At 39.5% G+C, this 139,619-nt stretch overlaps 1 protein-coding gene across 3 annotated transcripts; it reads left to right on the top strand.

Moving 5' to 3' along the window:
• Positions 1 to 20,740: 20,740 nt before the first annotated feature.
• On the top strand, positions 20,741 to 136,745 carry COL15A1 (collagen type XV alpha 1 chain). 3 transcript variants are annotated; one of them, XM_010398566.4, is made up of 42 exons: positions 20,741 to 21,101; positions 21,218 to 21,300; positions 58,276 to 58,823; positions 61,679 to 61,753; positions 62,183 to 62,275; positions 64,594 to 64,720; positions 65,605 to 65,723; positions 68,496 to 68,624; positions 69,224 to 69,250; positions 71,669 to 71,731; positions 75,382 to 75,459; positions 77,084 to 77,146; positions 78,895 to 79,020; positions 80,681 to 80,734; positions 82,813 to 82,848; positions 83,938 to 84,090; positions 87,964 to 88,032; positions 92,852 to 92,887; positions 95,500 to 95,562; positions 96,460 to 96,495; positions 96,589 to 96,672; positions 102,724 to 102,789; positions 104,586 to 104,621; positions 107,058 to 107,120; positions 109,110 to 109,187; positions 109,308 to 109,343; positions 113,457 to 113,510; positions 113,591 to 113,650; positions 115,469 to 115,537; positions 115,896 to 115,937; positions 118,270 to 118,315; positions 118,953 to 119,042; positions 122,816 to 122,865; positions 124,597 to 124,707; positions 126,067 to 126,211; positions 129,652 to 129,716; positions 130,694 to 130,822; positions 130,987 to 131,046; positions 132,242 to 132,301; positions 133,200 to 133,385; positions 134,384 to 134,499; positions 134,836 to 136,745. In XM_010398566.4, the coding sequence occupies exons 1-42, from the start codon at positions 21,091 to 21,093 to the stop codon at positions 135,050 to 135,052; spliced, it is 3,852 nt and encodes a 1,283-aa protein (XP_010396868.2). In that variant the 5' UTR covers positions 20,741 to 21,090; the 3' UTR covers positions 135,053 to 136,745. The 3 variants fall into 3 exon arrangements, with proteins under 3 accessions (XP_010396868.2, XP_019141339.2, XP_019141340.2); XM_019285794.3 differs by lacking the exon at positions 92,852 to 92,887; XM_019285795.3 differs by lacking the exon at positions 115,896 to 115,937.
• Positions 136,746 to 139,619: the final 2,874 nt, after the last annotated feature.

The raw sequence follows: 139,619 nt of genomic DNA, 5'->3' as shown, positions 1-139,619 counted from the left end.
CTTCATAATGTGGTGTCTGCATTTTGAAAAAAGTAGACCTCCAATGATCATAGGTTTGCCTGCAAAGCTGCTCTACAACTGTTGCAATAGTCTAAATACTTGGACTCTTGTCTAATGTAGAATCTTCTCCACATCCTTGGCTCGATTTGAAACCTTCTGAAGACAATTAGTCAGATTTATAAATGGGAGGTGATCCAGGTTTCATCTCTGAAGGTGCCTGTGGGATTCATCCTGTCAAATAAATGCAACTTTTTTTTCTTCCCTTTGTTAGCTTTGTTCTTCTACCATTTCAGTCACTGTTCTTTAGTTTGCATTCAGTACTTGTAATAGCATAGTATGGTGTGTATAGATTCTCTGTTACTTTTCCTTTTTTTAATCATCCACATCTGTTAACTGGGAAGCTGGAGTGCTCAGCAAGCATTTACTGAAGTGACTAACTAGGTTGCATTTTATAGTATTTGATAAACTTTTTACTGATTTACTGAAATAAAACTGTATGTTTACTGTCAATATTTGCACATGGCTTATTACGTTATTGTTCTTCCAGCTTTATTCAACATAATACTAGGTATTTTTATAAAAAGAAAATCAGAAAATGTGATTGATATGCTTGAGCCGGATCATTCCTAGTTTTATAATTGCCTACGCCTGGCCTTGCTACTGACTGTTAGTTTTGAACAACTTGTTTAATATTTATCTAAAGAGTGGCAGCAGCATTCATGTGAGCGCCCCTTCTTCCATCTGCTGATGACTGTAACAGTCCCAGTCCTGGCGTGGTTTCTGTGTTCATCTCATTCCAAACATGCAAAGTATACTTCCCAGAAAAGATCCTTTTCTTTATGGTTGTGGGATGGGCTTTACAAGGACAGTTTCTTGATCCAAATGTCATCTTCTAAAGGACATGTGAAAGGCAGACTTGGTATTGGTCTCCTGCTGGGAGGTTCTCTCTGCTCATGGACCTCAGGACTGCTTGTTGGCAGTGTGGTGAATGGGCCCTTACAGTCTTCTGCCCCTCCAAAAGACCCTGTGGAATCATAGACCCTTCCAAGATTTCATACTGCATAAGATTTCTGGATGTCAACTGGTCCAATTCCTTGCCCAAGGTAGGACCAATTTAGGTCAGCTTGCTTATGGAATATCTCCAAGGAAAAAAATTTTGAAGCAATAAGCCCAACTACCTGCTGCATTTGCTCACTCTCGCACACACAGAAGACCAAATCTGGACCAGGTTCTGGCAATTAATTCTGAAATGCACAGGTCCTTACAAAGCTGAGACTGGTGAGATTTCACACAGTGGACACACAGGAACAGAATTTGAGGCCTCACCACCTTCAGATTTTGTGCCCATGGAAGAGATAAGGAGATGTATTCTGTACTCACCTCCCTGAAGGAAAAACACTTCCACTCTTCCTTACCGTGTTGTCTCTGTACTACCTGAGCTGCAAATTGCTAGGCACACTCTGACTACTATGTCCTTTTCTGACTGCATTTCTTCGTGAAAAGTCCTTGTCTCAAAGCAGTCATATATACAATTTGAATGTGCACTCTTCTGCTTTTATAGAACTTTTTTTTCTTAGTCAAGGAAAGAGAACAGTTTTTCTCCAGGGTAAGCCTGGACAGAAGAAGAAGTGTGGTGATGCGATGTTTTTATTGTATTTTTGTATGTTCTTTGTACCCTAATGGTTCATCCCTACCTTCCCCCCTCCTACTCCCAGTTGGTTTGCCCCAGATTCAAGCCGCTCCCCCGGTGCTCCCAAATACGGTTATCCCCTCCCCTTGTTCTGGCACCTTCCCTGCCAATCGCCCAAACCCCTCCCGAAGTTCTGGATTGTTCTCTGTCTGTCACCCAAACCCTCCCTAATTACCCTTATAGGGTCCCCATCAATCCCCTGAGACCCTGCCCCCTCAGGTACCTCCCCTCTTGGAAATCTCCTAAACCTCGACGCCCCATTGGGGCATGTGACCCCTCTCCCTCCACCCACCAAGACCATTGGACCAAATGTGAGTCCTTCCCTCCAGCATCCCTCCCTCCTCATCCGCCTATTGCTCCCTAGTTGGGTTACTCCTCTTGTTCAACCCTCCTTTATAAGGTGTAGCAGCACTGCAACTGTTGCTTGATCACTGTGGATCCCCTTCAAGGAAGTTGGTTTACCTCCTGTGGCAAGCCTCCTTGCTACTTTTCTTTCTGTTCGTGGAAGGCTGCTGGCTGCTACAGTGTCTGGAGCCAGTGTTCCACAGGGTAGAGCTGAGGCTTCAGAGGAGCAGCTTTAAAGCTCCGTGCCTCCGGCTGCTCCCCACTCCTGCTGCACACCGCTGGAGCTAGCTTGGGCAGTGGACAGCAGCGGTCACTGCGACAAAGAAGGAAGATCTTATGTCTTCTAATGCTCCTTAAAATGCCGTCTATGTCCCTATGCAAAGAAAATCCGTAGTTGTCTACTACTTATTTCAAGATGAAACCTAACTCTTAACATTTAGTTTGGTTTTTGCTTTTTTCTTATATTAACTCTTTGTCTGACTGGAGTATGACAGCAGAAAGGTACAAGCATATTGTTAACAGTTTAATCAACATATTTATTGACAATAATAACAACAGCATCAATCCACTTGAAAGGATTTTTTCAATTCTTGCAAAAAATACAAGAAGGATATATAAATGTATATAAAGAATACAAAGATTGCTACTGAATTAAGAAAGTCTAATTGTTTTTTCCTATTGAGGTTTGTTCTGGAAATTCAGAAAGTCTAGGTCCTGAAAATAAATCAAGCCACTGAGAAGTGACAAAATAAATGGATATTATAATAACTACAGCTGTAGGATATTGCTTCTGTAGATCCCCAGGAAGATCTAGTCTATAAGAATCACCTTTGTTTTATCTCAAGCACCAGTGATTTTATCACTGCATTTCTTGACTGAATGACTCTGGCTCATGGATTTTTCTGATCACAAACACCTGTAAGAATAAATGTTTAATTAATACACAGTATCCACAGGGGTGAATGCGTATTTATGATTTTTAAATATGATCAACCTATTTTAATTCTTAATTACATAACAGACTATATGATTATTGTAATAACTTATGCCTTGAGTTAAACATAGGCATAGTGACTGCATGTAATTTGTACTTGGCTAACACATTGTATTGAGCAAATAAATAAAACTGCTCTGCTCTGTGGACTGCTGACCTATTTAGTACAGCTGCACATGTGGTGTTTATTCAGATGAGCCAGTAAATTCCTATATCCTTAGTATTCATATCAAGAAAATGTGAGGCATTAGCTGTAGTGAAAGAAACCTTCTGTTTATCTGCAGGCAAGCAACTCTCACGCACTGCTTTGCTCCCGTGCCTCAAAGCGAGCTTGGGAAGAACAGGTTGTAATAGGAGTGCATCCATCTGCTGTAACCTGTTTGGTTTTTCAGTGATCTTTACTTTTTCTGTCATAGACTGCGCACTGTCACAGAGACCTGGGAAGATGAGACCAGTCACACTTTTCAAAAAAAATTTTTTTTCAACTATTTACAGATTTACTGGACATGAAGAAATGATCAATAGTTTTTTACTAATTTTACTTATTCAATTTGTAAATATGCAGTGCAAGATGAAGTACTAGCTTGGATGAAACTCCTTAAATTGGAATATTTTTTGTGATGTTTTCTTCATTTTGTCTCATATGTGGGCAGAATTTTGGGCATCATAGGCTTCTTCTGGTGTTCAAAATTGGTCAAAATACAGAAAGCAAATGGTCTTTCCCTCCTTCTCCTGCTGTTCCTGGCTGTACATCCATGCAAATTCTTCTTGCTTACCCTGGTTCTCAACTTTCATGCTGTAAGCCAAATGTTCTTACTTGCACAGCAGAAATGAACAGAATAACTCTTTGCCAGTCTAGTAAGCTCACAGAAGACTGATGTGCGTGAGAACAGATGAAATACCATGGACAGATTTGTCCTGATGGAAAACTTCGTTTCTAGGCTTTGGCTTTCACCTAGGCTTTGGCTTCAGAGCAATTGAAACCAAACTTAATGCTGACTGTCATGGTCTTGCCTATCTGCTGCCCCTGGCTGTGAATTACTGTCCTTACCTTCCACCTGACTCTGATCTTCCTCTGAGTCTTCAGTTGCCTAAGTCTTTGAGAAACTAAACGTTTTTTGTTGGAAGTTTTCCTGCTGGCCTGTTCCTAAATCTCAGTGCGGCAACTAATATATGTGGTGGTAGTGGACAGGAAATTTTGTGAGGCAACAGGCAGAAATTGTGTGCCAGCTTGTTTTCCCCAGGATACTGGCCCTGCATATGCTCGTTAAACTCTACGAAAATTTTAGCTATTACTTTCCTTAATCAAAAATAAAAGGTGCAGTAAAAGCACACAGCTGGGCTTTTTTCAGTGGAAAGCACATGAATCCCCTGCAAGTGATACATCTGCCAGAACAGAATTTATTTAGAAGGCTTTGTAAAGTTAACTTAGCTTCTCCCTTTATGTCTTGGTTTGAAAGACAGGTGTCTGCTAAGGAAGGCAGAAGCCTGCCTTGGAATGGCAGATGTAACCCCTTTCCCTCTGAGTTATCATAATTTTGAAATCAAGGGCTTTTAGGCAAAGATGTGGGAAATAGGAATAACAGTTCTTTACTCTTATATATATAACCAGTCAAACAAACAACAATAACTATGGCAGTAACAGCAAACACAAACCCAGTCCCAGCCTTCCCGGGTGTCGGGCCCTTTTTCTCCCCTCGGGTGCAGTTCTGCTCGCAGCCGGCAGGGGCGCTGGCGGCTCCCGGTGAGCAGGGCAGGTGCGATGGTTCCCCCGCGGCTGCAGGGGGCGCTCCGGAGCGAGCTCGGGGAGCACGTGGCACTGGTGCCCTGGGATCCCAGGGAAGGGATGGGACAAAGGTTTCACAAACCCCTGAACAGCTGGCCCCGGTGTCCGGCTGGACCTTCAGGAGCAGCAGGCTGGAGCGGCAGGCTGGAGCAGCAGGCTGGAGTGGCAGGGATGAGCACAAATCCCAGGTGGCAGGCGCAATGTATCCAAGCGGGGAACCACCCCCCCCGGAGGTCCAGGCAGGCAGGGCGAGCAGAAGCTACAACGCAGCGAAGGCTTGAATCAGCGGCGGGGCAGGGCGGCCACAGCCCGGCCTCCAGCGGGGCAGGGAAGGTGGGCCGGGGATCCTGGGATCTTTCTCCGCAGAAAGAAAAACGGCTGAAAAGAACCAGCAGCTTCTCTCTCCGAACGCTGAGAGCAAACTGACCCCACCCCCAGGTGAAACAAAGGAGTAGCCAGGCCCACGCCACCTTCAGTGGGTAGCTCATTTGTCTTCCTTAAGTACAGCCATTTGTCCCCTTGCAACATGCATATGGGAAAAAATTCCTTTAACAGGAAAAAAAACTAGGACTAAACTAAAACCCCAACACCTTATTTTAATGAAATAAGAAGTTTACCAGGGTTCTGAATACCTACTTCTGAGGTATGAAACAGATGTTTCATACATGTCTGTCTACTATCTCCATGTAACAGGTGAAAAAAGAGAGCGTCACTGGAGCCGTGTGACCAGCCATGGTGCACAAGATAGAAGTCACTAGGGCTATCTGTACCTCTCACTGATGAGAGTCAGCAGTGGCCGTAGTCCTGACCCTAGTATTATCCTTTTGCTTTCATGGTGCTCTCGCATTGCCCAGTGAAATAATGAGGCAAATGTATGTGAAGATCTTACTTTACCTAGAAAATTTTTGCTCGCTCGTTTTAGACAATGTAAAATGGTGTTGATTATTTGGATCAAAACTTTCAGTGATGAGATGGGAGGCACAGCCAAAGGGTATCCGATTGTGGGATAAGCAATGCAAAGTTTATTTTTGGTACAGTTAAAACCGCCACAAAATCCTGTATTGCAAATATATTTTGGGGAATACTCTTCCGCTGACAGGAAATTAGACTGAAGAGTACTCCTACTTCGGTTGATACTTTTAAGCATCAGATACAAGTGTAAAAAAAAACCCAAAAACTTATCCAGATTTATTACTTTGGAAATCCCCAAGGTAAGAAAGAATATAGATTTTTTTATTCCAACAATTAATTACTGGTACATTTTCTATGTTACGATTAAAGTGACTAATTCAGTTCCATTTTTGGAATGTGCCATGAGATTTTGGGTAGAGCAGGTTTTCCAAGTTTTTGTGTCACCCTTTGCTTGTCAGATCAGAAATGGTAAATTTTCAAGATCTAAAATTTCATCTACAAGAACAGTTTTCTGGTTGTTGCAGCACAACAGTTTCATGAGATGTAAGGAAATGTTTAGAAATCTGAATTCTTCTTAAAAACAACAACAAAACAGAACTAAAAACAACCCGACCCTCCCCCCCAAAAAACCAAACCAGAGCAAAAACAAAACCACAAACAAACAAACAAAGAAGAAAGGAAGTACTGACAGTGATTTCTATATCATAGAGAGCGTCATCCATCCCTCTCAGGATGTTCCATTAGTGTTGAGGGCCAAGGAATATAGGAACATATAAATATTGGAATGACAAATGAGTCTTCCTCTAGACAAGCCTTCTCATTAGTTCCAGACAAGAAGTTTGTTAAAATTATTTTTCCTAAAATGCTATACATCTTTATGTAGGAACTCCTAGATCTGTTTAAGTCTGGTTTATATTCGACAGTGTGATGGACTTGCAACTGAGACAGCCGCAACCACACTTTTAAAATGTCTTCATTTGAGTGACTGCAGGCGCTGCTTATGCTACATTCAAATTCTGCATCAGTGCAGGAATCCTGGTCCAGACATTGTCTACAAAGGAAACTGCATTTCTGGCGCAGCCATGTAATGCCACCAGCAGCCTCCATCTCTTAGCTTTACCCTTTAAGTCTTTCAAGCATTCCTTATGAAATGTGCATTAAGCTGGAGTGGAGGAGGTCACTGCCGAACAGCCATGTGGGAGTCATTACTGGGATTGATTAAGGGAAGAACTAAAAGTGGAGGCAGGTGAGGCAATCACAGCAGTTTGGGGGGGAACAATCATGGGAAAATAGCTGGATAAGGGAGAAAAAAGGGACTGGTCATGTGTAAATAGATGTCTGGTCTGTCTGTTTGCCTGGCCATGCCTTTCTCCTGGTCAGTGTAGTCAGTCTGTGTGGATGTGTGTGTCTGGAGGTTTAAGTGGCAGGAAATGGACTGGGAGCTGTTAAGTCTGAGCTGGATGCTGGAGAGACCAGAGGGTGTGTGAGTTGGCTCCTGGAGAAAGCAGAAGGTGGGGCTGGGGATTGGTTATTGGCAGGGCCACAGGACTGGACCAGCTGTTAGAGAGAATTGTCTGCATGCATATGTCCTTATGTGTGAGGCAACTGAAAGACTAGAGGATGAAGGGGACAGCAGTTAGGGTGGGCTGCATGTTAGGGTGGGCTTCCATCCTAATCAGTCACAGGAAGGAACAGGATGGTGCTCTTTGGGAGTGCTTTGTGTTCTGTCTGTGTTGGTCTGCATGGCCAGCCAGGTGTACTCAGATATCGGGTACGCTTGTGTGCCTCTGGGGAATACTGGCTCAGCCTCGCCACAGGAAGGACCTGGGCAAATGGCTCTTCCACCTCTCTTGGGCTACTTGATTTGACAACCCCTGACAGATATTCATTGTATTAAACCCGTGGCATGGTCCCACTGTGGGGTTTTTTTTCCCCAGTCATTTTAAAGGAATAGATAGGATTCTGGGATTCAGGACTCAAGTTAGTATTTTCAAGAAAAAAGATGATACGATGAAGATTGCTTAATGTAAAATGTTTTCCTTTTAGAGTTTCATAAAATCAGGGCTTGATTAAACTATTTTTAGCATAAGGAGAATTAGTGATTCCTAACAGTGTTTTTCTCCAGCAGAGTATCACCAAAGTAGACATTTCCCTAAAATATCCTAACATACAAATTTTTTTAATACTTTGACACAGTTTCAGCTGGTGCTAATGGAGAGAGAACTGTGATAAAATAGCACAGGCTTTTTGGAGTCAAGGTAGTAACAGGGATAGGGGCACAGATAGCTACATCTGCAACACACCCCAGAGACTGAAACCCATTGATCTTTGATAGAGCTCCTGGTACAGTGAGAGTGAAGGTACCTAATGAGGTTCTTAGAACAATTAATGCCTATTGATTCACTCGAGGCTTTGACCATCTGCTACGTTTTTGAATCAAAGTGAAGGGAAAGTTTTAACTTAAAAGAACAACTTGAATGCTAAAGAACTTGGCAGTACTGCTTTCTCCTCCATATTCATATTATCAGAAGCTGCATACTCATGTTGCAAGTAAAAATCATTTATCTGAGAGCTTAATACTTTAGACCATTGAAAAAAATTCTGAGAAAGCTCATTTATATACATTTGTTACTAAATGTAAACCTTGTCCATGTCATTTGGTTTATTTCTACCACTCCATCTCTCTAATTTTCTTATGTAATTACTTGGTTTGTTTTGACTTAATAAATGACTCATTACCACTATCGTGCCCACTATCAGCAATGATAAAACAAAAGCAGAATCACTGTTTGTACTTAAATCACCTAAATAATGGATTTACTTTTACATTATGTTACTGTTTTCTTGTAGTCCTTTCATGTATTTAGCTTGATTTGTCACCATTTTGGGTTTTCACTGTCACATGAAAGGAATGAGCAATTTAAGGGCAGACTAACAAAGGGACAATAAATCCCTGAGAAAATGTTACTGAGGAGAGGAAGTTCATCTAACACAGCTGCCAAGAATGAGGCAAATGAACATCTGCATTGGATTATACTGCTTCAGGAAAGCTAAAATGAGTCTGTGCTAAAAGAACCTTCTGTTAATCTTACTTGTTTTTTCCGTTTCTCCTTTGTTTATGCTTTCTTGGAGCCAAGGAAACACAAGTTTCTTTATCAGTGCAAACAAGTGTTTGTAAAATCCCTTTTTAATATATGGTAACATCATGGCAAGTAACAACAAAGAAACAATGCAAAACTTCAGGTGTTTTTTGACAAGTCACCTCTGTAAACACAAACTTTCCTTGAAAGATCCCTGTGCTCTGCAGCAGCAGCTGCTCTAGCCAGGAATTGACTTAGTTAGTGCCCTCTCTCCTGCTGTTTGTAGCACTTCTAAAGGAAAGAAAGAAAATTCCTCAGCAACAGAGCAGAAGCTCTGTGGCCAAAACATAGCCTTGATCTGTGGAAGGACTTCATACACCTGCAAAGGCTATCAATTTCATATTGGTCACACTTTACTAGATGCACTCAGTTTTAAATCTAAGATTTAGTTTTTCCTGCCATTTGCATGTTCACCTGTGTGCCAAAAACCCAACCAAGATTTTTTTCCTTACAGGTTTATTACTAGCTATCAAAATTGCCTCACAGTAAATCCTCCTAAGTTATCAGTTCTAGTCTGGGCATTTCCCATGCTGCTATCATTGCCATTGCAGGTGCAGCTGATTGATACACACTACTCAATTTTCTTGGGCAATACTGAAGAAAACGTAGAAGCTGGGCATGGAGGACAGAAGAATGAAAGTCTGGAAAACTAGCAGGTTGTTGCCCTTAGCAAATGTGGTTGTTAAGTCTTCTGCTATTGTTGTTTGTCTTGTTTTGTTCTCTTCCAAGAAGCAGAATTACGAATAAACTGCCACACTTCATTTTTGGAAGATTCAAAATCTAAGAGCTGCTTCTCCCTGTTTCTCATACAACTATTATTCAGAAAATTATCTTCAGCTCTTTTTTTTGAAAATATATCCTCGTTTATTTGATTGATTGTTACATATATTGCTTTAAACTGCTGTTTATTTTTTAAAAGGTTGAGATTACCTTCAGTCTTGGAAAAGGAAAAGAAATACCTCTTCTCTCTTTCTCTATTGCTGTACAGCGCAGTGTCTCATGCATGATCCTGACTGATGCAAAAGTAATGTGTGCAAAAATGTATTTTTCCCTCTTTGACTTCCTCTTTGCAAAGCATATAATCAGAAGGATTTTCCTTTCCTTTTGTTGGTGTTTCTCTGTAACCAGCACACAAAGAAGTGGGTTTTACATAGTCATTGAGGAAGATCGGGGGGTTGTGGCTGCTCCAGCTGGGCAAGACAGTCAGAAGAAAACCCTGAAACCCAAGCAGAAGGTCTATACATACCCTTCAGGGATGGCAAAAATAGAAGTGTTGTCAGCTGGTTTGACTAGGCAACAATATGAACAGGTTGGCTTATCCTTACAGGCAAGGAATTAATGTTTGATGTCTTGAGGAGTGACTGACGGTGCTAATACATTAACACTCCATTTATAACAGAGTAGGAGGTATCACAGTGTGGCAGAGGGACCACACTGCCAGGTGTATCTCAAGTGTATCTCAGGCCTGTTTCAGGTGTTCCGTTAATTTAGTCCTATCACATAAACACGAATGGAAAATTGAAGCAAGTTAATTTAAAACTGATAAAAAGAAAACATTGAAAGGCAATTATGATAATTTTTTTTCCATTTGAGAGTTGACTAGACTTCTTGAAGGCTTGAGGGATGTGCTGTGTGTGTGCTGCAGAGAAGTGCATGTTGGTGCACTCAGCATTCACAATACTGGCTCATGTCCTTAAATTATTTATATTTGTACAGCTTTGTTTAATTAACTACTACTATTTCCTACCCAGGTTGTCCTCCCTAGGTTCTGTTATACAGAAAGCTAAAATAATTCAACAAGGTCTGATAAAAAAAGTGGTTGAAAGGAATGAGGTGGGGTAGAATCTGGTCTTACAGCTTATGAGAGCATGGAGAGACAGGCAGGGGCTGGGAGCTGAAAGAAAAACATAATTAGGCGAGACAGTGGTGGAGTGAGAAAGGGGAGTGAGACTCATGGCTGTGGGAGATTAGTACATGCTTCTCTTTACTGCTCAGCTGGTTTTTGAAGCAATGAGGTTTGAACACAGGCTATTCAGAGTAGAGTCACTGTTCAGGTAATTGGTGTTCAGGTATTACAGGACTCTCTGCTAGCTAGGGATAAAATACAGAGTGAGTGAGTGAGTTAGCACATCCTAATTTCTGTGTTAAGCAAGGAAGAAAATAATAATAAAGTATTTTGTAGATAAAAGCCATCATAACTAGAACCAAAAAGCCAGATGGAGAATACTGGCACAGCATTAACTAATTTACTATTGCTAAGCAATTTTTTAGAGTATATTTTTTAGGAAGCAAACAATGCATCTGGCAAAAAGAATTTGTATCATCAAAATGCAAACTAAGATTTATAGTTGTTTTTAACCCATGAACAAAGTGAAGCTCACTGCATCTCAGCAGCAAAGGGGGAGGAAAGAAAATGAACCCCTAATCTGATTCACTAACAAGAACCACAGCAATTAGCAGTAGTGGAAGTCTTGATGCACAGGCAAAACAATTTAGATGTTCTTGGCTAATGTCAGCCAAAATGAACAAAGTAGAGCTGTCAGAGATAGAAATTTCCTATCCCCATAGTTGGTCTCATGGCTTGTGTGGAAATAAGTCTCCATCCCACTAGGCTAGTGCTCATACTGTTACGAACGTAGAAGAACTGTACTCTGTGTCTCTTCTGTACATAGGTAGGCCCATCAGTGCACCTATACTGCTGCAGAGGTGCTGCAGCACAGCAGAACAGGCAGCAGGTGTGCTGGGAAGCAGTATGTGCAGGATGTGAGTTGGTCAGTCAGAGGATATATGATGCAAATCTCCAGGAAATCAGGAAACATGATCTGCATCTCTCTAAAGACAGGTAAATAGATGTACTCTTATTTATCCAAATATATATTAGGGACTACATAATTTACCTGGTTAAAACACAGAACTATTATGTCATTGGTAATTTCTTCTTCTTAATCTGTGATTAAACCTTTGGACAATGAAATGTCATTTCAAGAGGTAGTAGGTGACAATAACCTTTTAATTTTAAGCTTGGTGGTGACAGCTTAGAGTCAGTTTTGACAAAGACCTTTAGGAGTGATGAACACACCATTATATGAAGAACTGCTCATGGATATAGCCAGGCTTCTCTGCTCCCTGGTCTCTTCCTGCTACCCTTCCCAAACCTGTTGTTATCAGTGCATTGCTGATAGTTGTTTAATGAGTACTACCTCTAGTCATAAACCTTGTCTGTGTGAATGCTTCTAGGTGTGTTGAACAATCCTTGCTTCTGTGTCAGAAATCATGTGTTTGTTTAACTTGTGGAAGAGGGTCTCTTTTTTCTTTTGAGTAGTTCTGTGTAAAACATTATTGGGTGTGTTTGTGTGCCAAACACCTCTTCCTAAAATAAAAACAATGAAAAGGAAGTCAGACTTACAACACTATGTGAATCATGTTGTTGTTCAAATCTTATTTTGCCCACATCATATTTTTAAGATCTATAAATAACTGCATTTTAAATTTTGGTAAAAGAGTCAAGCACATGAGTGGGTAATGTGTTTATTTCTGTCTCCTAAGTGTGGGTGGTAGCTATCCTGTAACAGTCGCACACAGCGTAAACACACTTTCTGTCCTGCTGGCATTGTGTGTTTCCTTTTTGTGGTACTTACACGCCCAGCTTTTCTCTGCCCTGCTCCCTTAATGAGCAATCTTACTACTTGTGGCAAGTTTCAGTTGTAACCAGGAGAAGGAAAATCTCAATTGGTAATGGCAGGATTGGCAGTATGGAAGGCAGAATTTACTGTATTTTGAGAAGAGAGGGAGAACAGTTCACAAAATTGCGTGAAAATAGTCTACCATTTGGAACACATTTTCCAAAAATATGTGGATGAAGGAGAAACAGACATACTTGGATAAGAGAGAAGAATGCATTTATCAGCTAAAATTTGATGCCAGACTAAAGTGGTCATATACTGTCCTTTAAGTTCTTTGAAAGATGAATATCTCAAATAACATTATTCTTGTGTTTTCTTGATGAAAACCAATTCCATTCTCTAAACTGAAAAGTGACACTTAAGGCATAAAAGTTGCCATTTTTATTTAAAGTATGCTTTGCTGTGAACATTTTTTTTAATGGCCCTTTAGTCTTAAGAATGGATAGTATGGACTTGCTAAACATATTTTTAAATAGTTTACCAACAGGATGATTTAAAGATTATTTGAAAATATTTTGGTATTTTCTGATTTTGAGTATAATTAGTTCTAATCATAACAAATTTCTTCCAATTTTAAGACATTTGGAAATCATAATTTTCTCTAAGTAATATAATTGCAGCTGAGCTATTGGATAAAGGAGATTTGAAGAGGGAAGAGAAAAGTCTTTCAAAGATCTCTGTGACACTGCTGTTCTGTGCAGCAAATAAAGTTACCTCCCTGTAACATGGAGCCTTGTCACTTTGAAATTTGGTCACTTTCAAAGTGACAAGGCTCCATGTTACAGGGAGGTAGCTATATTTTCTAGATGCAAATATGAATAGATCATCCTGACAGCAAATGTAGTCATCACATTGAGAGCATCATGCACAGTGGCCTTGACTGGCATTTTTCCACTGACAGCTGGTGAGGACTGCACCTGTTAAACTTCATGGGATCAGGAACTTCTGTTCTGACACCTCTATTATTTGGACATTTCATGTCAATATGTGATGGGATTTTTTCTATATAGATGTTAGTTTTCATCTGTAACTTAGTTACAGTTAATAGCTTATTTTTACTTTTTATGTCCTTGGTTTTGCTTACAATTTCTAAAAAGTCCTAAATTCAAAGCAAATGTATATTAGATTAGAGGAAGAAGAAATAATCAGCATGATCAGTACTCCCTCCAATAAAGGACTCCAGATGTTGAGAACTTGCTCTAAGACCTCATCCCCATGGCCAACACCAGAGTAAAGCCACAAAGACTAGGATCCAGAGGGACAGTGAAAGAATGAGCATAACATCAGAAAAGGGTTAGAAGCTAAGAAAATTGTGTGTGTTCAATTTTTAATGGTAGTGTTGCAATTACTGCATATTTCCCCTATATTAGTGCTCTAGCTACTTTACTTTTCATTCTTTTCCTGCAGTAATTAAATGAAGACTAATGGTGATCCTTGAATTAGACTGTTAAAGATTCTATTATATTAACAATCCCAAAAGCACAGATGGTTGAGGTTCCTTCACCATCTTTGGGGTCTTCATTAGACTTTCTCCATTATGGTCACATCACTTTTGCACTGGGGAGCCCAGAACTGGACATGCACTCCATGTGTGACCTCACCAGGGCTGGACAGAGGGGAACGACCACCTCTGTCAACTTGCTGGCAGCAGGAATGGCCTTTAGGCCATCCCACCATGTCTCCATGATTGCAACAGGATTGTAGCCCTGCAGATGAGCACAGGTCTCTAATTCATCATGTCTATTCCCTCTGCTACGTACATGTTCTTCAGAGAGGCATTCTAGAATCCTGAGAAACCCAAGGGCCTGGGTTTTTCCAGTGATGTTGCTTTGGTTACAGGAAAATTCTGGAGCTGCCCCTATTCAAGTCTTGTTTTCTGCTTTTGTAACAACATCACCCTATGCCTTTTGATTATCAGCCCTATCCACCCCACTCTCACAGGACTGCTGGTAATTGTCCCTCTGTTGTCATTCCTAGTTTGAATCCTTGAGAGTGCACTCAGTCCCACTGTCCATGTCACTGACAAAGATGTTGAACAGCTCCAGTCCCAATACTGACCACTGAGGAAAGCTGCTTGTCATTGGTCTCCACTTGGACATTGAACCACTGACTGCAGCTCTTGGAGTGTGACCATCCAGCCAATTCCTTATCCACTGATCCATCAAATCCATGTCTCTCCAATTTAGAGACAAGGACATCATGCAGGACGGGGTCAGATGCTTTGCACAAGTACAAGTAGATGACATGATTGCTCTTCACTTACCCTGTCCATGTTATTGTGATGATTTGCAAGCAGAAATTTGAGAAAATAATCTGACGTGATTAAAGATTTGACATTTGCATCACCTTGTGGTTGGCTTAAAAAGTAGGCTTTTACTTTTCTGAAAACCCCTACTTCATATAAACCAGTGGGAAAAGAGGTTTGTCCCAGTATAGAAGAGAAGGCTTTTTACAAGTTTATCTCAAGGCAGTGTAAAAAGTAATCATTAATGTCACTCATTTGGTCAAGTTCTATAAATATTTTTGCAAGGAAAATATTCGAGTTAAGTTAGCTTGCACAGAAGGGGAGAGGGATTCTGGTGAACGTTTTACTATCTGTGCCCTGTGATAGGCCATGTGCCCGTGTGTGTGGAGAAAATATTTCTTCAGCTCAGCTGCACATGGAAACAGACAGTGAAAGTGCTGCATATAATTCTTTCTGGGTTTATTCATATAAAAGGAATGTGTGACATTTAGTCTGAATGGAGCCTTTCAGTGCAATGCATGTACTTAATATGGTTAAGACTTTTTTTTAAAATATACTTTAAAACTATGCACCCTTCTGCTAATGATAAATTAATTTAGTATACTAATAGGATCAGTGTTGCCATGCACATGAGTTTAAATTACAAGCAGAACATCTATTTATACTTGGTTTTACAGTTGTCCCACATGCTCTATTGTATAATTTCAATTGCTTGTACAATTTCTAAACACTGACTTAGTGTTTCATGCCAATACTATACAATTCATCAGAAACATTTCAGCCATTTCTGGAAATGATAATTTTTGTGAGTCTGTCAAATAATTTATTAATAATTCTAATGTTTTTTCATGTTAGAACACCAACTCGATAAGGGCATACTGATACTTGCAAGTGCCACCAGAAGTATTGAAATATCTGTATTCACAGCATAAACTGCTTGAAATATTAGAGCATTGCACAAGTCATGCTTTTCTTGTAGGTTTCATGGATGCTTGCTTATAGCAGAAGTATCACAGAGGTTTCCCTCTTCTTGTTATGCTGCCTGGCAAAAAACTGAGTCAGAGTCTGTAGAGGAGAAATATATATGCCTAAGCATTTATTCTTGGTTTACTTGCCACCTAGTGTCAGGTAACATATCAACGCTTCCCTTTCCTTCTGCTTCCTAACTGGTTTCCAGTCATCTTAGCTTTGTCTTCACCTCTTCCCAGCTTCTTATCCCAGGCTTTTCACTCAGTCTTATTCTCCTTTTTTTCTGTATTATTCATCCATTTTCCCCATCTTACCCACCTGTGTGCCCAACAGACCTTGTCTCTTCACTTTCAAAAATCATCTCCCAATGTAAGTATTGATGGGAGATTCCTTCCTTTCTAGGATTTTCTTTGCAAGCTTCAGGTCCCTGATTCCTCTTTGCTTCTTTGCCAATTAGCCCGCACTGTGTGAAAGATGTAATATTTTTTCCCAGTGCTTTTTACAATACTGTGAGGGAGGGATAGAGTAGGCAGAAAATCAAATTAATTGAAATTATGTACTAAAGAAAATGCCAGAATTCTTTTGCTGTGTGACCTTAGTTTGTACCCATCTGTAAGGTATAGTACAACCCTGTCTTCAGGGTTGTATATACTGTATATATGTATAGAGTATATGTATAAGTATAATAAGAGTATAAATGTATACTCTTATTCCTTCATAAGTATATATTAAAGGATGCATTTATACATTTTTTTCCTAAGGTGCTTTGTTTTAAGGAGAAAAATGCAGAAGAACAGATACTGAAGCATTTGTTATGCTTCTGAAAGTGTATTATCAAACCACTGTGAAATTAGCTGTTTAGCAGCTGATCATTTTCAAAGCCAAAATGTTATTCAGAGTTTCTGGATAAATTGATACACCCTGCAGTAATCCATCACCTAAATTATGTACTCAGAATGACTGGCTTTTCAGGAAGCCAACGCACAAGAAATGATTCTGTGAGTGAACAACTGGTTAAAAGAGAGGCAAAAATACGAGGAATATACAGGCAGCCCTTGTAGTAGAGATTGGTCACCACTGTTTCTACAGATATTGTACTGCCTGCCTTATCATCAGAGTGGTTTGGGTTGGAAGGGACCTTGAAGACCATCTCATTCCAAGCCCCTGCCATGGGCAGAGACACCTTCCACTAGACCAGGTTGCTCAGAGCTTCATCAAACCTGGCGTTGAGCACTTCCAGGGATGGGGCATCCACAGCTTCTCTGGGCAACCTGTTCCAGTGTCTCACTACCTTCACAAATAAAGACTTTCTTTCTAATATCTAAATACACTCTCTGTCAGCTTGAAGCCATTCCCCCTTTTCTGTCATTAAATGCAGTTGTCATCTCTCCCCATCTTTCTTGTGGGCGTCAGTGAGGGCAGGCAATTATGTGAGTACTCTGCAGTGAACATTGCTAATAAGGGTTTTTAATAAGGATGGGACAGGTTGTAAAGAGTTCCAAATGGATCTTCCAAGAAGGAAAACCTGGAGAATAAAATCAAAGAATACATTAATTCCTACCATTAGTTACAAATATATTCAGGGACGGGAGAAACCCTAATCCACATAAAAATACCTCTTAGGTGTGAATTACAAAACTTATGACAATTTCATGAACATGTCTTGGCTGCAGTCAAGAAAGTACATCAGTTGTGTTCCTCACAAGAAAAAGGACAGAGGAAATTGCTAGGTACCCTAGCCCTGACCCAACACTAACCATAACCCTAACACTAACTTAACCCAATACTAACCCCAACCCTAACCCTAACCCAACACTAACCCTAACCCTAACCTAACCCAGTAATAATCCCAACCCTAAGCCTAACCCTAACCCTTGGAATTACTTGCATCATGTGCAGTTATGATTCTCCTGACTCCACCAAAGATCAAAAATTATGTCCTAGAACACAGAAACCATGAGAAAGACTAAAAAGATAACTAGAGGTGTGGAATGGTTGCAGTACAAGAAACGACCAAGTTCACACTTAGTACAGAAAGAAGACAAGTAGAAAGGATATATAAAAGAGGCTTCTGAAATCGCAAAGGGCATGGAGAAGAGAGAATGGGCACCAAACTGGCGAACCCTGTCCAGTATAAGAACTCAGAGACGTTGAAGAACGTCAGCAGGACCTAAGGTGGAAACAAAGAAGCAGAGATTTCTTTTATGAAATGCATAGCTGAGCCGTGGACCTCCTTGCCAGAGGATATTGTAAATGTCAACTATTTGTACATGCTCAGGAAGTCTAAGCAAAAGATAAATCTCTTACTCTTTTTTAGAGTGGTTCTTAACTCACTCAGGCCTTGGTCCAGACGGCTTCTCTAACACTAACTTTGCACAAATTATAGAGAATAGAAATATGCAGCTAAGAAATTTGTGTTGCAGTCAGCAGGAAAGAAGAAAAACCCTCTGATGAGAAATATAAGAACACCCAGCCAGACCAACTCAGTGAGCGGATAAGAGCTGCAAAAGCAGAATTGTGGCCTGCCATTTGGAGTCTTAAGGAGTGTAAACAGTTGATAGAGCTAGGGAAAGTAAACAAAACTTCTGCCTGGAAAATGGAGATTTTTAACAAGAAGGAAAACTCCAGCTTAGCTGCAGACAGCTGGACACAGTACTGAAGGAAAGCACAGATGTCCTAATCCGAAGGAGTCCTGCTGTGTTTGAAAAAGACGAGACAAACAGTAAGGTTAAAACTGAGTGCATGTGTACAAATGTCACTGCCTTTGTGGGGAGCAAGATATACATGGATAGATGGATATAGCAGATATAGAGAGCCTGTAATTCAGTAATTCTTTGGCTTACAAATGATCACTAGACACTCAAGAAATCCCAGTGACCTACAGGAGTGGGGGTAATAAACTGTTTGTATTTCGGGATTCCTCCACGGCTGTCCATTCAAAACTAACGGGCTGCTTAGGTCAAGAACATGCTCTGTCTTGTTTTCTTTTATCCAGTATTGGATAAAAATGTTGAGCATTGGCCAGATACCAATGTTAAAATGTCCAGCAGAAACTAAAGGCGCTGTCAGCAGCATTTAATGAAGATCATCTGCATGAATCGTGTATTACTTCCTTCATTTCTATGGCTTTTCTAAAATCAGAGGAAAAATCCATCCAATAATTAGGTCTTTGCTGCATGTACTGTAAAAAAATCACTACAAATTTTATAAATCTGGAGGCTGCTTCTACATTTATCTCTTAAATATGTTAGTCTACTGTAAGATACCAAGACAGACATACGTTTTGGTCATATATACTGGATAAAAACTCTGTCGCAACAGGAATGTTTATGCAGGTAAGCTGCTGACATTTTGTGGATAAAGAGACAGAAAGGAAGGAAGGATCCTTCCTATTGAAGGAAGGATCTGAGTTAAAAATTGTTTGACAGGACTAATAATGGCTCTTGGTAGCTATTACTAAATATTACCTGAAAAAAATGGAAAAGTGAGCCAGGCTGTATATAAATACATTTTCCATGAATGCTTAAAAACAGTATTTTCTCTTAGGATAACATATATCTAGTGTGCAAGATAAGCATAAAATAAATAGGTTTTGTATATGATTTGACCAAATGTTACAAACACTGTTCCTCTAAGCAGTGCGGCTGATGGTAACAATGGAGAAATTTCAAGGCGAGAGAAAGGAAAGAGATGACAGCCTCAAGTAGAAAAGGTGAATGATTAAACCTTTTTTCAGCACTGATCTAGTACTATGGGACTGAAAAAGGGGGGTTCTTGGTCCTCTGAAGAAGATAAAACTGTGTGTTTATAATAAGACACTTGATTAAAGGATAATTTGATCTCTTTCTTCCTTATCTTTATGGAGGAGTATAGCAAATAATACTGGTGGCTTAGTTAAAAATATACCTGGGAGAGCTGACCTGTTGTGGTTTCTAACCAAAAAGGGAGTCTGGAGTAGAATCAAGATTCTAGATTTTAAAACCCTAACCTCTGTATTTCCTAATTTAATAAAATATAATAAACTATCAATCAAAAAACCCCAACAACAGCAACAACAAAAAACCACTAAGATAACCCAGTAACAAACCTCCCCCCAAAATAACCAACTAAACAACCACCCCCACACCCCTCCCCAAACTCAAGCATTTTATTCAGCATGAAATAAAATTTTTCCTAATTCTGTTTATTGATTGAGATTGTTCTTTCATTACTGCAAAAAACTTTACTCCTGTCTGTCTTCCACTTCCCATCCTAGGTAAATCTGTTTTCAGTTTTGACTCTCCTAAGGTGATCTTCAGCACTTTTCAATCTAGATCTACCAAGAGCCCACTGGTCCCTTTCCATATGCAGTGCTTTCCACGCTCCTTCCTGTCCCAGTCAAAAAGTGACAATTGCAGCCTTTGTTAAATATCTCATGACTTAGAAATTGTCTGAATTATTTCAAGCATATCCTTGCAGAATTTCTTCCTTGAGCAAGTGCTAGCTTTGAAGAACTACAAGTGGAAAAAATGCTTTTCATTGAGTTAGGAGGGAGGGGTGAAATAACACTTTTAATGGAAACTATTAGAAATGCTCAGTGACAGGATCTCTATAGCAGACACGTGTATGTACAGCTGCTGAGGCAGAGATACACTCTCAAACTACATCCAGCGTGTAAATCTCTGTAAATATTAAACTTAGAGAGCTTGTCAGAGAAAAGGATGTACTTCAAAGTGTCTCTGTAGGTGACAGAAAATCTGTAAGACAGTTCAGTTGTGAATCCCAGGCATTTGTTGCCATTTAACTGCTGCTCTGTCCTGCTCATATCTTAAAACTTGCTTCTGATGAAGTTTGGCTAAAATGGCCTGATAAAGGTCCCATTCCGTATAAGAATTTGTTTCACTGCCTGTGTAATGCTGGATGGAAGGATGTTGGAGGTCATGTTTTATTGGATAAGTGGAGGCTGTGAGCAGGCGGGAGCAGCGGGAGGGGAAGCTGGAGAAGCCGTGCTACTGCCTGTCAGGGTACACAGCAGTTAAAGACCGGGTTGGATAATGACAGTGCCGGGATGGTGTACAGCAGTAAGGGGCGTCCATCCATAAATACAGTAGGAAGTTTTCGGCAGTGGTCTGACAGGAAAGTCTACACGGAGTCAGATTTCAGAGCTGGAGCAGTGAATTGCAGTGAGTCACACAGAGAGCCTGAGTGCTGCCTTTGTTCCACTTGTGTCTGAACGTTGGAGGAGAAACAGCAGGCTCCAGTTTTTATTAACTTATTTTCATAAGCATAAAACTCATGTGCACTGAACTTTTTCCTCACTTAAGTTCTTTCAACTGACTTTCAAAAAATGCTCTCATGGTAAGAAGTCTTGCTTCTAAATTTTACTTTTTCTTTTTTTCCCCGTGTGTTTCTGTATTACAGTCTTTGGTCTCATTCTTCCTCCACCTCCCTTTTTTTTGGCACACCTGCTCCAGGCTTGCCTGGTGGACCTGGGACTTGTCACTACTGCTCTTTGGCTTGTCAATCCGTGCTGGTGCAGCAGCTCAGATCATAGAAGGTAAGGCTTCTCCAAATCATGTTTATAAATCGATAGAAAGTGGGAATTTTAAGATTTGCTTTCCTAATATGGAAAGAGAGTCTACCATTTCAGATCTTCATTTTCTCTGCTGCTTACTGTTCATCATTTCATATAGGAAAGCTGCTGTGAGTTAGGAGCTTAAATTCCCATTCATTCTGGATAAGGGGAAATAAATACATTGGTTCTCCAGCTCTAAGGCAACCTATCATGCCTATTTTCTCAATATATCTTCAGAGTGTAATAATTAACAGAAAGTACTTTAAAGAAATTCAGAATACTGAATGTTTTTATAATTAGGATAGATATATGTGTCACTGTGGACATACCAGGAATGTGCCAGGCATGATGTGAGTGCAAAGACATGGATGTGATGCTTGTTTCAGTGCACAGAGATTTCTCCTGGTAAGAGTCTGACCAAATTGAGATTTTCTAATCTCTTGAGTTAAGTGTCTAGTTTTACCAGTCCAGTCTTTATGGACTTTCAGTGAAAAGTCTTTTTGTAACTTCAGGTCATATGTTCTTGTAACAGAGCCAAATTCCTCAGCATCTCTGGAAGGCATAAACTCACATTTAACTAGTGAGAGAGAACACTGATTTTAAAGTTTATATGTAATTTTGAGAAAAGTGAAAAGGCTTCACATATTGCTTTGCCATTAGGAAATATATTTCTATCAAAAAGTTTTTTTACTGTCTTGCAGAAATAGTTGGAATTTGTTATGTAAATGACCTCTAGATAACTGTGTGATAGGAGCATTAGAAAGAATTGTTGGGAAATAGATACCTCACATAAAGACTTTAATGTTGCTCAGATTGATTTTTCCTCTTTAATTGACACCATCATAGATCACTGACACTTTGGCATCTAAAAGCCAAAGCCCCAGGTGGTTATTGCAGTAGGAGAAAAAGCCACAGATTAGTTATCACTAAAAATGCTATAGGTACAGATGAGAAATATGTAATGCTGTATTACAGGTAATTAATTAAGGAAACAAACTGAAACCAGGTCTAAGAAATGTTTATCTGAATGGTGACTGAAATATAATACACTGTCTGTTGACTGAAGGCAGTTCTGTTGCATCAGGTGAAAATGTTTTTCTTGAGCTGATGAATGACAGTGCATGAGAGAGGTCTGGACAGGAGAGAACCAAATTTTGGCACATAAAAGTTAATAAACAGGAGATCATTAGAACTACAAGTATAATGACAAAAACTGCAAGTATTTATTTGACACACAACTTTTTTGGTGGGTCTATGCCTGTTCCTATTACCTGAAGGTCTGGGTTTTTTTTAATATCCTACCTTTGAAGGTCAGGTGAAAAGTCAGAAGTAGGAAAGATAATCCCTATTGTTTCTGGACATTTTCTTCCAGTGCAGAATTTTACTGGTGCTGGAAGGACACCTGACTTTACCATGAATGAAGATCAAGTAGAGTTATGCAAGATCCTAAGATCACTGGAGACTTGGAAACTTCTCTGGGCATATGATCCTTCATGATTATTCTAGCCTAATATTTCCTACTCATTTTTCTGTTAATACAAAAGCTCCTGTTCTCAAATGTTTACTAAATTTTTTTACATCTGATTTTTAAGGGCTTGATATAATGTGGGTCTCATGCTTTCCATTCCACTACATGTTTTCCTGATGCTTTGTTTAAATTATTTCATCTTCTGAAATCAGGTGTTGAATGCCAGAGACAGGAATAATATTCCTTTCCTTCTGGTGCTGCAAATACATGACTAATACAAATTGTACCTGTTACTGAAGAAGAGAATAATTTCATACTTTAAATCTTTCAGTCTAACTATTGGAGAAATAACCTCATTTTCCTTTCTCACAGTTCTTTTTAGCAATAGAGTGCACAGAAATAAACTGTGTATTTAAGATAAAATATGTTTGGAGACACAGAGTGATGAATTGACCCCCTAGTGTTCAGGCCTTTAGCTGCTAAATGTGTGCTTTGCCCAGTGTCCTTTTTGTCACTGTCTCCTTCTAGATCACTGCTTTCCAGGATTCTCCAGCACAGTGAATAATGCTGCACTGCTTTTCTGAGTCTGGCTCTACTCTATCTACCCATAGCACAGATTTGTATCTGAATTCCTTTGAATGAAAGAGTAACCGTGAATGAGTAAATGTGGTTTTGGAGGAATGGTGCAGGTGCCTTCTGTTGTATCATTGTGCTGGTTTCACGCAAAAGGGAAAAAAATACCTTGAGATGTTCTTGAGTTTGTTAAATAATGGCAAGAAAACTGTTCAGGGATTGAACTGTTCACTGAGGGATGGGGAGGGGGTAACTTATTTTTTACAAACCTGAAAACAGTGGCCCTTGGAGTTTAGAGGAGAAAAGTTTGCTATCTTTGCCTTCACCATCTTTGTCCTCTTGTTTTCCTCAGGGGAGCACTGAATTGCGGAGGAGGGTTGAGGGTGCTGAATAAAACAAAAGCCTCAGCAGACATGTAGCAGAGAGCTTGAGCTCTTTCATGACTTTGTGAGAGATACTAGAAAGACTAGTTAGAAAATGTTCGTCTGTTTCCTATCAGGAACAATATTTTGACCAAGTCTTGTTCCTCTTGAGAGGATAACTTGTCTAGTTATGATTACTTCCTACACAGAAAAAGTGGGTGGGAAGTTGTAGGGAGAAAATTCAGATGACAGTCTTTGAAATTGTTTGAGAACTTCTGGGCTCTAGTTTAACTTTTTATTAAACCTGTGAGATGTTGGGCCTTTCTTTTAGTAGAAGCGTTGCTTTCATTTCCAAGTCCTAGAATGTCTGCTTTCATTGTAGAGTAAAACAAAACAAAACAAAAAAAGTATATAAAACCCTATATTTAAAGTAATGAACTACTAATTCTAAAATAAAATATTTAAAATTTTGAAATATTTAGTTCAGAACTTTAAAATTCAGTTGCATGGCCTGCAAATTGACGGGATTGGTCATTATTTCAACAAAACTTTTAAGAAATAATGCGATCTTGCTTCAGAGTGAAACTGAACACGAGTTCTGAAATCTCAGCAGTTTTCATGAGTTCAAATGATGAATTTTTACTATCTCTGTTGAAAGGCTTTAGTCCATTTCATTGCAGCTGGCATTGCACGTGTACAAAAAGGTAAGGAATAAAATGCTTTCTTCCTCTTCCCCCAGAGTTAGTGTCATTTAAACTATGGAGAGCTTTTGCAGTTTTTCTCTTGTGTTCACAAAAATTGTGCAAATACAGTACCCAATTCTTCTTGGGTTTGTGTGGGAGGACTGAAGATATGTTGGTGTCTTAATAATTACTTCTCACTTCTCTTTTGTTCAATTGACAAGCATGTATGTCTCTGTTCATAAAAGCTTGGTCTGTCTTATCTGGCACTGCCTTGCAGTGCATGTACTTGGCCCTTAATTATGCCTGGTAATGTATTTTGACTTCCACTGGTTACCCTGGCTGCTTTTAACACATTTTGTGTCTTCAATAACAAATTAAGTTAGTGAACAGAAGGTACTCAGAGCACAGCCCTGAACATGCTGGCATACAAACTGTGGACAGAGCTAAAGTCAGAAAATCTCAAGTCTGAGTGATAGACTCATCCCTATGACTTGCTCTAGCTTCTTGCAGAAGTGACATTTATTCTTCTAGGCTATCTAGGCAGTTATCAGCATTTCTCAGTTCTCTGCAGTCAAACCAGTGCCTGCATTTAAAAAAAATATAGAAAACAAATGTTCAAATGTATGTGGTTCTGCAGTTTATATTATGTTTATGCACTCTAAAAGAAGCTTTACAAATTTCTCATTGACATCTGGGTTTTATTATAAGCCAAGCTGAGCAGCACTTTCTTGGCCTAAGTAACATGCTTAGCAATTGTTTACATAAAGTAAATATTTGTCTCCTTCATTGGCCCTCTGTACACAGAAAGGCTGTCATTAGGCTGTTGACATAAACTTTGCACTCTTGACCTGCTGAGTTTAATGGACGAATCCTGAATTATTGACTTTCATTGGCTGGTGATCAACTGGTGCAATTCTTACAAGCAACAGACCAGAACTTCTCTTCACAATGAACTGACATAATGAGTGTGAGCAAACATGTCTATACATTCAAAATATTGTTTCTACCAAGTAATTGTTGTATGTGCTCTGAGTTTCAAATGTGTGCAATCACATGTGTGATAGGGATGGCTCAGTCCATTCTTTCCAAAGACAGGACACAATTACAGCGATAATAAAGCGCAGTCCTTCTTAAAGAGAACTTAGATGGCATTGCAATCCTCTTGCACCAGACTGAGCATTTGGACATCATCAAACTGCAATTGAGTCTAAATTGAATGAACCACTGTGATCCTTCAGGCACATATTCAAGCTGTTACCAGCTGTTGTGCATGTTTTCAGTGTGGAGCCAAGCCTGATTTCATAGCTGATAAAAGGCCTTTCCATGCAAAACACAGTAATTTACAATAGAAAATCAGTTGGTTTCAGTTGGGGTCATCTCTTTCAGTAGCTGAAGAGATTGATAACACCAGTAGAACAAACCTGACTTAGAAAATTTGTTCCATTCTGTTACTTTTCTAAACGGATTCTTTTTCTGTGTGACACCCTCTACATGTTAATTCTCTTGGACAATAAACTACATGTTTCCTAAGTGACTCTACCGGGCAACAGAAGATGGTTTTTTTAGCTTTTTTTTTTTTGAGGCCTCCAAAGAGAAAACCAGCTGGGGTGGATATAGTGTTATAATAACTGTCTTCATTTCCTCTCTGGAGGCATCCTTGGGCACACTGGAAGTCTGGAGTAAGCAGTTATTTCCATGATCTTAAATAGAACTCAAAATCACAATTGTGCTTGCATTTGCCACTTGCACTTGGAGTTTGAAGGACCATTTCAATAAATGAGCATCAGGAGGAGAGATTTGACTGCACTATTTATGTTTGGTATATTCAAAGGGTTCCAAAGAACATATTTCTTATTCTAACACATTAATTGCAAGATCGAACGCTTGTTTTGGAGGCTGCCTGTGCCTTTGGCTGTGATTTCTTCCCCTTTCCTTTGCTGTGTTAGCCATGGATTAGTTTGGTTTTTCTTGTAGTGGTATCTCACATTTGACCAAATCCATGCAGTAGCTTTGCCAATTTATGGAAATGTGCCTTGGCTAGAAACACAGTAATTTTTACAGTTTAGTGAAATGTGATTGCTTTATTTAAGCTGTCGTTAATGGTAACTATTTAAGAGACAATGTCTATTTATCATCATTAATTTTAAGTCCTCAGACAATCTTTTCCCATTTGGCCAACCCACACTATCACCACAGGTTCATAAAACATCAATATCAACCACCAATTTAGACTGTGGTTAATTCTCTTCATGAAAACTTCCTATCTCTAGCAGCTCCTGTTCCCAAACCTAGAAATTCACAGATGTTGCAGAGAGTAGAATGCAGGTAGAATTCTCCCAAAGAATGAGTAAAATGAGCAAACCTCAGTTTTAATGTATTTGCATATGAGCATGAAATGAGAGATGTATCATTCAGCATACTTTCTGGTCAGAAAGCCTTGGGAAAAGCAACTGGCAGAGCTGAATGTGTCCTGACAAAGAACTGCAGTATTTTACATCATTTTTGGCTGTCTTACAGCCCAGTCTGAGAAGAGCCAGGGTCTGTACCAAGTTTTCCTGAAGGGTTCTGAGAAGAACCAGGGTTTTCTGGAGACACTCAAATGTGTTTTATTCCAAACATTCAATCGACGGTAGCCTGAATCTGGTAATAGAGATTCAGCAATGAGATTTGAATATGAATTGCACCATCATTCATGGTCTTTTGCTTCATCTTCAATACAGAAGACGAAATATTAACAAACAAGGGCTTCAGCCAGTTCATTCTATATTTGGGAACCTCCTGAGTCTTGTGACTCTGGGTCTACCTCCTCTGCTGCCCCTGAATCCAATCCTTGCTGTGAAGAGTTACCACAGTAACTTATAATTGATGAGGTACAGTTAACTTCCAGTCCTATTTGTGACATATCTTTCTCTGAACTGTGAAATCAGAGTTCCATGCATAGTCATGATGTCCGTCTCTGCTTCTTTGGAAAGCTGAATATAGCTTTTGACTTCCTCTGTACTTTTTTGGTAGATGGCAACTAAGAGAGCATTATAGTATCTGTCATTACTCATTGCATTTCATAATCACTTCCCTTCTTACAAGTGATACACATAACCTAACTCAAGGAGAACAGAACCCACGTAGAAATAATTTTAATTCTGTGCTGCCTGCTAAAGAGTAAGTTGATGACTCTTGAGAGAAAAGAATAGTGCTCCAAGACATGCTTCAAAATTTCCTATAAACCGTGGATATTTTGGATAGCCTGTAACTGGGGTTTGCTGAAAAACAGTTCCAGAATATAATCCTGTGTGGCATCCAAGCTCTGATTCATCTCTGGTGATATTTCATATAAGTAAACAGTAAAATGAAGCATATGAGAGTTGGAAACAGGGTCAGGTGGCATGGCAAATACATAGACACACTGTCTGAGAGTATGGAAATGAGCTCAGGAAAGCCAAAGCCCTTTTGGAATTAAATTTATCAAGGGAAGAGAAGAGCAACAAGAAAGGCTTTTACAGGAATACCAGCAGCAAAAAGAAGATTAGAGAAAATGTGGATCTGCTGCAAAGTGAAATGGGGTGAGTCTGATGACAGGACATGGAAACAGCCCAGGTACTCAATGCCTTCTTTGCCTCGCTTTTTACTGGTAAGATTTCCCTTCAGGAAACTGAGCCCTGAGCCCAACTCAGAAAGTCTGATGCCATGATTAGTCCCCCATTGAGGCAGACTGAGTGAAGGGACATTGAAATCAGTTGGATAACTGCAAGTCCACAGGACGTGATGAGACACATCCATGAAGGCTCATCAAACTGGCTGATATCATTGAGATAGAACTTTGGAATACAATCTTTGGAAGATTCTGGTGATCAGAAGAAGATCCTATGGATGGAAAGAAATCCAGTGTCACTCCCTGTTTTCGAAAAAGGCAAGGAGCAGGACCTGGGGATCTGCAGGCTGACCAGCTGACCTCAGTTCCTGGGAAGGCGTGGGAGCACATAATTGTGGAAGCCATTCTAGTAAGAACGAGATGATAAGGAGTAGTTAGCACATATATGGGAAGGGGAAAATCTTCCCTGAGAGGCTCATAGCCTTCAGCAATGAAATAACCAGCTCAGTGTGTGAGGAAGAAACATCTGGTATTTGTGGTCTTGTGCAAGACTTTCAGCCCTGTCTCCTGTAACATCCACATTGATAAACTCATGAAGTAAAGACTAGATAAGTGGGCAGTGAGGTGTATTGACAACAGTCTGACCTACACATGCTTGAAGGGGTGTAATCCAGTGGTATGAAGTGCAGTTACTGGGTGTCAGTTACTACTACATTAGTATGCTACCCTGTGGTGCATACTGAGACCAACACTCTTTAACACCTTCATTCACAACATGGATGATGTGATAGACTGAACCCTGAACATCTCAGGTAGAATCCGGTCCCATAATTAAGAGTGATCCCTTCAAAAATTTTACAACTTGATCTGTGAGCCATGCTCATGGGAAAAACAGGCAACTTGAAAGAGCAGATCTGTTCGGGGTAAGAGAGGAGCTATGTAGCCTTTCTAGATGTATTCTTTTCTCTTCCTTGATGGTACCAAAAAACTGAACCAGGTGACAGAATGTATCAAGCCCCTTTTTCCCCACCATTATACATATACACTGTATTGTCGTATGTTTGATGTCTTAACTGGATAACTAACAGCTGTCAAACATACGTTGCAGGCACAACAGTTCTTGAAATATAATAATTTAGAGTTGTTGCTGCTTGTTCCTGTGTTTCTTTCTGTCCCACAGAAAACTTCTGGCTCAGCACTGTCATGTTGCATTAGAAGGTATATCTTCAAGCGTGAAAGAGTTGTTGTGGGTAATTGAAACAAATGTGGTTGTAGCTTGAGTAATTTTTGCACATCAATGTCTGTATGGTGGTCTACAAAGCAAACTGAGGGGGAAATTATGCAAAATCAAAAGCTTTTCTAGGAATCCTCTCATATTTGGAATTCCTAACACCAAAATATCCATTGATCAAGTCAATCCTTCTTGCCAGTGCAGTGGCTGCCTCACAGAGGGACGTGTGAGGGAGCAGTGTCTCCCCACAGTAAGGATCTTTATTTCCGCCATCCCGCTTTGGTCAGCTACAGACTAACTTAATACACTGTGTCACTTCTGTGAATGTGATGCTTTTTTATTCTCAGAGGGCCAAAGTCTTAGCTTTTTTAGCCTTCAACTTTCCAAAAGCTGTTCCAGTTCCATCTGTTTCAACACTCTGCCAAACCAGCGCAGCTCTTGACTTGGTAAGGAGGAGCCACTCATCTATAATGAATGCTCCACAGTAGTGCTGCCACTTTGTGGTGCTTGTGGGTGTGGGTATACATGACTCAAACCCTTTCATGCTTTTCACTGAAAAAAACAAGCAAACATTTCATCCTGTTCAGGCAAGCCATGAATGTGGTTTAACAAACATGGTTTGATTTTTTTTAGTTTCGTCTTTAGTTTCTTTCACATGCAATTACAGGAAAGGCATAAAGGACATACAAGTTTTGAAAATTTTCTCAGCTGAAAAAATCTGACTCTTGATCAAAATAACTTATTAGTTAATTGTAGTGAAATGGTATTAATGTAAAAACACTTATCTGAAAGAGTTTTAGTTTTTAGTTAGTGTTCTATAAAGTATGTCATATTAGTGTATAGCTCCATTTGTTTTTACCAAGCAATATTTGACTGAACTCAAAGTACTGCTTAAGGTGGCCTTATATTATAAGTCTTTGATTCTACATGTATATTTCTTGTTGGGTTTTTTGTATGTTGGGGTTTCAGGAGGTTATGGGGGGTGTAGGACTTTTTTCTGATGCACTTATAGTGAAACTTACATCTATCATGAGATGCAAATCTGACAAATGAGAACCACATGGCAACATCCTGGGCCAGAGATATGATGAGTTGGGGAGTGGGGGAGGTGTTCAGTGCAAGTGTAAACATGCATAAAATTTCAAGGATGCTTTTCAGTGGAAAAATAAACAAACCACTGGTGACCTGAAGTATTGTAGCTCCTTTTTTACACTTCCCTTACAGAATTTCAAGAGACAGAATGGAATTGTGGCAACTCTGTTACTGCTTTACCCACATGAGCTTTGACTTGTTCAACAAAGAAGTTTTCATTTAAAAAAAAAAGTGGGGAAAAAACTACTGCTCCAACCAGGAGTTAATGCAGACACCTCTGAGTATTTACAGTATGAGTGTTAAATGAATACTTGCTTACAAGCCCTCTGGTATACTGAAGTTACTCGTGTCTTAAGTGTCCTATTCCAAGACATATTGTTTCCAGACACACTGCAGAATTTCCATAAACAGCATTCAAAAAAAGCTACTGTCTCATTTAGCTCCTATACAGTCAGTAGAACAAAACTTCACTAGTAAATATATGATTTGGTATAAATGTCTAAAACAACTATGGGGAATTCTAGACTATCTACATGAATATGCTGTCTTGTCCTCTGTTCTGTGTATAATTACAATACTGTAGCCATACATTGAAGTATTTTGGAAATACTAACTATCCTGTGTGATATGTTTACCTGATATGAGCAAAAGCTGGTTTTCCTGTGTCTGAATACTTAGCTCCGATGTGTTTTCTTCAGGGATAAATCTCTAAATGTAGATTAGTGCAACACAAACAATGCAGACTGAAATCCATGAAGGAATATTCATGTGGAACAGTCTGTTAGAATGATACCATCATCAAAGTGGTTGACAGGAAGTGTTTATTTCCCTACTGAGGAAGGTGGGACAACTGTGTGCCGCCAACCTCTTTCGACCTTTCCATTTTTGATTCACAGTATGTAGAAGAAACAAACTTTGCATTTTGAAACCAGATGAGGCGGGGCAGCACTTATCTTAACTCAGCACTTATCTCCACATCCTCATGTATCTGCACAAGGATCAGACAGGAGCTTGGTCATAATGTCTGTATCTGTCCTGAAGTGCAAGTGGAACAGTTTGACAGACTTCAGGTGATTCTCTATCTCTGTAAGGGTCATGACACAAGGAGTTCTCAACTGCCAGTTTACATAAAATACATCTCGTAAGTTATAGGGAAAGCCTAAAGATTGAGGGTCATGTTCACATTTTCCGAGCATTTCCCAAACTGAACTTCTCTTGTTCCAGTTTAGAAACTTAAGGCACTCTTCATCTGAAGATGAAACTTTTGTTAAGCAGGTATAACAGCCTGGAGTACACAGCATTTATTTGTTCATGTTCTCTCTCTCTCTCGTTACTAGTACCTCACCATTGTCAGCTGTTCCTGTCCAATATTCTATTACTGTTGACTTGTAGATCCCAGGTGTCTCTCTTAACTTCAGCCGCCCTTTACCTCAGGAAGGTTCCACTCCTGGGTAAGGTGATGACGTGGTCCTCATCACCACTATTTGAATGGTGGTAGAGACAATAGAGGCAGACTTTCTTAGAGGACAAAACAGAGCAGAAGAATAAATAACAGTCAAAAGGTGCAACAAAGGAAATTTTGATTGAACGAGTGGGGAAAAAATTCTTCCCTACGGCAGCAGTTAAGTTCTAGAAGAAGTTGGTGAGAGAGTTTGTGGGATCTCCATTCTTGCAAGTGTTCTGAACTTGACTAGATAGCTGTCTTGGTGACATGATTCTTCAAGATAGCCCTGTATTGAGCAGCACTCCTTCTCAGTGGCATGATCACAGAAAACAGCAGTCAAAGACCAGGAAAATGAGTATAGTTAATACTAAAAGACTTGGATTGTGCTTGGCTGTCTTAATCCCTTGCTGTTTGTGAGCTTTGTTGGAATAATCAGGGAGCTGATAGGCTTTTAACACTAATACCTCGTATCTGTATAGAATCAAATGGCCCTTTTCCACTTTTTATATTTGTCTAAAGGTAGATCAAAGACTATACCCTTCTCATTTTCCATTTTCTACTTTTCCCTTTTTCTCTTTTCCCTCTTCTCTTTCCTTCTCTGTTTTACTTCTCCACTTCCCTCTTTCTCCTCCCATTCAATTTCCACTTCTGTTTCTCATTTTGTTCTGTTTTGAAGTTCTACAGAATGCTTTTGGGAGAATAATCTTGGAGCAGAACACAGTAATATGTTACTGTAACCTTATGACTTCTCATCTTTCCTCATAGTCCTGCTGATCATGAGGCTCTTTAAACAATGCTTTTGTCCTCCCTTCTAAGAGAGTAAAGGTTTTTGAAATTTAAGTGCCTTCTTGCTGTCCAACCTTTCAGGGGCAGACTATACTGACCACAAACTGTGGTCCATCCTTCTCTGCAGCTGTTGCACCCAGTCTCAGAAGGACCCTGACACAGTGACTATAGTCACAAACTTCGGCTGTTTGGGACAGAGGCAGACTGTACCTCTGGATTAATACAAGCAAACATGTTATTGTGGTGACTGTGATGGCATTTGCTCCTGAATTATTGTCCTTCTACTAATGCACAAGATAAACTCTCAACATAAAAAGGGAAGTCTCTGATTTCAAGAAGTACTTCTCAAAACAAAACAGACCTGAGCATGGACACGTCTAAAGACAGAAAATGAAAAGTTATCATATTAACTATATGACTAGCAAGATCAATACAGCACATAGGACCAATTGCATTGTTTTGATGTCCTGTTCAATACATCTTCATTTTTGCAATACAGAAGAGTATAGAGGAGAATTTCCCCTCTGTCTAACTCCAAGACATAATTTTTTACCTGGAGTTAATTATTTTAAACCACTATCCTATTTTATCTGATAGGCTTGCCTCAAATATAAAAAAGAAATATTTCAGACCCAGAAGACTGTCCCAAATGGTCCAGACTTCTGAAATATCAGTGACTCTGTGAGCTAAGCTGTGATTTATTGTTCTGATTCTGTGTTATTCTGGCTATATGCATATGTCACAGAAAATTGACAGCATTCTGATTTAGGGTGATCACTGAACATTATGAAAGGTTTCCACCTGCAATATTAATGGATATTTTAAACTTAAAGCCAACAGTAAGTCCTTACTAAAACTGGTGCTTTATTCAGCTCGTAAAAGCTAATCTCATCCCTGTAGGATCAAGGCTTGAATAAACAAAAAAGAATATGTTGCAAGATTAAGAAAACAAGCACATATTTGTTTCGTTAGAAGCCATAAATTCATAAAATGTAATAAAACCTAGCACAATTGTACAACCATTGTCTATACTAATTTTAACTCAGAAACAAATACATGTGTTCTTCCCAAACTGGAAATCATTCTGCTGGAAAAGACTCGTGCCTGTCTTAGTTGTGATATAAATCCCTAATAAATTCTTATGTGGATTTCTCATTATATAAAGTTTTACAGCCATGTGACCTTACAAAGAATTAGTTGGCAGAATTGTGTCTTTGAAGACTAAACATTACTGCACTTTAAAAAATTCTTTGTGGCTTTTTATTAATCTGATTACGCATCTAGTACTCTATTTTTTATAATTCATAGTTTTTCTTCATTTAGAAGCCATGTTATGAATAGATCTATGCTCTGAATATATACTTGGGAAGATGTTGCTGTAGTTTTAATTTTCTTGATAGCAGGTGTAGACTGTCAGAGAGCACCAAAGGCAGGCTTCTCTGCAGTGTCAGGGAGCAGGAAGCCGAACATCTGGACAAGTGACCCCACCAGCAAGGACACAGTTCCACAGAAAGAAAGCAAAATGATCAGAGTATGTTTGTTGATGGTAGCCAAGAGGCCGTATCATTGCACAAGTCCACAGTGATGAGGAAGCCAGAAAGTCAAGCCAGGAATACAAGTGTTTGGGTAAAGCTCTGGGTCTGAGTCAGCAGGATTCATGGCTGGACATGGACTAGCCAGCTGCAACATAACACAGTCACGGACCAAAGGCAAGATCCTCAGTTTAAAGGCAACTGCCAAAAGAAGGAGTGAGGGAAAGCCCTGCTGTGGCTTCTTAGAACTGTTTTTACGGGGAATGTTGAATGCATGAGACCTACACTGTCACAGAAATGAAGTTTCTGTCCCTGCTCTGGAAATGAATCTCTTTGTTACTGAGGTGTCATCAGATTTTAACATATCATGGAGAGTCCTGTCTTGGTTACCTTTCTGGACACACAATAAAAAAAGCTCCTCCTGGCTTTTACTACAGCTGAAGTGATTACATACTGGGTGATGTCTCAAATTGTCGCAGAGAGAACAGTAGTTACACTGCATGATCTTCTGATCCAGGCTCTCACTTCAGGATGTTGCCCTATTATTAATCTGTGCCTATTATGTGTCTTTCTTGCGAAGAAGAAATGGTGCCAGCAGCAATTCTTGTGAGGTAGAAATGGCAGAACGGTGGGAATCTAAGCCCTAACCAATGGTCCTATCCCTGATAGGATATCTCCAGTGATATCCCAGGAGGAATTGTGCTGTTTGAACTTTGTCTCACGGGGGGTATGGAGGAAGGTTTGAGAGGGTTTGTGGTGCAGGACAGAGTCCCACAGTAGCACAGGCATTGTATGATTTGGAGATTGAAAAGCTTAGAGATGTCACTATGCAAAACACCCTCCATTTCACAGCCAGAAGTTACTCTGTCACTGATGATGATGATGATGATGATGATGATATAAAATCTTTCTGGGTCATGGGATTCCCTGCTCCATCATACTTTTACTGGTCTATTTACAGTCACACACTGAGAAAAAATATGCCTATTTGCCAAAGCAGAGAACCAGATATTCTCCAAATTTGCCATGCCACTTTAACTATTAAAATTAATAATTAATGTGGTAACTAATATAATAACTTCCAACAAGAAAGCCTTGTGACACCTGTGTGCAGCTCATAATGATTTTGGGGTAGCATAGTTTACCCTTAGATTCATTATACTTTGTTCCTGTTGCCTTGTTATTAGCAATAATTTGGTTTTAGCTTTTCTGCCTTGTGTCCGTTATTTTAATATGGCCAACAGAAGAAATTTGAGAGATGCAATGGCATGTGCTCCCTGAGAACCTCCTTCCTTGGCAGACACGAAAAAAAAGATGGCTTGAAGTTTTCTTTACTCTGTCTGACAAAACCCAGCAGCCTTGTAACTGCAAAACCTGATGTGTTTCAGAGATCAGCTTTGTCTGTGTTCATGGTGTCTGTTTTTCGTGCCAAGGGTACTGACCGAATCCATTGTAACTGTCGTTTATTAAACCATACATTAGGAATTGCATATGGGAATGGCCACATTGCTCAGCGAGAAATTGCTATTTATAACTGCTTCCAGCCTGCTCTTTCTCTACAATAAAGCATTTTATGCTACAGCCAACTGTTCAAACATGTAGTTCTGTGTATGTAGAACTTTGACACTTTGAAGTCTGAATAATTTCAAAAGAAACTGTCCTCTACTTTCTGAACTCAGTATTGTTACTGGCTTCTTTCCCCCCTGATTATTTGAATTTCAACCAAGTGAAGGCAGTTTTGCAGTAGTTGAATGTAGCTCCTCTTCAGAAAAGTTGATTGCAATGCATGTGTAGAGAAAGTAATTTTATTTTCTTAAGCCTTTCTGTAACACCTCTGACCCCTGGCCATAAACCAGCACATTTGTGAGGGGAGGTGCTCCATGTACCCAGACTGAAGATATGCAAGTCTGACATAGAGGGCAGGAGTTGATCTATGGAGATTAATGAAGGAAAACTGCCTTTGGATATCTGTCAGCTTCTAATAATTTTTGGTTGCAGCAGATGGTCTCCAGTTACTACTAAAAGAAATGAACATTTATTTGGATGAACTAGATGCTAAAATTCATGTCAGAGCTAGAAAGGACTTTTTTTTTAAAACGTGGAAGGAATACAGCTCTTGTTCCTCCAGGAACAAGCTGACCAGTAAAAAGATGCAAGGATTTTGCAAGATTTGAAGGATTAATTTTCCCTGTGGGAAGTCTATTCCATAATTACTCATTTTCTTGCACTCTGTCTTGGACACCAGCCACCACTGAAAACTGAAGCAAACAGATGTCTTGTGAGGTAGCAAGAGGTGCCTTCTTTGTTGCTGACAGAGTATGGCTCACGGTGTGCAGAAAAATAGCTGGCACCTGCTGAGGCTGTGCTAAGGATTTAATTTACCCCTTTTACTTCCACTGCAGACCAAATTTGGTCTAATTGCTGCTGGATATATTCTTGCATTCAAAACTGTGCCAAGGACAAGGCAAACCTGCTATGATTAAACTTAAGTTTTTTTATCTTGTACCTTTGCCTTCCTTAAAAAGGTTTATGCTTTCCTCACTTAAAAGTTTCACTATGGAAAGACTGCAGAAGTGAGAATGAGCTGCAGAATCCACTTTCTATAAATTTAGCTCTAGATGAAGTCAACATTTGCTTTTCTTAGGCATTTCTGAGAGTCTTAAAAATGGCAATAGCAATAATATTCTGAGTTTATTTTTAATGTAAAGTGAAACTATGACATTTTCTCCACAATTTTCCTCTACTTCACTCTGTAAGTTATGATATGTTACTGAACCTTGGAAACCTGTTCCAACATCTCCCAGTTAATTTGTGGTTCCTGAGATTCCAATTCCTAACACTATGTCAGTCACAGAATGGGGATTTCTGTATTATGGAACTGTCCTGAAGCCTTGACCTTGAGGTGTCCATGTGAATTGAAAAAATCGGTTACAGTTTTATGTTTACTATCTGATTTTACGTAGTATGCCAGACCCATTAAAAGAAGCATGATTGCATTTTGGCAGAAGTTAATTGGCATTAACATGTTTTTTAAAAATCTTTAATCAGTAAGCTTTTCAAAAAAACTCACTTCATTATAAAAATCATCCTCAGATCAATTAGGAAAAAGAAATCAGAGCTATGGACCTGAATAACAGAAGTAGTCTACATGGTATTTACTGCTAGAAATGAAAGTTCAGGCAGGCTGGATGCTGAAATGAATACAAAAGCAATGGAAAACTGGAGCCAGAGGGGTTGAAATCTTTTCTGGTTTCTGCAAACTTGGATCCCAAACCAGCACACGGTGTGGTAAGGTCAAAGTAGCATCATGAAGACCCAGAACTGCCTTGAAAACATGAAAACCCAGAAACTGCACAGAGAAAAGAGTAAGGGCAGATGGAATTTACTGAAGTAACTGGGATATGAACAAAGTGTTGCAATATATGACTGATGAGTGGTTCAGTCATTCTGTGCTTGAGCTGGAAATATTCAGTAGGCCCTGGAATGGTGTCGGCACATTTGTGTCAAGACACTTTGGAAGATGGCTTCATTGCACAGCAATTAGAGGTTGTCCAGCATAATTCTGAGTGCTTTGTAAAAATTGCTATTAATTCCATAGATGAATATGGGTTTCCTGCTGTATTGAACACATATAAATTTTTGAACACAGGCAACATTTTTTAAAATTATTGGCAACCTTACGAAAACTGTTAAGAACAAAAGGACTATCATAAAAGAACTAAATCAGAGAAAGCATTTTCAACCACCTATATGGGGAGACTGTGAATTTGTTGCAAAATTTTGTTTTCAGAAGTTTTGATAAAAGTTTGAGCCCTGAGGAAGAGAGGAGAAAGAATTGTCTTAAACAAAACATTTTATAAATATCAAAGAGGAATTTTATTTGACCAGTCTTGAAATTTTCTATTTCTATTATCTGCAATGAAAACCTATCTCATGAAATTCACCAAGTATCTGATTCCTTGTGTTTTAGTAATAATAAGCATAAAGATAACCAAAAGTCTGTAAGATGTTATTATCTGTCTCCTGTAGCTGACTTATAGGGGAAGTGTGAAGTAACTGGAAGAATTGAGAGCTGATTTGTCTTTCTACCTTTTGTAAGAAGTTGTACAAACAATTTTAATTGCATTCAAAGGAGATAAATGTGCTATGTACTGCAAATAACTTATCTTTCTTTCTTTAACATTAAAATGGCCACGGAGCTTGATTCAGAAAGCCAGACCAGGCAGGAAGTTTGGATATTGTTATTGCTGTCTTTGTTTAAAAAATTTATTTAAAAAGCAGGTAATCAAAGGGAAAACATTCCTGTGATGACTAAAAGGTAGACAAAAAATGCAGACCAAAGGTATGCCACTGTCAGTGTTTCAATCATTTCATCACAGTCTACGATCAATCAGAATACTGAAAAGTAGAAAATTAAGCATGAGAAAGACATAGACCTTCTTGAGTGTGTCCTAAAAAGGGCCATGAAGATGATCAGAGGGATGGAGCATGTCTCCTATGAGGACTGACTGAGAGAATTGGGGCTGTTCAGCCTGAAGAAGAGAGGTTTTATGGCATCTTTCAATACCTTGAGGGGATTTATAAGAGAGCTGGAGAGTGACTTTTTACAAATGCACTTAGTTTTAGGGCATGGGCAAATGGCTTTAAGCTAAAAGAGGATAGGTTTAGATTACATATCAGGAAGAAATTCATTACTGTGAGGGTGCTGAAGCACTGGCACAGGTTGCCCAGAGAAGCTGTGGATGCCCCATCCCTGGAAGTGTTCAAGGTCAGGTTGGATGGGGCTTTGAGCAACCTGGTCTAGGAGAAGGTGTCCCTGCCCATGGCAGGAGGTTTGGAACTAGATGATCTTTGAGGTTCCTTCCAAACCAAACCATTCTATGATTCTATGATATTCTGCCTCTGAGCTGTATAAAAATAAATTTAAAAAAAATCATACCACAGTCAGACATCAAGACATCTCACAAAGCCACTGTCTCTCCCTTGCAATATGCTAAGGTCCATAGTAAAGCCTAGTAGCTCGGGCATGGGTGCTGACATGCACATGGGTTATCTCAAAAAGGTTAATTCTTGCCAAGTAGTTTTGCTATACGTTTTCTAGGCTCACTGCTGGCTTTTCAAAAACAACCATATATGCTTAAAATGCAAAAGTAGTCAGAATATTGTAATATCAAGACTTGCTTGGAATAATACTTTGCAATGTTTTCAGTTAAATTCTGCAGGACTTATGGGAGTTGCTAGTTTAAAGGCATGTATTTATTTCTGTAACTTTTACCTCGTTTGTCTCATTTTCTTCCTCCACATTCTCCACGTGCTTTCTTTAATTCTGTTTCAAGTATTTAAACATTTCTAGTTCTTTAAAAATGCATTTGCTTGGTCATCTGCTCATTTTTATTTTATCTGTTACAGGTGACACAGGGCTATCTATTCTGGGGCTTTTGAGATCATAGTTCTCCAAGATTATTTCTTTTATACCAGCAAAAATCCCACATCATTTAATAAATTTAACACAGACAAGTTGCTTGATGGAAACATTACTGTTAACAAGATAACAGAAAAAATTTACTCCACAGTCCTTCTGGAATAATACTATTTGTGAAAGGAAAGCTAACATAAATGCTATTAAAGTCTGTCATGATTTGCTTCTGCAGAGTGTTCTGGACTATATCACTTTGAGTGCTGTTAGTATATGCAGCCATATCAAGCACGTTAATTATAAAAAAAACCCTCCCTGCTGCATGGAAAATATTTTCCATTATATGATCCATTCCACAGTGTGTATGATCAGTGATGAAAAAAATGTCTGATTTCCTACTGGTTGCAGTCAGATCAAAGAATTATACAAGGATAAATCAGTTCTGTAAGAAGCACAGTAACAACTAGATCCACTATTACCCGGTATCACAGAGCTGGATAGCCTGTGTCTCAGAAACATTTGTTTTAGTAACTCTTCACACAAAGGTGCTTTTTCTTTCCATTTTAGACAAATAATCCTTTAGCCATTAGCTTTACTTTTGAGGGAGTTACTACCACCTATCAGTAGGATGTCTGTTAAATTTTCACAGTAATTATATTGGATAGGATTCTTTTACTATAGCTATGAGAAGCTTCAGTGAGATGTGAATTTAACATAGATTTAGCCAGAAAATAAAAAGCTCTGTTGTCAGGAACAATGAGGATATCACCAGATAACAGAGGAAAACTTTATCATCTTCTTAAAAGCAGCAAGATGCTCAGCCTTTTAAAAACACCATTAGTTTTGGTTGTCAGAGATTTGTTTTGGAAATTTCACACTACTTTTCTAATAATGAGATGATCATGAATAAGAAAACATCAGAGCCACAGCTCAGGAGAGTATGTCAGTATGTCCCTGCATTTAGAAACATGAGTACTCACATCTGTGATGTCCCAAAAGACACATCTCTAAGTGCCATTCTGAACCAGTCTAAAAACACCATCCTGCAGCCTACTGATACCTTGAGAAGAGGCTTGAAAATGCCCAGTATATTCTGAAACTGATAGAAGCAGAACATGGGAAGCTGCTCTTCTACACTTTCCAGGATTGTGTTCATGTAAATTACCAGGATGGAAAATACCTCGCAAGCAGAGCTGCATAAATGTTTAGGTGTTTGTGGCCTTGGCATTTACCATGCAATTAACGGCATGGATTTTCATAGCACTCCAGGAGACTGAGACATCTTCCATGTTTCCTTTTTACTGCAATCACTGTTCACCCCCTTTTCCTAGCATTTGCTGCTTACAGCTCCCTCTCACCACCATGTGCTTCTCTGTAAACCTTTGTATAAAGGTTTCTTCCAAAGAAATGCTGTCTATCACTCTTTCACTCCTCCAAGATTTTTCTAAAGTCATGTTACTTCCCTAGCAAATCAGTAGACCATGTTCTTGACTTCAAGTGCATGCATTAAAGTTTGTGCAGTATGGTCTCAGCATTCAGAGTGGACTTGTTGCCCCCTAGTCGTCTTTAAAATCCCAATAATATTCACAGTGACCTATCAGTGAGTAATGACAGCTAAAAAAGATTATTTTCTACCTGTAAAACAAAATAATGGAAATACAGGTTGAAAGGAGAGGAACTCTGAAGATCCTCTATTCCAACTTTCCATTCAAATTATGATCATTATTAGATCAAACAAGCTTTGGCTTAGCCTGGTTAGCCTTGAACTTCTAGATTTGATGGACCTCCTTGGAGACAACTATTTTAACCCCTCTAATGGGGGGATATACATGACATTCCCTATAGCCTGGCAATTGAAAGCAAAACTTCATGTATCTTGGGAAGATGATCCTGCAAACCAGCAGTGACAATGTCATCCTCTACTGTGCATCCTGATATAACACTGGATTCTAGTCACTCCAGCCTGTATTAGAGGGGTTTGACTCTATGGGCAAGGAAGAAATATCTGGTTTTGTTATATTCAGCAGTTTTGGTGTGGGACCATTGAAGAGACGGGATTGAAAAATAAATTTACATTTTAGGTACATAAATGATGGAGTTATTTTAAGAGGTTACTCTTATTATTTAATCAAATATTTCCACATTATCTACTCATTTCCCTGGCATTAGAAAACAATTTGTTGTGAAATGTGTGCGTGCAGAGTATATTAAATAAGCATAGAATTCTGACTGCTTCTAAATATGATTTGCAAAACCTATGCTTAAAAATGTGAGAGTTAATAAATGTAATAACTAAAATAAATAGTTTTGCTCCTCAAAGCCTCTTATTACCCTTAGCATGCTGGCGACAAAGTGGAGCTTCACAAAAAAATATTTAAAACATGTCAGTAGCTCATTTTTTTAACAGATCCACACCTAGAAAAACATCTTTCACAAACTATGAATCGAGACTGCTGTAAATCAAACAGTAACTCCATTGATCAATGTATGGAATGAAAGAAATTCCTATGGAATGTAGGAAACTCTAGAAAGAGAAAGGTAGCTACTGGAGCACTTTTTATAAAGAAAACAGTCAAGAAGTGTGTGCTTTGAAAAAAATCCTATTATTTTGCAATCATGTTTTAGATCTGATGTTGATTGAGGCATTTAATATTTAGATGATATACTTAGCAGATGATACTTTGCTGGGCTTCATTTTTTAAGCTAAAACACATTTTTGTCATAAGTCAATCTGATTCACGAACTAAAAAATAAATCTCCATTCATTTTTACCATCAAAATGAAAACTGAGAAATGAATTGTAAAACTGGTTGTCAGGAGCATGACTGTCATAAATATGTGTGATGAAATTACAAAGATATGAAGAAAAAAGTGAAGCAGGATTATGTTTAGGTATCCAGTCAATCTGCTTCCTCTTTCATCTTGGGATCCTCTTACTAAGCAGGAAAATATGACAAGTATTCAGAAGTAATTTTAATTAACCTTTCCCTGGCTCTAAAGTGTTAGAATTTGAAACTACATGTGTTCTGCAAAGTACCGTTTCTTTTCTGTAGTGGAGAATGTTTAGTTCACTAAAGAGAATTAACTCTGGCAAGAATAAATACTGTGGTAATATATGCAATGTAAAAACCTCCTGTGGACTTGGTTATATTTCACAGTTCCCAACAGAAAAGAAATTGCAAGAAAGGACTGAAAATCTGTCAGCCAAGTGGAATAATTTCAGTAGTCAAGACCCAATCCTCTGAAAGAGCTGAAGGATTTATAATTTCACACAGAAGTAGGCTACAGAATTGGGCAATCCAGGAATATACAAACTTCAACATTAAGTTGAAACACATTTGAACATTAACCTCATTAACTGAGCTCAAGGCTCAATCCCATCATATTGGCTTTATAGTACCAGCAAGGAGACAAACAATTCCTGGCAAACTGTAAAGGCAGACTCTACAAAGCAAAACTGGAAATTTCTGCCTTAACATTAGGTGGCAATGATATTTTTATGCAACTGCAGAAACCTTGGAATCTAAATTTATTGTATTGTTAAACTATTGGCAAAAGACTTTTGGCATGGCTTCATGTTTTATTTTACAAAGAGATAATGTATATCAATGAATACATTTATCTCTTAAAATAATTATTTTTATATCATAAGAATTGTGTTGTACTGCTTTCATCAATTAAAAAAGGCTAATTAAAAAAAGTTGTAAGACAAACACAAAAAGGGTGCATGAAAATAATCACAGTTCACAAGGTATTTCCAATCCCTCTTGAGGGATTTTCTTTGGCCTGAACAAAGTCTCCTTTTCACTCAAAAACAGCACAGTCAGTTCATTTCATTGGTGACCAGGGTAAGCAAACGCTGCAGTCCTGTTAGCTGCTAATGACCCAACAGTAAAATAAATTTTCATTTCCAAAGGGAAGTATGGTTTTTTTCCAGTTGTCCATGGAGGGCATGTGCTTTGTTTTTCACATTTTGGCCTGTTATTTCTCTGCCTTGTGTCCACTATTTATTGTTGGGTTGGGTTTTTTCAGGAGAGTAAACCATAACCATTCCTACTTGAAGTGTTCCACATCTCCTTCATGCTTGTTGCATTTGGGTGCAGGAAGCATGCCAGAGAATTAGGCTTCTGTTTTTATTCTCTTCCACTACTGGACTAAGTAAAAATACAAGGGCTCATTTCAGACTTGTGTCAGTGGAAATGAATGAGCAGTAAATATCCAATCTTTAGTCTGGAGTATGTATAGCTGCCACACAGGCAAAACTGGATCAAGCAGCTTAAGGTCCTGCTGTTAACAAACACTTCACCAGCTTCTTCAAAACTAGACTGAGCAGCTCTTGTTTAAAAAAAAAAAATCTGCTACCTCATACTGTTTTAATGTTTATGGGAATTCCAGAGTGGTTGCACAATTTGAATTAATTTGTCACACTTCCATGTTTTGGTTCATGTAGTTTCAGAAAGAAATTTTTTATCATTATATAGTGACAACTGGATAAGTTAATTTGTTTTTAAGTGTGTTTATATGTACAAACATATCTATACACACATGTAGCTCAGCAGCTTTGATCAAGAGCAGAGTTCAGGCTTGTAGGCTTTTGGTGCATCACCTGCTATCATGGTTAACTACCTGAGCAGTCTGGCAGTTTGCACAGCAAGATTTATTCAGTCTTTGTCTTTTAGACAATCTCTCCTTAGCAGCACATTATGTTGAAAATAAAGTGGGACTTCCAAGTGGGAAGTCTATCAGTGGCTCTTTTCACTATGAAAAGCACTGAAATTAAAGGACAAAAAAAATATGAGGAAAATAAATACTTTGGGGTCTATTCATTTGTAGGTTGAAGGGGACCTCTGGAAGTCTCTGGTCCAGTCCCCCTGCTCACCTGTTGCCCAGATCATGTCCAGACCGTCTTTTAATATCTTCAAGGAAGGTGATTCCACAAAATCCTGGCGTAACCTGTGTCAGTGCTTAGTCATCCTCACAGTGAGAAAGTGTTCCCTCATGCTCAGAGGGTTTCCTGTATTTCAGTTTGTGCCCATCACCTCTCTTCCAGTCCACGAGCACCACTGAAAATAGTTTGTCTCCATCCTCTTTCTACCCTCCCTTCGCGTTCTTATATTAATGAGTAAGAATAAAATAATAAGGTCCTGTGTGTCAGATCCTTGTCACTTCTTTGAGAGAGTTGCCTCTAAGAAGTATAAATGTAAGAGACATCATAGGAGATCAAGCTCTCTTTTCTCCAGCCACATTTCCTGTGGAAAACACAGGAGTGAGTGTGTGTCAAAATATATATTTAAAGAGGCTCTGTCAGGTTCTTTTTAGCTCATTCTTCTTTGCTTACAAGGAATTCTTTGCTACAACATGAAGTCTTTGACACTGTGATCAAACCAATGGACAAGGGTACCACTTTCTGCAAAAGTGTTTATGAAGACAAGAAAAAAGTCATGAAAGGAAGGACAATGGCGAAAACATCCATTCCTTTATATCTACACATATTCTGTTGCCATTCAAATACAGCCCTGCTTCACAAGTAGGTTGTTTGTTACTAGCAGATGCTGCCATTAACTGTGTTTCTAAGTAGATATTACTTTTTGTAATTAATAGCAGTTACTATTAACCACCAAAAATTGCCAAGTAAGATGGATGTAATAAAGATACTGGCAGTGTTACTGGTATTTCTTTTGAACACTGTTTTTCCTGCCAATCAGATCGTGTATCTTTCTGTTCATTCCCTTTCAGTCTGCCACAGAACCTCTACTGGAACGCAGTTCTAGATATCTACTAAGTGTTTTTAAAAAACCTATCTTTATTTTCTGACCTATCAGAATTCACTAGGTTACTTCAGGACGCTGCAGATGTTCAGATTCCAGATAGGAGAGTGTAGCCAAATACATTAATATCTGTGTGACTTTGGCTACGTGGTCATGTAACAGAACCAGAAAATTTCAGCTGCAGAAAGAGACATGCTGTCAGATGCAAGATAAACCTCCTGCCCCTTGAGTCTGAAGTTCTGTAGTTGCATTCTATAAGCTGAAATAATTTTGTGATCCTTTTCCTTTCTTTAAAATAACAGAAAAGCCCCTACATATGACCTCACAGGCTGTATCAGTTCCTTGGTGTTACTCCAAAGCAAACAATGCAGCTGCCAGACAGACCACTGGGAACTGACCTGGCTCACAAAGAAGCTAACCCATATGGAAAAGTTCTTGGGGAAGGTGTGTGGAAATGGATACTTTTGATCTCTGTATTGAAAATTTCAATGTTCTGTTTGCACCTTCTGCATTCAGCTGCAATGATCATGTCAAATTGTAATTTATGCTTCTATGGAACATACTTAGCATTTAAACAAGAGAGTGATGATTAAATAAGGAAGTGATGAAATAACGGATGAATACAAGTTTGGGTTTGCCATCAACCATATATTTCCACACTTGCAGAGTCTCAGTTTGGGTATTGAGAGTAGCTGCTGTATTACATAAAATTCTCACAGCTGTACTAAAAGCAACAGAATTACCATGATTCACCCCATGTGAAAATTAGTTACACTTCTTTGGGGTTTTTGACAGTATATACAGAGATCCTGAGAACCAAAAAAACAACTTAAAAGCAATCTCTTCTCCTCAATTTTCATAACTGTTTCAAGTTCAGCCATTGCAATATGATTCTGCTCTTCCTTGAATGCTTTTTATTACTGCCATGTTTTGTGCACGTACAAAGAAGGTCAAAGCTCACTGAATATAAACTGAAGTCCTAATGTTCAGCTTCCAGGGAATGCACATGAACATATTGAGGTTTTTGTTGGCAGGATTTGTGACCTATGGATGCCAGAATAGGTTACCTCTATGATTCCAGGGCAGCCATATTAATGACTGAGCCACATGTCCACAAAAGTGTACATTGGTATTACTATTCAATTACTAGAATAGTTTGTAAAACAGAACAAAACAAAACAAAACAAGACCATATAAGCTTAATATTCTTTTTAAAGACTGATAAGAGAGGAGGAGAAATTAGATCCTGTTCACCTTAAGTTTTCTTGATAGGTCTGCAAATACAAGTAGGGAATGGGAGACAGAGAGGGGAGGTTTGAGGGATTACTGTGACATTTTTGTTGCCAAGAATGTTGACACACTCATAAGAGACTGAATACTTTGGTGACTGTTGGCCTTATAGAAGCTCATTACTGTTCACAGGTCTGGCAGGATGTGCAGCATATGCCAGAGAACAAGATTAAGCTGCCGTACATTCTCAGGGAATAGGGCTACAGCACTGCCTACAATATTTGTCATAAAACCTACGGTTTGAAAAATGCCTCCTGTGGCTGCAGCTCAACACATTGGATGGCATGTTTTTGTCCAGTGGTTTTGGCAAGAAGCTGATAAACAAAGTCAGAACAAAGATGAGGTAGTATTTGACTATATAGGGCATGGTGGAGGAGGAAAGTGATTCCAGCTGATGGCGGAAGAAAAAGGAGGTGAGAGCAGACAGCTGAAAGATCTGGAGAACCCACTGCTCAGAACATGGAAAACACAGCCTTTAGGCTGCATGATGCTATAATTTCCACTACCTGGAGACTTCTTTTGGAGTCTGGCACATCAAAGGGCATGCTTTAATTCAGACCTAATTAAAATTTTATGCAACATGGTTGTGCTATTACTAACACACAGCTGTGCTTATCATGAGTGGAATTGGTGAAACCAGTGTCTTAAAATACAAATGAGGGTTCAGACAGTGAAAATAAAGAGCTAAGCATGTAATCAAAGCCAAAAAATGCCAATAACGTTGTGTTTGTTGCTTATTATGTGAAATTCTTTTTTTGACTTTCTGAATCTTCAGTTCAAACAAGCATTAAGAAAAACACAATAAATTCTAAGGATATTACTCTTTCTTATTCTTGTCACAAGGCTAATGGCCTTGAAAAATAACCTTTGAAATTTAAGCCAAAAGAACAACATTTTGTGCAACCAACTTTTTAAAAGCAGAAGGCCAACATGCCAACACATTTTCAATGGATTTATAAACATTGGATACAGATGTAAATCAGCTGTATTCTTCAAGTTAGGGACAGCATGCAGTTGAGACTTCTCTGGGAAAGACTTTCAACTGTATATCAAGTATCAAGACCAAAGAATTACTGCTGTATTCTACTTTTATCTTTTTGTCTATTTTCAGCTCTTGTCTCAAATAACATATGAGTGAACTAAAAATATAATATTTACCAAAAAGAAGATCTTGTCTATTCTCTACATATTCTGGAGGAAATAAAATTATTTTTGGCCATGCACATGTAAAACATAATATATCCTCTGTGTGATTAAAAAAAAAAGTTCCTTTTTTCCACTTTGGTCATACAACTTTAAATCCTGAATAAAATATAACAGATGCTTCAGTTATTCTAGAGAGAAGCTATTGATTAATTCACATTGTATACAAGCAGTGGAGAACTGCTCAGGAGGGCAATAAGAGGCTCACACAGCTCCAAATTAGTTCAATAATTCTGCATGATAGTAGAGCTATTAAAATTAATGTTACCAAGCTGGAAAATCTTCTACTTCAATCTGAGTCAGTGATCTTAAAGTTAATTATGATCTACCTGGCAATCTGGTTTCTCTGATTTAGTTGTCAGGCAGTGATCAGTGATGTCACAGCTAGATAACTCAAGCTTTGGTAAATGTAGAAAATTTTATTTACATGCTAGAGTCTGATTAAAACAGTGAACCGCATTGATGAAAGATCTGATCCATGGGGCTGTTCCAATGTTGCCACACTGTTCCTCTCATATTTCCTTGCAAATAGCACAAGAGAAATGCAGCTTTGAATCAGGGTGAAAGCTGGTTTCAACTCTCTCAAGTTTCTTAAGTGCCTGCTTGAGACTGCTTTTTTGGTCATGTGATGAGCAGTAGATAAGGATGGAGTGAAAAGGGGGAATACATGCCTGAAAATGCAGCTACACTGTGAGGAAAAACTTCTGGTCATCATCTACATAGAATAACATATTTCATAACATGGTCACTTTCTGCATGACATCTTTTTGGAAAAAAAAAATTTAAAGTCCAGTTTATTGGTGTTCCGTGGTAGTATGTCAGTTGAAATTAAAAAAATTTATAAATCTTGTTTGTAGAACTGATTGAAGCTTTTGGAGCTATCTGACAGAGGCAGCAGTGAGTAGGTCTATATCTGAGGATTTTTTCTGAACTTCTAGAATTTCTGGTTGTGAAGAAAGTCCCAAAAACATGGATAACGTAATGTATAAGGCTGTGCACATTTGAATCCAGGTGAAAGTAAAGTCACTGTACTGCATTACTCCATCTGTATGAATGGGGCGAAATACCTGTATCCAGCATCTCATTTTTATTTCATTCATCTTCAAAAGAAAACGTCTACATTCTTCTTAATGAAGATAACAATTCCTCTAATAGATGCTTTGCAAAATATTTGTGTATGAAGTCATGTAGCTGAAATCAGATTTGCTTAGTTTACTGTTGCATGGGACCATGTGTGAGGTCCCCAGTGGGAAATGTGTGGTTTGTAAGTAGTAAAAGCAGTTACTCCACTGAGCTGAAAAAAAGAACCCGTTGTACTTGTGTTCAAGAGGAGATCTGTAGGCAGGTATTACAGTGATGCCTTGAGTTTAATTTGGTTTCACTAGGAAACAATGCAAAAATTATTGCAGCATGTGTCTGTGCAATGATTCCTGAGTCTGCTTTGAGTCCGAACTTCTGTTCACCAAATTTGACAAAGACACAGAGGCCTGATGGCCATTAAATCCTTACAAACCTCATGGATCGGGAACAGAGTAAGGGTGGGAAACATACTTGTGTCCCACTTAGAGAGGGACTGTTTGGAGAACCAACATATTTGCATAAGTTGTCTTAAATGCTGGAAAAGCTTTAGTGAGTGTTTACGCTTTCCTGGCAACAGAATCCAATCATAACACAAAATTCTAAGAATTTATATCAAGAAAACATTTTAAACCCAGAAGGTCTTTCACTTAGGACTTTAGCCAGGATTTCAACCTAGAGCTTTTTGACTAGAAATGACATTTTTATGGTATTTTATTTAAAATCAATGAACTTTTTTTAAAAAAATCAGTGTATTCACTGGGGAAATGCAAAAAAAAGCAGGAGCATAATAAAAGCATATGTGATTTATACTAAGATATAAAAGTACTGTAACACAGCTCTTGGGAAATTAAATTCTTGGGAAAAAGGAAGATGAAAAAAGAAGGATTATGTTGGCTGGATTTTATTTCTACATTTTTACTGGTGCATTCATGCTATAAAAGCATTTAGCTGTCAGAAATGTTGATGTCCAATACAAGACATACTTTTAGTATTTACTGTTCCCGTATCTTCTACCTCACAATCTTTTTTCAACTTCTCTGAATCCTGTCCATTTATAAATAAAATCTATTAGCTAATAAATCCAATAGTGTAGAGAATACATGAGAATACACCTAGAAGGATAAAAAGTAATGATAAATATCAGGTGCATAAATTTAAGAACATTTATGAAAGGGATGTTCCTGGAAGAATATAGAAGTCCTCCTAATGACTTGAAAATAAAATATTAGTAACAAAACATCAACTTTTGTTGCTTAACATAAAAGGATGGATAGCTTAGTCATCAGAGAGAGGAACACTGTCCACCAATCTCAAAGTGCTGTGGAAGAGTCAAGGATGTATAAAAAATCCTCTAGTTTTTGTTACCTTACTGGGTTTATAGCCCTTAATTTTTAAAAATAAAGAACACCACCAACAACAAAACCTCGAAACAACAAAGAACAAAACAAAAAATCCAAAACATAACCTCAGTTATTGCAATACTTATATTTTTCTGTTCTCATCTAGTCTGAACCGGAATGAAGTGATTTTCTACTCTCAGCTTAGCTGTATGAGGAAGGTCTCATAATGCTTCGCCCAAAGCTCTGATGATGTGTTATAGATGTGTCAGCTTCCACCACAGAGAGACCATTACAGACTGTAGAAGCTACAAAAATATCTGTCAGCACCTTGTTTCTCTCATGTTTCACTCATAAACTCCCTGCCAACAGCCTTTCCAACCATATTGGAGATAGTGCTTGTCCTTGGGTGTTCTTGGGTAGGTTCTGCTTGCAAGATAAAACTGCACACAACATACAAATTTGGCCTGAAGGCTCACTGAGCATACATACTTCTACTGCTGTGATGAAACAGATGTCCTGAAAGTGGGATGAGCAGGGAGCATGACCTCTGTCTTCTTACACAGGCACTGACTGGGCACGTGGTTGTCTGGAGCAGGATTTCCTGACAGGAGAGAGTTTTGTGGGTCATTTACAGTGTCAGAGGAAAAGCAGGAAGGCATGATACTCATGGGAAATACAGGGAGAAGGTAGTGTTCAGGTCATTCTGGTGGGAGGAGTGAAGGAGCATTTCTAGCTGAAGGTTTCTAATTTTCATCAAGCAAATTGTAACTCACAAATCCCACCTGCCCATATCCTTCTTACTCCCCTGTTCTATGACAGAAACTTGCAGTGGAGACAGGGTCTTGCAGAGACAGCCGGGACAACTGCGGGAGCTGCTGATTAAGTGTTCTCTATCCTTGCTTCCCATTCAATCTCTTTATATGGGATGAGAATTTATATTCAGGTCAGTGTGCCAGACAATGTCAGTGTCTGTTTTTCCACATTTGGGCAGAGACTCTCTGCTGGCATGTATGACTGGTAAATCTAGGAAAGTGTCAGCTGCCACTGCCAGTATTTTAAAAGTGAACTGTCTTCCTCATCTTAGAAATATATAATTTTTTTGCAATGAGGGTGTTGAACATGACCTCGTAAGAATTTTCTCCCTTAAAATTCAAGATAAAGACGAGAGAAGGAAAGAGAAAACAAGAACAGCAATATATTTCCCCTCCCCCCCCCCCGAAAATACACAGAAGACAATGTACTTAGATTTTCAAGGTCATTGTGAAAGAAGGGCAACATGATAATTCACATCTGCTTTGTCATGGATGTAATGGAAATTAAAACATCCTAGCTTAGAAGTTGTAGAAGAGTTTGCACAGCAGACACTGAAACTGGTGATTCATAATGTTCTCTCCTCAGCCAAAGTTCCCATCTGATTTATGAAGTGCTGTGTTGCTTCCTAGTGGTGAAATGCAAAAGCTCCCACTCTCCTGCAGTCATTAAAGGCTACTTGTCCCTCTAGCTGGCAGTCAGACTGCCCATACCACAGTTACACATGTGCACCACATACAGATTTTATTTCATATAGTCAGTGTCCAAACTGGTCACAGGTGCCTACTGTTGGACAGCTGCAATATTCGATGCAGACTCTGTAATTCTTATACAGGTTAATTTTGTTATCTTTAGGAGGCTGGATGTTCTAGCAAGTCTGGAAATCTTTTTTTATGAAGGCCATCTGTGCCTTTGCTTCTTGCACTAATGCATATGGAATATACGGAATATGTGCAATTGTAAAGAAAAAAGTCCTGGTATATCCCCGAAGGATTAGGTAATTAAACAGCTCAAAAGGCCTCATAAGCTGAGTGTGAACCTGGCATGATAGGAGTAGAGCAAGTACAGAGACATGTCAGGGGGCTGCAAACTCAGAAACAGGACGCTGAGTTTCCAGATAGTGGTTTCAGTCTCTTGACCTGGTTAACAGCTCAGTTAGCTTTGCCTCACTACTGAGTTGAATTGCTAAATATTTCCCACTTTTTCCTCTCATCTGTTTCTGAGGAAAGAAAAACAACGAATATTTAGTGTCTATGCTGTATTTTGTATTCTCTACTGCTGTGGCTCAAAGAAAGCGATGTGTTTGAAACATAGATTTTTGTCATTATTAGGAGAACAATTCATCGAGTACACATTAAAAAGCCTTGGGTGTATGTACAAAGAAAAAGTGCCGAAAAATATATGGAAGACCTTCTAGTAGAACAACTGACAAAACAGTAGGAAAATAATGCAATATTAGATTAAAAAAAAAAAAAACAGAAAAACTAATTGTATGGAAGACAGCATTTTGGTGGTGGTGGCTAGTTTTAAAGCATTGTAATGAAATAAAGTTTCTCAAACAAGATAAAAAAGGGGGGTTGGGGGTGGGGGTGGGGGTGGGAAGGAACCCCCAAATAGTATTTTGTGGAAAGTAAATGTCTATTTAATTAACTATATTTAGGCACTTTCGCCCAGTAGAGGGCAGAATGACAACGATGTAGAAGCAGGAGCTGAAGCTGGCAAAAAGTGTTGGAAAGCGGTTTTCACAAAGGAATACCGGCCCTGCTCTGGCGTGTTAGTGAGTACCTCAGCTCCTGCTGGCTGCAGCCTGACTAGAAAGGGCTTCTGAGGTTTCCTGAGGTATCTGTAAAGAAATGCTGCAGCCTTTAATACTAGTATTCTATCCATGATTTCCAAGAGTGTGTTAATGGCAGCTAAATATCAGTTTAAGCTGGGAAAGCAGAGCCAATGCTGTTTTTCCTGGTAGTAGCAATGATGCTGGCCTCTTCCATTTCATGCAGCACATCTGGGACTGTGTTACAATATTCCGCTTCTTTTCCTCTTTTCAGTACTTGATTAAATTTTATTTGGTAGATGTGGAAATCCTTCTCTGCTTAATGGAATTGCTATAAATATTTCTTGTTAACTGCAAAATAAAAGCACTTTGGCAGCAGGGAAGAAGCAATTTTCTTACTGCACCTCTTAACTGCACTCAATATAAAATAATGTTCTATTACAGTTACAGCATCTCTTTGAATGTGGAGTAGAGACAGCAGAGGCACTGCACTGTTGAGACAGAGATGGTTTATTTATGCTGCTGGAAAGGGAGCTTATAACCTGCAGTTATCATTATTTGGACTGGAAGAGGACAGGGAAGCAGGGTCAGCTTGGCTCAAGTTTACAGATAGGGAAGTGCCTGATCTTGGCTGCTCTGAGCCTGGTTTGTTATGAAAGCCTTTGTAGAATATTGCTTTCATCTCATTTCCTTAAAAGAACATGAAAAAGGAGCTGCCAGCAAGGCTCATGCAGCAGTGGTCAGCAGTGAAATGAGGTGTTCTTGCACAGGATGAAAGTCAATGACCATGGAGTGAACGGACTTTTACAGGCATGGGCCAGGAGCAGCTCCAATAAAAGTGTCTGAAGAGGAACGGGGGAAACACTAGGTGAACTTAAGCTAAAAATAAAGGGAAAATAATGATTTCATTCAAAAGCCAGCATCCATCCCACTCCCATCTGTGTGGAGCCATCCAAGCGCTCCCTTGAGTGAGTTGAAAACAGCTGTCATAGTCTTAGCAACAGGGTGGTTGACTTCTTACGTTTAGCAAATAGCAACCACTTGAGCATGTTATTCTGACCCTTATGTACCCATGACAGTTCATTAACCTGGAGCAGAATTGGGCTAAATGTGGCAGCTGATTTACCTGAATAATTGTGTCAACAGGCATTTCTAGCTCAAAACAATAGGAAACATACATGGGACAATCCTCAATGTTAGTTGAATTAATATTACTGCTAAAATTTAAGTGGTTGGGGCCAAATAGGACAAACAATTGTAACTTCAGTCTTTGCATTCGTGTAGTTGAGATAGTCCAGCTCAAGCATCTTCTCACAGCAAGGAAGACAACAGCAGTGTGTTTATTTTGTAGTAGTGTGACTTGGGTTGGTCTTACCATACCGGTGCCTATCATACTCTTTTGCTCAAAGGACTTGTCAATATTTAATTTTGGGACATTGGAACTGTGTATTTTAAAGTGAGGCTGAGATGGGTAGTTCTGTCTATGCCAGAGGTGAGGGCCTTGCCTTTGAACTCTGCTTCTATTTTCTAGTGGTGAAACCATGGATAAAAGTAGACTGACAAACAGTGTCCTTATCTGTAACCCTGTAGCGTTTGACTCTGTTGTAGTAGTTTCCCAAAGCCTGTGTGATAATATGCCTTATATCACCTTTGAAGTTAGTTTGTGTCAAAGTGTGGTGTATCAGCTAGAAACAGGGACTGTGGGTATTCCAAATTTTAGATGAGCTCCTATAGAGAACAGGAAATACAAATGCCCTACTCCAAGTGAATAATCTTGTGCTTTAAATTACTACTTGTAAGAAAATTCTGGATTCTAGTCATATTCCTAAAGTAGATTTTAATATAGCATCCTGATAGCATCTTCTCCAGAGAAGAGAAAGTTTTGGGGAGACTTTATAGCAAGTTCCAGTACCTAAAGGGGCCTACAAGAGAGCTGGAGAGGGACTTTTCCCAAGGGCATGTAGTGGTCAGGCACATAAACTGAAGGGTTTGTTTAGATCAGATATGAGGAAGATGTTCCTTCCTTACGAGGGTGGTGAGGCCCCGGCACAAGTTGCCCAGAGAAGCTGAGGATGCCCCATCCCTGGAAGTGTTCAAGGACAGGTTTGATGGGGCTCTGAGCAGCCTGGTCCAGTGAAAGGTGTCCCTATCCATGGTGGAGGGGCTGAAGCTACATAACTTTTAAGGTTCCTTCCAACCCAAAGAATTCTATCATTCTATGATGCAGCTTGATCATCCAAGGTCTTTGGATCAGGCCTAGCATTGGGACCACCCTGCTCCATGAGAGAAAACATGAGGAGGAGGCAACCAGGATGAGGTCACACATGTGCGCAGTCCAGAGAGCAGTGCTGTGCGTGCCAGAAACTTCATCTGAAAGGAGGCTCCTAACCAAAAAGTCACAGATGGGTGTAATAAGTTAAATTATATGAATGTGGACCTCCACCTCCATTCCCATTTATAGTATATAAATACCGTGCTTGTGCTTAACAGCTAAAACAAACACAGTAGGCCTCCATGCAGGTAAGTTTTTTCTTTCCTCTATACGCCATCCCCTGTGAGCAGTGAAAAAGTATTTTGGATCCCACAGGTTTGAAATTCCACCCCACCTAAATAATTACATCAAAAAATTGCAATACAAGGAGAAAACCCAACTACCTAACCCCTACTGTTGTCATCTGCAGTCTTGAAACACTCCATATACTGACTTACAGAATGATTTTTACACCACACTGGTGCTTCTCAGATGGTCCCTGAAGCTACTCAATGGGAATGACCAGCTATCAGCAAATTCTGTAACAATTCCAACTATAACATACAGTAACAAATAGCAACAAATGCAAAGTACAGCACAATTCATAGCTCTAAATTATAAAAAATTATGGGGTTATACTTGTTGAGATAAAATACAGCTAATATTAAATCACCTTCCAGTGCCCCAGGTCTAGGAAACATGGATATAAATGGGATGAATTCTGGATGCTCCCCAATATCCAGTGCCTTAGTAGTGTTTGAAACAAAACTAATCTGGTGCAACATAGTGCTCTGCTGGCTTAAAGGTACTTAAAATAGCATAGCATTTACCTATTTATGTAAGAGAATAAGAGAGTATTTTTATTCTAACACAACCACATTAGGGAGACATTAATTTTGTCAGAGATAATTGAAAACCAGTGGCTGTAGGGCCTGTATTCTGCTTCTAACTGTGTCTCTAGGTCCACATAAATCCATTAAGAGCTGGGTATGAGCTGTAAGTACAGAATTTGGCTAGACGCTTCTTGTTTTGTTTTGATTTTCTGCAGTGGATAGGTGCAAGCTTCTATCCCAGCCTCTCTGAAGTTCAGACTTTTGCTGGGCCTTCTGATTTATTTTACTCAAATGAAAATCCTGATTCTTTGCTGTCTTTTGCTGCCACCTTTTGCAAATACATTTTGTTTGTGTCAGAGGCTGTGCTGAAAGAGCTCGTGTTTGGGGCTCTGTGTGCTACTGTTGGGTGACTGGGAAACTGCAACTAGACTGCAGCTCCACACCTTGTGTGGAGAGAATGAACAGGCTCTTTTCCAATCACCAAATCTTCCCTTGAGAATGGGAATTGTGAAATTACTGTTGTATTTATTAGTTTCGCTCCTAGGATGCATCCTGCTGTCCAAGCCTGATTGCTGGACACCTTAGATATTGTCCATCTCCTTTCTTGGTTACTTTGCCATGGCTCTTTGGCTGTAGGTTTGGTATCTGTGTAGGGTTCCTATATTATCCTTCAAGATTATTACTTTCCTTACCTTCTTACCCTTGTGTGATGGCTTATGTATTTTGTTTGTAGTGGAGGTTCCTTTATGTGTATGTATGTGTGAATAGAAAACATGACCCAGTATTAGACTCACAATCAAAATAGCATTAGCTGTGTTTGGCCAGAAAAGAAGTATATCCACTTTTCAAGCTGTTTGGAAAGGGAAAAAAATCTATCTTGCAAAGCATTTAGAAGTGTCAAAGGGATTTGGTTTCTGAATGAGGAGCTAGTTTTTCTGTTTCCAAACAAAACATCTATACTTTCAAAAATGTTTCAGGGCAATTGTTTCTGTATGAAGCACACCAGCCTATTTTTCATTTAATGAGCTCCCCCTGGAAGTGTTCAAAAGGTGTGTGGATATGGCAATTGGGGACATGGTTAAGTAGTGAACACGGTGGCGCTGGGTTAACATTTGGACTCAAAGATCTTGGAGGGCTTTCCAACCTTTACGATTCTATGATTATAAAGTACAGAGAAGAGGATAGATTAGGATTTATTTCAACTGTACTATAACGTCTTTGGCACCAGAAAAACACTTTACAGTTTCTTTGCAAATCCACTAGTACAATGGAAGACACTTGGCCATGCATAGGCCAGGCTGGTACTGCATATGAGCAATCAGTAACAGAAGCACATTGCAGCTAAAGAAACTCTCTAAGCTCTTAATCAGAACCAGTTTGCCAGTTTACAGAGCAAAGAGTAAGGTTCTTTTATTTTGCCTGATTTTAATCAGGTACTTCAAGCAAAGATTTTGAGTTCAATTTGCTTGCAGTTCTCAGATGGACTGTCATATCTTTTCCATTACTATTCCATTTGGATTTATTCAGCTTATATAGCTGTTACAGTCACAGGTAACTGAATAAATTTAAAAATTGAAAGCAGATTTGTGCATAGATTCAGACCTGAATTGCTCATGATTAAAAATGTTATCTTTTTTGCTTGCTTTTACTTCTTAGAAGAAAATTGGTAGTTCTGTTTCTGCTATGCTGCTAGAGTATGCCTTCCCAAGGTTAAAATTGGGTGCAGATATTTAGCTGTTATCATTGCTCCTTCATTGCATGGTAGGTGTTGTCTCTCTGGGCATGTTTGGCAGAGATACATAATTCTTCCTGTTTGCCAGAGCGTAAATACTCTCATTTCAAAACTGAGTTTTTGTTGCTGAATAGTATTTGTTAGGCAGTGCAGTTAAGGAGATAAACGTGAAAATAGGGTATAAATAAAATCTGACCTCTGTTGTAGACACAGGTAACTGTAATTTGCAAGCAAATCCACTGTAAATTTTATCCTATTTTGTGAAACTGTGCCATGCTGTTTGTAGAGAACTATTGCTGTCTTTGTGACAATAAAGAATCTCAATTTATTTAAGAAAATGAATGTTGCTCGTTTTCCACTGAATCCACTATGCAAGCACATTCAGCATTTTCTCCAGTTTATGGACAGCTGAAGTAAATACATGTTGCAGGAAATCCTTGTTGCCATTCAATTTCACCAAATGTTTACATGTGCCTTCCTTTAGCATACAAGTAGCCTCTGTTAGTCAAAGGGCAAAGAATGACGTGCATACATAGCTACATGTGTTTAAGCACTACCTGGACTGCGGCCTGAAGTATTAGAAGTATGTTCCTGGTATTATAACACTACATTTCAGTTTTTCAGGCCTTTCTTCAATCACATAAATTAAATGGGCTCTGTGTACCTCAAGGATAAATAACACGTTTTTTCTCATGCACAGAACGAGGCTCAAAAGGACACCTTGACCTCACGGAGTTAATAGGAGTCCCTCTTCCTCCTTCTGTCTACTTTGTCACGGGCTATGGAGGGTTCCCAGCTTACAGCTTTGGTCCAGATTCCAACATCGGCCGACTGACCAGCGCTATAATACCATCACCTTTCTACAGAGATTTCGCTGTTGTGGTTACTGTGAAACCAAACAGTGATCGTGGAGGAGTGCTCTTTGCAGTAACAGATGCCTTCCAGAAAACAATCTACCTGGGACTGAGGATTTCACCAGTTGATGACAGCACCCAGAGAATAATCATGTACTACACAGAGCCTGGATCCCATATCTCCCGAGAGGCTGCTTCCTTTAAAGTGCCAGTGATGACTAACAGGTGGAATAGGTTTACAGTGACTGTTGAGGGAAATGATGTTGCTTTGTTCATGGATTGTGAAGAATATCAGAGGCTTCAGTTTCAAAGGTCTGCTCGGACCTTGGCATTTGAATCTGGCTCTGGGATATTTGTCGGTAATGCGGGAGCCACGGGACTGGAAAAGTTCACAGTAAGTGCTGTCTGACAAATTCACATTTCTTATTGTTTAATGCATGTACTCACTACCCAAGAAAGCCTGCTTACGGTGGTTATATCCCAAATGAGGGTCAAATCACATAGGTTTTATTTTCCATACCTAGCTAGGGTTTGGGCAGCGCAGTTATATAACCTCTGGTTTAAAATACAATGTTCTGAGATCCTCAGAAGTTTATTGATAGTCCAGATATTAAGCTCACCCTTCCATTTGAATATTAGAAATTTCAAAGTAAATATGTCACATAAATTTTTATGGCCTTTCTAAGAAGGGCAGATTTCAGAGAATCCATTTTATTAATTTCTGAAAATACCTTACTATAAAGTGAAAGTTTTAAATTCTTATTAGTTAGGTATTCAACATCAGAAGGAGAATGATACCATCAAAGATAAAGATATCTGGAAGATAAATGTGTATTTTTACAGTTTATATATTATTTGTAGCTTATCAGGTGCTTTAGGAAATAGAATGCACCAAAACCACTACTACAAGGCTCCCAAGCCCTCTTAGCTTGGGTGCAAGCATCCTTCCTGCTGCATCCTGACTGAAATTCTCAGCCACTGAGAGCAGCCACTATGTGTAAGATCAACTTATTGTTGAACGGAAAGGGGAACCTCACACTTTATTTGTCTTATTTTTGTATTTCCTGTACTTCAGAACTTGTACTGTGCTTTGTGAGATTAATGTCTCTTCTAAACTAGTAAAGCAGTAGCACAAAGCAGAGTGAATCCTTTTCTTTAGGGAATAAATATGTTCTTTCCAAAGTTCAGGGGTACTGGCAGGTTGCGAACTCCATCTGGTAAGCAACAAAGTTGATGTACTTTTATCATTTGTCTGACCAGTCTAAGCACCTAGAATCACAGAGCTATATTGATTAGCAGCAAATAAGGGGTGGAAAGTGATATGCAGGAAAACTGCCTGTTGGTGCTACCTTTCTTAGGCAAATAGGAAGACTGGAGTATTGTGAATGCCTGATCACTAAGTAGGATTGAGAAACATTCAAGAAAAGGAAACCACTTTGCTATCCCACCTGGAAAACGCACGTGATGATCACTTGCTGAGATTATCACCAATAAATATGATGACAGAAATGCATATAGTGGATGACACTGTAATGTATTTCCACTGAAACAAGCTGTTCTGTATGCTATATCGAGTACGTAAATTTCAGCCAATACTCTGATTGCTTCATTAGCACTAATTGTGACTTGTACTCTAGGTTCCTGTGCCTTTATTTTTTCATGCATCATCTGTCACAATTGCTTTTGGGTAGAAAAACTAAATGCTTGAACCTCGCTCAAACTCTGTTTCTGTGCCAAGAACTGTTTACATTAATTGCCCAAAACAGAAACAAATCTCAGCAGATTGTGCAAATGAATAGATGTCAGATGCTGGTTTGCTCTGGCTAATGGGAATTCATGTGTCTAAGGCTCTGGCTGTCAGACACAAAAGGACATAACTATCATCAGATTTATTGAAACCAAAGGAAAATAAAGCCCTGATGCTTGTAAAGAAAAGCGGAAGCCAGACAACAACCAAGTACAGCTGAATCAGTGATAATGCCAGATGCTGCAAACCAGTTTTAACAGGGAAGGCACCAGCAGCCACAAGACCCAGAAAGTAAATAAAGTATCTCATACCTACCATCCCTATCGTGCAGACTTTCCTAGTTGGAGGAATCGGCTAGCAGTAACATTGGGGGAACATTACAGCTCTCCATTTTGCTTCCTTTACCATTCAGGGCCACAGATTAGAGCAAGAGGAGAAAAATGTGTTCTCCAAATGTGATTCACTTGTACTGTGAAAAAATTATCACTTCCAGGAGACTGTTTAATTGGTTGTGCTTGTTTCATGTACGATTTTTCAGTGAACTGTTCTGTCAGTCTGACATTGTTCAATATCTGAGTTGCCCATTACATTTTGAGAGAAATAGGATGGTTGAGACTACTGAGCTGTTGCCTCAGAAGGCCAGCAAACTCAGGAGGTACCAACTGCTTGAGTTTTATGGTCTTCAAAGGTACAGAAATTATAGGATTGTTTAAGATAGAATGACAAATTTTACTCCTTTCTAAAAAATTCTATGTGGTGTGTTATATGTAAACTGGTTCTTGACTTGAATATCCATCTTTGTGCCCTACATGTGCATCATGTCTAACTCTGTGAAATCTTGTAATAACAAAACATCTCCCACGTTTCTTAAAACACTTTGAGTCTTTGCAGAAACAACAGTTAAATGTTTAAAATGGAATTGTTACTGCTCCTTCAGCATGTCAGACTGAGAAGTACAGTTTGTGACTCTGAAAAAAAGAAACATTTGTTATCAGAAAATCCATCTCCTTTATTTCTTCTCTGGAAAGTTTTAAACTGGTTTCTTCCTGACCCACTTCATCACTTATTGGTATTCCCTTCCCATCCTTTGTCTCCATTTTTAGGGGCTTTCACATGCCACTTCTGGAGCTGCAACACACTTCTTCACTAAAAAAAGCAGACAGTGTTTTACAGAGTGTAGGACACAATCCAGGACTAGATCATTCGGCTGGGGAACTAACCATGCAGTGTGGTGACCATAATGTCATTGGGACATGGCAGTCATTATATTCTGGCAGCTTCAATTTGTTCTGCATTTTGCAAAAGGAGAATGTACAAACATATTTACATCTTTAAATCTGTATTATTATCATAAAATTTCATACTTCAGATCATTTTCCAAGTAAATCTGAACACAGTTTGGGGTATTTTGTTGCTTTAATTCCCACCGTTCACCCCCACTCCCCCTCACACATGCCACTTAAAATATTACTTCCTTGAAATGTTTTTGATGTTCCATGTAGGGCTCGATTCAACATCTGACAATCAAATCTGACCCAAGGGCTGCTGAAGATCATTGTGAAGATGATGACCCTTATGTAAGTATTCTTATAAACACTTCCTCAATGCCTCAGAGATTTCAAAGTAAATTTCCATTTGACATCTTTCATAACACTATATGTAGTATTTTTTTCTTGGAGACATATATCATATTTAAAACTATCGGGGGAGGGAGGGATTTTTTTCCTGTACAACCCCCAAACCTGTTTCTTAAAAAAGTATCATTTTATCTTCATTTCCTGAAAGGTCGAAAACACCTTTCAGGAAATGAACTATGGCTTTTATTTTTCTGAAGGGTTATTTTGATAGAATACTGTAAGTACTGAAGTAAGTTAACATAATGACACTGAGGCTTCGCCAACCAAAAAAAAGGGGGTTTTTTATGCATTTAAATAGCCAATTCCTTGGATATCATGCTTTTCTCCCTGACTTTTATGAATTTCCTCCCATAACTGGGTTTTGCACAGGCTTCAGGGGACAGCAGTGGCAATGGCAGCATTCAAGAACATGATGTTTCTGAGGCACAAGAAGCCCTTGGATCTTCCCGTCTTCCCATAGGGGTAAATCTATTTGATTTATTTACTTTAAAATTCTGGTTTAATATTACTCTTTTAAAGGGTGGTGTCTGGATTTGATGAGTAGCTTTCATATTTGTCAATTTCCAAAGGCTCCCCTGAGAACAACGTGCACCCATCCATGAGAACGATGGCACTGTGCTAGATAAAAAATCTCATCTATTTGACAACAGTCAGTAACCAGAGCTTGAGAAGAGTATAATACAAGATTGGGAAAATATATATGACACTTACTGGGAACACTCTTTTACTCTGCATCAATTTTTATCTCAGGAAATGCTTGAGCCAAGAGTATATGCGGCTAGTGGAACTCAGCTGAGTTATTAATCCTTGAGTTTCTTGCTTGCTTGATTGGGATTTTTTTAACACATGAGAATTTTACCATCCTCAGATTCCTGCTGCAGAGTTGCTTAGCTAATTTAATGACATGTTTTGTGAAGGACATGCACCTTTCTCTTGCCCTTCTGAACGTGCTGTGGCTCTCATTTGGTGGTTAATCAACTGGATAACAGAGTAAACAGCTGTTTCTTACCATATTTAGAGATTCTTATCACATCATGTCCCACTGCCTTTCTGTGCCAGGCTTAAATGTTCCAGTGCATTCCTCACAATGAAATTTTCCATGCTGTTTGTACCAAACATTCTTTTTTTAAATACAAGTTCTCATTGGTTCCTTTAGAGAAAATCAGTAGGTTTCTGAGAAATGACTTCACAGAAACCATGCTCACATTTGCATGATACAGCACATACTTCAGCTATTTCGCTGTTGAATCTTACTGAACCTGTGGGCAAGTACTTTTTGGTTGTGATGCCCTGTCATGCACTTACTGTGTTTCCTACCTTTTCATACAAAGACTTCAGTTTTAGACAGATCCTCTGTTCAGTTTCCCAAGAATATTTTTCTGCAGGAATTTTAACTCTTCCAGGGTCAACATGAATGGAAGAAAATCTTTTTTTTTTGTATTATAGACTTCAATTTCCCTGATCACTCTTTTTATAACTTTATAATAAATATTGACCTGGCTTCCTGCTCCTGGTGTGTTTGAATTAATTTTTATTAATTTTTTTGCCTTTTACGTATATCTCAATAAACTCATTTTGGCCTGCCTTGTGCTTTGCACAGAATCACAGACTAGCTGAGTTTGAAAGGGACCTCTGAAAATTGCCCTGCCCAATTCCCTCTTCAAACCAGAGCCAAATACAGCAGGTTGCTCAGTGAGCAGGTTGTTCAGTGCCAGTGGGTTTTGGATTTCCTCGAGAATGGAGACTCCACAGCCTCTCTGTTCCAATGCAAATTTTTTCTGACATAGAGCCTGAATTTCTTGTATTTTAATGTGTGTCCGTTGTCTCTTTTCCCTTCACTGGTTACAACCAGTGAGAAGGATCTAGTTCTGTCTTCTTTACTCCCTCTTATCAGGATCTTCTACACATTGATAAGATTGTTCTGAGCCTTCTTGAGGCAGTCCTTGCTCTCTTATCTTTCTCTAAGGGGTCAAAAGACAGGCAGCTGGCCCCAGCCAGTACTGCTACATTGGGTAATTTCTCACTGGATGCAGGATGTGCACTTTATTTTTCCTGAATTTCTGCAGCCAGCTAGGGTTTTTCCAAACGGCAGCAAAATGACCTAGTGCTTGATGACTCTCCATTTTACATCACACCACAAAATTTAATCCATGAAATCGTACTGTGCCTTGACTTTTTCTCATTTAGATACAACTGTGACTAATTCAGGAAAGATGTCTAGCTTCTCCATACAGAAAAATATCAATTTAGCTATTGTTGTCAGCTTCTGTTTAATAATCTTCATAATTACTCCACTGTTCAAAATTACACACAGAAATAGTAGAACTTTTGGCTTTTATTCCTCCTTCTGAAATATGTGATTTAATCCCAGCTGGCCACTAAGCATCAGGCAGCCACTCACCCATTGCCCCACCAGTGGGATGGGGAGAGAATTGGAAGAGAAGTCAGAAAACTTGTGGGTTGAGATAAAGAGACTTTAATAGGTAAAGCAATGATGAGCCAGAATGAAACAAGCCAAAAGTTGTACTTAAAAATGCAGTCCTGACAAGTGCACATTGCTTGTGTTTTTCTCCCTCTCTATGGGTTTGTCAAGTGTACATCCCTTGCTTTGGAGGAATGGAGCCCAAAGGTATTACACTAATTTCTCTCAAAATTCTGTATTGCTTCATACATGTGGTAGTTCTGATTACTGTGCTTTGAGGAAGGTAATCTAGCAATTCTTCCATTAAAATATGTGATAAGCCTTTACTCTAAACCTTTCTTTGGGATTTTTTTTTTAGCCTGAAGATACGTTGGCTGAGCCAGTGGAAGCCCCCCCAACTATATTGTCTTATTTGGAAGAAAATTATTTCTCTGGAAATCACAGATCAGAAGAAACCTCAGAAGCAGCTAAATTTAAAGAAAAAGGCACTGCCTCGGGTTTTTGGGTTTTTTGGGGGGGTGGGGTCATTTACATTCTCTGGTTTTGAGTCTGTCATTTCCCTGTGTATGGAAATCCACTCTCATATTTTGGGTGCTGCCAGGAAAGGAAAATCCTATGGTTTTGGGCATCCCACGTGCTAGAAAAGAATTGTCACATCATACATTAAGTCTGCAAATAGTCCTGCTGGCTCTAAAGCCATGTGGCACCTTTAAAAAGGGTTTAAGATGGGTATTTATTTGATGACCTGATACAGTAAACCACAGCCTTTAATGTAAAACTGAATACCACCACTGAATAAACAACTATATCCTACTTCTGTTCCCTTCAAAGGATGTGAATGTGCCTAGTGCACCAGTGGGGTGTTTTGGGTGCAAGTGTAGGCAGCAAAGCAATGAGAGCACTCATTCCAGTGAGGAATCCAGTCCTCCATGGCTAGAACAACTTCAGGGCACTCCTAGAAAACATTAAAAAACGCTAGTCATATTAATAAGGCCAAAGACAATGTTACAATTTAAATTCTATACATACTTCAGATAGTACCTGTTGTACTTAACTCTTATTTTTTGTGTTACATGGGTGACAAATAGGAAGCCATTAGACTAGAACTAGAGGAAAAAATGATAATGCAATACAGTCCATGACCTTAAAATAGACATTTGTTTTGTAATTTTACTCTCACCTTTCTCTTTTTTTCTTTTCTTTTAAAATTTTCAGAGCTGTTAAATGACTAAGATTAATTTTTGGAATATATTTTAGTCGTAATCTGAATAATTTCTTTTTTCATACAACTTGCAGCATCAGTCTCTGATAAATACCTCTGGGCAGGTTTTATTTTGCACTCTCATTAATAAATAATTATTTTATTTAGATTCAGCTGTCATGGAAACTGGACAAGGCAACAGTGAGTCTACCACTGTCACACAGAAAATGTTAAGAGAAGAAGATGGCTCTGGTGCTGATGTTTTGCCAGGAGTAAGCAGAGAGGAGGTCTGTATAATGGGTTTATTACATGCCTAATCTTTTTGTCCCAAGAACAGGAAAATCCATGAATTCCAGGTGTTTCTCTGAGTTGGTACCTTGATCTATTCCATCTTAACAGCATGGAGAAATAGAAGATACTTTCTAAGTTCTTGAATGTCTTTTCATGACATCAGATTGAAAAGCACTTGCACTGTGCAGAAGTTTGGATCTGAAACCATTGAAATGGGCTTGAGATTTTTGACTAAAAAATGAATTTGTTCTTTCAGTTTTGCAGTTTTTTCAGTTTGAATTTAAGAAAGTGAGAAACAAAGAAAATAGCTGACTAAATCCTCATTTTGCCAGGACCAGGAATAACTGTAAATTACATTCAAGCCGTCAAAGCTAGTCACATTTTTTAAAGAACCCTTCATCAAATCCCTTATAAAATTAGATTCTCCTTTTGGCTAGGCTCCTGTGGGTGTGGCTCCTAGACAAGGAAACAAAGACCCAATGCAAGGCTGTAGCCTGTCTCTACAGTCAGTTATGACAGCTTCTTTTTGCCTGAAAACACACCGTGTCATGAATGACAGAAATTTAGAATAAAATTTCCACATTGTGTGTGTTTCGTTCAAATGGTTAAGGTTGCTCCTTGCAGGGTCTTCTTGTGTTCCTGTGTTTACTGTGGTAAAAGATAGCAAGTGGTGAAGCATTAAGTTAAGGATCATCCATAGGAGCTGACATACAAGAAATTTCAGTATTTGTTGGAGAACTCCCCAATATAATTCCTCTAACATTTTCATGCCTGCGTTCACATTTTTTTAAAGCAGCACTTCTAATCTTAGCTTATATAAATAAATAGATAAACTAAATACCAGATAAACTATTACTATTACCATTTCTTTTTCTTTTCTTTTTTAGGACATTTTTCTTAAATAAAAATCCAGTCTTGACTTAAGAAGTGTGACACCTAAAGCTTAAATCTACTGTGACAAGTAGTTTTGCTACTTATCTTTACAAGTTTTCCTTGACTTTATTTCGATTTCTACATATTTTTCACTACACAGATACCCAAGATGACTATATATTATGATAATGACCAATCTTTTAGAAAATAATAATTAAAAAAAAAAAGTTGTTACTGCCACTTCTCTCTCAATTTTTATGTGTACCCAGTGTTACTCCTTTCTAGGTGCAGAATCCAGCATTTGTTCTTGTTTAGTTTGATGCTATTAATCACTGCCCCAATGCTCCAAGCTACCCAGATCTCTCTGCAAGGCCTCCTGTCCTTCAAGACAGTCAGCAGCACCTCCCAGTTTGGAATCATCAGTGAACTTGCTCATGGTGCATTCAAGCCTGCATCCAGGTCATTGATAAATACATTGAACTGGCCCTAGGACTGATCCTTGAGGAACACCACTGGTGACCAGTCACCAGCCAGATGTGGCCCTGTTCACCACAACCCTTGAGCTCTGTCCTTCAGCCAGTTCTTCACCCAGCACACCATGAACCCACTCATCCCACAGTCAGAAAATGTGCCCCAAAGGATGCTGTGATGGACAGCATCAAAAGCCTTACAAAACCCCAGGGAAATTACATCCACCTCTGTCTCTTCATCCTTCATGTGGGTGACTTCACCATAGAAAGGTAGTGAATTAGTTAAGCAGGACTTTCGCTTTGTGAACCCATGTTGAGTGCTCCTGATAAGTGCAGTGTTCTTTAAATGCCTTTCAATGGTACTCGGTATGATCTTCTCCTTAATTTTTGAGGAACTGAGATTAGTCTAACAGATCTGTAGTTCTTCATCTTCCCTTACACCCTTTTTGTATGCTGGAATAACACTGACTGTCTTCCAGTCAACAGGATCTCCCAAGACTCCCAAAACCTTTGGTAGATGATTGAGAGGTATCCTGCCATACCATCTGCTACCTCCTTCAGCACTCTAACACTGTATCAACAATCCCGTTATCTCATTCAGGCTATGATCTCTACCCACAGTTTAACTAAATAGATTCTCTTCTAACGCTTCTCCAGATGGGAAAAAATTCTTTGAGAGTTACTCAGGATGTATTTCATCCCTCCTAGTTTCATTAGCTGCCAATGGAGATCAAAATATTCCATTGGTGCTATAAAATATGAGTAAATCCTAGTGCTTATTTCAAAATACAATACTGATTTATGTGGGTTTTTCTGTATAATGTATTTTAATTTAAATATGTAATAATGTCCAGGCTTCATTCCTGGAAGGTCTTATTTTGTTCCTGGAATATTTAAATTATTCCTTCTGTTATTCTTACTTTCTCTTAACCAAATACTAATGTTTAGCAATATTTTAGTCTTGCTGTTGTCCATTTTTACTCTTTGTTATCATTGCTTCATCTTCTGCAGCTTTTTAACCAGTATGTAACCCTCTTTTGTTAGAGTCATAGATCTTGGGGAAGTTGGCTAAAACACTCCTAAACATGTCTATCTTAACTCTCACAATTTTCTCCCTGACAGATTGAGTACGTGAAAATGATATCTTTCAAACCTGCACTATTGACTTAGACTGTGCAGATTGTTGTGGATATGAAATTAGATCATAGTCATTTGCATTTAGATGACCAGCTCAGAGAGCAACTTATTTGTTGGTGCATGAATGATCTTTAATTTGGATTGCCTTTGCTGAATGGAATATACTGTTTGTATGGTGCCTACCAGGTTCTGACTGCATTGAACAAAGCAAGGGCTCTAGGAGAGAGGAAAGGGGCGGGGGACAAGTAATGCAACACATTTTTCATATTTCACACTTTAATTGCTCAGGGCCAGAAAGGTCAAGAAGTAGAGGATGGGTCCACAGAATCTCTAGGAGGGTCAGGAATAGGAGATGTGGAAAATGAAGATCAAGGACCTCCTGGTTCTCCAGGGAAACTTGGACAACTTGGTCAGCCTGTGAGTATTTTCTCTCTGTTGAAAGAAAACACATATTTTGGAAAGGTTAATAGTGATCCGTCACACATGCATGAAGAGCTGGAACTGCACAGCCTTGCACACTGTCACCAGTTACACTTCTATGAGATGGGTTTTAGTCCAGCAGCTCAGGAGCATCCTACCTGCACTTCACATGTGTCAGTGGCCACACAGGGGCCTAGTGAGTGACAGCCATCAGAAAGCAAAGGCAAACAGCTGCCATGCCAACATACAAATGTTCTCAGAGCAGCAATTCCACCAGCTCCTTGGGCAGTACTGCAGCGCCCTCCCAGCTGTCAGGTTTGAACATGTACAAAGGTACAAGACGCACAGGCCTCCTTCAGTGACTTCTCTATATCCAGGATGTTTCACACTTCAAATCCTTGTGAACCATCAGCACAAGAGGCATGAGATTAAAGAGAGGTGCAAAACATCCCACTGTGCCATAGTGTTTGATATCGTTCTGGTTTGTTATTTTGTCACTGCACGGCACATCACAACTTAACTACTTGCTTTTCTCTTTTGTTATTTCTATGTTACAGTGTTTTATTTATCTTTCTAACAAAGATGTTTTATTTTAGGGCATTCCTGGTAAAAATGGGTTACCCGTAAGTACTCATTTATACATATTTTGGTTAACTGAATTAAGAAAAACATAACTTTTTTTTTGAGGCTCTACTACATTGAGGCTTAAGCAGCGAAGTGCTTTCTTCATCTCATCTCTTTAGAAGACAGTTCTGGTGCTGTAGTTGACATCCTCAGATTGTCAAGCGAGCAAAATCCAGGTCTCTAAGAGAAATTTATGATTTCCCAGTTGCAAAGAAAGAGGCATGGCATGGCATGGCATGGCATGGCATGGCATGGCATGGCATAAGCAACTGTACCAGGAATTCAGCTCTGGTGAGGCTGGCTTTTTTTGCAGAGGGGAATTTCAAAAAGAGGACATACTCAGACTCCTTCTTGGGGGGGTGCTTCACTGACCCTCCATAGACACATGCTTCCATGTTGCCTGCTCCTAACCTCAGCTGCAATTAACTTTGTAGTTAATTGAGAGTACTTTTGATTTGAGATGTACCTCTCACCCCTTTACTCTTGTACAGTAATTTGACTGCATCTTCTGCTTCATCATTCCTGCTTTCCTTTATCTGCGTTCCTCTACTTTACCCTTCTCTGTCACATTTGCTGTCTTCTTCCTGGGGTGTTCCTTCCCAGCTTCTCCAGACAACTCCCATGGCTGGGTCAGTTCACCACAAGCTGCTGATAGCCTGCACACGCATCCTCTGTGGTGAGGTACTGCTCAGCAATGCACACAATAACAAACCCGTAGATGTCATATTCTGTGCATGTCTCAGCTGCTCTTGTGTATCTGTCTTCTGCTGATGCTCTACTGCCTGGCTTCTTTGTTTCCTTTCTCATTTGTTTGTTGCTACCACTTTGTGCATCTTTCCCCTCTCTAAGACCTTACCACCCAGAGGTTGTCACCGTTCCCATGTCTGCTCCTCTTTTTCTATACTAATATGTGCCACTGCTGGGAGCTTCCTGACCCTTCCTTGTCCCCTGCAACTGAACCTCAAATGAAACTGGTGTGCTTTAAGATATTAGAAAAATAATTCAGTAGTCATTCGTTGCATGCATTATTGAGCTCCTTCCTGAATGCTGCCTTCAGACAGTGGTATGTTCAAAGAAATGTAGCTAAGTTTGCAAATATTTAGCCAAAACTCAGGCTATGTGTCTTTAGGGTGTTTTTGGACAAGAAGTTTATGTTTTACGTATTAACAGAAGCCTGACTACTTTCATGCAGCATATCTTCAAAGAAAATTCTATGAAACCAATATGTCTTAGAGAAAATTCTTCAAATGTAATTCAAATGCTTCAAAACCAATTGTCTTGTCCTTGTGAAAACAATCCTATTTTCTATCATAGACGTCTTGCGACATTGCCTTGTATTTTTTGTAGCTACTCTTTCATCCATGAGCATCTAGGTTCCAATTTTACATATACCCATGCAACTTTACTATTGGTTTGATGGGGCTTCACTCAGCAATGAAATTAGTATGTTCTACATTTATGTTGGTCATGTGTTTGCTACTTTTCTATGAATCCGCTACCCATTACTCTACAGGAAAAATCATCCTAGGAAAAAAACCCACCCTTCAGTCTTAGAGATACATTTTTCTCCCTAATGACTTTATATAACCCTTTTTTAAAATTAGGGCACTCCTGAAATTTTTCCAGTAGAGTCCATTACCACAGCTGTCCAGATTCCCAAAATGCCAATGGGAAAATACTATTTATTTGCCTTCTGAATATTTTCTTGAGTGTCCTAACTGAATTCATAAGCAGCCCCATTTTATAATAGCACTGACTTTAAAGCTGGCGGGAGTTCTTTCTAGCCAATGAACAAGCCTCTATAGGAAGAGCATATGCATGCTATATGTAGGTAATATGAAGATATAAAGAAGGGTAATTTGGGATTCATTTGACTGGTGAAGTTTAGAATGGAAAATGGGGTGAAATGCTATCTAGTATCCCACATTACCTGTCAGATGCATGTCCTCAGGAAGGATCCTAGTTGGTAGAAACTTAATAGATGCAGGTTGGTTAAGACAAAAAAAATGTTTTAGTAGATGATGGGAGCAGCCTTAGGTTAATGGTATGATTTGGTGCACTCAGAGCAGCAGCTGGAAGTAGTGTGTTACAAAGATTAGTTTTAAAAATCCTCGCCATCAGTGCTGTGGTGGTCCTGTTGGCACTCTGTCAAATCCAAATGCAGCCTGGGAGTGTTTCCATCTGTACCCCCCAAACAGGCTTCCCTGTCACTTGGTTGTAGGAAGAGTAGATGTGGTGAGAGGCACATTCTGGGCACTGCCAGGGGCATTCTATGCCAAGTCCCACACCTCCTCCCACTGCACAAACCAAGAGTTAGAATCTAGCACCCTTACATCCAGCCTCTGCTGCTAAGTGTACAGCTGTTCAACCAACATGAAAGAAAATGTCTAATTAAAAAGTTTTTTTTTTCCTTTTAGGGTAAAGATGGACTTCAGGGGTTGCCAGGACTGAAAGGAAAAGCAGGCCCAAAAGGTGAAAAGGTATGTGTCCTGTTAATACCCAACAATCAATCAGATACTATATATTCTTGGACATGTACTAATTTGGTACACTCTGAGAGAGAAACAAAAATATGGAATCACAGGAAGAATTTAAACATCCTACTGTTCATCCATGAACGGCTGGATGTCACCATAACAGAATCATAAGTATTTTTCAAGGATGCAAATAAACTTCATCAGTAGAAAAAGTTGGGAATTCACAGGAGAGCTAAGGAAGATGTATTGAACACTTAATAAAGAAAAGTCAGTTGTTGTCCATATCTGCTCTGGGCAACTTACTCTACTGGCTAAGTGATTTAATGGAAGCAGTACAATCACTCTTAGGAAATGAACATAATTGAAATAAGAGTTAAACCATCTGAAGTAACAGCTTGTATCTCTTCTGAGATGAAGTGAGATATAATGGATTAATCTATTATTAAAATACATGTTGTACACAAAGTTGATATACAGGTAGTAACTCCAAGTGTCAAATTAATAATCCCTTTCATCTGTTTAACAAAACAATACAGACTTCAAAAACACACAAACATGACCCATATAAATCTCATCTATTCAGATTCAGTTTTAAATGATCCAGAATCATTTCAAAGGTAAAATTAGTCTCCAGTACAGGAATCAGGTCACGAGATTGAATGGCAACCCCCCATCTCTATGTCCAGCTGTAATGGAAAGATGTGTTGGGCAGAGGGTTCTCATAAGCTGAAGAGAAGTAAAGGCATGTGGGGAGCATCTCAGGTACAGCATGATGGGGACACGCCTGCTCTCCTCTGGGACCTGTGTCAGGTACATGTTCACAAAACCAGGCAGCATGGGAGACAAACAGGAGGACTTACAAGTCCATGCAGAGTCACAGGACTACCACCTTTCAGAGGTTACAGAGACATGGTGGGATTGCTCACAACTGGAGTGCTATAGAGTGTGGATACAGGCTCTTCAGGAAAGATAGGCTGGGAAGGCAGATTATCAGTAAGACATTATATCAGTTGTCAACAGGTATTACAGGCACCTAAATGTCATTTGACACGTAGCTTCTTAGGTTTCCTTCAAATCTGCTTTGGTCCTTCTTGTGACCGGAGTTATTTCTAGGGTGCTTGGTACTGATGTAAGTAATTCATGTGTAGGAAGGAAACCATAAAATCAGTCAGGACGCTTTCAGTGGAAACAATGGAAAAGATGTTCAAATTATGGCTGTTTACATTTCTTCTATTTATAAGCTAGGGGCAAATTAGCAAATGCATTTTACTTTGCAGCTGCTACAGCCGCAGCTCCTGTTAGGTGACCACTCCAATCTTCAGCAACAAGTGCTGCACCTACACTGCCAAATGGAACAGGCCCAGGAACTGACTGATTTGCTGATGGTTCAGACTTGCAGGCATGGTCCCTGACAGTGTTTTGGCCTGTATTAAATAGACCTCGCTCAGACAATGCCTCAGGGGTAGCATCAGTTGTTAACTGCTCCCAGTATGCTGCAAGATGAGACTGTGCATAGGTTGGCTCTGTACTCCTCCAGTGCCATCCCAGTAATCTTTTTTCAAATACTCATGCTGATGGATTTCAGTATATTTCTAGCTTTATTTCATGCAAAATGCACAAAAAAACATACTCAAAATACTAGCTTTGAACATGCAGGGCTAAAAGGAGTCCCAGAGCCAAGTACTTAAGCACTGTGAGCCCAGCCAGGCTGTTCTAGCTGACCTCATGGCCAAAGGCCACCCAGCCTTAGTTTATTGATCAGAGTAGCCACCAGAAGGAGAACATTTCAGCAGCAGGAGAGACAGCTTAGCTGTAGAGAGCAAAAGTTATATTGGAAAGGAAAATACTCCAGTAGTCTATTCCTGATTACCTTTATGGCTACTTTAGTAAAGACTTCTTAAGATTAGTTTTTTATTTAAAAACTGGACTAATATTTTCAAGGGACACTTAAAAGAGACATTGTGAAGTTAGCAAATGAGTGCTAAAAATCCTAATAGGTTCAAAAGCACTAAGGAAAGCTGACAGTTTCATATGCAGAGCTTTGTCTTGGCAATACTTTAAACAGACACAATTCCTGCAGTAAAAACAGGACAAACAAGAAGACACTGCTCTGTTTCTCTATTACACATGTGAATTATTTTTAAGTTATCAGTTGTTCAGAAAATTGTTTCAATATCCAAATCAGTGTGATTTCCTAGGCCTGGCTGTGTTGGTAGGGTGAGCGAAGCTTTAAGAATTGATCTGTAAACACACACAAAAATTCAAAACAGTTATGCTGTCCAAGCACAGTCAACACTTTCCCCAGTATAATAATATCTAAATTTCAGGAACAGTAGTAGGATCCACCTTCTTCTTTCTGGTTCTTCTCATTGAAAATGGAAAGCCAAGAATGAATGGGGCACTACACATCAGTGGAGAGTGGGCAGCTGCCTGTCACTTTTCCACTGTGGTCCGTGTTCTGTGTAGAGATACAGCCATGAGATGCTCCTTGGGAATGGATACAGCTAGGCTTCCTAAAACTGGCTGTGACCCAAATACGAGATCTGGGGTTTTTGTCTTCCTTGCAGTGCACACAAAGTGGAAGAAATTGCATGAAAGCAAGCACCAAACACTGCCAGAAACTAATATAATAGTCATTGGAAAAAAAGTGAAGGATGTGTTAAAATGAATGAAGAGCATCTGTAAATGAACACACTGGCAGACAGGGAAAATAGCCCCAAATTAATTAAACACATTCTCTGTGGATCTGACTGAAGTATCACTATAGAAACCATTCGACAAAGCCACAGGGAACAAAGAGCTCAATGAATACATTTATCTAATGGACTCTGAAGCATAAAGAACAAGTGACCAAGAAGCAGTTAAAAGTCAGTGTTTCCTGCTATGTAACTGAATATGTGAATTTAGAGAATTAAAATGCTCATAAGCCCAGATAGCAAATTGGCAGTTTAGAGGGTAAAGCATAGATCAGTAGAGGCAAAACCTCAACTCTTGACTTGAGTGAAAAATACTGGACTTGAGCAGAAAAGTTATTAAAAGTCATAAACATAAGCTGAAGCAGTTCAAACTAACCTCAGCAAAATGTCAGAGGTGATGTAAGAAAGACAAAGTATAAGAAATGGTAGTAATTATGGAAGGAAATGACACATATTTGAACAGGGTCTTTCGTTGTGTTGGCAATAGGTAAAGGTCAACACATAGAAGAAGAATCATGTCATGGTGGTATTGAAAAAAGATTACAGAGGGTAGCAATAAAATCAAGAAATTTACAGATTGAGTACCATGGTGTGACCATGCTGACTACTTATTGATTTATTTATTTATTGGGAGGGCCATATATAATGTACCTTAAAAATGCAAGAGCCACAGTTAAACCTTACTCTGGAAAGACATATGTGCTGGCTAATGCTGTTAACACTGCTTGTACATTTGCAAATTCATTGCAGAAGTTAGAAAAGGAGGAGTTCTTTCTTCCATTGCCAATGCAAAGATCATGTTTCTTGGGAGCGTGTCTTAGAAATTAACAAAGTTCAACCCTGCTCATAGCATCTAAGCAGTCACTCTTGTGACTGGAAATCCACACAGATTGCAGCTAGTGGTTATAGTCTTTATATGGCTAAATCCTTGTTGATTTATCTTAATTCCCATTTCAGGGTGATCCTGGTGAGGGATTGCCAGGACCCCCTGGACTTCCAGGACCTGCAGGACCATCTGCTCCTTCCAGAGGATTAGTGAGTATTTGGGGTTCTCTGTCAATGAGCTCAGCTTGCCACAGAGGAATCCAGAACTAAATAGGAGGTTTTCTCTGGGAAAGCAGCCTGACTGCCACAGAGATAATCATGTTTTCTAAAACATTCATGCCGAAATGCAAATAAATGTCTGACTGAAGTGTGTGAATTCTGTAAGCTACATAAACACCCAGTATTCCCACTTTAAAATGTCAGTGGATGTGTGTGCTCTCCTGTGCAAAAGCAACAATATATGGGAGAACATGAAACAAAAATTTCCACAAAAAGGCATTATAAACCTGAATTATTAATTTCTTCCTGCTACTGAACAGAGAAATGGTTTGACAGTCAGTTATGTTTGCTGTCATTAAATACTAGAACACATATCAACATGATAACAGTGTTTGTATTTTGAATGCTCAGTACTCAGGCAATGTTAAAGAATAAGTTTCAAATCCATCTTTCTGCTGTACTTGGACTTTTCCCACTATGTCTATGAGGATACATGTGCACACAGCTAAAGAAGGAATCTGGCCTGAATTCTCAGTTCATGGTGTGAGAGCTGATTTTACACGTAGACATAATTCACCACTGACACAGTGGAAATCCTGTGGTGGACTTTCAAAGAAAACCATCTCTCACATTGGGTATTGTGAGTATTTCACAAGACAGTTTGAAACATATTCCACTGGCCAAAATGGATTATATGCTCCCCTGATTCTGGGCCTGTTGAATTATGCCAATATATTTCTGCAGCATAAAAACAGAGTAACAGTGTTCTGCTGCACTATTGAGCCTGCACTGATGCTGACTTCGATAGACCAGCTCCAGATCCCTAGGACAAGGTGCTCCAGTCCAACAGTTTCACCCAGTCAAAGGCCACTTCCATAAATGTAGCAGTGAACACCAAGTCCTACACTGCCTTTACTTTCTTGTTCTCTGTGACAGCAAGTTTCAAGGCCTTTTATTCTGTAGTGATGTGGAAGTCTCAGTGCAGCCAAGGAATGCATCCTCACCTCTCATGCATTTGAAACATTAGCTTTGGTACTGTGATAGGTAGTGCTTCTCTCTGTGCTTTTCTTTGTAGTTTGCAAAATGTACACAACTATGAAACTCACCAAGGACTAAACACTGTTTTCTCAACAGAAGGTTTTAGAAAGGGCTTCAGTATATTGATATATCTTTATAAAAGTCATCTTTTTGATTCCAGTTGCAGGAATCTCAGAATCTGGCTTTTTAAATAAGGGGCACATTGTAGGAAACTGGGGTTATTTGTAAGGTCTTCATTTTAGGATATTCTTAATGTTGGCGGGTGTCTTTCTGAAGTTAAAATTTTTCTGAGATATTACTTCAGTTCACTTAAACAGTCACATAGCATGTGTGTCCTGCAGGACAATTATTACTGTGCTCATAGAGCACCTGCAGGTAAATACAGTGCTCAGTGACTAGAGAAGAAGATGGTATGAAACACCAGAAACATAAGTTTTTGTTGTATTATAATTTATTTTACCGGTGACAGACTGCTGTAAGGATATTGATGGTAGCTGTATTTCCAGTAAATGTCAGTGATACTTGCATTAGTCATCTTTAGAACCAATAATTCAAAACCGAATTCTCCTAATTTCAGAATAGACTCGAACCTGAAGAATCAGGTTCTGGAGATACTGACAGAGAGACTGAGATTTTAAGGGTAAGTATATATTCATATTTCTCCTAATAAAGAGCTTTATTTTACTCATGCAAGTTGTAGAAGGTCAATTTCACAATGCAAGTTTTATACATGCTTAATTTACAGCATTTGTAGGGTTTCATTTCAAGATGAGAAAAGGCCTAAGAGCTTGTGAGTGGGGAAGAAGTATGAGACAGAAGCAGGCCAACAAAGAAATAATGGCAAGAGGACTTTTTAAAATGAGAAAATGCTTTTAATCTGACTATGAGAAGACAGTAAAGAGGAGAGACAGGTGAATCATAGATTCATAGAAGCACAGAAAGACCTTAAATGTCATCTTGTTCCAGTGCCTCTGCCATGGGCAGGGAAGCCTTCCACGAGACCAGGTTGCTCAGAGCCCCATCCAACCTGGCCTTGAACACTTAAAGGGATGGAGCATCCACAGCTTCTACAGACAACCTGTTCCAGTAACTCACCACCCTCACAGCAAAGAATTTCTTCCTAATATCTAATCTAAACCTACTCTCTGTCAGATTGCCCCTTATCCTGTTACTACATATCCTTGTAAACCAACCCTCTCCTGTTCTCTTGTAAGCCACCTTTAGTCAGTGCAAGGTGCTATATGACCCTAGTCTTTGCTTTTTTTGAATTTGGAGGACCTGTTTAAAAAAATAAGTGTGCCTGTATGACATGCTTTATGGTGCAGCTTTCTGGTGAACGGAACATCAGTAACCCTGCAGATTTCTGAGTTCCTTATGGTTCCTATGAAGTCCAGGATGCTACAGCATGGAGGCATCTGCTTTGCAACACAACTAGCGATATTTTTAATTCTCTCAAGCTGGTTTCTGCCTCTGGATTTCTTTTCTGTTTTTTGGGTTTTTTTCCTCAAAAGTGCTTAATGCCTTATTCTCAAGGCCCTTCAGGAGATAATTGCCACATGCTGGAAGTTAGCTATCTTGCCTAATATAGGAGCCTCTTTAGATGCCCTTTGTAGGTAACAAGACAGGGGAGTCTCCTGCAGAAGGCCCTGTTTACTGTACTGAAAATCCAAGATGACCCTCTTCCTGACAGAATCCTGCATGTGGCTCTAAGTCAGAATTAAAGATTTCCTGACTTAAAGTGCCATGGCCCAAAATTTCAAGCTCTCCATGTTTGCCTGCTAATGCAATCAGTAACACATATGGGCTTGCACATGAGAGGGAATAATTGCAAATGTACTGTTTCTCCTAAAGTAACATTTCATTCACTTAATTCAATTTAAATACCTCTGCTCATGTCTGTGAGATCTTTAGAGTGGAGGCCAGTTCTACAGCATTAAGCATGAATAGATATTATCAGTGCTCTAGCAATAACATGGTGAAATCTTATGAAATGGTAGAGAAAAAACCAACCGCTTCCCTCAGTACAATGATCCCTTGGTTTCGTTATGGTTAGGTCTCTTATCACCAGGTTGATCCTTAGGATATGTCTGAGATATTCACTGGGCTACAGAGAGCTGACACAAAATTTTTTGGTTTTCAATTTCTTGCTTGCTGATGCGTCCTATGAGGTGGCACAGGTCAGAGAGCACAGGTGAGGGAGGTCAGTGTGACCCCATGTAAGGATGTATCTGTGAAACTAAAATTGGTTCTCAGTGAAGCAGAAGTGGGGTAGAAACCCAAGCTGAGTTTTACGAGCCTGAACAGCCTTATGTGAGCTCTTTCCTGTTCTACGGATATAGAAATGAACCTGGCTAGGGTAATTTCTAACAGTCCTGCTGATTTATCCAGGGTCTTCCTGGGCCACCAGGCCCTCCAGGACTGCCTGGTCTTCCAGGAAAGCCAGCACCTGATTCAGGTGTAGGACCTCCTGGGTCACCAGGAGAAGATGGAGCTTCTGGGGAACCAGGCCCTGAAGTGAGTACCCTTTTGTTCACAAATATTGATGTTGTTTCTGTCCTGCAACACTAAGTTCTAAGACTTACAGTTTGTATAATTCTTAATAAAATTGGAGAATATTTTTAATTTAAGAGCTTGGATCTTACCCGAGTTTTTTACCAAAAAGAAAAAACAACACCAAAAACCAGAAAATTTTTGTTAATGAAATCACATTACTGCACAGCAGTAATGTACATTTGACAGACAGATACTGGTAAATCTGGACCAGAATAAATTAAAAGTAAGAATGCTTTTGCCAACACTGAATAAGACTAAGTATTAGTTTTCCTGTGGTGCTTTCAGGAAAATGAAGTTTGCTAAATCACCTACATAAGCCACAGAGAATTTCTAGAATAAACTGAATTTTCCTCTTTTCTCTTCCTTCCTTTTCTTCAGCTAGGTAGAAACACTTATTCCTGTGGACATGTGAAATGTAGTTCTACTGTAAAAAATGTTGCTAAAGTTCGACTTGCAAATAAATCCTCAATAAAGTGTTTTCTTCAGTGAAGAAAACCAATTTTTTTTAGCATTGAACAGCTCTGAGAATCCTCTCTGGAACTATGAGATTAGCTCAGTTGGTTGGAGCATGGTGCTGTTAAAGCCACAGTTGTGGGTCTGATCTCTGTGCGGGCCATTCATCTAAGAGCTGCACTCAGTGATCCTTGTGGGTCCTTTCCAATTCAGAATAATCTCTGATTCCATATATTTACTAATACGGTTCCTTTATTCCCTATCAGCCACCTGCCAGTAGAAGTTGTTCTCAGGACTAGATTTGGCCTGTAAATTCATGCCACCCTCAGGGTGAGTCACCATTTCTGTACCTGACAAGGTGTAATTAGCATATATCAAGGAAGTGTATGGGTGGCAGGTGTTAAAAAGGAGATCTCACTATACCTCAGTTGTCTTGGAGGATGTTTTTTTGAGGATAACCAAGTTGGGATTTGATACAAAATCTAAAAAGTGTTTGTCCATCCAGATGGAAAGCAGCATCTTTTGAGCAGAAGGAAATTAAGCACCCAAAATCTTTAATATGGGATTCAAGACGCATGTCCACGGGAAGCCAATGAAACCCGTTGTTCTCTACTGATTGTAATATGGATGGCAGTATAAATTTAAAAATCTGAAATAACAGATTTCATCTAACTGCTAAGCTCCCAACAGTACCTTTTTCTTTTCTGAATCCAAGACAGATGAAATTCTATTGAGGATTACAACTGTAATTTTAAGAAAATCCAGTTTCCTCAGCTGTTGTCTAGCACTGGCATTGCCAAAAGTGTGGATAACTGAGGTGCCTGGGGATTTCAACCCCTTCTTGTCTTTTACAGGATTGTCAACACCTGCTTGGATAGCACCATTATTTTTCATGCTAATGTTATATTTACACTATGCTGAGTTTTATTTTCATTTATTATTTTATTATTGTTGTATAGTTTCCTATTAAAATATATTTAAATATTGGTTTGATACAAAGCCAAACTCTCAGAAGACAAGAAATAAAGGTGTTACAACTTAGTGGCATGAGGTGCTGCACATTAGTCTTTCATAATGCTGTATCATCAGTTGGTCCAAAATACTCACACACATGTTCTAGAAATCGGGCTCTCAAGTGGCACCTGCTTTAGATTTACCGTCATTGCAGGGTCCTCCTGGCCGTGATGGAGTGGCTGGCCCACCAGGATGGAAGGGAGAAAAGGTGAGTTAAATGTCTCTTGCTCCTACTTCAGTGGAAAATCTTCGCCAATTCTAGGCTGTAAAAATCATAAACAGTTGTCCCTGCAACAGAAGAGCATCTGGCTTCAATATTTTTTAATGGAATCCAGATACTAATGGTTTATTAGAGCACATCTCAAAAGGCATATTCAGAAATCAGAATTTCCTATTGGATACTGTCTCATTTTCTGCAGCATGCAATATTCGATATGCAGTATGAACTACTCTGTTGTGATGTGCCATTCAAAAGCCAGTCATGACTGGGCTCAGACAGGTGAGTCTGTAGTGGGAAAGAGAGAACTCCAGTTAGTCCAGCCTGGCACAGAGTCACAGCACATTATGTGACAGGGGAGAAGAGCCTGAAGGAGCACAAACCATTTAATCTGGCAAACAGGAGACAAAGCCATGGCCTACCCTGGCTGGATACCAGGTGCCCACCAATGAAGGACTGATGGGTCAAGATAAGGACCAAGAGATCACTCAGCAATTACTGGCACAGGCAGAACAGACTTGACTTGGGGAAATTAATCTAACCTATTGCTAATCAAAACGCCATTTTAAGCACCATTTTTTTACACCCCACTTCAAGAAGGATGTGGAGAAAACCGAGGCAAAGACTACAAGACAATTTCATCCTCCAGTGAGCTTCAAAAACACATGTTACGTACAAGAACTTGCAAGTAAATTCCCAAGGGTACATTGTAAGGTCACACACTGTAAGGGAAATGAAAAGGCAAGTCTTAAATGACCAGAATATTGATTTCTTTTTATCTCTGGAGGCTGAAGTTTTTGAGTTGTGGTATCAAAAGCCTGAGGTCGGTAAAAGTGCAGCACACATGGGAACCAGCAGCTATCCAGAAAGTGCAGCATGTGTGTTATAAAGCAGGCACCTGAAACCTGGGTCCATTGTAATCAGTGGTGTGTGTTTTACATGAGGGAGCCCAAGAACAGAAAGAAGTCTAGCTGAAGTAAACTGAACATGAATTGTATATTATAGGAAGAGATTGATGTGGAAAAAGAAGCAATTGGAAGAGAAATTAATTTTTTTTTAAAAATCATAACCCTCAAAAAAAAGGACTAAAATATTTTGCCTCACTGAGTCTGTCTGCTGCATTGTGTATATTTGATAAAAGTTCGATTAGAATTGAAGCACTATGTATTTGCACCTGCTCAGTACAAGTAAGTGTTTTTTTCATTTTTGCTATTTCCTTTTTCTGAAAACCCTGCTTTAATTTATATTGCACTATCTGTTTTGATCATAATTCCAAATTAATCCAGAGAAGATTACAGGAACAACAGGATGCACTGAAAGTAAATTCAGTTTGTTCATTGGAGTGACACTTGACATGGAGTTTTGCCGTTGCTTTTAGAAAAAACATTATTTTACTCCTGATGCTTATTCATTTTTTCAGACTTTACTCAATAAATATTTCTGCTGAATGAGTAAGGACAGGAGCTTGCCAAAATAAAAAATAATTCCACTAGATTCAGAGCAATTTGGAGAAGAATTATTTGCATGCATTATTATTGTCTTTCTGTCTATTCCATGGACTAGAAATGGAAAAAAACTGTATGCAAGTAAAGTGTATAAAAGCAAACCTTGATAAAATCTTGACTACTTCAGAGGAACCTTAAAATTTTCCTAGTTGTCACATCCTGTGTTTGGAAGGGTGCTCTAGACAACTTGAATGGGACCAGTTTCCTGTTCTCTTATATCCCACAAGAATTTTGACGTTTGTGTTCGGAAGCATGAGGATGTGACCTGAAATGCTTAATTCTGTGTCCTCCAAACCCTTAAAATCTGCAGCAATAATTGAAATACAAGATTGCGTCCAGTCAGCATACCAGACCAGAGCTATTAATGTGTTCTTGTAATTCCTGAATTATAGATTGTTTTTGACTGAGAGGTCTGATGTTCCAGATTAAGGGCTTCATGTAAAGGACATCAAATCAAACAACACAGAAATCTGTGGGCATTTTTATTAAGGAAGAATACCACAAATGTGTTTTTGTTGCCTAATAGTCTTATTCTAAGTATTTAGGACTGATCTTCTTTTACAGGGTGATCAAGGTCTACCTGGTTCTGCTGGTCCAAAGGTAACAAAAAGGACAGTGTCTTTATAGAATGATGGCATCACTGTGATACAGCACATTACTGAAAAGGGCTGAGAAATCTTTAAGATTATTATTGTGTAACCTAACGAAGTAGGCAAACCTGGTTTCTCAGCTGGCCAGAATGCTTCTCTATGAAGCATGGTGTAGCTGGTTAACCTTGGCTGGATGCCACTCTATCACCCCTTCCAAGCAGGACTGGGGAGAGAGAATAAGATGGAAAACAATTTGTAGAGATAAGGCAGTTTACAAAAGCAAAAAGGAAGTAGAAGTTCGCATGCATATAAACAAAGAGAAAAAAAGTTTAATCTCTACTTCCACTTCCCATCAGTGAGTAATGTTCAGCCACTTCCTGGGAAGCAGTTGCTCTGGAAGGCAAACACTGTAAAATAATGAATGCCCCCCAGTCCTCCTCCCTCCCTTTTATATCTGAGCTGACATCATATGGTCGGGAATATACCTTTGGTTAATTTGGGTCAGCTACTTTAGCCTAGTTGTGTCCCCTCCCAGTATACTGCCCATACATCACAGCCCACTTGATGGGAGGAAGGGAGGAGAGCATGTTAAAGAGACAGTGCTGATGCTGTGCCAGTGCTGCTCAGCAGTAGACAAAACACTGGTGTGTTATCAACACCTTTCCAGCTACAAATGCAAAGCACAGCACTGTGAGGGCTGCTAAGGGAAAATGAGCTCCAGCTTAGCCAGAACAAATACACGTGACCAGAAGGTAGAGAGATGTGATACTCCCTCTCTACTCTGCCCTCATGAGAGCCCACCTGGAGAGCTGTGCCCAGCTCTGGGACCCCCAGCACAAGAAAGGCATGCACCTGCTGGAGCAAGTCCAGGGGAGGGCCATGAATATGGTCGGTGGATGACCTCCCCCTGGAAATGTTCAAGGCCAGGTTGTATGTGGTTTTGAGCAACCTGGTCTAGTGGAAGATGTCCCTGCCCATGGCAGAGGGATTGAAACTTGATGAGCTTTCCAACCCAAACCAGTCTGTGATCCTATAAATCTACTCACTTGCATCTAGATACGTATATTCAGTATATCAATAGACTGCATCTTTATTTTAGGGTGATACTGGAGTCACTGGATCAATAGGCCCCAAAGGAGAAGCTGGCCCTATTGGGTCTCCTGGAAAACCTGGACCACCAGGACCTCCTGGGCCTCCTGGGCCCCCTGGACCTCCTGGACCACCAGGACTAAGCTACAGCTTGGGATTTGAGGTATTTTTCTATTCTGAAGTTTGTTGTAACTGTGGATATATTTCCTCCAGAGTAAAGACAGTGACCACCTGTATATTTCATGGGTGTTTAAGGCTGAATTGATAACAGAGTAACTTGTTCTAGATTGAAATTTGCATTGGAGTGCAAATACAGAGATACATGTTGGTCATTTCTGACCTCATGACCTGTTCTACTTAGAACAAAAATGTTCTATTAAAAATATAAAATTGCAGATGTTACTTTTTCTACTTCTGAGGATAATACCCTCATCGCTTAAAAATATGAGATTGGGCAAGCTCAAGATGAGTTTTACATATAATTTGAGAACTGCTCATTTGGATAATGTTGTTGGAGCGGAAAGTGGCTTTGCAGTAAAGAAAGGCAAGGGAAGAATGCCCAGGTTCAAGAATTAGAGCTGCTGCATTAACATCTTTGGGAAGAGAGGTCAAGAAATTATCAATATCAATATTCATATTTGTGTCTTCCCTTTTCTTTTTCCTTTTTTTCCGTGCATCTTTCAATTCTAATTTAGCTGTTTTGCTCAGGAAAGTCTTTCCAAAGCTCTTTATGTCATGGGATATAATAAGGTTTGCACAGTAACACAGGGCAGTCTCATCAGAGAAGTAAAAATGTTTGACCAAAATTACTGGCCATCTGGAGAACTGCTGCAGTAAAGTGGTGGTGTTTAAAAGATACCAGTTTACTTGGCTGTTTCTCTTAATACCTACCCCATCTCTTCCGTATTTTTCTTTTCTTTACTCTACAGACACTTTGAGGTGTCACAGACCACTAATGCTTGTTTAGAGACCTAATTTGCTTTCTGATGTCTGACTAAAAAATGTTGTACTATATACAAAACTGGTTAATAACCTCACTGATGTCAGTGAATTTCAATGGACAAAAAATATCTCAAGCAGCTCACAAGTTCTTAATTGCCCGTACTGAAATTGTTAGCAAGGAACAGCATGAAGTCTAAGCACACAAACCTCCTCTGCCTTATCTTTGGCACACTACAAAGGCTGGTACAGTCTCTCCCCTGAATAAATACCTACTAATCTCAGAATGAGTAAAGGACCACTGGCAAATCATATCTTCTTCCCAGGCCTGGTCTGAGTTTTAGCCCAGAATGATGGCTTCTCTGACTTCCAGTCATCTTCTGTGACCTGTGAGGACCCATTCTTAAGAGATTCTCCACTTTTCCCTATTCACACTATTTGAGCAGAAGGCAACATGCCCCTATTATGTCAACAAAGAGTTGTCCTGAAATTAGGTGCGTAGGATCAAACTCTGCCACTTTTAATACTTAAGTCTCAGAGGAGCAAACTTAGCAGATGAGCAGGAGAGAGTGAAAACTAGGAGTCTCCTCTTTTATGGATGCATATGCAGAAAGATCTAACTGCAGTAACAGTATCTTGACTGGCTTCATCTTGAACTTTATCTAGTCCAAACAAAATTGGCATGAATGTCGTTTTCCTGAGAGGAATACTACTGTAAACAGGCTTGCTAGCTGTAGCTGATCTTTTGGATGCCCACCCCTGCCATCTGTTGAGGCAGCACCATGGTCTGCCAGTTTGTTAGGGTGACACTACCTTTTGGGTGGCAGTCTGTTTATTGCTGTAAGGCTGTTTCTGCAAAACACTCCTGTTAGCACTTGTTAGCATCTGTGATCAGCTATGTGCAAAAACCAAATGGCATGGTGTTTGCTGGCACTTATGCTTGCCAAAAGAACAGTTTGAGCTGCAGAAGGTACCTGGTAAACCCATTAAAAACATGCAGATGTCAAAAGAGATGATGTGTTATATAAAGCAGGCATCAAGCACTCTCTTAAAGGGAAAAACAGACTGGCACAGTGCAGTCAAGGGAAAGGACCCAGAAACACAGTTTGTGGTTTACCCTAAGCAGTGAGTGTTCGGTTAAAAAGGCCAAAGAGAATATGAGGAGATTTTCTGCTGGTATTTGATACACTCATTGCTGATGGAGGAGCAGAATGGAAGTCTGAATAACATTCAGTCAATCTCAGGTGAAGTGGCACAAATGGTCTTTTGCCTTGGTCCACCGAAAAGAAGGAACTGATTCCAGCTGTGCATTCCTTCTGCTTCTCTTACTCCTGTGGAGTTGGCAGAAATGGTTAGAAGAACAGGATCTATCTTTTGCAGTGGAGTAAGGTCAGCTGGTGTTTTCCATACCTTTGGTGTAAAGCTGTCATTCGATAGCAGCTGAAGGTCATCTAACTGGTGTCTCACCCTTTCCCTTTTCACCTTTTCCTGAGTGCATCACAACTGTGCTAAGCTGGGCCATTTCAAGTCACCAACGGGCAGGAAGATAAGTAGGCCAGGAGTATGCATCCTCTAAACATGGTAAGCTGACACAAGGGCTTGTCATCACTAGGAGGCGGAGATTCTCCTTTGCTCCTGTTTCTTCTCCCATCTGCAGACATTCTTGGCACATGCCTGCCCTTCACACGCACTAAGATTCAGTATTCCATCAATTCTTCTGCAACCCAATACAATTTACTAAAATTTTAGAGAACACTTGTACCCCAAAAGTAACATATTTTCTGCCATTTTAGTCATCTAAAGGAAAGTGAGGGGATTCAACACATGACGCTGATGTTGCAAATGAAGGCTGTATGGCTGTGAGTAACAAAGTGAAGAAAAGAAAGATTAAGATTTTCCCTTTTCAGAAAAAGGAAACAATTAAGCCAGCACAGCTGCAACTAAAACTACAGCTTAAAGCAAATGGACAGTTCCCGGCTGGCATGGTTCATCCAGATGTTTTGAAGCACAGTCTGACAAGTTTAGACTAGGCACAAGCCAAGGGATAGGAACATGATAGGTGCTGGGGCTGAAACAACAATTAGGGCAGCCTGCAGTTTTATTTCTTGGCTGCTTTGGAATTGCTAGCTCCTGCTTCTGCCATGGATCTGGAATGTCATAGAACAATGAAAGCTGGAGGGAGGTTGCTGCTTTCTGTGTAGTTTCCTGTAAAACTATTAAAAAATCTCCATGGGAAATACGGAGGCTGCTCTCAAGGACTCCCACTACGCGGAGACTTGTTTCTGAAGCAGAGGTTAATGGAAATGGACAGTGGGCTGAAGCAGATGACCTATAATGAAAGTCTCAGGTAACTGAACTTGCTTAGTCTGGAGAACACTTAACCTTCATCTCTGGAATGTTCCGAGGCCTGAGGTTCCAAAGCCCTAAATGACCTGATTGTAATTCAGTGTTGACACCGCATTCGACAAGAAGATGGGGCAGGCAGCCTCTGAGAACCCTTTCAACATAATTAATTCTACAATTCGATGGTGGAAATTTTATTTCTCCTCAATTTCATTAAGCAGTATTTTAGGCAGGAGTTCAACATTCAGCTCTGAGAATTAGGAAGAACCTTTATTGGTGAAAAGTGATTGCTGCTCTTGACAAACTGTTTGCAAGTTCTCCCTGAAATAAATCAGTTCTGGTAACCCTTACTAGTCATTAGTGTTTCCGTAGCTGGGTGGCAGGTAAATGCTACACAGAAAAATACACTTAAAAGTGTGCTTAAACATAGTACATGCTGTTTCACTTTTGCCTGATGCCCTTCTGCCTGAAGTCCTGGAGCAATGGTGTCAAGTTGGCAAGACAGTAAAGACCAGAGTTTCTGTAAGGAAGACCAACATGTTTTTATCACATTTGAGCAGAGCCTATCACCAGGACATCATCCATTTGCCTCAGAAAAAAAGTTAATGAGAAAAGATAAAAATATTTGTGTTCAGTATGTTTCCAGTTTTTACAGAACTTCAGAAAACGGAGCAGTTAAAAAAAAAAAAAAAAACAGAAAAAAACCCCAAAAGATAAATTCTTAAATTCTGTAGCATTTTGTCTTTTCCATTAGGATATGGAAGGATCAGGTAGCATTGACCTGTTAAGTGAATCGAGAATTTCCAGATCAAGGGGGCCAAAGGTAAGTGGGTGTTTTGGGGGAGGGGAAGTATAATTTGTTGTTTCGGTGTTTGGTTTGGTTTGGTTTGGTTTGGTTTGGGGTTTTTTTCAAAAAAAAGTTTCCTCCTTTCTGCTTTTTGGAAACACATAGCCCCAGTCAGCCATAGGTTGAAAAGGATTCACTTGCCCTAGAATGTCATTACAATAACTGTGTCCTCCAAAGAATTGGAATGGTATTTCTCTGATACCTCATTAGCTAGTGATTTTTAGATTCTGCTCTGATATATTTTTGAAATATTAAAGGGTGAAATGAGGGTTTTCATGTTATCTAGCTCTCTATTTCTTCTTTCACCCTAATAGATTCCCTTCTCACTTACGAAGGTGAATCACACATATGAAGATGAAACTGAAATGTTATAGTTTGACAACCAAATATGTATAATCTGACATGCCACTTTTAAACTAAAAATTTGCTCCCAGTAGTATGGCAGCAATGTCACAGACAAAGGGATACTTTTTTCTTCATCACTGTGTCTCAGGAGATTTTTTGCTAGTGTGGGCCACTTAAATCAAGTAGAGAACGTGGGAATATAATGTATCAGTACCTACCAGATCATTTGGATTTATTGTCATTCTTAACAATAGAAGGAGCTCCAGTGGTTAGTCTGGCAACAAAAGGAGACAAAGGCATGATCCAGTAGCTGCTTATGAGTCTTTGAGGGGCAACTATAAATATGATGAAGCCAAACTGTTCCTTGTAGTGCCAGATGGTGCAGCAAGGGACAGTGGTCACAATTTGCAGCTTGCGTTATTCAGGCTAAGCCTTAGGAGAAGGCTGTTCACTAGGAGCCTGGTGCAGGACTAGGGCAATTTGCCCAGGGAGGTTGCAGAAGATCTGATCTTGAAGTTACCAAGACTTTGCTGGACAGAGACATGACTGACCTGATCTGAAGCTGGTGACAGTTCCGCTTCAGGGGATGATTGGATTTGATAGCCTCCACAGGCCTGTGGAAGCCTGTGTCTGTGATTCCATGAATCATCAGAAACCAACTGAACCCTGGAGATAAGAGCGACTTTGAGCGGCTCTTTACTGTGTTGGCTTAAAGTACTAGTAATTGTGAGTCACTGAAGTTACAGCTGGTAGCTTAGAGAACTTTGCTTCCTCTTACGTATTTTCCTAGATATTAAAAATAGCGCAAAAATACAGTTACAAAAATAAGTATTGAATCTGTTAGCTGAAACAAGGAGGTGTCCAAAACCAGGGCTGGAATAGCAGATTCTGACCTGCCTTAGTCACAGCCTTACTCTCACATTTGGTTTTGTAACAGGCATTGTTTCCAAATCACTCAGCTATAAATATTTTTAAAATGTCTTGTTGCACTTGAATAAAATTTTCCTGTTACTGCTTAATTATTCTGCAAAGCCTGAGTCAGTAAAGAGGGTAGATGAGAAAAAGAAGATAAGAAAAACAAGAATTTTGCAGTGATTATGAAATTGCTTTTACATAGTTACTGGTACTGCGTTATGGGCCCTTTACACCTTATCACAACCCCAGAGTACCCAATGGTGTTTAGGTGAAAACAGAGTATCTGCTTCTAAGGGGGCTGAAACTCAAAACAGCTGCTAGGAAATAAATTACTTTTGTTGGCACCATCTTTGTTAAGATTCTTGTTAATCTTTAATCAGAAAGTAGTGGTTGTGTTTTGAAGTAGAAATATCAGATTTATTTTTTCTGATGACTTCAGCTCTCATTTCCAAGGTTTCTATTCTTTTTCTTCCACAGATCGGTGTAAAGTTTCATTGGTGTTTTCTCATCATTTAGCATTACCATTTATTAGTGCCTTCATATTCCAGATAAAGACAACTCAATCACTTCGTTGAATTCCTTTCTCTTCCATTCAGCTTTCTAAAATGACCAATAATAAACTGCTGTCGATTTCACCATCAAAGAGTCATAATTGTACTTTACAACTGATGCCACCATATAGAGATGAGAGGAATTCGAATTTCCAAACATTTTTTGAAATAACAATTTGGGACACTGCTTTTAATCCTAGCAAGACTGTGTTGCCTCTAAATGGTAGCATATCTTAATTTTAGCCAAGAAAGCAAATTCAAAAAATTATAAGCAGTTGAAAGCAATCCCTTGCAAAAAACGCACTTGGATAAATTTATTTCTAATATTTTCTAAAAGTATGTATAGTATGCACTGACAGCACTAAAGTTGTCTTTGTAAGCAAAAGAAATCTTTAGACCTTTCCATGATAACATAGAGCAAGGCAGTATTTAACAGAACAACAACCCTAAAACAATGCTTACATTTTATTGCTGTTATATTACAGGTCTCCAGCATTGTTTTTGTAACAGCTGTGGTCGTAAATTAAATTTTTGTTCTGAAAAAAATTTCCTTTGAAATGCCATGTGGATTTACCAGTAAATTCAGTGTATTTTTACAGGGTTCTGCAGGAAGATGTGGATAGCACGGACCATTAGGACCAAAAGTAAAAACACTTGAAAGCTAGCCTATATTGCTTTGGCATATATTTTTTTTGTAATTTTTTATTTCTATATTCCCAGAATTTGCCTGAACATAACAGCTTTCATTTAAGAGTCATGTACTGATTAAGTGTGGGACAAATTTTGTTCCCATTCACATTGGGTATCTATCCAGAATGTGTATAATCAGAATTATTTCACACCCAACAAGAGCAGTGAGTAAATACTAACTGGGCTGTTACATTTCATGGCATCTTTGCTAATTTTTTTTAGGACATTTGGTGATTTCTCTTTGTTGCTCGTTCATACACCAAGAGGTTACATATATGCTGTTGAAAGAGAAATCTGCATGAGGAGGCCTTCTAATCCCAGAAAGTGATAGGAAAACGTTCTGGAAGGTGCTGGAGGAAGAGGGGAGGAGCAATAACTACTTTGTCTTGGTTTTGATTTGAGCTCAGAAGTGACTGAATTTTTCCGTTTTGATGCTGCTACTGGTTGTGTAGCCCATGAGGAAAAAATGGAGAGATGAAACATCCCAGAAGAAAAGGGCAGATTTGCAGAATAGGTCCTTAGACAGGAAGAGATTTTTCCTATTCCTACATAAAGTACCACTCAGATTAGTAGTACAGCATGACAACACCTTAAATGGGAAGTTAAAGAAATTCAAATTCTTCATTGTCCTGGGAAATAACAATAGCATTGAAAGAGAAGGAAGTGGAAGATGAGAAGTGGCGGTCTCCATCCTCTCCCCATGAAATTTTCACCTGAACTGACACCCAGGATTAATCACTGACTGCCCATTGCCAGCAATAACTGCATGCACCTGATTCATAGGACAACAGCCACCAAAGATCTGGCCAGCCCCCTCTGTCTAGAGTCTGTAGAGCTCAGCTTCTAGGGCCAAAAAAAGTCCTTCCATTGGGTACTACTCCTGTTAATGCTGGATGACATTATTCATGAGCGAAAAAAATGGCGATTTGCACAACACATGTTGGTGAGTGATACTGCGGTGGACTGGCAAGAATAGATGTGCTCTCACAAGATGCTGCTCTGTGCACAGGAGTAGGTGTCCAGTCTCTACACTCAAAATACATTTTTTGTTAAGAACTTATTCTCTGCCCTTAGCCAGAAATTTTGTTTCAAAGAAATGCTGCTTCACAAAGATTTCAGAAATTGAGGTAGCATGATTCCTAGGATTTAGGAACTGGGCTGGAGCAGAAAAGATAGTCATAAACCTAGGCCAAGAGACTTCACCATCACCTCGGTTTAATCATTAGTCATTCCGCAAGATACAGGAGAAACAGAAAGCAACATGCTACTGCCTGACATCTTACAAAACCAGGTACACTACAGCAAAATTAATATAAAGTGGTTATAATACACTATCATTCTCATGGGGATGAATTTTACACCCACTTTTCATGATTATAAATGACTTCACTAGGCAACAGTGGCAAAATACAACAACCACCCACTTCCCAAAACCAAGAGCTAATGCATCATGAGGAGTTGAAGGTATAGTTCTGTTTCATGCATCCTTCCTTCATCCTTCAAATACCCCAGACAAGTACAGCTGTCAGAGAAGACCAGCTATGATAAATTTTCTCTCTTATAAGTAAGCATGGATCCAAATTCTGCTTTTGCTTTTGTTATTATGAAAAGCTTTTTTCATTAAAAAACAGTCTACAGTCTTCACACACTCTTGAGTATAAGAACTCCCAAAAAGCAGTAAGCATAACATTTGAGGCAATGACTGATTTGTTCCAGTTTATATTCTCTAACTCCAGTGAAATAAACTAAATTGGATGTTCTCTGTCTGTTACAAAATCAAAGAACTCTGTCTATTTAGTGCTAAAATCCTGCAGAATCAGTCCCGAAGGTGGAACAGTGCAGTGTTCATTATTTTGCTTTGGTTTGACGCAGTGCCTGGGTAGGTGGAGAGAGCAGCAGTGTGGGGGGACAGCGTTAGCTGTTTTGGACAAAGATGGTGAGTCCTTCCTGGAGGTACGAGGTCATGGCTGTGTTGGTAGATCTGGGGAACATTACCATGTGCTGATTTCAGACATCAAAATGAGGGTTCAGGCGTGCGGCTTGGTCGATGCTCAGCAAAAATAATTAGTCATGACCACAAGCTCTTTAGATGTGGGTGGGAACCGGGTGGTTAAAATTCCAGAATCAAATTACAAATGTATGCCAAGCATCACTTTACTAAAATGTACCTTGTTTTTACTGATCATTTTACTCCATTTGGATCCTTTGTTTTTAATCAAAGTAACATACATGTTTAAAATCCTTGCAGTTACTGCTCACTTTAATATTTGAGCCCTACTGTGTCTCTGTTTCAGGGAGAAAGAGGCAACATAGGTGCACCAGGTTCAAAGGTGGGAAGTTTATTTAACCTGATCTAAAATCTCAGTTGTTTCTTTCCTCAATTTCCTTTCATCTCTTAAAGCACTTAGGGGATAATGAACATTTCTTGCTCTGTCAGCGTATTAAAGCTCAGGATGGCTTCTCTGGGAAAACAAACCCCTTTCTCTGGTGAATTATGAGTATCAGGAGCCAGTGTAACCTGGTGCTTAAGACTTCTGCTTAAAATGTGGTTAAAATTGCATCTAAAAGGTGCTTGTCTTGGAAGGTGTCTTGTGAGGCCCTTTACATTTTCACCAGAACAAAAATGAAAATCAGCAAAGCTTAGACAGAAAACTAAGTTCCACATGCCCCCTACTCCTTCATATGGTGGTGTGGAGCTATCACCCCACACCAGTGTGCCCCACCCATGACACAGGTCTGTGCTACAGTAGTAGGCTCATGTCAATCGTTTTCCCTGTCTATTCTGCTTTGAACTTCTCCTGGAGCCCACCCCAAAACTCCAGTTTGGGTCTGTGCTGCTCCTTGCTGGTCGCTGTCTGACCTGGGTGTCTTTTGCAGGCATAAGCCAGCAGAGAGCGCTGATGTGACTCATAGAAAAAAAAAAAATAAAATAAATAAAATAAAATAAAATAAAATAAAATAAAATAAAATAAAATAAAATAAAATAAAATAAAATAAAATAAAATAAAATATCCTTCCCCTGCATTTGGGACGGCACTGAAATCAAAACTTGGTCTAAGAAACAAGATAAATGCAGTTATGCTTGCTGAGTATTTACAAGAATATTATCACAGTCTTCTAGCAGCATCTGCTTGTTTATTTTTAAAAAATACCAACAATGTAACAGGACTTTACTTGCCATAAATTCCATCTGCTGTACATATTTTGAGTGTTGTCATTTCACATAGATATTTGTCAGCATGATAATTAAAGCTGATGCATTGACACACAGGACAGTAGTTTAACTCTTCTTAATCAGTTTGATACAATAGAATATTTTCTTTACTATTATGACTACATGCCCTTTCTTCTGAGGTCCTTTTTCTAGTAATTATTGTTGTTTTATGTGATAGATGCATTTGAAATACGTGTATATTTTAAGTGGAATTACTACAGGGCTATTTAAAAAATAAGAAAAACAAGCAATTTATCTCTTTAGCCCTCAGACTAAAAAAGATCTTTGTCTTCGTGTATTTGAGCAATGAGCTACATTCTTAAAATATGGAGGGACTTAGAAATAAGGACGTCTCTGGATACATTAGTTGCAATAAAACATCTTACCTATCCTGGATCTTTTTGTCCCATTTAAATTTCATTAGGAAAATTAACGGGAAAAATTATTCAGCATTTGCAATGGTAGGAAGCTGTCCTGCAAGTACCAACATGCCTGAAATGACAACATTCTGTTGCAGAAATGCTGTTGGTCTGAGGTTATTTCCTCTGCCCATTTACCTTTGCTGCAGATAAATACTTATAATTTTCCACAAGCACTTGAGAGACTTATGTCCCAAGTACCACTTTTTGCTTAAATTCCATTAGCATTCAGACACCTTTTATCCTGCTTATAAAATTGTTTATGAAATGAAGAATAAAGTACTTCAGAAATCATACTTTATTCCTGACCCACATGCTTCACACATCACCGACAAAAACCAAAAAAAGCAGTGAGAATATCCTTTCTTAATGAAGTAGACACATTAAATCTCATGTGGTGGTACTATCTACTGCTAAAACCCAAAAATATTTTCTTGAAGCAGAGCAAAAAGCTAGAAACAAAACAGTATTTTCCAAAAAACAAAACAAAACAAAAAAACCCAAGCAAATTAAAAAAAAAACCCTCAAAGCCAAACAAGAAAAACCCCACACAAAACAAAACAAACACCAAACAACCCCACCAAAAAAACAAGCTAACAAACAAATAAACAGCCCCACTCTTAAAACAAAACAAGAGTAATTGGTCCCTTGGATGAATCATTAGGCTGCTCTGTGTCATTTCTTTTGCTCTTTCATATGACACAGAGAAAAACAGATGCAAAAAGTGTATCTCACTGTTTATCTGGTCCTTTAAGAATTTAGAGCCTTCTTTTATCCATTTTTCTCAGGGAAAACTGCATTATCATTACTGCTTCTGTTTTTCACATAGAACAGAGTAGCTGTCAGATTCCAGCAGTCATATACAGTCTTGTATTAAACTACAGCAGGGGGTGTTTTCTGCCCCACATACTGACTCCTGTCTGCATCCAATGCCAATGTCTACATCCCTCCTCTTCCTCCAGCTTGAGAGTCACTTAACTAAAGGGTGGAAATAACTCACCAAATGTATTTTGGGGGGAAGCAACGAAATTCACCCTTTTGCTAAGCAGGGGTGGAAGCAGTGAAGAACGATTGAAGCTGCATTAAAAAAACCTGTAAGCCTGCTCTGGAGAGGGGGAAAGAGAGGGAGGAATGGAGAGAGCAGGTGACTAATGAGATAATTAGCCTCCCCCAAACCTGCCCACCAGCCTGTTCAGAACTGTGTCATGTCCCTCCCCAGTGGCAGCCTCCTGCTTGTATGAAACTGAATGCAGTTTAGAGAGCATGACAGTATGTTTGTTGTATATTATTGTTGTATTTATTGTTGCAGGGGATGCCAGGCACAGATGGGAAACCAGGCTTTCCTGGCATTGCTGGGCACCCCGGAGAAATGGTGAGTAGGGTTACCATAATCTGTGATCACCTAACACACACTGGCTCCCAAACCGACCTCTTAAAGATCCATAGGACCCCTACCAGTACTTGCTAGCAGAGTGTGAAGAGCTGGGGCTGTGTTTGTCCTGCTTAACCTGGAGCAGCTACCTCAGACGCCCAACACAGGAGCAGGGTGTCCCTTGCCCACACCTCCCTCATCAGTCAGAAGAGATACAGGCATCTCCAGAGGCTGGTTCTGATCCCTCAATGCTCCCTCTGCTTTTAATTATTCAGAAATCAGCTCTGCCTTTAATTAGAGGAAAGCCAGCAGTCTCATAGGTGATTTTAATGTATTTCTTGTGCTTAAGACCCTCGAGGATTACAGCGTGATTTCCTTGGGAAGTCCCGCGGCTTGTCCCCTGGCGCCTTCCTCTCACTTGTGCTAGACAAACTGTCTGCATTTCCAGCACAGGGAGTTCTACAGAGGGGCTAATCAAGCTTAGAAATAAGCTGCCTGAAAGATGACGGCTTAGCTCCCCTGTCTTCTCCTATCTGGTCCCCTGGGAAATCCCAGGCACAACTGTGCTGGAAGAGGACAGCACAGCCAGGGATGGCTGATTTCAGTGCAGTGAAAGAAAGGTTCACTGAATTACTTCCCAGCTAATGAAGTGGTTTGGGTCCATTTGCTTCTAGTCGTCTGTGAACTCTGTCAAAAGTTCTGGGAAATACTTTTAAACATCAAATCCTCAAAAGATCTGAGCTGAAATGAGTTGGCCCCATGTGTCTTTTGAGAGAGCTGGGGATTGATCATTCTGTACATGTGAGTCACTGCTGTGCTTTTTGTGAAGCAAGGGAGAGCAAATTTCACCATTTCCCCTTTTAAATCACTTATGCTCATTTTTTTTATCACCTCCAGGGTCCAAAAGGGGAGAAGGGTGACCCAGGACCTCAGGTGAGATTGTGTGGATTTAATTCTTTTCGAAAAACCTATGTGAAATGTAGCACTTAGTATATGGGTTCTCCACATGCAATGCTTTTGAAACAGGGTGAACCAGGACAGGACGGGAACAGTATTGTGGGACCACCTGGACCGCCAGGACCGCCAGGACCAGTCATAGCAATACCTGAGGTGAGTGTGTACATCAAGCAGTGACGTCTGTTACTCCCTTAATAGAGAAGAGGTCACAAGTGGTTAACACACTGGCAAGTCTCCTGCTCATATTCAAGTCATAAGTCTACTCCTCAAAACAAAAGAATATCAGTATGTCTCTGCATCAAATGGATTAGTTTTGAAAATATTACATTGGAAGAAAGAGGGTAAAATCTTACCTACAAGAATTATGAGGTCATATTGAGCACCTCGCACAAGCTCTTTAGGTGATTCTGCAGGAGCTGTGAACATCAAATAAAAAATCAACAGAGAAATACAAAACTGGGGATATTTTACAAAGCAGAGCACCCAAGGCACAGCAGTATGTGGGGGAGAGACATGTTTCCTGACAGTTGTCCACAAACCAGAGCACTGACCCCTTTGTGGAAGCAACAAAGGGTAAAATACTAGAGACTCATAAAAACTCTCCAGTATGCTTTAGATGCAGGTATATTTTCAGTTAGTTTTGCTGTGTATACATCAGCCTTTGCAGAAGCAGTACTATTTGCAGTAATGAAGGCTGGAGATTAGGATGAATCCCACTTGGAGCTGACAACAAAAATCCTAGTAGTTGGCCTGGTATGACATTCAGATCTGGAGGAACTGTGAGTGGCTGCAGGAAACTTCACCTCTGAGAGCTGGAGGTGCCTAAAACAGCCAGACTCATCCAAAGGAATGCATATAAGGGCAATAAGGAGTGTTTTGTAATTGTAAGAAGAGAAAATGCCCAGCTGAGAAATCTGTGTTCGGGGGAGGTTGGCACCATCATTATCACAAAGCTGAACTACACATAACCTTTTTTGACTGAAATAACTAGGCTTTCACTTACGCTTCTGCTACTGATAGCAAATATAGCATTAATTGGCATCCCATAGGCCACATCACGCATCCCAACAGAAGTGGTTTTTTCTTTACTGAATTTACTGGGAATCCATGTAGAATACTAGGATCTTGGATCCTGAGTCTTAGATGAGCAGAATTATAGATTCACAGAAATGCTGGCTCAGTGAAGATCTTGTTCAAAGTCCTGCTCATAGTGGGACTGTCAGCAGCTCTACACTTTAATACAATTCTGTTGGAGTTTCTGGGGAACTGCTCAATAGCTGTGTCAATTTCTGTGATAGAAATGCTGATGTAAAACTCATGTCCTTTCTCACAACCCTGCCACGGTGCCACAGTGGTGCCTTAACTCATATCAGTGACTAAACAGCTGTTTGCAGTAAAAATGAACCTTAACGTGTTGCTCCATAGCTCATTAATACTTGCAAAAAATACCATGAGAGCATCAGAGGGAGGTCAGTATATACAAGGAATATAAAAAGACTATTGAAGCTGACATAAACTAACCTTTTGCTGGAAACTTGTTTGCTGGAGACAGCATGGCTCCCTACATGCCCTAGTCATTGTCCTCACACCTGTCTAGCACATAGCTATGTCTGAAGAAACCTAAAGTGCATCCTCTGAATCCTCCAGATCCCTGTATGAACCACTTTTACCATGTATTACAGAAATGTATAGAGCCTAGTAGAAGCTGTATTGCATCAGGTGTATTACAAATCCATACAGAAACCCATTTCCTTCTCTAAGTGTTTTCAGGTTTTAGAAGTAAGCTCTCTTAAAAAATTGAGAGCATAGTATGTGTGGCTTTATACACATTTGTGGTGTAGGTGTTCTGGGGAGATACAGCAAGAGCTGTCAAATCCTCTGTATTGTTAATCAGAAGATTTCTCTGAGGACTTGGTGTACTGGATTTTGATACAGTTAGTTAAACCTGTGTGGAAGTATATGTCACTGTGTATGACATTGAATTCTTCCTATCTCACAAATGTTTGTGTAACAGGACATTTGCTTGCAATACATTTGCTGAGATAGACATTAAATTATCCAAGTGCATTTTGTTGACTCAGTATCTCATCTTTCATAGTAAGCTTCAAATATGGAAAAGAACTATTGCAAGCAGACCTATCAATTGCAGTTGGAATTGCAGAACTAAAATAAATAACACTGCCACCTGTTGTAATGTGGATATTGGCTTGATGTGGGCAGAGCAGCAGAGATCAGTGATCTGAATGAACCACAGGGCACTTAGAGAGATCACTCCCCAGGTCAGGGTCATTTAATTCATTCATTTAACTGTTACGTAGCCAAGGACTTCTTGGGCTACAGAAGTCCAGTTGACTGATCCATCAGAGCTAGAAGGAAGTTTTCTTAGGAAGGGCTCTGTGGCTACAACTAAACAGACTTTAAAATAAATTTTTGATGAAAATAAAAGCAAATACAGAGTTAGTGCAATTTCAGCACTGTTGAAATATTTAGACCTGACATGAACAGCTGTGGCTTAGGGCCAGGTCTCTCCAGTATCTGGCCAATAGCACATTGATCGAGCTGCACTGAAAAGTGGACCTTGGTTTTCTTCTCATTTAACCTGGTCCCTATGTCAATGGAGGGGATTTGGTTCCTTCAAGAACCATTTCTCATACCATGAAAATACATGTTAGGTTAAAACTGAGGTCTGCCGTGGAACCTATCCATTTCCAGACTTCTGCAGTTCCTGCCAGCACTGTGGGTCTCAGAGACTTGCTGTCCTTGCTGCCTGCTCTGCTGCCTCCTGTGATTGATCAGGAAGTCTGCTCCTGTTTAAAAAAAAACAGTGTCCCTCTGCTGCTGTTTGATATTCCAAAACACTAAAATCAATATTTCTCATCCTATATTGGCTATTTCACTCTTTTGGAGCATAGTTGCTGATACTTGGTGCATTTTCATGAATGGAATCACAATAACTGAAAAACCATAATATTTGTTGCTATGATTTTATCGCACAAATTTAGTTGGGTACAGTACAGAAGTAATTTTGAATAGACAAATGTTATTGGATTTAAATTTCAAATTTTTAAACCTTTATCTTTGGCTGCCACTACACACCCCTAGTTTGGGTACAAGAAACAAAAGTCACAATGAAAGGTTGATGGTGAGGGTGTAAAGGAAATGTCAAAAGATTTTGTTCACTCTGTTCTTTCTATAGTTCTAACAAGGCCATATTCATGCTTTTTGGATGCAGAGCTGAAGGTTTACTTAGAAACCAACCCAGACAATTATCCTAAAACACAGCAGTGAAGAAAATATGGAAAATAGTGTTGTCCTTACTATTGTAGTCAGCACTTTCTGAACTAATTCAATGTGTTAAAGAATTATATTGCTGGATTTTTGTTATTAAACCTGTTTGCACACCCAAACCCAAAGATAAATATTTATACACCTGGATGAGGTTGTGAAGAGTGCAATCTTTTCCTCTAATCGTCACTCTTCTACCTTTTGTTTTCAAATCTTCTTCAGCCTTATGTACAGTTTTCTGACTTCCAACCACGATTTCCATTTGCAGATCAACTGTATGTATAAAATATACAATGTGTCTGATCCCAGACTCAGCAAAGCCTTTGGGATTCTTTTCACTGACTTCAATATTGTTTGGATTGAGCCCAAAAGCAATGAATACTGAGTGATTCCACAATGAAAAGACCATGTAAACCCAGGACTCCTGGACTTCTGCCACCAGATAAAGCAGAACAATTGCAGCAGCAGGACTCTTATTACTGCCATTAATGTAGCAGCCTATGTCCTGTTCCTTTCCTGGGCCATGTAGAACTGGAAATAGAGTGGGACCAAGAGCATCGTACTACCCCTGAAGAGTAGCAGAGTTCATGCAGCCTGGAAAGTGGGGTGCTGCCTGTAGGATCTAAACTCTATTTTTACTTGACATTTTTTCCAGTGGTTTTTGTAGAACATGAGGACAAGGAGAAGGAGCAGAAAGAAGCACCCAGTACAAGCAGCAAGCTTTAGCTGTATGAATTATGCAACATGACCTCAAAGTACAGAAAGCTGACCATATACTGCTGTGCTCAGATGACATAGGATAGGATAGGATAGGATAGGATAGGATAGGATAGGATAGGATAGGATAGGATAGGATAGGATAGGATAGGATAGGATGAGTGATCTGGATTAGAAAAATAGTATTCAGAGACTCATAAGAGTATTGGAAGTGATCTCCGGAGGCCATATGGTCAAACCCCCTATTCAAAGCAGGGCAGTTTCAAACTCAGTTCCTGGACACTGTATTCATAACAAATGTTGGAAAAGATTGTGATCTGGTAGTGTTGATCTGCACATGGTTGCAGGCAGAAAAGGGGGCATTCAGATTTCACAAAACCTCAGTGAAAACATGTTTATTCATGTACTAAGTAAATCCCTGGCACCTGAAAGCATGCCCTGTCCTGGTCTTTTGAAATTCAGATTTTCATTACATCGAATGGGAATATGCTGCTTCACACAGAGCCTTATATTGAAATGGATGGCATGTCTTGCCTTCTAAACAAATGGACCAATTCAAGCTTCCAAGGAGATTCAGAACATACTTCTGAATCCAAAACAAGGCTAAAGTGTCAAATGGGACCATTGGACTGAAAGAAATTAAACAAATGACAAAAACAAAGGATGTCTTTTCACCTAAAACATTTATGTGGAACAAGCACCTATATATTGTCTGTCTTGAATTGTTCTGTAAGACCACATGATACAATATTGGGAACACCTATTTAAACCAGAAAGTTAGCTATCTGAAACCAAAATGAAAGCCTAATCGTAACATCAGGACAAGAATCTGATGGGGAGCAGCCAACATGGATTTACTAAAGGCAGTTCGTTCCTGATCCAAATCATTGCTTCTCTGTGGACAAGGCATGGGCATGGAATTTGTAGACCCTGACTTTGGCAGGGCTTCAGATGCAGTCTCCCATAGCCTTGCTATCATCAAACTGATGGCCTGTGAAGTGGGTAAGAGAATGATAAAATAGGTGGAAAATCAGTTCAACTGATAGAGAGTTGTGACTGGCATTCACAAGACTGCTTCTGGAGTATTGTGTCCAGCTGTGAGATCCCCTTGACAAGAAAGACATTGACATAATGGAGCAAGCCCCATCCAGGGCTACCAAAGTGTTCAGGGGACCAGAGCACTGAGAGAACTGGGTCTGATTTGCCTGGCAAAAAGCAGGATAAAGAGAGGCTTTGTTTCTGTCTGCAACTACATGATCAGAGGATACTGAGAAGATGGAAGCAGCCTCTTCTTGAAGGTGTATGTAAATATTGTAAGATGCAACACACCCAAGTTGGAGAAAGGGAAATCCCAATTATATATAAGTAAAACCTTTTTTATCCTGACAATGATCAAACACTATAACTGATTGCCGAAAACAGTTGTGGCATGTCCATCCTTAGAGGTGTTCAAGAATTAACAGGACAAGTCCCTGAGTGACCTGATCCATTCAGACCTGCATTGAGGAGTGTTGGATCAGAGCTCCAAAGATCTGTAATGGAATTATGCAGAAATGCCTGGGCTAATGGGGAGTTCACCAACTCCAGGATAAGAAGCAGTATAACAGCAGTGCAATTACACTGCACTATTAGGCATCTTGAGACTCAGAGCTGGGTAGCGTAGAGCTGGTCCACATCCAAGTTTGGGGTTCCAAGCTAGTTTCAGACACAGCAGCATGATCAGTGCTGACTTAGGAATCGCAGCATGGCACTGCATGGTGTGATGCAGACATGTCCAGAATATAATTAAAACTTCAACTCTGCAACAGAGGATGAGTGTGCTCAGATTGATTCACCATCTTAGAATGCCAGTGACACGCTGGAGCATAAAACCTCCATTTCATCTTTATCTTGCTGATAATGATGCTGAGAAATGACTTCAGGCTGCAAAATTTGGTGTCATAGCTTTCAAATTAAAAATGTGAGTCAGTTAATTAAATTTCTGAAAGCATTCTGAGATCTTCATAGAAGAAATGTAAAAGAAATTCTAGGTTTTGTTATTCCAGATGTATAACGAAAATTAGAAGTAGAGAGCCTTTTCTGTGGCCTTATTTATGTTTGGGGGTTTTTCATAATTATAAAGAGATAACTTTACATTTCCAAAAATGTGTGTGTGCCTTAGATAAACTATTTGAATAACCTGTTTCTTAACCCCTTTTTTAGTTACTTCTCAATGATACAGATGGAATTTTTAATTTTACTGAAATTAAAGGACTCCTTGGGCCTCCAGTGAGTATATGCTGCTTTATTAAATCTTCAGATTTGCTCTATCTTCAATGTCTTCTTTTGAGTATCAACCAGAGATGAGTTTCCTACACTTTAAGATTGTGTTCCTGCTAACTCCAGCACTAAACTCTGCAGAAGTACTTTCAGGCAAAACTGAGTTCTGTGTGAACAAATTGCTTTTACACATTTCTATGAAATAAAGAAATTGGCTTATCTCTCATTCTGAACTATATGCTCAGAATTAAAGAAATGTAGAACTGTTGCAAAAATAGAGACCAAGATTCACATTTATTCCATTTTTTTCCTTCTTGTTTTTCAAGTAACAAAGCATTGGGATAAAAAGTGTTTTGCTCAGTTCTGCTTGGGACTGCAACTAGAAATGCTAGGCTCCTGTGTATGAATTTAGTCTCACACAAATTATAGCAGTGGATGAAAAACTAGGGATTTCATAAAAGAACAACAGATGTGAAATTTAGGTTCCATTCTAGCTGCAAAATAGTTCAGCCAAATTCTTGAACTCCTGAATGCTTCTTGGTAATGATTTCAGGTTCCTAGGACTGGATCTAAAGAAAAATCTACCTTTTCCAAAATGTGGAGTCTATTCAAACTTGCCCGAAAGTGTACAACATGCTGCACTTTGCAAAATCTTAACCTTCACAAATTAAGCAACTTACTTCACAGCTAGTTTCATTTGTGGATTGTTGTTTGTGTATTTCATTTTATCTGTTTTCTTGTTGGTGAGCACAGTGATCTCCCCCACATTCAATCCCTGATGAAGCCAGAAAAGTCAGAATGTTCATAGCCAATAGCAGAATTTCACTCTACATAGCTTAAGTTTGCAAAAACCTTGTGTCTTATTATTACAGCTGTCCCAAAACAAATATTTACTGAATCTGTCATTGAACTGGGAAGAAGGGCATTAGCTCTAGCAACAGCTTGTAACCTTTTTCTGCAAGTCTAGCACGGCTCTTTCCCACTTGTTACACGATAGGACAACTCCATGTTATTGTGGCTGCATCCAGCTGTGCTTACAATATAAAACAGTTTTCATAGAAGACTATTTTCGTGTTTTTCCCAAAGACCGGATTCTCCTAATCCCTAGACATAATAGGATGCCAGGATAGTATGGGCCCCCTTGTGTGAGCTCTGCCACAGGTATTTGCCATTCAAACCTTTGTTTTGTAGTAGATGTTAGAGCCACATTCCCACAAAAAAGAAGCTGGTCCTGTAGCTTGAAGCACAAGTTGCAGTGAGAAAGATTTGAACCTCAGTCTCTAAGCTCTAACTTTAGTCAGGAAAGAGGTGCAGTCTCATAGTGAGTGGGGTAATAGACATCCTGCTGATCTGAACCAGAATTAAAGTGTCTTTCTGCAGGTATCACATCTGGGCAATCTTAAATGTGCCCAATACAAATCCCAATCTGTGATTGTATTCGCAGCCTATTACAAACTGTCTATCCAAAGACAACCAGGACCAAAATGGGAAAGGTGATCTCTGTGCCAGCATCTGGAAAAGATTCAAAGGAGGCTGGATAATGGTTGCATGCCTTTCATATGTAGAAAATATAATCCATTTTCAGTCTTTTCTGGATCTCTGTCTTTTCAGTTTTTGAAAATAAACCCTAAATTAGAAGCATAGGGCATTGTGCAGGTTCACACCTTTGCCATCAACTGAATGAAGTTCTTAATTCAGTTGCAGATGAGTTGATATTCACAAATCACACAACACGTGAAAAATGCATACTGTTTTGCAAGTCCGTAAAATGTGTTTGTAAGGGTGTGAGTTTTTTGATTTTGCAGGGGCCACATGGCAAGCCAGGTTTACCAGGATTTCCTGTAAGTATTAATTTCCTAGGATTTAAGTTTTTTTCCAATACAGTTTAATATTTTTTAAAAATTATATTGTATACAATTTGCATGAAGTCTAATAAATTTTCATATAGGATGCTGCAGGTCTTAGGAATTTACCAGCTAAGGTAGAAATTTATTCTGTGGGAAATGAAATATACTCTGATATGCTTATCTCAGTGTCAGTTCCATAGTTTAGAGATGTAATTCATGGAAAATTACTACCTAAGGGAAGACCTATGCCACATAGAAGAAACAAATGGAACAAATGGACTTCTACAAGTTGTCTGCATATGTATATGTAACTGTGTTATTCCTTTGCCTTTTTTATCTCCACTACAGAATACAGTAAAGCCCTACAAGATGTACCCTTTTTATTTTATCCTTTAGGAAATATTTATGATTTTTTATAATAGACCAGGGCTACCATGTAAGCATTGCACAACCATAGTATCAAAAGGTGCCTTACCTACCTATTGCACTCAGACTGCCATATAAACATATATAAACATCTTCATTAACCACTTGGACGCAGGACTTGGAGGGACACCAAGTTTGCGGATGATACAAAATTGGGAGGAGCTGTTAACTCCTTCCAAGGCAGAAAGGCCCTGCAGAGACACCTACATAAATTAGAGGGCTGGAGGATCACCAACTGTATGAAATTCAACAAGGGAAAGTGCTGGATTCTGCACGTGGGATGGAGTCACCCTGGTTGTGCATGTAGACCAGGGAATGAGATGCTGGAGAGCAGTGCCAGATAAAGAGACCTGGGGGTCCTGGTCGGTGGCAAGTTGAATATGGATCAGCTGTGCCCTAGCAGCCAGGAGTCCTGGGGTGCATCAGGCACAGCATTGCCAGCTGGGCAAGGGAGGGGATTGTCCTGCTCTGCTCTGTAATGGGGAGACCTCACCTTAAGCGCTGGGGGCAGTTTTGGGTGCCACGATGTAAGACATTAAACTGTTAGAGAGTGTCCAAAGCAGGGCTGTGAAGATGGTGAAGGGCCTTGAGGGGAAGCTGTGTGAGGAGCAGCTGAGGTCACTTGTTCTGTTCAGCCTGGAGGAGACTGAAGGGAGACCTCATTGCAGTTACAACTTCCTTGTGAGGGGAAGACCAGGGGCAGGGCCTGCCCTCTTCTCCGTGGTGCCCAGTGACAGGACCCAAGGGAATGGCCTGAAGTTGTGTCAGGGGACATTTAGGTTGGAGATTAGGAAAAGATTCTTCACCCAGAAGGTGGTTGGGCACTGGAACAGACTCCACAGGGAAGTGGCAAGCCTGACAGAGCTCAAGGAGTGTTTAGACAATGCTCTCAGGCATATGGGGTGTCCTCTGCAGAGGCAAGAGTTGGACTTTGATGATCTTTGTAGGTCCCTTCCAACTCAGCATATTCTGTGATTCTGTAATTATTTGGCTTATGACTTCAGATAGTATTGTTCTAATTATTGTATTCATATTCTATGTAATGTGATGAGATTATTTTCCCTTGTTATGATTGTTTTACAGTTCAGAGCATGCATATGATCTCAGGATCCTTTGTCTATTGCCTGAGAACAGCTAAGGAGAAAACCGGGAAAACTGACCAAAGATCTTAACAAAAAGCTGACAAATTGCCCAAAATTCTACAGAAGATTGCTTAAGTCCTGGGTATTGTGCACTGCATAGAAAACCAAAGAGAAGGAAAAAAAAACTCATTAAAAATCCATTTCATTTGAAAAAGAGCTGATAACATTTAGAAAGTGATATAGTGAATTCTGGGTCTCTGTCATTTATAGAATTTCTACAGACATGAAAATACCATTCTTGTTCTCACCTCATGTCTTTTATTTATCTCTTGACTGATGCAGAAATTATGTAGACCTGAGTTTAGTTCTTGGTGGGTAAAAAAATGCTTCTGAATGCTCTTGGAAGATTGTATAGCACAATTTGATCTGAGGGGAATGCTTTCCCCACAAAACAGATAAAGAAATCGTCTCGTTTTCAAATAGATAATCTCTATTTCAGATTTTTTTTTTTTTTTTAACATACTGTTAAAAATATACCTTCAGAAATTCTGTTGAAAATGAGTCTGGTTGAATGATTATGGAGAGAGAGAGGATCAAGTACAGAGGAAATAGAGAATTTTAGGTTGAATTTCCACTCTTATTAATGTTTGCATATTTCCCTTTGTGAATGTGTATCATCCACACTGTGATAAACATCAGGGATTTTTCATTTTGTTTTTTCTAACAGATTCTCCTTTTGTGATATTTGGTTTAGGGAATAACTTGAGTCAAAGAGAATTTAGTCTTGTAAGAATTCTTAGATTGCAACCAGAGTGATTTAAGTTCAAGTTTGCCGGTAATTTAAAATTACATTTAGTAAAATGGATTAGCTCCATATTCTTCACAAATATCACTATGGATTTATGTACTTGTTTTTGCCTAGGGCCCTCAGGGTCCAAAGGGTGACACTGGTTTGCCTGGATCACAAGGACCTAAAGGACAACAGGTATGAAAAAATGCATAGGGGGAAGTATATGCTGAGAAATGTGTTAGATGATAAGTACTTAGTGACATTAAAAGTTTAATGATCCTAATTTTTCTAGGGATTGTAATGTTAATAAGTTCATGTGAAAAATGTACTAGGTGGAATGTGAAAGTGCTAAGCAACATCCCTTGATATAATCCCACCAAGAGCTAATCTTCCTGCTCCAGTGTTGAAATTCATAAGTCCAGTACGCGCTTATCAGGTTAAGTCTCTTTAAACATTAAACATGAAGTGACCTCTTCTTGCCAGCTGATTGCTGTGCTGACACCCTGGGATCCTATCCAAAAGACCAAACAAAAAAAAGATCGATCTTTTCCTCCTCCTGTGCCAGAGAGGGCTTTGCCTACAGAATGTAGACTGCAATTTTCAATTCCCAAAGAAAGTATAAGACTTGAGGAGCTCTCTTCTTAGGATTCTTTCTTTTGTTTCTTCACAAAAAATGTGTATTTTATGACAGTGCTGAGAGGTTACTAAAGACTGACTCTGCTCTTCTGTAAATACTGCAGCTGTTTCAGTTTTCTTCCCCTTCTTATCCATCTGCAAGGAAGCAGGGGAGAGGAACATTTAATATCTTGGGGGTAACAAAAAGAAAAACAAAAACACTTTCTGTTTATTCTTTCCAAGTAGCTGAGCTCACTTTCTCACAAGTAATTGGAAATGGTTAATTATGTTTTAAATTGGGTAGCAGATGAACAGTATCATCACTACACAGAAGGAAACCTCTCAGGCCACAAATACCAGTCCCCATTTACTATAAGATTTCCTGTTCTTTTACAGAGTGCATGAAATGATCAAGCTCAACCTTAAAACCCTCTGGGTGCTTTTTGGTTTGGGTTGTGGAGGTTTTTACTTTTGTTTTTTTGGTTAGTTTTCTTTTGTTTCCGGTGTCCACACTGGTAAGGACTCAAAGCTTTAAAGGCGTTTAATTTTGGACCCACCAAAAACATAGTGATGTACCTGACAGTGTTTCTGCGCTGTGAATACCACACTGTGCTCAAGAGTAAGTTTGGGAACCACAGTGAAGCTGTACAGACACCTAGGAGCATTTTACTTAAAGGATCATGAAATTCAACCTCAGGTCCATAAAATCTCACAGAAGATAAAGTCAATGAAGCCAACCAAGCCTTAGGGAGACTCCAAAGTATCCAAAGTATCTTCAGGGAGTCTTCAAAGACAATGATTTAAGAACTTTTGAGAACAACTGAGTTACAGCAGTTAAAGCTCAGTGAAAGGTCTGTAACCTGGACTGTCATTTTAATAGCAACGCAATTGCTAGTTTCAAGCCAGATTTCTTCCATGAGATCTTGGGAAAGATGTTGTAGCAAGCTGCCTGAGGTAGGAAGAGGAAAGTTACAGCTGAGTGATCCAGAGTGGGAACCATGCATTTAGCACTGAAAAGTAATAACTCGTGGTAGTGGAAGAGGAATGCAGAGGGTCACAGTTTGAATGCTGGGAACTGGCCTTCCCTAAAGTTAATAAGGTTGCATCATGCCAGACACATAGAGAGAATGACTCATGCTTTCCTGATAGTAAAATCCGAACATCTACTGTTCTATCAAGATTTTGCATTTCCAGCAGGATTTGCTGACCATTAAGCTGATGGTACACAAGATGACACCAATAACCTGTCTGCGTTTGGCGGAGACCTTTTGTGAACACAGCATATTTCACACAGTTACTCTACGGAGAACAATTTAAGTCCTTTTTAAAAAATAAGTACTTATTCATCTCAGTACTTATACATCTTTAGTGTACTTTATTATGTTTTAAGAAGGATCATCTCTTTTCTTCCCCAGAATCAAGCTTCACCCTACTCATACTGATATCACTTTATGTTTGATATCACAGCATGACTAACCCGTCATGCTTCAAACAAAAGTAATGCTGCTTTGACTTTTTCTGATTCACTGGGAACTGCTTTGTAAACCATAATTACTCTGATAATTGCAGGGTGAAAAGGGAGAACCAGGTGCTGTCATTTCTGCTGATGGATCTTTAACTGAATTATTAGGAAAAAAAGGGGAGAAGGTGAGCTAATACTGTGTTGTGTTCCTCCAGAATTATTTGGTGGCCTTGCTAACAGCCGCCTTTGCTAGACATTGCAGGAATTCTCCTTGTCATTGCTCTCTCTGTGTCCATCCTCAACAGGGTGAAGCTGGAGTGGTGGGACCAGTGGGACCAATGGTAAGATGATTCCAAAGATTAATGGCTTTTTTCTTTTTTATTTTCGCTTTGGCTTTACAGATATTAGTAAATATAAAGGTACTTTGATTTAGCTTTTCATTAATTCTGAGTAGGGATGATATGGAGTATTTATGCTTCAGGGTGATCACTGTCCTTTAGAAAATAGTGTAGTTGTTACATATGTGGTGCTGTGAACTACTGACTTGATGCAGAGTTTAAATTCCGGTAGAACAAATGTATCTGTTACTATCTAAACCAACAGTGAAATATCATCAGAGCTAGAAACTTACATGACTTATGACTCTGAGTGAACTGGGTTTGTTTAGCCCTGAAGATAGAACACTAAGAGGAGCTCTAATTGCTCCCTGATGCGGCCTGAAAGGGAATCATAAAACAAAGTCAGGTCCTTCTCAGAGGTGCACATGAAAAAGACAAGTAACAAAGATCACAAGTTCCAGCAAGGGAAATTTCACTTAGATATAAAGAAAAAAAATCACGTTAAAAGTGGTTAAACACAGAAATAGGTGCCCAGAGAGACGGTGCATTCTGGAACAAGGTGTAGGGCAGCATGACTTAACCTACAAGCCTAAATTACAAGATTGTCTTGTAAGCAAGGGGTTGTGCAAGAGGATCTCTCTCTTTCCACCTAAATTATTCTCTGTTTATAGGATTTACATTAATATAACTAACTGCATCAGCTCAATTTCTGTCAATGCCAGTAATTTGCCAATGTGTTGGATTCTGAGAAAGCTGCACACCAGGCAGTAGGGTAAGACCATGTACCAAAATCAGGATTTAGAGGCCTTCTTTCAAGTACTTGGTCTGATACTTTTAACTGGACACAGAATGTTGCAAGAAAACACAAGAAATTAGTTATAAAATAAGAACAGTTTCCCAGACTCAGCAGTGTTAGGGCACCAATTTCTTCTCGTCTAGTATTCCAAAGAAACCTTTGCTTCTGCTTTTGATGTAGCCTGGTCACTGTTGTGTCTAAGTGAATGTTAGCAGGTGTTGATATTTCTGCACACCAAGGTGTGTAGGAGATTTTTACATCAGTTTCTGTAGTCTTCAAAAGGGGCTAACTGGGTGTGCTGAGTAACTGCTTTCTTGACTATTGTGTATCAAAATACCTGGAGGAAGCTGTCCTAACTTACCAGAAGGGATGTTCCTGTGCTCCTCCTTGTATGACTGCAAAATGATCTACCTCCTCAACCCGACACAGAATAACTTTGAAAAATGATCTACTTCTTCAACCTGACACAGAATAACTTTGAATGAAAGTGAACTTGGAGATGATCTCGTCCACATCACTGCCCAGAGCAGGTCTCTTTAACTCAGGAACTTGTCAAGTGAAGTTTTCAACAGCTCTTAGGATAGAAATTCCACAGCCTCTCTGGGCAGCACATTCCAGACATTTGACAAACTTCAGAGTAAAAAATATTTTCCTTATATTTATTTGTAATTTTTCATTTTCTGGCTTGTGTTCACTGCCTCTTGTCCTATCGCTGTTCATCCTGTGGACGTCCTTTTCCTGTCAGCCCCAAACTCTGTGTTTTACATCTCATTTAGTACTGCCATGAGATGCTCCACACAATTCAGCATGCAGATCAGGAAATCCTTGCTAGCACTGGTGGGAATGATTACACTTCAGGAAATTTTGGTACACAGAGCCTGCCTCAAGGCTTTGCTCAACCAGTTCTCTTCTTAGTGCAGAACTCTCATTTGATCATCGTTGCTAATGGGGCAATACAATTTGGTGTTGTCCCATATAAAGAAATCCCTTCATAGTTAGTGTGAGTCCTGTGCAGCAAAAATGTACAGACTTTGACTGCTGGGCCAGAGACTGTGATGCGTAACTTATCAAAGGTTTTAGTACAATGGTTCTGTTCCACTTTGCTCTAAATAAGTCTCTGGCCCAAGAACACCTTTCAGGTAGCTGGGGACCCTGATTGTTCCTCTCTGCTCTTAAAATCATAGACAAGTTTCCAGAATTTAAAAACAAATCCCTAGTCATTGCTCCACTCCTTTTTGAGACTTCAGCTAGATGGAAGATAGGATCACAAGAGCTTGGAGCACATGGAGCTACAGAGAAGTAGTAGCTTGGCAGATGAGAACTGGGGATAGTCAGGAGGCCAGTAAAATTATTAGCAAAAGCAGACAGACGGAATCCAAGCTCCTGCCACAGGAGAAATGAGAACCTTTTACATGCAGGATTGTGCTGTTCCCTGTCGGTGAAGCAAATGGCTGCATATCACTGAAGAAGAGCACTTAGTAAGAACCTCAGTGTCAGCCTGCCCAAATCTACTGTGCTGTTGTAAATGAAGTTTCCTTTTGTGGTAAGAAGACTCCTGTGGCTTCCTCGCTTCCTTCTTTCACTTCTAGCTGTGACTGCTCCCTTCTGTCTCAGGGAGTCACCAACACCTGTCAGACTGGGCCAGCACCTAGAAAAAATAGTAAAGGTGGCCTCAGCTTAGTCAACTCTCACACTGTTAATGTTTATTTGAAATCCCAGTTAAAGCATGAGATCAGACACTGCTCTTTCTTTAAACTAAAAAAGAAGTCTGTTTCTAATTGTCCTCACAGCTGATTAAAGTTCAGATTTGCATATTCTTTAAAGGCTCAGGTTTTAGAGAGTGAAGTAGGAAAATACTTCATAACATTTTTGATTTCTTTTTTTGAGTGAACTAGGAAAATGCTTCATAACATTTTGGATTTCTGTTTTTTTCAAACCGCATTATTGGATGTAGTATCATGGAAAGGTGGGTTGAATTTTGAAATCTTGGGAGCACAATATTGAAATTCACATCTGCCAGTTCAGCAGCAATCTCTTGCCTGATTGAGACACAGGCATTAACTTTGATCACACGGGCAGAAATTACCTTCAAGGAGGAAATAAATTAGAAGATTAGTAAAAGTCTTACCACCTTCAAGCAGCTTCAGCTGACATTAAATTCTGATGAGCTTTAAATTCTGACTAAAATGGTGACATTATAAATCACTATATCCCTATGTTAACTGCTTATGAATTTCAAGTCTAATCCAGTCTTCAGTTTCAGCAGGATAAAAACTACAACAATTCATCCATGAATTTTCAGCTTCATTCTAAGGGAAATTATCTCATCTTCTTCATCAGATAAATTTTTCATGAATGTACGTATCACTTTTCAATGAAATGATACCATGTGAAGGGTTAAACACACCCATTGTCACATGTAAGTGGTATCTGACTGAGATCTACAGACAGATTATTTAACAAGTAATGCAAGAAGGAGTATCTCAGCATTTCAGCAGACTGAAAAAAAAGGAAATGAAACCAGAAAGGCTGACAAATATAACGTAAAGAGGTTGTCTAGACCCTTGTGGTTTTGTTGAGTTTCAGGAAGCTAACAGCGGTTGAAAGTTTGTAGATCCTCAGATGTGCTGCTTTTTGTTGATCACTTGTAGGCTGCCTAGAAGCTGCATCCTTGCAAATGCCCCATCACAGGTTATCCATAGTCCTGGACCACCTCTCCCAGGCAGCCTGCTTGTCCTCTCCTTTTGCTGTGGCTGGTATTACTTTGTGAGGCCTGGTGAGTCAGTCACACTTGTATAAAGAAGGAACAGTTCTGTTTCAACTATCAGCCCCATGAATCCACAAACCCAGGCTGGCAAGAGGCAAGTAGAAGCCTGTCACTCTATGAATTCTTAGGCTGATTCACAGACATTTCCTCACAGGGCCTGGTTCAAAAATAATTAGAAGAACAAAAGGGGAAAAAAAAAAGGAGATGCACAAGATGCACAAAGCATGCATCTCTAACTTCCTTTTCTGTTCCTGGCTGATGCATTTTTCTTCAACACATGGTAAGTCAGTTTTGAATTGCACACCCTACAAGGAGCTGGGAATTCAGACTTCATTTCAGATAGGTGGTCTTTCCCAAACCAGAGCTGACTGTTACACACAGTCCTCAGCTTCTGAGATCACTCAGTAGGGCAAGCAGAGAGGAGGTTCGGTGCAGTCCCTACAGGCAATCACAGACTGATTTTTAATGTAGATATGAAACTATATCTCTAATTCTAAATAATCAAATATAGATCAACAAAATGGGCCATAATCACATATTCTTTTTTGTTCAGGGACCAACAGGACCTGCTGGACCCAAAGGAGAACTTGGTTTCCCAGGACGCCCAGTATGTATTATGCTCTCAAGTGAGATAAAGACAGAAAAGCTTGCTTCTGACACATACTAAATTATTTTCTCTTGTTTCAGGGCCGTCCAGGACTGAATGGACTGAGAGGTGTGAAAGGTGATCGAGGTGAAGCATTTAATGTAAGTTATTTTTTATTTCAATTAGTTGAAAAAAAAACATTAAAATCTGAAGTCTGACTTATATTGATTCCTTCCAAATGATGATGGGATTAAAAACCTGAAATGATATAGAAATAATTGTGTTTCTGCTACTTTTCCTATCTAGCAGCAGTCATTGAAAAGTCAGCTTCTGGGTCCATCTGAGCAGTTCTTGCAGATACACATAGTTGTGTCAGCTCCCAGGTGTAACAGTTATGTGTGTCATTCACTGCTACCATAGCAGCTTCAAATAGCACAAGATTTTTCATTCCAGTTCTTTTATATATATATCGAGGACTTCCTGATCCAGGCCACCAGTGTGACCTCTCATGATGTGAAGATACTCCCACAGGCTCTGAGCTTTCTAGCCGAGAAATAGCCCTGCGCATATCACAGGGAAGTGGTATCTACTTTACTAACAAGGAAATACTCACTGATACCTGCTACCTGCTACAGTTGCCCTGTACAAGTATCCAGAATAATGACTTCTGCGTAGATAATCGCATATCCATGCTCACCTACAACCTGTAATTGCAGAATGACAAGTGATGAACCAAGCTCCTGTTGCTGTAAGTCTGTTCTCATGAAAAGATTTCAGACAAGTTGTCTCATGACAAACATTGAGCCTGGACCACAGAACAACTAACACTGCTGAGCATAAACAATAAGCTTCACAATAGCAGAGTAATTTGTGTGGTTGTTCTGATGTCATGGGACATTCTGTGCTAGAAAATTGGTACCCATGCCACAACAGCAGCTAACATTATTTCATCTGCATCAGAGATAATGCTGAAAAAAAATACAAGGGTATGTTACTGTGTTAGCATAAAGTCAGTATCACTGTATTTCAGTAGGGCACTTGTTGTAAATGGATTCTGTTGTAGGAAGCCTCTGGTTCTACTTTCTTCAAAAGAAAAAAAATATGGCAAACACTGCAAGGCACAAGTGTCTTGTCTATCTAGACAATAAATATAAGTGAGATGATGTTGCTTTATTTGAGTAGCAGGGAGACTGAGAGTTGCTAAGTATCTTCACAGAACTGGTAAGTATTTAAGTATCTCCACAGAAAAAAAGAGCAGATACTGAATATGGCTTGCACCTCTAGAAGAAGGTATAAATAGAAATATAGTTCCTGGAAAGTGAAAACAGACAAATTAGACAAATTCTAATTGGAAGAAAATGACAGAAAAGTTGACTACCCACCAACAGAATATATTAGAGTAGACTTTCCTTTCCTCCATATTTCCAAACAATATTGAAGTTCATTTTCTGGATTGTCTGTCCTAACCACACAGAAACTATTGTAGCAAGTGTAACTAGATGAAGTACATCAGGCTGACAGGTTAGAGCAAACAAGCAAACAAAAGAGGCTACATATTCTAGTAGTCCTTCCTGGAGTGCTCAGGGAAGATAAAATCTAATGTATCTCTAATTATTCATGAGATGACGTATGTCACCTCACAGAAAGTTGTATTGATGTGGACTGAAAGGTGAACATGGTCTTGTGCCAAGTTTTCAAATTACACAGTAAAGAGCTGACATACATTTTTTGTAAAAGGCAGTCATGCCTCCAGTCTAGCAGGGTTCCTTCGGGTTGCTAATTAGCATGTACGTATCTTACTGGCACTTGAAAATTTATGAATTTTAGCAGTCTTGAGAGTTCTAGATCAGTGTAGAATACCTAATTTTCCTTGGATGAGAGATCCACTGTCTTTACTTCAGTTTCAATTTGCAGTTCCAGTTTGGGGCTGGGGTTTATTTTTTGTCTAATATCTTCCTTCTTTCACTTTCTCTTACCAGGGCCTTCCTGGCTTGCCTGGGCCCCCAGGGCCCCCTGGGCCTCCAGGACGTATACTTTATATCAAAGGAGTAAGTACCACTGGGGATCAGTGACTGGTTTGTAGCAGAAATGTGCTGCTCCAGAAACAGTTTGCAAAGGGAAACAACAAAACTTGTTTCAGTCAACACAGTTCACAGTGGGTAAACTTGCTTGTGTGCAGAGAAAAAGACCTCTTAACCAAAGCCACTGTCATGGAAGAGTTTTGCCCCCATAGCCCCACAGAGAGGGACATGATGGCAGACCTGGCAGCAAGCTGGGCTCTGTGCTAGGGAGGTGCTGCTTTTGTTTCCAGGCTTAGCTCCATCATGACTGTTAGATCCATATGATGCGTTACCTGCTCTATCATACCTATGCTCATTAAAGTAATTTCCCTCCTGTTTTCAATAGACAGTTTTCCCAGTCCCTCCCAGGCCTCATTGCAAAATGCCAGTAAGTCACACACAGAGAATCTGCTCTTAGGATGCATGGCCATGACAGAACATAACCAAAGCAGCTGTACACCTAAACACCATAACTTTGCAGCTTTTCTCCCCCTGCCTTCTGCTTTGCACCAGGGATGTGTTTTACTTGTTCTTCAAGATAAGAGATTTTCAAGTGTTTAGCCATATATGAAAACTTAGCCATGTATAAAATATATAACAGAACTAGAAACACTAGACGCTTTTGCTTAAAGCACTTTGATTACTTGTTCTTTCTAATATTTTTAATGCCTTTCAAAGCTTGTGTTTCCATAGTTTAGGAGTTGCTTTGGGGACCTCAATGTGTATGCATACAAGTACACGTATCTTTTAGATGTATGTATAAATACAGTTCCCATGTTGTTATGTCTTTAGCTGTTTTTAATTTCCCTGTCCAAAATAAGATTCATTATGTATTTCGTTGTGGCATGAAAGATGCATCAGAAAAGAAAGATCATGTTCTTTATTTGACCCCCAAATGCAGTCTGTTCGCATAGAATCGCAGCAGGAAGATCTGGCCCTCCTTTCCAAAGAGTATGACAAAGCCTGCATTACCTTCAAAGGACCTGCAGTTTCACACATAGTATGAAAAGAAAGGAGATAGGTTTCATATTTTCAGAACACTAGTGCAATTTTTGTTTAAGGAATTACAGAAATTGCATCCTAGAATGAATGGTGAACATAATTCAGTCCTGGAAGTATTTTCCCTAGGGCAATATCCTACTGTTAAGCGGTGGGGTATGTACTTGGAAAGGATTCTGTCCTTGGGAGCCATAGTCCACCCCTGAATAGTGTAGGGTTCAAGATGGTGGTTCTACTTTTCTGTTAAACAGTATAGTTCCAAATGATACTGTGCCTTCTTCTCCAATTTGCATTCCAGTTAGTTTTCACTTATTTTAGAGAAACAGCCCTTGACTTCCTCTATGCTAGATGTATTGATACTCACCCTAATATTACTGCTGAAGAAAGTTGTATCCCAACTTGTGATCTTTTTGTGAATTAATGATAGTCATTACTCTATGGTAATTAGCCATTTCTACAGTTTTGGCCTACCTCCTCTATGCATCTTTTTTTTACCTCTTTGAATTTCTCCCTTGAATCTTCTTGCTCCCATTGTATAACATTGTTGTACATTGATCACATACATCCATAATCATGTATGTATTTGTCAGCCTCACCTCTGAAACCTGACTGGACGAGGCCCTGAACAACCTGCTGTAGCTGATCGTCCTTCGGGCTAGACAATCTCCAGAGATGCCTTCCAGCCTCAACTCTCCTCTGATTCTCTGTGGAATGATTCAATCAAAACAAGCCTATTTTCACTGAATTTCAGATAATAATAGCCACTTTTCTGGAAGGTTGCAATCAGTGAAAAATAGCACTAACTTTTATGTGCACAAGTAATAGAAACATGTACTTATAAAATATCTCTTCATGCACTTGAGTGTGCTAGCTAGATTTGTCCTGCATTTGTGAATAATCTTCTAAACCTATCCAAGTTTATAGATAAGAAGTCTGCTGTTCATGCCTACATAAATGAATGTCGATAAAGAACTACTGACTGAACCCCAGCAGTTTTCCTCATGGGAACTGAACTTCTGAAGTTAATGGAGCTATCCATGTGAGTAAGACTTCTACAGGATAGTACTACAGGATTAGCCAGATGCAGCAACTTCCATTTTTTCATACACTTGCTTAGTTTCCTATAAATGGTACTAGCAGGTACCAAGGTTTCCAAGCACTGTGCCATGTATTAGTTCCTGCATTGTCCCTAATTTGAGGACAGCATAGAGGTAGGTAGCATGCCCACTGTTACAGGTGTCAGAAGAGAATGTGCTAGAATAGCTTCTGCCTCCCCATTGTGGTCTCAATGCATCTGGAGCACAGGTTACCATCAGACATAACATAGCCCTGGTCTGATGAAAAAAATTACAAACACAAGCTGTTATCTCACAGTCAAAAATCAAATCCTGCTTCCAAACACGATGTTGTAAATTCAGAATTGTTCTTGGAGAATGAGTTTTCTGATGCTTCACTGGCACAACTGAGAGTAGGATTTGCTGATGCCTCCAAAATGCATGATGTTACCCTTTTGCTGAAAGCATGTTGCATGTTAAAGAGAGCACAATCCTCATAAAAACTTGATCAGCTATACTCAGACACTGTCAAACTGGAGATAATCCCAGAGTGTTGTTGTAATATTTACTAGCATGCAAACTTGCCAGACTTTTCAGTCGCACCAAGTAATGCATTACCATTTCTTAATATGTATGGATAATTTTTAATGGATTTCTTGTCTGCAGGTGAACACTCCCTATCCTGGAAATCAAGAAGTTCTTGATGACCATGGTGGGTAATTCTTTTCTTGTACCTTGGTTTAAATAAATTCTTTTTGTTTGGTTGGGGTTTTCATACTTAAGAGCTTTTTGCTTTTTCTTGGCTATTGTATAACTGGGGAAAGGGAAGGGAAGGGAAGGGAAGGGAAGGAAGAAGGGAAGGAAGGGAAGGGAAGGGAAGGGAAGGGAAGGGAAGGGGAAGGAAGGGAAGGGAAGGGAAGGGAAGGGAAGGGAAGGGAAGGGAAGGGAAGGGAAGGGAAGGGAAGGGAAGGGAGTCTGGAGGTAGTAGAAGATGTGGTATGAAACACTCAGTCATAACTCAAGAAATGTTTCTGCACCTGTTCCAGTGAAATTCACTGGAAAATGGTAAAAAAGACCAAACAGGTTTGTTCAGAGGGTCTTAGGCTGGGTGGTTAGGCAAAGGGGAGTAAAAGATTGACTTGTGAGAGATTGTCTTGCGCACATTGGGGTTGATAAGAGAGGACAGGTGGGCAGCCATTCAATGATCATGAGTGAGACAGGCATAGAGGGACAAGAGCCATGTGCCCCACGTGTGGAAAAGTTTGCTCCCACTTTCAGTGGTTTGGTTGTCACTGCTCCAGTCTCTGCTGTTTTCAAGTCCTCATGAATTTGTGATGCTTTTATGGCAGGTGCTAAAGCAAACAGAGATTCCTGGGGACTGCGCAGTTCAGTACACTTAAAAGGAGAAAAGGGAGACAGAGGTGCTCCAGGACCACCAGGTACACTAAATCTGTAACACTAGGGATATGTCATTGGCAGCCTGTGGAGGAATATATGTTTAACTTCAAAAGCAATTCAGCAAGATACTTGGATATTTATCTCTGCAGCCTTACCTGCCTAAAGATTTACGCCTGTGTTCCTTGATGAACTAACACACAGAACAGCAAAGCCCAGAATATTATCCAAAATGACTTCTGAAAAGACAGCCTGCACATTTGTGAGCATTAGGAATGTGTTAAGTACAAGAATAGATATTGAAATGTAAGTGGCTGGTCTGATATTTTTTGACATTTTAGAAGGATATCATGAGCAGTTCCTGAGATATCATTTTGTTGTCAATCTTTCTGAGCCAATTGGGCTAAAATCCAGTGCTTCACATTTCAGGGTAACACAACTGTGCATTCTGAGTTTCAGGCAGTCAGTTGTTGGTGATAGTCCCGCTTCTAACAGGTGATAGAAATAGATGATTTCCAGTTCAACTAATTTTTAATATTTTCTGCTGTATTTGTGAATAAACTCTTTGAAAAGAGTTACAGAAGTAAGCATCTGTTTGAAAATACTGTGATTACGAACTCTTCATTTTCTGTACATTTTTTGAAATCTCATATACTGAGATAAGGCTTCGATCAGTGCCAGAAATCATTTGAAACAGAAAATGCAGTATATTGAATTACTGTTGTGTGAGAAATGAGACAACTCTTAAAAAAAATTAATTTATTGAAAACAGAAAAATTGAAAAATTACAGAAATTAGAAAAATATAAAAATTTGGGATCCTATGGTTCAGTAGATGCTATGACCCGGGAGCGCAGGGATTTGAGATCTTTTGGCTGAGACAGCACTAGACCTCAGGTAGAGAAAAAGAACTTGCAGTGCTGGGCTGGCTTTTGGCTGGTCCAAAAGTAAAAAAATTACTAAAGGCTCCTTAAAAGGAGTAAGGCTTTGAATGCCCAGCACCAACGTCCACCACAGCTACCCTGGAGAGAGAGAGAGGGGAAAGAGGCCCCGCCTCTCTGCGTCATTGTTTTTATAGTGTCTTTGCTCCGCCCCCAGTCTGCCCACAGCCTGCCCCTTCGGTTTAAAGTGATTGGTGCTTTCCCTTTGATAGATCATCTCTGTCCACCATGGCTCATCGTTGTCAGAGGGGTGGTATTAGTTGAGATAAGGGAGCTGAAATGCCTTCATTAAAATTCAGGTATTCAGGTTGCCGTGGAGCTTGCCCGCAGAGTAATGGCTCTGTGGCTAAAAATAGCTGCTGGCTGTTAGAACTGGTGTTTGTGGCCTTGGAACCAGAGAACAAGTAAAAACACCTAAAAAAGGTATTAAAATACATCCAACGCATCTTAAAACACTTGTAAAAGTATACAGTAAACACAGGAAAGGTAACTCTTATGGTGTACAGGTGGTTTGAAGTTTGAAAGGAGAGCATTAAGTAGGGGATTTTTAACTGGGGAATTTTTAACTGGGAAGGATGCAACTTTCTTAATAAACCACTTTGAACAATTGAAAACACTGATAATGGAACTTGGTTTTTGTACCTGGGCTGATGGGTTAATTTTAAGATTCAATTTAAAAATATTTAACTCGAAATTAATTAATTAAAGCACTTAATATGCAAAGACCAAGCACAAATAGGGATTTCGTGTATGACAGTTGCTATAACATATTTATAATAATTTTCCTTTAATGCATTGATAATAAGTATATAATCCCCATATGATAACTATATTAACTCCTCACTGTATCTACATGGATATTTCTGTCTTTGTTCCAAAGATATAGTTCTGTTGACTGAAGATGGTATCTTGGTTATTTTGAAGACAACATCTGTTTGTTGTAATAAAATCAATTTTCCTGTCTTGTCCTCATTAATTTTTATTCTGACACAACACCTTAAAATAAGCCATTAGCCATTTCTAGTCATCAATAAACTTGTCAAAAGAAGAAGCAAGAAACATTCCTAAACAGAAACGAAGAAAATTTTCTCTTCTGTGCTGGCTTATCCACCACAAGCCTCTCTGTGCCTTTTCAGGTTCTGTATTGAATGTAAATTAGTATCTTAGAAGTATTTTCTTGCCTATATCAGTTGATTTCAGGTGCTTCATAAGGAGAAGATTATGAGAGGATTGTGCTTATGATTTTGCTGTAAAACTGCAGCTAGGATGGCAAAAATAATGCAAGAATTCTGGTTAAACAGAAAACTCAATTCACTTTTCTACTAAAATAACAGTGATTCATTCATTTGCCAAGAAAATCCAATAGATTGACTGGCTCCAACGTTTTGTGAAGTTGAAGCATGTTGACTAAGACCAATTCTGTTGCTGCTCTAAAAAAATTCCTGTTTGATTTTTTGCTTAATGATGTAGTTGCTAAAACAGTCTTTCATACAAATCAGTTCTCTAGTTCTCACAGGTGTCTGCATAACCACTGACGGGGAAAATTTACAAGCCAGTAGTTGCATAATTAAAGTACAGGAATTTTTCAAAAAAGCTTTTCTAAGGGGCAGGAGGCTGAAATTCTTTCCACTATATCTGTTGAGTTCCAGCAACCAGAAAAGCTTTCTGAACCATGGTATTTGTCCATATAGTGGATTTATTTTTGTTTCTCACAAAATGTCACCTCTCCAACCTTATAAGCAGGGTCTATTAATTGATAACATGCAAAAATATGAAGCCAGAACAAAACGTGTGAGAGCAAACTCAGCAGACCTGGGCTACATGTACCTTATTCAGACCTGGACCACTTGCTGGTCATTCTAGAAAGGCCTCAGATAGTCCTCAGTGCAGAGGTTAATACTAAGCAACATCTGAGAAGAACACCCGACATTCCATTCCAGCTGTCCATTCCCTTCCCCTCACAAGGATCAAGGAGATGACTGCTGCAAGCTGTAATTGGTAGGGTTGGAATAAAATCCAAATATGTGCCATAATGAGAATACATTTCTGTCCCACAACATCTGCTTGATTTAATTTTATCTGAGGTGGTACACTGGGAAATGAGCCCTATATCTGGTGGAGGGTTGGGCCCAAAGTTCTCAAAAATTAATCAAAACACAATTGAAGGAAATGCATTGAACTGTTATGGGAAGCTGAAAAATAGTTTTTTTTCCCAAATGTGTACCAAGCAGATAGTATTTGAAGGCTTTTTGAACCTTTTATGCTGGCTTGATGGCTTTGGCTGACCAACATTGGCAGACAACGCAGGTGGTGTAACAATTGAATCTGATGTTGGTTTTCATGGCAGAAAAATGTCAAGGAAGAGTTATTATACAATTGGCAGCACAGCAGCAACACTTTTCTCTTTTTCTCTTGTTAGCTCTGGCACTGTCTTTGCAAGAAAGATCACACATCTACTGATGGATCACCCCACTACCAGTAAAACATATGAAAAGCTTCTCTTTTACCGTGGCTTCCATCAAAGGCGTTATGGATGCTTCTCTTTCACCCCTCTTCCCAGCTGCTATGTTTTCAGAAAACTGGGAATTTTTCCTATTTGAGCCTTCTTTGCTTCTAATTTTTCTGAAATCCCAATCAGATTCAGAAGTTATTAAGGTGGAGGAGTGACAGACAAGATAGGGCACAGACAAGATAGGATGTGTAAGTCTTGCTTTGTTAGGTAGCCAAACTAAATGTATCTGTTTGATCTAAAGGTTAATGCCATTATTGTAAATAGTTTTCCTTTAAACTCCTAAACCAGTAATACCCTCAGCAGTGCTTTTAAAAGGAAAATTACAGATAATTATTGTGCTTTACTGTATTTTCTTCATTTTTCAGGTCCACCTCTGCCTCCATCATATTTCAGCCACTTTATTAATAGCATAAAGGTAATTATATCCCATTTGTGTCTGAGTTCTGTTAAGCTTTTTTTGAAGTGTACTTTGCTATAAATTAAGCACAAACCTATGCAACATGGTGAAATATGCAAATATAAGAGCATCAGCAAATACAAGTTACATTAATTTCTTGAACTCCAGCTGCATAGGCAAGTTTTTTACAAGTGTAGAGATAGCAGTTGTCAGAGGTCTATAAAGATTACTTTTGAGAGAAACTTTATTACTGAGGCTTTTTACCTTCCTAGTGGTAGTAAAGTGAGTCATAATTCACTGTTACCTAACATATCTGCCTTAAATGAATGCTTTTGTTTCCATGCCAGCTCAGGTAAAAGACATCCATTATCTAAAGGGCTTCTAGAACACTAGGTGAGGGGAAAGGGGAGTGAAAATAGCTTCCGTGTCATGTTATTTATCTTTTAAGCACACTGAATGAAATTAAATTATGGAAACTACTTTTCCTGGAAGCTCTTACAATGAAGTATACCCATACTTTGATTTGTTTGGTCTCTCTCTGTTCCATTATTCTCTTGACCACTTCAAGTGACAATAAATAATAACAATCTAATATTATTTTAAATGTTTTTGAGTGAATAAGACTCTTTATCAGTAGAAAAACTGAAAAAAAATTGAATCAAGTTCTCATTGAAAGATGCTACCAAAAGTGTTGTGCTGATAGAGTCTTGGAAGGACTCTTAGAGCTGCCTGGTTTTAGGATTTTGCTTCTGCTTGGCAGAGTACACCCAAGTTATTCTGATGGCATAAAGTGTCCTGTGTATCAGCGAAGCTGATATGGTTTCTTCGACCTTATAATGTAATGTCTGTAGCTTTACAGATTTAGCTGTCAAGAACTCATTTTTCGTCTAGTCCTTCAATTCCCCAAAAAGGCCTGGCATAAAGAAACCTTTTGAGTCATGTTTACTGGGAATCTAAAAGACTAAAAGTCCTCTGGCTGTCTGCAGTTACCTGCCATTCTTGCTTTGCCCTTTGCCTCTTCTATCCACAGGTTTATTTCTCAGAAACATGAAAAAGGTAGACCAAAAAAAAAAGAAAAATTGAAGGGGGGAAAAAGCAGACAAACAGAAAAAAATAATGTGAGGAGGAATGTATAAATGCTGTGGCTCATCTTGCACAGACAGATAATAATATAGTACGTAAATGTTTCTTCTTACCTATTGCTCTGCTTCCCAAACTAACTGATAATCAGTGATGCAGAGCAGAAGACATGCAGTTAAAAGTGTCTACAGTTCTGTGTGGTGTCCCTTCTGTTATCCTGGTACACATCCCCATCCTGCTCTGTTCATTTTTTCACATACTTTCAAATAGCTGCCCAATCGATGACAATCTTGCTTTGCTTTTTCCTTGGTGATGGAGGAAAGCACAAAGCCAGGCTTTTATGCTCCCTCCAACTCTCTCTTTGCCTCCAGCTACAGCGCTGAACAAGGTTTTGCTGGGCAGAATAGCAGGAAACAGCAACAGGGGCATTTTCTCTGCCTCCACCTAATCACACCTCCCCTAGCCTTTGCCCTGAGAGAGCCTTGCAGCCTCAATAGAGAAAGCATTCCTTTTTCATCCCATATCACAGAAGAAGAAAGTGATGTTAAAAACATTTCAAGCAGGTGTTTTCTTTATCAAACTCAGAGATTTCATGTAAATTTAAAAGTTCAGTGCATTGTGTTCTCATTTCACTTCAGCTCAACGTTTTAAAATGTATTTTCTTCGAAGGGTGAAAAAGGAGACAATGGAGTCACTGGTGTAAAAGGAGAAAAGGGAGAACCAAATGGCGGGTTTTTTCTAACAGGACCTCCTGGACCACCGGGAAGACCGGGATTAATTGTGAGTCATGCAAGTTGTAGAATGGGAATATTTGTCACTACCCACTTAGAATTAATTTAGAAGACACTAAAAAGAGACAAACATCAGGATTGCTAGGAACTATATAAAAACTTACATGTTAAGCATTAGGTGAATAGGAGAGAACTGCATTGAGCATAAACATGGACACTTCACTGTTGTGCATAGAATTGCTCTGCTATGAAATACTGATGTAATGTTGTGCTCAGCTGTCTCATATATCTACACTGGTATGTAGACCATTCTATTAATAGCATTACAAATCAAAGCATCTTATATAGTTGGTGATGCTACTACTTGCGCCCCCGTAAATACCAAAATAGGCCATATAAAGTTAGTCAGAGGCTGACTTGAAAGTTACTGGCCATCTAAATAATTAATCCTATTTTCCTAGTAATCCAAAAACATGAATGAAGAGACCAGTGTGTAGCCATCTGGATCATTTCTATAAAATTCAGCCACTCTCTACTGTCTACCTTTTAATTTTATCTTCTGGCAATTGCCACCACAGCTGCTTTGGAATAAAATGCACTAATTCTTTGGAAACAAGTTTATCCCTGACATCTGGCAACAAATATGTGCATTGCATTCCTGTATTGCCATTTCTGTGTCAAGAACCATGAATGAGTGGGCCACAGCTGAGGATGAAGTGTCAGGTTAGCAAGACCACCCTCAAAAATCCCCTGGTTCTATTCCACATTGCTGAGAACCATGTCCCTGTTCAGAAACTGTTCTACTGGCAAGAAGGAGCTGAACAGCACAGCTGAGCTCCAAGGTCCAATGTTCCATGTCTGAAGGATGGTGTGAGCATGGGGAGCACAAGCCCTCCTCAGTCAGGCTGAGGACACGCTGCTAAACTGGAAATGAAGAGAGTTGGAGCCTTTTTATTCTGCAAGTCTGGCAGCTGGAGAGGTTAAGGGCTAACGTGATCACAGGAGGGAGAAGACAGCACTCGTCATGAGGTGTACACCCTGCACAGACATATTTCACATTAAAGTTTTCCACAAACTCTCTGAGCCCATCAAAGCAAGCAGTCTCAGCGTGAGCAGAGTAGAGATCCAGGACTTTGAGAGCACTGTTGAGAGTTTTGCAGCTATCAGCTGCTCAGGGATAGGTATGAGAATTTTCAGAAAGCTTTCTGAAATTTAAATCCTTGACTTTAATTCAATATGTGGTTAAATTTTCCTTTTCCATTATACCCATGCCTCCTTGGAGAAAATTACAGACTCATGTCTAAATGGCAGTGTAATGGCAGGCATTTGGTAAATGTTGCCACCAGAAATGATGGCCCTGCAGCAGTGAAACCAATACATTCAAGGAAATACTTTTCATCACTGGCAGGGACCAAAAGGGGACTCAGTTGTCGGACCCAGAGGACCTCCAGGGTTACCTGGCCTACCTGGCTTACCAGGTTATGGAAAAATTGGACCTCCTGGCCCACCTGGACCACCTGGACCACCAGGCCCCCCTGCAATATATGGCTCAGGTGAGCTTTTCCCTGCATAGGTGAGTGTACAGCCATGTGCGCACAACCCACACATCACCAATTCTTTCACACCTGGCAGGTTGTCCCACCTGCCCACCCTCTCTGCATATCTGAATCAGGTTGTTCCCTGCTCTCCTCCTGCCCTCCACCAATTTCTCCTGGGGTTGAGTTGGAGCTAAGAGCACGAAAGGGACAATTTCTCTGCAGACAGTTTCCACTGACTAGTGCCAGGGCAGTGCTATTGCGTGAAAGATCTTGCTGTGGCTCGGAGGAAATCTGCATAGCAGAGACAGGTTACTTTGAGAAAAGCTTTGCAAAATCCATCAAATTGAGCAGCTGGCTAAATTTGGGCCAAAACACTCTTCTTGTGGGGAATGGAATTAAATCCAGCTGGTGGCCATCACAAGGGGTTTTTCTCAGGGCTCAGTATTGAGTCCAGACCTATCCAATATCAATTATCTTGGGTAGGGGATCAAATGCACCTTTTAGTGAGTTTGCCCCCAAGTTGGGCAGGAAGGTTGGTCTGCTGAAAGGTTCTACAGATGGATCTGGACAGACTGAACCAATGGGCCAAGGCCAACTGTATGAGAGTTGGCAAGGCAAAGTGCCAGGTCCTGCATTTGTGTCACAACCACCCCAGGCAGCTCCACAGGATGGGGACAGAGTGGCTGGAAAGTGGCCCAGCAGAAAAGGCCCTGGGGGTGCTGATTGGCTGCTGTTGAACATGAGCCAGCAGTGCCCAGGTGGCCAAGAAGGCCAGTGGTATCCTGGCCTGTATCAGCAGTAGTGTGGCCAGCAAGACCAGGGCAGTGATCAACCCTGTACCTGGCGCTGGTGAGGCCACACCTCGAGTGCTGTGTCCAGTTCTCGGCCCTCACTACAAGATCAACATTGAGGTGATGGAGTGTGTCCAGAGAAGGGCAACAAAGCTGGGGAAGGGTCTGGAGCACAAGTCCGATGAGGAGTGGCTGAGGGAGCTGGGGGTGTTTAGTCTGGAGAACAGGAGACTCGGGAGACCTTAGCACTCTACAAAAGCCTAAAAGGAGGATGTAGCCAGGTGGGACAGTCTCTTCTCCCAGGCAACAAACAACAGTAATAGAGGAAATGGCCTCAAGTTGTACCAGGGGAAGTTTAGACTGGATATTAGAAATTTTTTTTCACCTAAAGGATTGCCACTGGAGCAGGCTGCCCAGGGAAGTGGTTAAGTCACCATCCCTGGAAGTGTAACCATGGCACTTAGGGACATGTTTTAGTAGTAGACTTTGCAGTGCTGGGTGTCACTGATGATCTTAAGGGTCTTTTCCAACCCAAGTGCTTCTCTCATTCTCTGATCAAAGGGCAGTACCCATGGTAGAGTTTAGATCTAGAATGAGACTGCTGGAGAACTGCTCCTGAAAACTAGTTGCTATGCAAATGCTGAATAGAAATGAAACTTTAGGTTGCTTACTCTGCCTTTAATGGTTTTCAACTTACTGGGTTAGAAAAGGAGCAAAATGTGCCACAAATAGTCACATCAAGAAGGAATTTTGAAAACAAGGTGACATCAAAGGGAGTATGTGGCTAGAAATCAAGTGTCACTGTTCAAGACATTTGTGCTTTTGACTCCTTTTGGGTCACAAGTTTCCTAGTGACAAGCCTCATACTGTTAATGTCCAGCCTTGGGTTCTGGTGGATGGGGTCCTGGGCTCCTCTGACATTACTTGGCAGGTATGCCTGAGAAAATGGCTGATTCCTCCCTCTAGGAACTGTGACCAGCATGGCAATCCAGCCAGGTAAAACCAGAGGAGACCATTCCTTAATCTCATCTGAAGATGGTTTACTAGCAGAAAGGGAGTAACACAGATCTGTTCTTCCTAAAGTTTCAACAGGTTTAGCAAATACAGATCTCTGTTCCTGAGAACTAACAATTAGCCTGTTTTACCATAAGAGCTGTACCTCCAGTATACTAGTTTGGGGAGAAAATATCTCTCTCTTCAATTTGCTCTCTCCAGGTATTTCTTGAACCTGGTCAGCCTTGTTTATACAGCAGGTGAGATTTCCAATCTGTCATCCAGTCAATATTATTAAATTAGTGTCTATCAGAAGTATTCATCCTCTGAATAATATTTGAGAAAGAAAAAATTCTTAATATGTTCAACATTGGAACATAGGTTTTATGTGAATCAGCCCCTGATCATCACGATATGGACAGATCCACAGCATCCATGAAGGTCATAAAGGTCTTCAGGCCTTTTCCTGTGTAATTTATATTAAGCACTTCTGGATATTAGCTAAGAGACCCAGTCAGACAAAACAAATTATTAGTAGTATTTCATCCCTATACTTTCATTTATGCTCTCTGCCATTAGTCTTCATCATCCTCCTACACATTATGCTCTTTGCTTTGTAAAAAGGTTCTTTAGGCAACGCACATTTTACTAAATGTTAAGAACAGATGCTTATTTATTTCCTATCTTCAAGGCTCAGTTATCTCTTTTAAAGCTATTACTATCTAAAATTATGAAGTTCACATACTGTAGTATGGGGTTCACATATTGTAATATGAGGAAAGAGGAATAGCTTATCTGCAGGTAAATAGCTCTAAACACTTCTGAGAACTGGCCCCCTTCCCCCTGCCATTGGCATGAAGGACCTGCTCTGGAGTATCCTTGCAAATGCCTCAGCACATAGATTCTACAGTTTGTAAAAGGTGATTTCAAGGCTCCTCTGGGTTTCACAAAAACCAACAAGCGAGGTCCTTGTGTAGAAGCTCCTTCTTACAAACAGCTTCAAAGGTCCATTACCATGCCATGCACTTGCACAAAATGCATGCTTTCAGTCTTCCATATCTTTGAATCTTTCCTGCCTTAAAAGAAAGAAGTTTTTACTCCAGAAAATGGCTCAAGGAGAAGAAATTTGCTTTTGGAGTAGACACAGATAGTAGGTGGTGTGGACTACATTCTTAGAAGTCCAAGTTCATACCCTCGAAGAATTCTTCTTCACTTTGAAACATAAGCTAAGCTTACACGTGAATTTTTCATCTAAGGAAAAGTAAATTTTTATTTGCCTTTAGAGCAAAAGATGTAATTACTCCCTCAAAGCTTATATGGGCAGGAGCAAAAAGTTCTTCCTCTTCCACATGCAGAAGAACTAGCCAGCAGAAGAGCATTCTGGTCAGCTTAAGTGGGTCTGGTTCTTCATTTGCAGTTTCTACAACAGATTGCAATCTGTGGGCCTTAACATCCCAAAACAACAGAGAAAAGACTGTTTCGTCATTGCTTCTAAAAAAATCCTTAGAATGTATTTTCTGTAGTTGACTTGAGCTATTCAGGACACGACTATGGCTATTTAAAACTTCCACTGCTCCTGGACACCACCACTAAGTTCTTTCTTTATGTCACTCACATTTTTTCTCAAAAAAGATGACCTTCAGCATGTATTGTATGCTTATTTTATTTTAGCAGCTGCAATGCCTGGGCCACCAGGTCCTCCTGGAGAGCCAGGGTCACCTGCCACCAGGAATCTGGTAAGAGAGCAAAATAAGGAAGTTTGCTATAGAAAATTTTCTTCAAGACTTTTGGTGGTCACTGGTAGCACTGAAAGAGGAGAGAAAGTTCCATCCTGTGTTTCTATTTATTACAATGTTTTATAAACCACATAATTTTGAGATGCAAACTGTAGATTTCCCTAGAAAATCTAAAAATCATTGTGCCAGAGAATATCTGTAATTTTTTTTCCTTTTCTTACATTATGAAACAAATCAAAATTGGATCCAAGATATCCATGAAGAAAAAAAACCAGCTAAGACAGAAGTCTTAGTAATTTCTAAATTAAGAATTCATAGTTTCTGGGGGAAAAAAACCAACTAAACAAACAAACAAACCACCCCAAAAAACCCCTATTCAAGCTAGCAGAGGGCATTCATTGCAATTCTCAGGGGAGAAACAAATGTTCAAAGACTTGTGCCCCAGGACCAAAGACTGTAGTTGCAGGCTGGGAGCTACTCTCTCAGATAGAAGGTCCAAGCTTACTTAGGTCAAAACTAAGATTAAAAAAATGTACAAATCTATAGTAGGGTCTGCATTATTCATAAAGTACTAATATGCTTTCTGACAATGAGGAAATGAGAAAAAAAATGTGGAAGAATTTACACTTTCCTGAAACTTGCCCCAATTTTAACCTACTGTAGTTCTCTTCTGAACTCTGCCATTTTGACCTAGGATGCTAAATTGTAGCAGTGCAATGATCTTCACTCTGCAAAAAATTTGTACAAAATTGCTCTAGTTCTACTAGAATCCACAGAATGATGATGCTGGTATGCCAAAGTAGCAAGATACTTATATTACTGAATATGAATCCCTTATGGATTAAATTACATAAAACTGACATTATGAGCATTTCCTGCAGAAGAGGTCTTGACATTTATGTGTCCAAATGAGACTACTTAACTTGCAAAATGTTTTGTGTGTCTGATGAAGTATGTTTCATTTTCCTATTTGACAGGTTACGACGTTCCAAAACATTGAGGGTATGTTGGAAAAAGTTCACTATGTAGCAGAAGGTACACTAATCTATCTGAGGGAAACCAGTGAGGTTTTTATCCGTGTTCGAAATGGATGGAGAAAATTGCAGGTACTACTGCACTACATCCTAATCCTTTCCAACTCCCTTCCTCACAATGAAACTGAGGGAGATATTTTTACAGAGGAGGAGAAGTGTGGGTGCAACTCCTTTTTTTGAGTTCAGAAGCTCCTGGTGATATGGTTTTGTTCTACTCTCCTTTTTGGTTCTTTCAGCTTGGTGAGCTAATTCCTATCCCTGCTGACAGTCTTCCTCCTCCAGCCATATCAAGCCATGTAAGTACAAAATATTGGACCATAAAAAACTGAGTCTAGATGCATGATACACTTGGCAGAAGTTGTATGCAGATCTCTGCACAATGTGATTTTCCACTGAGATTTGTCAGTTCGAAATAAGCATCCTACCACTACATAAGCTTGCAAATTGATTTGCTTGGACAGTCATCTGTTTCCTGTATCTTCTGAGACTCCAAACACTATGGAGACAAAGCCACATTTACAAAAAGCAGAACAAGTAAGTTGCCCACAAAAAACCAAAAGAAACCAACCAAACAAAAACACAATGAACAAACAAAACCAAACAAAACAAAAAAAAAGGAAAAAAAGCCAACACCACCAAAAAAAAAAAAAAAAAAAACAGAAGAGAACAAACAAACGAAAAACAAACAAACAAAAAATCACAAACCCACAGAATTCTGTTTCATAATCCTGGAATCAGTCATATCAAGCCCTGATTCCCTTCAAGATTTTCTTTGAAAGGTTATAGTCCTGTATTCAGAGTACCATAATCATCACCTGAATGTAGCTTACCCTGCAGCATGCAGAGGGTGTACTCTAAAGCCTCAATTGTTAGTTTGGACCCGACCCCATTCTGCAAGTTATTGTACCAACCTGCATGTGAACATGCTGTCTGTCCCAAAAAATTGCAGGAGAATGAAAACCAAGAAGTGACAAAGGGAATAGAGAAAGGTTTTGTTGATGACAGGTTAATTTGTCTGCTGAGAAAATGAAAGGGCAAGAGAGTGCTTGGAAGGAGCAGCGAGAAGGAAGACGGCCAGAAAGAAATAAAAAACAGTTAGAGTAGGTCAAGAAGAAATTCACCTAGCACACTGGCAAAATGTCTAGACCTCATGTTATCAGAAGTTGTCTGCAGCCTCCAGTTGACACCACTTGAGTTTCCCATCTGCTACAGCTGGTGGCTTATTACTCATACTTGCCATAACTAGGGAAGAAAACTTTGCTTCTCCCAAAACAATTAACCGCGTTGAGAAGTGTTTCCACCCATTACATTTTCTGTTTTCACATCCTCCTTACCCTTTCAGTTTTGATTTTCCTCAACTGCTCTTCTGCTCCTACCAAGAGCAGACTGCTTTCATGCAGGACTCCAGTGATGCAGTGATTAAATTTTATTTTAAAAATTACTGAGTGTCTAAAATTCTGATTTTTTTTTTTGCTTGTGTTCAAATAACAGGGATTTCAGTCTATTCCAGCACTGAGACCAATATCAAATATGAACAATGGAAAACCAGCAGTAAGTATGAGATCTGTATTGCAGCTGCAGAGCTGTGCTTTGTAATGTGATAGTTTGCATCTTGAGGGACAGCTGTGATATTTGCTCTTCAAACTCAGAGATTTTACTTCAGAAATTTACAAATACACTTCTTTAACTTGTTTAGACATCTCAGACACAATTTGAAATTCTTCCCTCCAGATCTGTTTTCATCATCCCATCTCAAAGAAAAAAAATCCTGACTCTGAGTTAGGAATACCTCTTCACTTAGTGATTGAATCTACAACACAGAGTAACTTCTAAGCTAACAATAGTGTAACAATTAAATAATTAAAATATTCATTACAATATTTTCAAACTTCATGGTGCTGCTTGGCCTAGATAGACACTTTAGAACCTAAGCCTTTATTTAAAAGACTTTAAAATATTTAGACAAAGAAAGCAAGGTAACTGAGTTATATCTAAAAAATTAAACCAAAGAGAAAAAAAAAAGCAAGAATGTAAATTAGTTCATGCATCTGTGCTGCTTGACCTAAGCATGCTACTTCTTGTATTTTTAAATGGTATCTAGTCACTTCTTACTACTTTTTTCAATGTTTGTAGGATTTGGGATTTTGTTCATGTGGAAACTCCAAGACTTTCGATTAAAAATATTAGCTGCTTTTAAAAGATTTTTATTTTTAGGAGTATATAATCTTCATGGTTTCCTTAATGTTGAAAGATAAATTGGTATATCTCCTAAGGGTTTCATGGCTCTGAGAAATGTAATGTTATGGCAACAAATAACTTTCATACCTGTTATGAAGGGTACATGTTCTGTACCGGCAGGAGGAGGGGGCACAGTTTTATTTCCAATATATGTCTTCCTAGTGTCATAAACTTTTTCTAAAATGGTGCCTTTTCTTCTTTTTTCTTCCAGTTACATCTGGTGGCTTTGAACTTCCCACTGTCTGGTGACATGCGAGCAGATTTTCAGTGTTTTCGGCAGGCCCAGCTTGCGGGTTTGACATCTACCTATAGAGCCTTCCTCTCATCGCACTTGCAAGATCTGGCCACAGTTGTCAGAAAAACAGACCGACACCATTTGCCAATAGTCAATCTTCAGGTAAAAATGGGTACTCAGCGCTTGCTTTTTTAGGATAGGCTGTAGGTTCCCCAAAAATCTTGGAAAATAGCAAAGGCACCAAGTTTCAGCCCAAACTGCATTTTATAAAGAAGCAGCTTTGCTTTGTACTTCACAGTCAGATTCAAGAAACAAAAAAGTAGTGATGAAGTAGAAAACTACTGAGTTATTATGTTCTACTTTTTAGTGTGATCATAGAATAAAATACCTATTTTTCTCATTTCTAAGAAAAATGCAAATTCTGTGCTTAGGAATGATGTTGGATATATCCCAATGAAACAGAGAGGAGAGTCTAGAGCATGAGTCATTTTGTGGTCTCACATAAACAGACACACTCTCAAACTGAGGAAAACAAACCATGTCTTTGTAGCATTGGCTGGCTCCCAGAACAAGCGGCCAAAGAAACCTACAGGAATAACACATGATGCTTGGAACATGTTGAACGGATGCTGCTCTGAAGTGCATGCAAACAGAGAGCCTTGAGAGAAATTTGTGAAGACAATATTGTTTCAACTTTGACTGGAAAAACTCAAAAGCAGTTCGAGAGGAAGCCAAATGCAAAGGTTTTGCCCTGAACATTTACAACACTTTTCACAAAACTGTGACTGCAACTGAAGTTCCAGTACAAGTTATGTCTGTATTTTCTCTACTGCTGCAGTAGTTATAAGCAATTTTTCAAACAATGCCTTCAGAGGAAAAGGACAGGAGATGATCAAGCTGAATTTTTGAAGCAACAATAGAACAGAGAGACAACTTTGAGGCAAAGGCACGGGCCAGAAAGCTATTTGCATAGAGATGACAGATGAGACAAGTTTGTTCAGGAACATTATGCAGAAACTGATGTGAAAGATGAAATCACAAGTGTCCTTAAGTACAGATCTAATTTTCAATTTACAGATAAGTCTATAAAGGTAGACTTGGGATTTGATGTAGATTTGGGATTAGTTTAGTTTGTAAAAGTGGCTTTGAAATTTTAACAGGGAGAAACCCTTTTCAGTAACTGGGAATCTATATTTGATGGAAATGGTGGACAATTCAACATTCACGTTCCAATATACTCCTTTGATGGGAGGAACATCATGACTGATTCATCTTGGTGAGTTTGCATTACCATTTATGTTTCATATGTTACATATAAAGGGGTTTTTTCTACTTTTACCAGATAGTAATAGAAATAGTAGCAGTATCTTGGGGTACTAGACATGATAAAAATTTCCCACTTTCTTTATGCCATTTTCTTTGCCATTTCTGATAGTCTAGAAATGGGATATCAGCTTATGTTCTCCTTTCCCTGTCTTCTTTCTGTCTTCATCTTTACCTAACCACTCTTTGCTTCAAGCACAAGGAATGTGGATCACCACACGTACAGGTGTGCATCTGAATAAAGCAAAAGAGATTTTCCAGTAAATAACTTCTTAATGTTACCTTTCAGGCCTCAAAAGGTAATATGGCACGGTTCAACTGCAAATGGGATCCGACTGGTTAGCAACTACTGTGAAGCCTGGCACACAGCTGGTGTGGGAGCTACGGGACAAGCATCGCCGCTGAACACAGGGAAGCTTCTTGACCAGAAAGTATATAGCTGTAATAATCAGTTTATTGTTCTCTGTATCGAAAACAGTTTTGTATCTGATCCCCAAGGAAAATAATTCACCTGCTGCACATAGGAATATTCCATTTGACGACAGAAAAAGCTGACACTGAAATTTCATTTGTAATGATGTAAATATTTTAATTTTTGTAATTGCACATTTCAGGAAAAAAATAGCCAGAGAAAACATACCTCAGCACAAACCACATTCCAGTCAGGTGGAACATCCAGTGCACACATGGCTGGCTTAAAGCCCTTCCTTCCACTTGAACCCCATGCGGTTCGAACTTTGCCAACAGTTAACTCATGTTCCTCTGCCTGAGCTGGAGGTCACCTAAGGGCATGAGTCGAGTGTGGTCTGTGAGGAACATGCAGTAGCCTGCCTTGTAAGCAGTAGGGCTCAGCAAGGCTGCTGCTGCTGCTTCACAGCTGAGAAGCTGCATGCTCCGTGCTCTCCTTTTCACTTGCATAGATTTTGAATACCTAAGGCACCGTTCATATATACTCATGTATACAGCAAATACTGGGAGGCTCTTATGCCTCACAGAGCTTGCATTTGCAAAACAAAGCTTTAAGAACAAAGGTGCTCACCTCCTCTGAGTTTTAGTGGAAGCCGAGTACCTGATTCCTGCAAGCTTGTACGGATCTCAGCCTGGTGGTTACACAGAAATATAGCAGCTCTCACATCTTATTTCAGCTTTTCTCTTTGCAGATTCTAGGCGTAGGACTTTATGCAGGAGGAGTGAATTTCACGTAAGACAAAATCTGGCCTTTATTTTGGTGCTATTGTTACCAGGATACCTGAAAGCAATGTTAATAGAAAACATCCTGTTTAACTGGTAGAACTGAGCAAAGAAATGCAGACAAATGAACCACCTGACCTTTATTTATTTCATTGCATATTAGAGGAAGTTGTTTCCTTTTGTGTCAGACTGACGAATTAAATATGTCTGCCCTGGTTTCTTTAAAATAGGTTCTACACTGTTATCCCACTAAGTTATATGTAAACTGATTTTCCTTTTTGTGAATTTACCCTTCTGGCATTCACATAATTAAAGAATTGTTAATATAAAATAACTGCAACAATTATAGGAATGATCAGGAAATGGTAATATTCTTCACTAACAGTATCATCAAAATATCTGAAGTCTTTTGCTGATATATTTGTCTACTGTATACTTTATACAATGTATTTACTTATGTTTTATCAGGCAGTGACTGTGGAGGTCAAACTCCACATTATCCTTTTTTTAAAGATTTAAATGAGAATCCGTGTGGGAAATACATGTTCATTTGCTGACAAATAGAGTGTTAAATAACTAGAAGCTTTTGTCAACAAACAAAAGCAAATCACGCTTACAATACTAAAATGATGTAATTATATAACTAAATATTTTGAAATCCAGCTTTATTTTTCTGATTGATTATAAAAGCTTATTTCCCAGGGTCAGCTGAATGATATCTTCATTTTTTTCTGGAAAAGTAAAAAATGTAAATTACTCCATTAATACAACATGGTAATAAGGCAAAAGCTATTTGTATTACATTTAAAATGTATGCATAACAATTCACTGCACTCATTTATAGTCGACTTTCCTAAAATACTGAGCACGCTTGTGCCAAATTCCTCCAGTTCACAGAGCTGGAAGAGTTATTTATGTACAGCAGGGTTTCACTCTGAGTCACAGAAGGTTCAAGAGGGGGAAATAAAGTGCTCTTACCTGCTTCAAGCAGGAACCATCTACTTTTAATCCTTTACGGGCCAGTGTGGTCTTTGCTTGCAGCCAGTCATCCACATCAGTCCCTACTCTTCCTCTCCTGAGCTTGAGCAACCCTCGGGGAGTGGGCTATCTCTTTGCCTGGAGTTGCAGTGACAAGAGGTGGTGGGGCCATGGGATCACACAGAAGAGCTCTGTGAAAGCGGACGAGAGAAGACTAATGAAAACATGCAGGTTTTAGAAGATACTGAACTGGAGTTTAAGTTGGGTCCAGCAAAATGCATCCAGAGATGTTTATGCCAGTCCTGTCACAGAGCTAACCCGTCTCTGTATCCTGAACAGAGCTTAGCAGGGAACTGAAATGGTTAAGCATCATCAATAAGTTGCTAAAAAACTCTCAGTGTTTGCTTTCCACCTCTAACATTGATCTGCAGGCTACAGGAATTTATTGCACATCCTTTAACAGAATACAGAGCATGAACCATGCACCACCTGGGCTGCTGTGGTGCTGAGTTCACAGGGTTGCTCACATACAAAGGGAGATACTTTTACCAGAGAATGGCATGAGAAATCTGTTAGAAAAATGAAGTTTCCCTTGGGGAAAGCAACAACAACAACAACAACAACAACAACAACACACACTTTTTTTCAAAGCCAGTGATGCTCTTTAGATTCCCTAGTATAATTGAAAAGAAAAAATAATATTCATCAAGGATATGACAGAGAAAAAAATTAGCCCAATACTTAGAATATTTTAGCTTTCTATATCAAAGAAGAGTACTTTTTTCAGCACGATTCCAACACAAAGGTCAGGTGCACTTAAGGAAGAACATTTGCTAATTCAGGTAAGAAACTGTGTATAAGGCAAAGCAATCACCAAGAGAGCACTAGAGCAAGGTTGAAAACAGTAACTGCGCAAGAAATAAATGTAGAAGTCCAAATAGTACTGAATTGTGAATACCCCAAAATCGTCTTCTGGCCCACTGGTTTTGTTAGCAGTAGGTAATCAGCAGGTCTTTCGTCCTTCTCAGTTCAGGGATCTTTTCTCTGGGCAATCACAAACCATGTCATGTTACCATCTATCAGTAGTGTGCTGCTCTGCCCAGAACTGCAGTGAGAGGAGAAGTTTCTCCTCCCATTGCTGCTATAATCAAGCCAAACCTGTGAGTTTCTGCAGTGCAGCACATACATCTCAAAGGACTGACAATTAACAAAACTCATTTTGGTATAATCAAAGACTGCCAGCCTTGCTTCTGAGCTGTGCAGTGAAAGAAGAAAGAATGAGTTGCAGTGTGTCCTGCCTGGAAGATTCCACAGTTCCTCCTCTTTGGCATTGAGATTTAGGTATTACCTCTGCATTAACACTTGCAATTCCTGTTTTCACTCCAGCATTGTCTTGGAGAAGAGAATCTGTCTCCTAGATTTTTAAAAAATTAGTTGCTAGAATTGCAACTTTATTTTGGTGTTCAAGTACTGGAATTAATGCCATGCATGCATCCTAAAAACATCTGATTGGGGTTTCGCTGTTATTTGCTGTCTGATACACAGTTCGAGCCTGCACTCTAACAGCTCCTCTCTGCTGTCTCTCCTTAATGCTTCAATGGTAGCTGCCCAGAGATAGAAATATTTCTAGATGAACATTTACTTAAGTACTTTGATCCTCTAATCTGAACCTAGCCTCCCTTTTTTAACCAGTTAGAGGGCTGATATTTGCTGCATCTTAAAAGGCCTATTCTGCACCTTGGTGACACTTCCACTGTTACCAGTTGATCTAAAATTTTACTTGCCAGATTCCCTTCCACTGTATCCATATTAAAAAAAAAAAACCGCCACACCATAACACCACCCTATCCTACTCCTAATATGCCTCATTAATGGCTGTATGTACACACAGCCTAACCTGGAGGTGCACCCAGAGTGGATGACTCAGCGCCAGCAGTAGTAAACTTTGCCTGGGGGAGAGGGAACACAAAGCCAGAACATCTCTTCATCCTGCGTGGGCAAAAGAGAGTAATGGAGTTACAGACAGCACAGGCTGTGGGAATTTCTACATTGTGCCAGTTTGCCTGGGGTAGAGTTAATTTTCTTCACAGTAGCTAGTATGGGGCTGTGTTTTGACTGTGTGCTGACAACGGTGTTGTTAACGCAGGGATGTTTTCGTTCTTGCTGATCAGGGCTTACACAGAGCCAAGGCCTTTTCTGCCTCTCACCAGCGAGGCAGCTGGGGGTGCACAAGAAGTCGTGAGTGGACACAGCTGGGACAGCTCACCACAGGGATATCCCATATCAGATGGCATCATGCTCAGCATATAAAATGGGGGGAAGAAGCAGGAAGGGGGAATAATTGCAGCAATGGCATTTGTCATCCCACGTCACCATTCCAATCCAGCCCCGATCTCCTGGTTATGACTTAACAATGCCTGACAATGGGAGAAGCAGTGAATTAATTCCTTGTTTTGTTTAGCTTGTGTGTGTGGCTTTTGTTTTACCTCTCAAACCCAACCCATGAGTTTTCTCATCTTTACTTTTCTAGTTCTCTCCCCCACACCACCCTGAGGGAAGTAAGCAAGCAGCTGTGTGAGGCTGAGTTGCCAGTCAGGGTTAAGCCACAACATACATGTGATATCAATTCAGCATCACACCCTGGTGTTGATGAGAGGTAACTTACAACCTTCCCTCTGCTGGTCTAAGGGATACTAGTAATGTTTCAGCAGAAAAGGGGATGGCAGCCCTATTGGACCTTATAAGAAGTACCTAAGATCACATTCAAATTCAAGTCAGGATGATGATGACATTGCCTCTGCAGGAAAGGTATGTTTTGTATTGCGCACTTCAAGTATGTTCACACGAATAGCAGTATAATATCAATGTTTTCCACAGACCAGCACCAATACCCCCTCACAGGTG

The sequence above is a fragment of the Corvus cornix genome, chromosome 2, assembly GCF_000738735.6.
Source record: "Corvus cornix cornix isolate S_Up_H32 chromosome 2, ASM73873v5, whole genome shotgun sequence".
Taxonomy (NCBI): domain Eukaryota; kingdom Metazoa; phylum Chordata; class Aves; order Passeriformes; family Corvidae; genus Corvus; species Corvus cornix.
Note: the sequence above shows the minus strand (reverse complement) of the source record. Positions and strands in the feature narration are given on the sequence as shown.

Excerpts from the sequence above, each read along its gene's own strand:
- COL15A1 (XM_010398566.4), top strand. Across the intron at positions 62,276-64,593 it reads CTTCCCGTCTTCCCATAGGG|CCTGAAGATACGTTGGCTGA; the intron begins GTAAATCTATTT and ends TTTTTTTTTTAG. Across the intron at positions 133,386-134,383 it reads TGCCAATAGTCAATCTTCAG|GGAGAAACCCTTTTCAGTAA; the intron begins GTAAAAATGGGT and ends AAATTTTAACAG.